Source organism: Microtus oregoni, unplaced genomic scaffold, assembly GCF_018167655.1.
Source record: "Microtus oregoni isolate MIOR12 unplaced genomic scaffold, Mior012 000001F_ref0000356, whole genome shotgun sequence".
Lineage (NCBI taxonomy): Eukaryota > Metazoa > Chordata > Mammalia > Rodentia > Cricetidae > Microtus > Microtus oregoni.
Genome location: NW_024543060.1, coordinates 92457616 through 92600258, shown reverse-complemented (window position 1 = coordinate 92600258; position 142643 = coordinate 92457616). Strand labels below are relative to the sequence as shown.

At 48.8% G+C, this 142643-nt stretch overlaps 3 protein-coding genes and 1 pseudogene across 3 annotated transcripts; all 4 read left to right on the top strand.

Moving 5' to 3' along the window:
- The first annotated feature begins 3179 nt into the window (after positions 1-3179).
- Ckap4 (cytoskeleton associated protein 4) lies at positions 3180-11345 on the top strand. Its single transcript, XM_041675148.1, has 2 exons — positions 3180-3906; positions 8927-11345. Exons 1-2 carry the CDS (start codon positions 3475-3477, stop codon positions 10226-10228), a joined length of 1734 nt encoding a protein of 577 aa, XP_041531082.1. The 5' UTR covers positions 3180-3474; the 3' UTR covers positions 10229-11345.
- Positions 11346-12892: 1547 nt separating this feature from the next.
- On the top strand, positions 12893-14595 carry LOC121463783 (annotated as a pseudogene).
- Positions 14596-63037: 48442 nt separating this feature from the next.
- Nuak1 (NUAK family kinase 1) lies at positions 63038-128855 on the top strand. Its single transcript, XM_041665265.1, has 7 exons — positions 63038-64468; positions 94189-94309; positions 107508-107659; positions 109352-109417; positions 118969-119088; positions 121196-121328; positions 124519-128855. Exons 1-7 carry the CDS (start codon positions 64226-64228, stop codon positions 125670-125672), a joined length of 1989 nt encoding a protein of 662 aa, XP_041521199.1. The 5' UTR covers positions 63038-64225; the 3' UTR covers positions 125673-128855.
- LOC121456807 (protein arginine N-methyltransferase 1-like) lies at positions 103477-104689 on the top strand. Its single transcript, XM_041665278.1, has one exon. The coding sequence runs from the start codon at positions 103498-103500 to the stop codon at positions 104557-104559; it is 1062 nt and encodes a 353-aa protein (XP_041521212.1). The 5' UTR covers positions 103477-103497; the 3' UTR covers positions 104560-104689.
- Positions 128856-142643: the final 13788 nt, after the last annotated feature.

The following is a 142643-nucleotide window of genomic DNA, read 5'->3' as shown; positions in this document are numbered from 1 at the left end:
AGCCAGGGAGCCGTGAAGCCTGACTTTAAGTATGCGTGTATGTGTGCATGTGTACGTGTGTATGTGTGTGTTATATGTGTATATGTACCTACCAGTGCACAAGTTCATGTGCACGCATGTGGAAACCAGAATATTTCAGGTGTCCTACCCTAGGGTTCATTCCCTTGAGACAAGCATCGCTCAATGAAACTGGGGCTAGGCTGGCAGTCAGCAAGCCCCAGCAATCACACTGTTTCCTTACCACCTGCCTCCAGCACTGGGGTTCCACTCCCTTGCAGCCAGGCCTGGCGTTTTATGTAGGTCCTCGGGACTTGAACTCAGGTCTTCTTCACTGTCTTGGTATGGCCTTTAACATGGGCTCTGGGGATCAAACTTGGGTCCTCGTGCTTGTAAGGGCCGTCACTCTAGCCTGTCACTATCCTTCCAGTGCTCAACAGATAAAAAACTGGGAATATTCCATTCCCACCTCTGCCCTGTGCATGTAACTCCTTAAACAAAACAAAACAGAGCAAAAAAAAAGCTAAAGCTCATGGATTATTTTCACTAACAGGTGAAAGACTGTTTTCTCCAAGGAACATATTAATGTCATAATAAGAAAGCTTTAGATAAATGCTCCATAGAGAAGGTGGCCCTCAAGGTCACAGAATTTGGTGGCAAAGCCACGGCTCAAAAAACAGATAATGGAGCTGGGCGAAGGTGGCGCACACCTTTAATCCCAGCACTCGGGAGGCAGAGGCAGGCGGATCTCTGTGAGTTCGAGACCAGCCTGGTCTACAGAGCTAATTCCAGGACAGGCTCCAAAGCCACAGAGAAACCCTGTCTCGAAAAACCAAAAAAAAACCAAAAAAAAAAAAACAGATGTTGCTTATTTTGTACCTGTGTGTAGGCATGGGTAGTATATGTGCTGCCGGAGATAGCTGGAGAAATGGCTCGGCGGTTAAGAGCATTGCCTGCTCTTCCAAAGGTCCTGAGTTCAATTCCCAGCAACCACATGGTGGCTCACAACCATCTGTAATGGGGTCTGGTGACCTCTTCTGGCCTGCAGACATACACACAGACATAATATTGTATACATAATAAATAAATAAATATATAAAAAAAAAGCAGATAATGCTACTGCCTCCAGGCCAGAGTTTTGGCTGTGTTCCAGCAGGATGCCCTGAATTATCGACCCTCCCCCATCCTTCTAACACAGACAGTGAAGGAGGGTCTCTGTACATCAGTAATTATAAACACGCTTGTACTTAGGTACTTTTTTTTTTTTTGACACAGGGTTTCTCTGTAGCTTTAGAGCCTGTCCTCCGGAATCTTGCTCTGTAGACCAGGCTGGCCTTGAACTCACAGAGATCCAGTGCTGGGATTAAAGGCATGTGCCACCACCGCCCAGGGCGGTACTTATGTTCTTTTAAACAGGGTAGTTTTGAACTTCTTGTGACAACCCAGCTTTTTGTCTTCACCTGTCCCTCTGTCCTGCAGGCTGAGGAACCCTGTGCTTTGTCGAAGCAGGAGGCTTCCACTACAGATCCTGCTGTTCAGCCCATGCAGGGGTGTTCTCTTCTGGATAGAGCAGATGATTTCACTAGAGCAGGTTCTGGTGCAAATTTTAGTCATTCTGTGTTATTTCCTCCACAACAGCGACTCCTCTGCTTGCTTTCCTGCCTTCTGCAATCCACAGCCACTCCACCCAGCTCATCTCCACACGCAGCACACACCCTTCAAGTCAAGACAGGTGTCCCGGGCTCACCCCACTTCCGCCTCAGAAATAGGTTTCCTGTTCTCCCACTATGCAAATCCATTCTCCAAATTATTCTTCGTTCTGCACCCTGTGTGCGGCTCTAGGCTGGCTTTCCAAGTTCTTTTCACATTTACATTCTCAGTTCTTAGATTTTGACCCTTAGCATGCTCCCCAGGCATTCTGCAGATCGCGGGCACACATGTGCCCATTCAGAATTTAAAGGTAAGCAATAAAAAGCGTGAGGAGCAATGGCTGTCCTCAAGGAAGGTGTCTCCAGCAGTGTCCAGGCATCTCTCTGGCACACAGTGGGCCTTCAGCACAAGAGACATACAAGGTCTCCTTGCCGTTGCTTATGCCAAGAGAGTTACTGGCATAAGACAGCCAAAGAATAGGAGTGGTGGCATTTGAAGAGGACTTGAAAGACAGGAAGATTTTTGTTTTGTTTTCTTCTTTCCTCCTCTTATGCAGATTGGGAGGAGGTTACAGACAGAAGAAACTTACTTACTTTCTTACTTCTGCCAGGCACACCTCAGGACTGCATCAGAAGTCAGACGGGTTTAGGGGGGTGAGTGAGCCCCAGCACCCAAGCCCCTGACTACTAAACTAGAGAACCAAGAGATCTGAGCTAAAGTTTGTTCCCCAGGCCCTCATTCCCCTTCCAGTTAGAGATGAAGTCGCTCAGACTTCAGAAGAGCCAGCAGTAGTTTCAGAGCCTGGCTATGTGTGACTTTGAAGCATTCTATTGGGGCTGAGGATCTGTCCGTTTCTGTCCGTTTCTGTCCTGTAAAATGGGCAAATATAATCCCAACGTTCCAAGGCTTTTGCGAACCCATATAAGCTGATAAGCCCGGTCCTGGCATTGTTATATTCCTTTTTTTTTTTTTTTTAAACAAATGTGGAAGTAACAACCTTGACCTGTGTCCCGCTAAGTGTGGGTGCTGTGGCTTCTCTTCACTCAGTCCAGGGCCTGCTTGGAACAGGAACTGTTGTGAGACTGTCTGGTACCCCAAATGAAAACAGAGTCAAGGGGGCTGGGGAGAGGGTTTGTCTACAGTTGATTGGCCCGGCCAAGAGAGCCACTCAGTAACTCAGTTCCTTGGACCAGTAGCAGTCCACATCCAAGGTGCTTGGGTGCAGTCCTTCGAGCCTAAAAACCCTAGGGAAGAGACTAGGCCTGGTCGCGGGCTTGCACGATGGCCTTGGGGGAAGGGTGACTGCGGATTCGCCATAGGCAAGAGGGGCGTCGGGTCCCCACCCTCCAGAGCCATGCTCCCCGCGGCCCGTGGCCAAGTGGGGTTCAAGTGGGGCCCAAGATCAGCACAGCGCTCAGGGTCAGCTCCGCCGACACCACTTGAGGGTAGTTCGGGCACTAGGAGGCCACCCCAGCAACCGCCCCCAGCCTCGCCCAGCCCGGCCCCACCCCGCCCTTCCTCCCTCCCTCCCTCGGTGGGGTCGCGGCGGAGGGAGGAGGGGCGGCGGCCGGCTTGCGTGGCAGGCGCTCCGGCTGGGCTCGGCCTCCCTTCCCGGGAGGCGGGGTCGGCGCCGCGGCGGCGGCTGCGGAGCCAGGCCCCCTCCTCCTTCCCGGCCGGCCTCTTCGCTCGCCGCCCCACGCTCCGGGCCGCTCCGACGCCACCGCGTCCGCGTGCTGCCAGCGCTGCCCCCGCGGGAGCCGGAGCCAGCGTCCCGGGCCGTGCGCTCCACTCGCCCCGCTCGCCCATCCCGCCGCCACCACCGCCGCCATGCCCTCGGCCAAACAAAGGGGCTCCAAGGGCGGCCACGGCGCCGCCAGCCCCTCGGACAAGGGCGCCCACCCGTCGGGCGGTGCGGATGACGTGGCGAAGAAGCCGCCGCCGGCGCAGCAGCAGCCGCAGCCTCCGGCGCCGCACCCGCCGCAGCAGCACCCGCAGAATCAGGCTCACCGGGGCGGCCACCGCGGCCGGTCCTCGGCCGCCTCCTCCACCGCCGCCGCCGCGTCCTCGGCGTCCTGCTCGCGCAGGCTTGGCCGGCTGCTCAACTTTCTCTTCTACCTCGCCCTGGTGGCGGCGGCCGCCTTCTCTGGTTGGTGTGTCCATCATGTCCTGGAGGAGGTCCAGCAGGTTCGGCGCGGCCACCAGGACTTCTCCCGTGAGAGGGACGAGCTGGGCCAGAGCCTGCAGGGCGTCGAGCAGAAGGTGGGTACCCCAGCTTTGGTCGGGTCGGGACCCCACTCCTGCCCTCTTTGAAGGGGCCCTCGTCCTTTCCTGCCTAGGCCCTGTGGCTAGCGGTGGGACCCCAGATCCCTAGAAGCCAGGGCGGCTCCAAACCCGCTTTGTTAATGATCCTGGAGAGGGACGGATCAGGCTGCGAGGATGGCCAGACCATCGAGGGGAGGGTGGGCCAAGGGCCTGTCACAGGACATTAGCTGTGACCTGTAAGGAAGCAGGCAGGCTCCACGGAGCCCATTCTTTTTGCATTAGGAACCGCTGAGTGGGCAGAGTTGCCTGAAAAGGAATCTGGAAGGGAAGCCAGCGCATCCCTGGAAGCCTTTGGTCAAGGCTTCACCTCGGTTCTGCCAGTGGGAGTCATCCGAGCCAGTTTTTAATAGACCCAGAGCTTTGGGGGAGGGAAAAACTGGTGAGCTTAGTCATTAGCTAAGTTCAGATGAAATGGTGTCTATCCTTAGCTGGGCCCGTGTGGGGGCCTTTGAAGTAGCCTACTCCAGCGCGAGAGGAAACGCAAGGCCAAAGGTATCAGGTCACATCTATGGGGTGTGCAGATTCGTGTGTTTTATTTTCCAGTCCGTAGAGTTAACCCTGGAGGGAGGAAAGGAGGACTCACAGTTCCGATTCCATTTTCCAGACCAGAATATTGAGGTTCAGAGACATAAAAAGATTGTCTAAGAGAGTCTGGGCCCACCGTGTGAGGAGAAACCCCTAGCTAGCTGTTTCAGGAATGGCTGTATCCAACTCCCAGGACAAAATGGCTTAGCTTCCACACTTCCAGCACGAGGGTAACCCCCATTCCTCCATGTCCCCCCACCCCCACCATCCTACACCATCTCCTTGCTCAATGAAACTCAGTTGCTGGACGGAAACAAAAAATCCCGCCACTTCTGAGCCCGGAACCACCGCCTCCTTTTCCCAGCATGCTGCATGCCCTGCCAAGTCCCTAGTTTTGTTGAGTGTGCAGCGCTAGGAATTTCCTCCGAAGACGGGAAGAGCAACCAGAGTGAGTCAGCCTGTGAAGTGGTGCAGGCCAAGGGAGGTGACTTCTGAGGGAGTCGAGTAGGCAATTCTGCTGTGTGTGCGGAATATCGGAGCACCCTAAAGACACAGACACCCTGCAGGAGCCTCGTCACCAGCTCCTGCTTCCCCACTTCCATCCACCCACCTGCTCATCAGTCATAATATTTATCAAAGCCTGATAGTTGTTGCCTGGCTGTGTGTGGGCCCTGGGGAGGATATGGAGAACAGGGCACAGAGCAAGCGTGCAAAGAGACACGCTAAGTAGGTGTGAGTTGGTGGGTGACTTGCACACGCTTTGGGAAGGAAGAACTTGTGAAACTTCCCTGGGTCTGTATCTGGGTGTTTGGGACGGTGGAGCCGTCAGAACTGTTGGGAGGGGGACTCTGTAAAGAGCTTACAGGTAAGGGGACAAACTTGAACACGCCTGGAAGACAGAAGGTGGCTAGCCTTTCTGTGACAGAGCGACACTCAGGAAATACAGAAGTTGGAAATTGAGGCCCACATGGAGGATGTCTTGAATCCAGGTTGGAGAAACTGGGTATTTCCTGTGCTGCCTTCCTGTCTCTCGATTGGTCCCCTCCCCCTTCCCTGTAGTTATAATTGTTGTCACCTTCTTCTCTGGGCCTCAGTTTCTCATTCTGGTGCCATCAAAATTTGAAAGACGGGGCTGGGGGAGGAGATACAGGAATGGCCCAGTCAGTAGTGTTCGCTATGAAAGCATTAGGACTTGAGTTTAGCTTCTTAGGACCCATGTAAAAAGCTGGGTCCGGCAGTCCACACGGAGAAGGCACAGACAGGAAGATAGCTCTGGAGTTCATTAGCCAGCCAGCCCAGCCAAATCAGCGTGCTTCAGCTCCGGTAAGAGACCCTGTGTCAAAGAGTAAGGTGAAGAGCCGTGTCAACGTCTGGCCTCCACACGTATGTACGTCCACGTCCCGCAGCACATTCACACGGATATGTACTATGCACACGCAAGCACAGACTTTGCAGGAATCTTCACGGCCCCAAAGCTGTTGAAGCAGTGACCTTCCTAGGAAAGAGGTAATGGTGTTATCAGTCTGCTTTTCAGGCATCTTGTACATGAGTGGCTATACCACAGGACCACAAGAAGTCCAGAGCTTCAGTTCGTGTGGGCGGGTCAGCCACAGCCCTAGATAAATCCCCAATGCCCTGGTCCATCTCAAGGCTCCCTAAAGCAGTAGCAGGGGTGGCTCAGGTTGGTAGGAGCAGGTTGTTGAGAGGATCTGCTATTTGTAGGGAGTGAGTCTATTTGGGTTTTATCGTTTCTCATCTTGGGTCTGTGAAGAAGAGCCAGGGCTTGCTTTCGTTGGTGGCAACCCTCTAGACATCCTTGGGAATAGTTCAGCTCCTAAAATTAGACGTTCTGGGATTCTGATGCTTGGCTCCACCGCTTCCATGCTGCGTGTCTCCTACCACATGGTGGACATCTCTCGCATTCCAGAAGAGCAGGCATCAAACGCATATTAATTGTTATGAACTCTTTGTGCACGAAGACGAACAACCTACAGTGCCCTCAATAGGGGAGATGCTGGCTTCCTTTGGGGGTTGGGAATGGTTTCTGATCCAAATCACTTCCTAGCCTGCTGTAAGAGCCAACCTGGGATTAAATAGGAGCCAGGCCCACCCAAACTTTATCAGGCATTGCTCTGAATTCCCTCATTCTTTGGCCCATTGAGAAAACACAGAGAGTGGCCCTGCCATGTTGCAGGTGCTGGGCTCACCCACTCATGCTTCTATTTTAGGTGCTGTGCTTAGAACAGGAAGGCATTGTGATTTACTAACCTAGTTTTAGAGGTCACCTCTCTCTCCTGCCTTCTCTCTGTATTCTTTATGTCTCAGGTTGTATTTGGCTGGGGAGGGAAATTGTCTACTTTCTGGAGCCCTTGAGAACCCCATTCTAATCTATCTTAAAAAAAAACCTCAGACGTGGGACGTGAATATGAGTTTAGTTCCTAGAGCGTGGGGGGCGCGCTCTGTGGCTAGGGTATCCTGCGTGCATCCTTGCTGTTCCCTTAGCCTCTCCTCTCATCTTTTGGCGTTGAGTGGAAGGTACTGCTAGGATTTCCCCAAGTGTTTGAGGAGTTTAGGATAAAGCCTTGAGCATCCAAGAGTTAGGCACAGTTAAGCGCTTTATGTGTTCAGACTCACTTAGTTCTCACGCTGACAATACTGTGAGTCAAGTATATGGCTCTTTATCTTATTTACTTACTTTTTATTTTTGTAAGATAGGGTTTCACGTAGTCCAGGCCAGCCTTAGCCTCTGTGTAGCCTAGGATGTCCTTGAACTTCTGACCTCTTTACTTCCACCTCATAGGCATAGGCTACCAGACCCAATTTATTAAGTACTTGGGCTTGAATCTAGGAGCTTGTGAAGGCTTCTAGCAGTCTACCAGCTAAACTATATGTCCAGTCCCTACCCATGTGTGCGCGTGCACGTGCGTGTGCGTGTGCGTGTGCGTGTGTGTGTGTGTGTTTACCCGATTTCACACTCTTGTACTGTTTTTAAATTGAGAGAACCACCCCCCTCAAGGTTTACTTTTGTTCTGTGTGTTTGGTGTTGTGTCCGCATATGTGTGTGTGTGCACGCTTGGTGCCTGAGGAAGCCCAGAAGAGGATATCAGATCCTGTGGAACTAGAGTTACAGACATTGTGAGCAGCCGTGTGATTGCAGGGGAATTAAGCCGAGAACTTCTGGAAGAGCAGACAGTTCTCTTAACCCCTGAGCCATCTCTCCAGCCCCTGACAACTCTTAAATTTAGTTTAATCTAGAATATCTGTCTTCCTCCCTTTTTACAAATACATTTAATAGTTGACTGTTAATGACATTATTTGTCCTGCAGACGCCTCCACACTGGCTTTATCTGGTAATAACCTCATGGCATCATAACGAGTCTGTTACATGTTCCAGAAATGGGGAGTTGGGCCTCAGGACTTACAGAATCAGGGCCACACTGCTGGCCTTCTTATTCTTCTTTCCTTATATTCACAGCCCCCCCCCCCCAAAGTCACAGGTGCTACATCAGGATAAGGCCTCCCTTTTGGATCAGCACAGCCGCTCTGTGTTAGGCAGGCTTGTTAGGAGGCCTGCACTGTGCCTCAGAATGGAGTCCGTGTAGAATGGGTGTGTAGCAGCAAAGGTCACAGCGTGTTCACAAAAGCCAGAGCACCCTAAGGAATCGTCTGGCCCGCTGCTTGTGTTTTCAGATGAGATCACTGACGTCCAGGGAGGACAGTGACATCTAGGGAGGGCAGTGACGTCCAGGAAGGACCTGACATCCAGGGTGAACAGTGGCTTGCCACAAACCACACAGCTGGATGTGGCTGGCATCGACCTGGACTTGGTCTCTTTGCTTTATGCCTAGTGTCTCCGTGTGCCTCAGGTTCTTTCTTAAGAAAACGTGTGATGATCAGCTGCAGAAGCTACAAAGCCAACCCTAAAATAGTAGCGGGAGGGAAGAGAGAATAGGAGACCGAAAACGCTGATTGACCCAAGCTAGAAAGCTCAAGAGTAGACTCGCAGGTTTAGCTGTCTTCGGGGACTGAGTTACGTCTTCAGAATGGGATCTGGCCTTGTTTCAGCTGTCTCCCTGAGTGTTGTCTTGACTGATGGATGGGTGTTGACCATTCATTACTGGGGGCTGGTCTGAGCAGCTCCAGGCCTCCCTCATCCAGTGGGAAAAGGTGTTGCTCACCTCATCAGCCTGCTTAGCTCTTGTCCTTCCCTGGCTTGCCACGTTGGCTGAGAGGTAGGCAATGAGAGAGGCAGATGGACCTTGTTGCCTGGTCGGGTTGGGTAATGAGCCTACTTGTTACCATGGCAATCACCACACAACTACCTTTGGAAGGAGAGTGCTGATGGGGAGGATACAGTAGAGTGCAGAAGATAACGGGTATACAGACACGCCAGAAACTGTTCTCTGTGGCTAACGTCTGGATTCGCTCGCAGGTACAGTCTCTGCAAGCCACGTTTGGGACTTTTGAGTCCATTCTGAGGAGCTCGCAGCATAAACAGGACCTCACAGAGAAAGCCGTGAAGGAAGGGGAGAGCGAGATCAACCGTATCAGCGAGGTCCTGCAGAAGCTGCAGAATGAGATTCTCAAAGACCTGTCGGACGGAATTCACGTGGTAAAGGACGCCCGAGAGCGTGACTTCACATCCTTGGAGAACACCGTCGAGGAGCGCCTGACGGAGCTCACCAAGTCCATCAATGACAACATCGCCATCTTCACCGACGTGCAGAAGAGGGGCCAGAAGGAAATAAATGATGTCAAGATGAAGGTTGCCTCCCTGGAAGAGTCTAAGGGCGAACGCAGTCAGGACCTGAAAATTCTGGAGAAAGCCCTGAAGGAGGTACAGGCCTCTGTGAAGTCCAGGGAGAGGGACATTGAAGCCCTGCAGAGTTCCCTTCGGACCATGGAGTCTGATGTCTACACAGAGGTCCGGGAGCTAGTGAGCCTCAAGCAGGAACAACAGGCGTTCAAGCAGGCGGCCGACTCAGAACGCCTGGCTTTGGAGGCCCTCACAGAGAAGCTTCTGCGGTCTGAAGAGTCCTCCTCCCGCCTCCCAGAGGACATCAGGAGACTGGAAGGGGAGCTGCAGCAGCTGAAGGCTCAGGCCCATGGGGCAGAAGAGGCCATCGTCTTTAAAGACTCCAAAGCGGTAGATGAACTCCAGAGGCAGATTGAGGGCCTAGGTGCCAGGCTCCAGTATGTGGAGGACGGTGTGTACTCTATGCAGGTGGCTTCTGCACGCCACACCGAAAGTCTGGAGTCGCTCCTGTCCAAGAGCCAGGAGTACGAGCAGCGTCTGGCTATGCTGCAGGAGCAGCTGGAAAGCCTGGGGTCCTCCTCCGATCTGGCTAGTACAGTGAAGAGCCTGGGGGAGGCCCAGCTGACCATGGCCAGCGATGTGAAGGAGCTGCAGCACAGCGTGAGCGAACTCCCTAGCGCCATGGAGTCTCTGCGAGAACAGGTGCACTCCCTGCTTAGCCAGGACCAAGCCCAGGTCACGCCTCCCCAGGACTTCCTAGACAGGCTTTCCTCCCTGGACAGCCTGAAATCCTCTGTGAGCCAAGTGGAGTCGGACTTGAAAATGCTCAGGACTGCCGTGGACAGTTTGGTTGCCTACTCTGTCAAAATCGAAAGAAATGAGAACAACTTGGAGTCGGCCAAGGGCTTGCTGGATGACCTGAGGAATGACCTCGATAGGCTGTTTGTGAAAGTTGAAAAGATTCATGAAAAGATCTAGACGAACTTACTGCGTGTGCAGGGCACAGATTTATAGTCTGGTTTCTTACGACCAAAAACAAAACGAAAAACGATTATTGTTTCCTCCCAGGCGCCCTCCCACCAGCCTGATGCCCCTTCCGCCACGGGAATCAGTAGGCACGTGTTCTGTGCCCAGTTAATTTATGTGCAGTTATTGCCACTCACCTTTGGTTCCTGAAATCCTGTTTCTGCTTTTGGTTTGGCTTCCTAAAGGCCCAGCCCTGTGCAGAAATGGTGACTTTTAGGGGGAATGTGTCTACTGTTAGGGAGAGGACAATGGCTTTAACTGGGGATTAACAGGGAACAGATTAACCTAAAAAAAAAAAGAAAAAAAAAAAGAAATCCTGTCTGGTTGACCGATTTATAGTAAAACACAGCAACAACAGAAATGGGGGTGGGCAGGCATTTTTCTTTTTAATTGTCTTTAAGGAAAATTAATTTTACGTTTAATATATATATGCTTGGCCAGAGTTTTTATGTCTCTTGTCTTCCACTTAGAAGTGGTAAAATCTCACAGATGTGAGCTCTGAAGGCAAGGAGGAGAAAGCCCCCAGAGCCTTCTGCTTGAGGGTCACTCTCAGAGGTGCGGTCCCTTTCCGATCCTGACTCTAGCCATAGCAAAGATAACTATGCAAACTCAGAAGGTTCCGAACATGAAAAACAGCACCCCGAGGCCTAGGGCCCTTCTGTTCCTGGTGACCCACCTGCGTCAGCACGTTGGGAGTTTGGCCTCCTAGAGGAGACACCTTTGTGTTGTGATGTCTGAGCTGTACTTTCTCCCTGGGAGATGGGGGCCAGACCTTTATTTCATCACAGTATTCCTGAAGAGGTCTCCGTCGCTTGACCCCATCTGTCAGTGAAGATCTCTGTCATTGCTCTTGGCGGTACCCTTGCCCCTTGGGCTGTTTTGTCTCTGGCTGCCTTGCCCTTCCCATCCCCCTACCCCGCCCCCACCCCCCAAAAAAAGGAAAGAAAAAATTTTAAAAAAAGAAAAAGCTGTAAAGAAAAACAAGGTTTGTTAGTTTACTGTGAAATGAACTGTACGGCTTATTTACAGTATTTTTAATTCTTAATAAACCCTTGAGCTTTGTTATGAATTCAGCGGTGATGATGTATTTCATCAGCGGGAAGTACTCGGGATTAGAAAATAGATAAATTTTTCCATTCCAAGACTTTTTAAAATGTAAAGTTTTAAAAGAGTTACTATCTGGGGGAGGTAGTGTGTGCCATGGCACTGGCACACGTGTGAATGTCAGGCTCCTCTGCCCCAGGTCTGTATGTTCTGTCGGCCTCTAAAAAGGTCGGTTTGTAGCCATTGCTGATACCACAAGACACCCATTAGCCTTTTCCTGAGGGAAGGGGGTGAGGGTCTAAGAGACTGGCACCTGTCTTTGTATGACTTCCTAGCTGGTTCTAGTGTGTAGTCAGGGTGAGCCACTGTCTTGGACGTATCTTAGGTGGCTGATCACCCCTGGGCATTTCCTGCGGACCCCTGGGTTCCCGTCTACCACCTAATAAAACAGATGTTGCTTATTTTGTACCTGTGTGTAGGCATGGGTAGTATATGTGCTGCCGGAGATAGCTGGAGAAATGGCTCGGCGGTTAAGAGCATTGCCTGCTCTTCCAAAGGTCCTGAGTTCAATTCCCAGCAACCACGTGGTGGCTCACAACCATCTGTAATGAGATCTGGTGCCCTCTTACACGCAGACGGAATATTGTATACATAATAAATATTAATAAAAAAACAACAAAAAAAACAACAAAGGTTCTGAGCTCAGTTCCCAGCAACCACTTGGTGGCTCACAACCATCTGCAATGAGATCTGGTGCCCTCTTGAGGAAGAGACCTGATCAGTCATCCTCATCAACTTAGACCCTGAAACCTAGTATGGACAAGTTCAACACAACCACAGGGGACTCCGAGGCTGAAGCTCAGTGGAGAGCAATGTCTTGGGGGAGCTTTGACGTCTTCACCTCTGTGGTACACAGTGGTGCCTCAGTTTGACCCCAGCTGCCTGGTATCTTCTTCAGATGTCTGGATCTTTTTTTTTTTTAAATATTTATTTATTTACTTATTATGTATACAATATTCTGTTTGTGTGTATGCCTGCAGGCCAGAAGAGGGCACCAGACCTCATTTCAGATGGTTGTGAGCTACCATGTGGTTGCTGGGAATTGAACTCTGGACCTTTGGAAGAGCAGTCAGTGCTCTTAACCTCTGAGCCATCTCTCCAGCCCCAGATGTCTGGATCTTGTCCCGCTGCCACCCACAGCCTGACAGTGATGCCAGGCAAGCCCATCTTCTCTTTTCCCTGGGTCCCCTTTTCCTCATCAGCGTAAGATGATACAGTTCAGACTATTGGGTCTCACATCCTAAGATGAATCAGGGCCACCAGGAAACTGTATCAACAAACAGCTGGAGAGAGCGCTCATCAGTAAATTGCTTGCAGCCCATGCCTGAGAACCTGGATTTGGATCCCCAGCCCTCTTATAAAAAAGCTGGGTTAAGGGAATCTTCCAGGAATCCACAAGGACGACCCCAGCTAAGACTCTTAGCAATAGTGGAGAGGGTTCCAGGACTGGCCTGTAATCAGACTGGTGACTACCCTGATTGTTGTCATCAGAGAGCCTTCATCCAGTAACTGATGGAAGCAGATGCAGAGGTCCACAGCCAAGCTCTGGGCCAAGCTGTGGGAGTCCTGTTGAAGAGAGGGAGGAGGGATTGTAAGAGCCGGGCACCTGCAGATTCTGGACAGTCAGGGAACCTCATTGGGACCAACCTAGACCTCTGCATGTAAATGGGGAACCAGGGATCCTCACTATCACTTAAGCCAAAGCTTAGGTAGTTACTGCTTCCCACTTCTTTCCTTCCTGTGTTGGCCAGTTTAATGTCAACTTGGCACAAGTTAGAGTCATCAAAGAAGGGGGTCTCAGTTGAGAAACTACCTCCATAAGATCCAGCTGTAGGCATTTTCTTAATTAGTGATTGATGGGGGAGGGCCCAGCCCATTGTGGGTGGTGCCACCTCTGATGGTGGCCCGGGGTTCTATAAGAAAGGGGACTGAGCGAAGCTGAGGTGATCTCATAGGCGAAGGCAGTGCTGGGCCTTAAAGGCAGGGCTGCAGCTAGACCGAGCACAGTAGCGCTGGGGGCCACCGCAGGAGCTCGTTGCCAGGAGCAGCTGTGGGACAACGGAAGACAACAGACAACCGAGGGTCAGAGCGCCAGGGCGCATCGCGGGGATCCCGAGGTGGTGACGACACGGAGAGAGAGCTCCCTGGCCCCGCCCAGCCCCATCTCGCAGGTGGAGCGCAGTGGAAGACTTTGGTGCTGCCTTCGTGCGGTTCCCGTTTGGAAAGTCTCACAAATCTCCAGCAGATATTGTGAAGAACTCGAAGGAGAGCTTGGCAGTTTTGGAAAAGCAAGACATTTCTGACAAAAAAGCAGAAAAGGCTACCAAAAATGCTTCCAGGAAGTTGGTTGCCTTGAAAGAGATTCTGTACGGCGCACAGGAAAAAGAGTCTCAGGCAGAAGAAGTAGCTCAGCTGGCTCAGAACTGTACAGTAGTGGACTTAGCACCCCGGTGGCTGATCTACAGCTCGTTGGCTTTGAGGGCAAAAAAAAAAAAAAAAAAAACGTGGCTCAAATTTTCAACACTATTCTCAGAAGGCAAATTGGTGCGAGAACTCCTCCTGTTGAATGCATTTGCACCCAACAATACTTTGTTCATGTTATCGGAAGGGTGTGAGTCTCCAGAAATAACTTTCATTTGTGGGATAATGTTAAGAGAACGCACCAGACACGAGCCATTTGCAAAAATCATTTTGTGGTTGGAACAGTTTTACGATTTCTTCAGATATGTTGAAGTGTCAATATTTGACATAGTTTCAGAAGCATTTGCTACATTCAAGGATTTACTTACAAGACATAAATTGCTCAGTGCAGATTTTTTTTTGGAACAGCACTATGACAGAGTTTTTAGTGAATATGAGAAGCTACTTCATTCAGAGAGTTATGTGGCAAAGAGGTGGTCACTGCAGCTTCTTGGTGAACTGTTGTTAGACACAACTTCATGATCACGACAAAATCCATCGGCAAACCTGAGAACTTCAAGCTAATGGTGACTCTCCTCCAAGATGAGAGCCGAAAAATCCGGTTTAATGCCTTTCATGTGTTCAAGGTGTTTGTGGCCAACCCCAACAAGACATAGCCTATTCTAGACATTCTCCTCGTGAACCAGTCCAAACTCATTGAGTTCCTCAGCAAGTTTCAGAACAACAGGACGGAGGATGAGCAGTCAAGCAAACAGATCAGGGATTTGAGGAGACCAGCTCAGCAAGAAGCCTAATTGCTAATAAACACCCGCAATATCCCTTCCAACTGCAGCACTTGCTGTTAGCTACTCAGTATCAGACACTCTCGTCGATTCACGGGGAACGTCACTGCCAGTCTGCTGCTTAGTGAACGGTTTTCACTTTACCTTTCTGTTTTTCAGGCCAGGTTGGAGAACGTAGCTGCTGCTGCGTACACATTAGCACACACGTGGTCCTTCCCTTGATCTGTGTCATTCTCCTTCTGCTACAGGAGTTCTGAACGCGGATGAGTTCATGAAGGCGTGAAAGTGGTCTAGGGAAAAGGCATTGATGTCATCAGCTGACACCGTTCATGGCCCCTCCTCTTTGTAGATCTCTGCCGTGTGGCACGGGCATGCCTGGCATCCCAGAGCCAGATCATAGCCGTCGCCAGAGGAACGCGGTGTGCACAGGGATTTTTTTGGAGATCAGAGGGGAACTGTATCCAGAAGGATCTTTGGGGAGGATAAAGTTGACGTGCAAATAAATTGATACTGAAACTTAGCAGCTTCTCAAGTGTGGAACGTCATAAAGTCATAAGAACTCCACTCTGCTGGACATGGAGGAGACTTTTGAGAGACAGCGAGACAGATGGCTTGCTGCCTTCACTGTGATCTTGGCCCAGTGGGGAGACAGGAGCTAAGTCAGGAAATGGCTGAATAGAAATGACATCATGGCCTGTGCTGTGGGGACAGGAATAGCCTCCTCGCTGGCCTTCCTGTCTCTGGCTTGTCTTTGCTTGGGGACACCCCACACAGATGATGAGCAGAGCCTTTCCCAGTACAAGTCTGTTCGTCCTTCCCCTACTAAATCTTTCCATGCCTGTCTTTGGCTGCATGCATGACTGGCCTGCAGTATGGCTTAGAAGCAGGTTTTTCTCTAGCTGGCTTCTGCCGTCAGCCCACTCTTCTGGGAACTCAGCTTGTGGCTGGTTTCCTGCACCCTTGTTGTGACACCTTCCACACCTTTTGTACCTTCCTCCTTTCCCAATCACACCCTCAGCCCCTAAACCCTATGTTGACTTAAATTGCTCCACCCGGAGTTGCACACCCCAAGCTTCTGGTTAGACGTTCTTCCTGCTGTGTTACGATGGCCTCAGGGCTACCTTGTTGTCGAATGGCACCCTCCACGTCTGGTAGGCCTGTCTGTCTTTCACCTCTCTATCTACAGACAAGTTGTCACGCTTGGTCCCAGGAGATATCAAGATGTAACACTTCCAGCTGGGTGGTGGTGGTGGTGGTGGCATACGCCTTTAATCCCAGCCCTTGGGAGTCAGAGGCAGGTTGTTCTCTGTGAGTTTGAGACAAGCCTGGTCTACAGAGTGAGTTCCTAGGACAGCCAGAGCTACACAGTTAAACCCTGTCTCAAAAAAACCAAACACAACAACAACAACAGTAACAACAATAACAAAAACCCCCAATACCAATACAAATACCAAAACAAAACCAGTAATAATCCTTTCTGAGTACTGATTACGCTAGTCATTCTCTAAAGGCTTTACCACAGCCATAAGGGCAGCACTATGATTAACACCCCTTTTCACAGTTGAAGAAGGCCCCAAAGGGGTTAAGTAACTTGTTCAAAGTATTTCCCGGTCATGGTAAGTGGTAAACCACTCCCACCCCCAAAGTTTTATTATGAAAATAGGAAGATGAAAATAATAATTCACTCACTCACCTACTCCTTAGTTGCTACAGACAGCAATATGTCTTCATTACTTTATCTTAAAAAGGAACACATTTTTATTTAGATCTCTCTGTGTGTGAGTCTGTGTGTGCATACTACATGGTCAGGTGCCTTCAGAGGCCAGAAGGGGTCAGATTCCCTGCAGTTGGAGTTATGTGTGGCTGTGAACTGTCCAATGTGGGTGCTAGGAACTGACCTCAGGTCTCCTGTAAGAGCAGCAACAGCTGAATTAGCTCTCCGGCCCTTAAGTATCCCCATGATCCTTTTCGTATGTGAGGAAAATTCCCCAATTAAAGGGTTTCTTTGTGCGCGCACACGTGTGTGTGTGTGTGTGTGTGTGTGTGTGACTGTGTAGCCTCAGGCTGGTCTTGAACTCACAGTAATCCCCCTGCTTTAGACTAATACTAGGATTACAGCTGTATGTCAAGATGATTGGCCTTTTCTTTTAAGGGGAAGAAAGAGAGAAAACGCACACTTTCAATATTTACAGTGTGTAGATCAGAGAACCTACAATGGTCTACTTACATCAATTCCCGTGAGGTGTTGTGATAGATACAGACTGTGCAACAAACAGCCTTTGCACACTTGAGATTACAGAGGCTCAGGTGTAACTCCCCCCTCCCCTCAGATTTGGGTGGGGACAGCCTCAGAGAGAAAGTTATTCACCCAAGTGGCCCAACCAACCTGTTCAGGAGACAGGGCTTTAGTACCCTCCCTGATCATTTGTTTTGGCTCCATCCCAGCCTAAACCAAGATTGGAAATGCCTGGGAGCGAGCAGAAGCTCAGAGCAGCTGTTCTTGGCGGGAAGGTGTGGCACTTCCTCGGGGCTGTGCAAGGCCAGCATGTTGGTTCCTGACACCTCTGAGCAAGACCTGTTGGGCAATGGGGCTGTGGTGAAAGCCCGGACACCCGTGTTCATAGGTGGCGCTGTTCGGTGGAGCTCACGGTGCCCGTCGGGTGCAGCTTCGCCGGAGTTAGCATGTGTGAGTCAGTCTTAGAACGCTCACAATTAGAACTTTGCCCGCCTCTCATTTGCTTGCTTGATTCTGGGGGGGAGAGGGGGGCGTTCCCAAGTGGATTTATAAGAACGGCGTGGAGGACTTTAGGTAAGGGTGCTGGTCTGCCAGGCTGTGCCGCCCTGGGTAATTTACTGTCTTTTCTGGGCCGCCACCAGTTTTCCTCTCTGCAAAGTAAAGATAGAGAAAATTATATCCACGGTCTCCCTCAGCTGCGTCTCTCCTTGCCTCTGTGACCCGCCCTGATTCTTCTGGAGTTCTCTGGAGGCAGCGGGAGGACTGGAAAGGGTGGTGGAGGGCTGAGAAGGGGTGGATGTCTGGGGAAGATGGTAGAGGGCTGGGGAGGAGGGTTGGAAGGGGGGGATTGGCCATCTCCCTAAGGGACTGATACACAGTACTAAACAAATATCTTCTCATTTATTTGGGGGAAATTGGGGTTATTGACTGGGGTGAAGTCTGTTCACCTTGGGAAGATGCCCAAAACACCAGTAAAAAAGATCTAATGTTCAAGCTCTTGAATTTTTTCTGCAGGGGAGTTATGTGGTTCGGCATTAGAGAATGTGGCGCCATCTAGTGTCTGAGCCCAGGATTACAGAAACAACATCCTAGTTTCAACTCCGGCATTAGCTGTTACAGACAGCTGTAAAGTCTACAATTTAAAAAGATTTACAGTGCACTTTTACAACACATGTACCCCCCCCATTCGTTTTCATATGAATCTTTGGAACACTGGTTCCGAGGACTTTTCTCCTTCTGACATCCTGCTAGTCCAGAAGGGCAGGCGGTGACTCTTAGATCAGCAACTCAACTTAATCATGAACTTCAATAATAACCTCCCCTAACCATGAATCTCTATTAAATGTCACACCCCATGGGACCCATGTGTTATCTTACACAACTCAATCGATTGTCCCAAGGAATGGGTTGTCTTTGACAAAATCCGATTTCTACCATGTCCAGGATGCAAGCCTCCATTGGTAGTGAAGAAACTGGGTTCTGAGTTCAAACTCCAACCATACCCCTACCAACCTGTCTGCCGGCAGAAAAGCTTCTTGTTCAGTGCCTCGGTTTCCCCACCGATAGCAGTGCCTGACTTCATGGTGTTGCTGTTAAGGTTTGAGGAAATCGCTTTGCTTAGGACATAATAAAATATTTAGTAAAACAGTTCTTAAGAATTGATCATGGTGCAGGGATCTGGGAATTCACAGCTTGCAAAATGACTTGCCTGCTGTAGGTCAGCAGGATGTGTGTTTGGAGCCGTGAGCCTGCACACTTGAGGCCCCTAGGGTCTCACAGCTCTGGCTGCTCACTCACATCAACTTCTCAACCCATTGAGGTCTTTGGCTCCTGGGGGTACTTGCAATTTCTGCGGTGAAAACATGGAAATTGTTTCCCTGAGAAATGGAAGCTTTGAGCTTTGTGGGACTTTCTTAAGGCCTGTGATGTCACAGCGTTGTATATCAAAGACCTTTGGGTTTTCTTGTTGTACTGTGTGGTTTCTACTCCAAAGTCAGGGGTCTACTAGCTAAGAATTCACAGCCCAACCTAGATTCTGGGTTCCTTCTTACTGGCTTCCATATTGTTTATCTTCTTCCATTCTTCAGAGGGGGAAACGGGGGGCTCCATCAGGCAAGAAAGGATACAGGAGAAAGTGAAGTCTGCAAAGAGACAGCTTGGAGACAAGCTCCCCAAGCAAGCCTTTATTAGGCAAGATTCCTATAACTCAATTGCCTCCCAACGGCTGTTTCCATGTGTCTCCAGGAGAGAGCAGTGTGGAGCAGAGGCTAGGGTGGGGCCAGGTGGCTGGCATTAAAGACCACATTGTTGGAAATCTATGTGACCTGTAAGATGTGGCACTTGGCTGAGATTTTCCTCATGATCTTTTCTAGTGGATCATTCTGTAACCCTGAATGGAGAGAATAAAATGGGACTCCATCAAGAATTCCAAGGAATCAAGAAACAAGGCCAGGTATAAGGTGGGCATGCTGGGAATTTATTTGTGGGGAGCTCAAACATTTGTCAGTGAGCCCAGCGGCGGGAAGAACCTTAAACAGGCTCTCCCAGAGTCAGGTGTCTGAGTTAGGAGGCTCCACAAAGCACACCACGTGGTTGGGAGTCCCCAGCTGGGAGGCTCTTCCAGGCACACAGTGTGGTTGGTCCAGCGTGAGGGTGTGACCTCCTGACCTTCCTTGAGGGCAAATGCTTAATTCCGAAGACCCCATTAAAAATGCAGGCTTCACACACTGGTGATTCCCCATCCCTACAGTTCGGGACAGTAGGGTGGGTTTCCTTTGGAGATGGAAATTCCTTCCAGAAGTGGCTTGCTGCTGAGCCTGTGGTGGCTTTGGGGTGTCCCTTGGCAGAGACTGAAAGTGAACTCAGCAGTGAAGCTCTTCCAGGCTCAGCCCAGACAGCCACAGGCTGTGCTTGACTGCGCTTGGGAAACCCTTATTAAATTTGTTCTTGGACAGTTTCATACTCCTCTACAGTCTGTTCTGATTGCTGTTGCCCCGTCCCCTCTCTTCCCCCTTCCTATCCCCTTCCCTACTACTGACCTTTTCCTGCCTTTATTTTTTATTTTGTGACTCTGAGCTTAACCAGGGTGGTCTGCGGCTGTACTGAGGCCTAGAAGGCTCATCAGTGGGTGTGCAGCTGAAGACAATGATCACCTGTCTTTGTTAGGGTTTCTATGGCTGTGAAGAGACACTGTGATCACAGCAACTCTTATAAAAGAAAACGTTTAATTGGGGCTGGCGCTCGTAGGTTCAGAGGTTTAGTTCATTATTGTCATTGGGGGAGGCGGCATTCAGGTTGACATGATGCTGGAGAGGTAGCTGGGAGTTCCATGTCTGGGATCTGCAGATATCAGGAGAGAGAGAGAGAGAGAGAGAGAGAGAGAGAGAGAGAGAGAGAGAGATTGGGATTGGGCCTGGGTTGAACATTTGAAGTCTCAAAGCCTACCTGTTGGGAGCTGTGAACCCCCAGATCCTGAATTTCTTGTAAACAACTTGTTTTCCTCTGCTCTGAGACAGCCTGTAGCTACTCTGAGCACGAGACCCTCGGGAGTTCCTGATGGCAGGGGAGTGGTTTCTGGTGGGTTTGGCTGGGGCATGGCTATCAGTTAAGGATCTCTATATAAGCTGCCCCTGGACAATGAAGGGGACATTCCTGTTTCAAGGATGACCCTTGTCTCTGTCTGTGTGTCTTGGTGTGTTTAAATCTCCAGGCCCTTGCCCGGCTTGCGAAAGGTCCTGTAGCACAGGCACTGCAATACAGGAGTAGTACCATACTGTCACGTAGTACAGGCGGGCGGTACAGGGTGGCGTTTAAAGTAACCTCCAGTGCCCATCTTAAAGGTGTCTCCTCTGTGGGTCACTCACCTGTCTCTTCTATTCTGGGTCCTTCTCTCTGCTACAAGATGGTTCCTCCCAGGTCACCAGTATTTCCAAAGACAGGATCTTCCTGCCTTCATCTCTCTTAACCTTTAACTCTCCTACTCCAGGTGCCCACCCCTTCCCGGCTCATCCATGCCTGCTTGTCTTCCTTCCTAGGCCACACCCCCTTGGGTTCTATGCAGTCTTTTCCCGTCAGACCCTTGTGTTTGGTCCTGGTTGTGCACCCAGTCCCTTGCCTTCCACTCTCTTTCTGACTATTCTGTGTAGATTGCCACGAAGTCTGACGCATGGTGCAAGTTTATGGAATTCACCATGCTCCGTGTGAGTTCATTATTCCACTGAAGCCTTCTTCTCCGACGAACCATATGGGAACAAATAGCTTTCCATTCTGCCAGCATCTCAAGTCAGAAACCTTCCTTCCCCGTCACTGCCCACACCCAGTGACTGAATCCCATTGGCAGATGTCTCCTGAGAGCTGTCCCTGGTCTCCTGACTACTGTCTTGCTTGAGCTCTTGCCTCCTAAACTCTGTCCTTGTATACCCCAGCCTGTAATGCACGCAGAGCCTTGGTGGGTTTTAACAAGGCGAATCTAATTATAACACGCCTTTGCTTACAGCCACAGTTCATCACGGTGTTTATAGCATGCAGGAGGGAAGTACTGACGACAGTCACATAGAGGGCAAGAAGCGGGATATGGAAGGATTCTGCGGTGAGGTTCTGATGTGAAGTCATATCGCATGCCTGAAAGGAGCCTGTGAGTTGAAGGTGTTTCCGAGTAGGTGGGCGTGGTGGTGCACGCCTTTAATCCCAACACTCGGGGTAGAAGTAGGTGGATCTCTGTGAGCTGGAAGCTAACCTGGTCTACACAGTGAGTTCTAGAGCATATAAGGGCTACATAGTGAAGCTCTGTCTCAACAACAATTAAAGAAAGCGGAAAAAGAGAGAAGAAAACAAGGATGGTTCTTAGCAATCCTAAGTGTCCTCTAAAGACACCAACAAAAAATGATATAAACCCCTAAACCCTGGGCTGTGATGTGGTTCACAGTGGGGCCCCTAAACCCTGTGCTGGGATTCAGTTCACAGTGGGGCCCCTAAACCCTGTGCTGGGATTCAGTTCACAGTGGAGCCCCTAAACCCTGGGCTGTGATTGGTTCACAGTGGGGGCCCCTAAACCCTGGGCTGTGATTGGTTCACAGTGGAGCCCCTAAACCCTGGGCTGTGATTGGTTCACAGTGGAGCCCCTAAACCCTGGGCTGTGATTGGTTCACAGTGGAGCCCCTAAACCCTGGGCTGTGATTGGTTCACAGTGGAGCCCCTAAACCCTGTGCTGTGGGGGCTGGAGAGATGGCTCAGAGGTTAAGAGCATTGCCTGCTCTTCCAAAGGTTCTGAGTTCAATTCCTAGCAACCATATGGTGGCTCATCAACCATCTGTAATGGGGTCTGGTGCCCTCTTCTGGCCTGCAGGCATACATGAAAGGAATGCTGTATACATAATAAATAAATAAATAAATAAATAAATAAATAAATAAATATTTAAAAAAAATAAACCCTGTGCTCTGATGCAGTTCACAGTGGAACCCCTAAACCCTGGGCTTGTGATTCAGTTCACAGTGGGGCCCATACCATCACCCGAGATAGCTTTAAACTTTGAACTCATTATGTAGCCCAGGCTGGCCTTGGACCTATAACTCATACTTAGTACTTGCTGCATGTTTCCGTTTATTTAGTATCACGCCTCATTCTGTTTGCAGCAGGTGTTGTCCATGCCTCAGCCTTAGTCTGTTCTGAGCCATGACAAAGGCCCCCCTCGTGGAAACAGATACCTGCAGGGGCAAACTGTGGGGCCTATTGTCCGATATCCCTGTTAAGATAGAGTTTCCATTGCCCATAGCGGGAGGCTGATGGTCAGAGAAGCTGCCCACGGGGCCTTCTTCCTTTGTCTGGCTTCCTTGAGTTTTTTCATTGTTCCTGGGATCAACAATTAAATAAATGATTTCCTTTTGAATCCTTGTCTCAGGGTCTGTTTCTGGGGGTTGGTAGCCTCGGACATGGCCGTAGCCCATGTCAGATTCTTTTTTTTTGTTTTTGTTTTTGTTTTTGTTTTTCGAGACAGGGTTTCTCTGTGGTTTTGGAACCTGTCCTGGAACTAGCTCTTGTAGACCAGGCTGGTCTCTCGAACTCACAGAGATCTGCCTGCGTCTGCCTCCCGAGTGCTGGGATTAAAGGCGTGCACCACCACCGCCCGGCCCCGCGTCAGATTCTATCTGGTACAGAACAGCGTGCCCCGGGAAGTTTGCAAAAACCAGAAATGTAATCTTCAGTTTGGAGACTAAGAAACCCAGTGTAAAGTGTTGCAGATTTTCTGCCAGGCCATGGTTCATAGATGGAAGCTGCCTGGTATGTCTTCATGCCGTGGAAAGGAGATAGGACTCCTCTGTAAGGTCACAGCATGCCACTGGATTTAATCACCTCCTCAAGTCTCTGTCTCCTATTGCTGTTGCCTTGGGGGTTAGGATTTTGACAGAGCCCCTGGGGCAGGAACTAACGTGCAGTCTGCGCCAGACACCGCTCCTCAAATACGCTGTATAGTCTGGCAGAGGATTTTGGGTTAGTTGTCTGGGCTTACAGACACATGTAGCTATGACTGGCTTTTGTGGGGGTGCTGGGGATTTGAACTCAGGTTCTTGCACTTTACTGATGGAGTCATTGCCCCAGCCCCTGCCTTTGCCCTGCCTTGCCTGTCCCGGCCCCTGTTAAAAATCTCATTTCATGTAGTCATTGTATATGTTACTGTGTTTTCTTTCCCTTTTTCCTTCCTTTTTTTTATTTCAAGACAGAGTCTCATGTAGTCTGGATGACCTGGAACTTGCTGTGTAGCCCAGGCTGGTCTCTAACTTGTCATCTTTCTTCCTTGGTTTCTTGAATGTTGGGCTTACAGGCAAATAGCTCCGTACCTGGCTTCATTTAGCCTTTCACTGCTGTTTGGAAGAATCTGGTATGCAACAGGTACTTAACATGTGCATATTAAATATGCGAGAAGTGGGACCAGATGGGATATTTGGAATACTTCATAACTAAAAATCTAGGCAAGATCCAGCTGGAATAGATGTTCTCTGGAAATGACTGACACAGCCTCGCTGACCATCCTGGGTGTCTCTGGACTGTTTGCTCTCTGGAAATCACTGACACAGCCTCGCTGACCATCCTGGCTTATGCTTGGCCTTGTCTGGGTCAGTGAATGCAGCAGCTGAAAATCTGGGGCTTCTTTGCTCAGCAGCAGATCAAGTGCATTCTGGGACGGGACATTGCCAAAGCTAACATCTCTGCGGGTGTTGCTGTAGTTCGCAGAAGGAAGGGGAAACTCTCCCCTCCAGAGCATTTATTCTTGGGCCAGGTCCTGGGCCAGGCCCTTTATAGCGATTATTTAACTTAACATCATGGCCTCTGTTGTTTGATTTCAAAATAAACCCAAATTGCCTGCTCCACGTCTTTTCCCTCCCACCCACACCCTTTCCTGCTCATGTGCCCCCCTTAGCACTGCACCTGGGGGTAGAAGGGACCAGGAGACCCTGTGGTTGATTCTGACCAGTCTGGGAAAAGTGCTGCCTGTGTGGGTCCACTGGGACAAGACTTCCAACAAAACCAGAAGGGGTTGTGCCTGCTTCTCCATCTGGACTCCTACTCCATCCTTCTCCGTCACGGGCGACACTGAAGAGCCCTGCTCCAAAGCTGACAGGTTGGCACGGGGTTCTTAAATAATGTCCTGGGCAGCTGCTCATTTTTATTGTTTTAACGAGAACTCTGTCTGCTTTGGGTGAATTTTGGTTCATTTTAAGACCAGGTCTCTGAGTCAGACTTGAAAATAACCGTAGCACGGGCTCCACTCCTGGGCTCCCACCTCAGGGAGTGTCAGAACTTGGATTCTGTCAGCCTTTTAAAAGGTGGCTCTTGGTGGTGGGACCAAGGAAGACCAAAGCCTTGAGAATCAGGAAGCGAGACCCCTTCCTGAGCAAGACGGCTTCCTTTCTGTACTTCTTTTTTTGTTGTTTTGTTTTTTGAGACAGGGTTTCTCTGTGGTTTTGGAGCCTGTCCTGGAACTAGCTCTTGTAGACCAGGCTGGTCTCGAACTCCCAGAGATCCGCCTGCCTCTGCCTCCCGAGTGCTGGGATTAAAGGCTTGCGCCACCACCGCCCGGCTTCCTTTCTGTATTTCTGCCCCAGCATCTCAGGACCTTAGGGGTGAAAATGAAGGTGCTTTTTTTTTTTTTTCCAGCCCATCAACAGATTCTTTAGCATCTTACAACATACCCGGCGCTGAGTCAGGAGCCAGGGATGCCGCAGCAGCAAACAGAGATGTCCTGCTTGTCCTTTTATTTATTCAGTTATTGCCCGATTCTTGAGATTAGATCTCGTGACACATCAAGAGAAAGCAGGGCACAGAGAGGCCTGATGTGTCTTCGAGCCTAGAGTTTAAGAACGTGACTTTGAGAGTTGGAGAGAGGTGGGCTCTCTAGGAGTTGGGTGGCCTCAGACAAGTTAGCTGGACTGTCTGTGCTTATCAAACTACCACCACAACCCTCATCGCTATCTCCTAGAACCGTTGGCTACGGAACGGGCTTAAATGTCAGGTCTTTAACGACAGTATATAGTAAGTGCTCGCTAAAGGCTGGAAACTTGAGTGCTGAGACTATTAGCGTAGTCAGGGATCACACAGGTCGACCTCAGACTCTAAAATGAAGGCTGTGCGGTCCATCGTGGAAACAGACCAACACATTCGTCTTGTGGAGCACACTCCTAGGGAGTGAGGCACTGGCACTCCGCAAAAGGGAACAAAATGAACAAAGACACGGATGTCTGGGGACTGGTCCAAGGTGGACTCGGGGCCTGATAGACCTGTATCCTGGCTCTCTCCTCTTTCCAGCGCTTTTTGGTTCAGTAGTTGAACATCTTTGGGTCTCTGCGGTAGGAAAACCATCACTCCTCTCATATACACAGCCCATGTTTGCCAAGCTCTTCTAACTCTGTCAAAGAATTTCTCTTTTTGGAGGGGATGGAAAGATGGCTCAGCCATTAAGAGCACTGGCTGTTCTTCCAGAGGATCCAGGTTCAACTCCCAGCACCCACATGGCAGCTCATAACTGTCTGTAACTCCTGTTCTTGGGGATCTGACACCTTCACACCAATGCGCCTAAAGTTAAGTACATTATAAAAAAAATTTAAAAAAGAGTTTCTCTTCTTGACTTATTGGCAACTCTATTTTAAGTGAAAATTCAAGGTTGTGCTCAGTTTGTCACTAACCAGTTTGCCCTTCCCCTGACTCCGGAGCGGCCCGAGCATGGTGTCAGGCCAACAGTGGTCTTTCAGGCTGCCTCAGCCAATGGAATACCTGAACAATATTTAAAGAAAACAAATTTATGGCCTATAGTTCTGAAGGCTGGGGAGCTCAAGGTCACAGAGCCTTGATGTGGGAGTGATTTCTTATTAATAAAGAAACTGCCTAGACCCATTTGATAGGCCAGCCCTTAGGTAGGCGGAGTAAACAGAACGGAATGCTGGGAGAAAGAAGCTGAGTCAGGGAGTCGCCATGATTCTCCCACTCCAGACAGACGCAGGTTAAGATCATTCCTGGTAAGCCAGCTCGTGGGCTACACAGATTAATAGAAATGGGTTAGATCAATATGTAAAAGCTAGCCAATAAGAAACTGAAACTAATGGGTCAGGCAGTGTTTAAAAGAATACAGTTTCCGTGTAATTATTTCGGGTAAAGCTAGCTGGGTGGCGGGACACAGCCCGCCGCTCGTAACACAACAGAATGGCGCCCGACGTGATGGACTAAATCCACTTAAAAACCTGAGAAGGCTTAAAAATAAGGGAGAGAGACTTTAACACAGATTTTTGCTGTTTGTTGGTGGCGTGCTGTAGAGAGATTTCCTGATTCGGCAACAGCAACAGAAAAAAAAGCTGCGTCATTTTAAAGTGCGGCTTCTTGGGACTGTGCCGCCAGTGCAAACTCTGGCTTTAAAGCATTTCAATGGATTTTATGGGACTGGATGTTTGTGTTCCCGCTTGGGATCGGAAGGAGAGTGCTCTCAGCGCTCCCCGCCTGCACCTGGGCAGATGGCAGAATCAGGCTTAGGCAGGCGGAAGAGCATGGTGAAAGAGACGTGTTTTCAGACTGCGCAGTGCTCTGCGTGTCAGATTTGGTTGTAACTTGGATAAAAAGAGTTTCTGTGCTGCATGCTCAGTCTCAAAATTAAACTACTGAGTGCGGCTCCAATGAGGACTTGCTGTGTGCCTGGAACTGTGCACAGCTCAGGGGCACCAAATGGATCTGAGGCAGGAGCAGCTGCTCCTTGCTGAACTGTGCTGGTTGGCAGGAACTACCGTAATTACCATAATAACAGCACAGTTAAGGTTTAGACTGGGCAGGACACAGGTGGTACCGTATTACCTGTACATGGTGCAACTTAAGTTTTTAAGAAGTGCTTAACATTTTAAGAAATGCTCCTGGATAGTAAAAATATTACAGATTCACAATAAAACAGATTCAGACATAACAGACCTCAGTGGATCACAGTGTTGGATGAATGTACATAGGCTTGAGAGAGAGAAGAACAAGAATATAGAGAATAAAGCAAATGTCTTAAAAAAAAAGGGTAAAGTCTTTAAAGAGACAGAGTACAGATAGTTAAGAGATTAAAAGAAATAAAGAAAAATAAGCCACGTAAAAATGGAAAATTCACAGAGAGTCTGGATTATGTACGTTGTGTTTTCTTTAAAATTTTTGACTGTAAAGGAGCTAAGTACAGACAGACATTTCATTACATGGGCTGCCAAGCTAAACCATAATGGATATAAAGGTATTACGATTTCAAAATTTGGGTCTAAGGATATGATACTTTGGAAAGGGTCTTCTTTTGTTTTCACAGAGGACCAGACCCTGTGGATTTCTTCTATCCCAATTTGGTATGATAGACCACGACCTCCCGAAAAGTTGCTGTGAACATCTTCACAAAATTACTTCACTCAACTGCCAACTGAGATGAACCTGACACACAGGTTACACCCTAAACGATCTGATTAACAGCACCCCCATTCAGCAGGAAGCAGTTTGGAGAGAAAAAACTACGCCCATGTTCCCAAAATATTGTTTATAAATGTTCTTTTACATTTAAAGGGGGAAATGATATAGGTATGAATAATTTGCATTGGTATGGATTTAAAGGTCAATTTTGTTATATGTATATGTATTTCTGATATTGATTAAGGTATTGTGATTGTGTAGTTCATTAAAAAATGTAATGTATAATTAAGAAATATAGGTTAATGGATAATCATAAGTAATAGTCAAGCTTGTAGTCATGTTAGTTAGATTTTCTAGATATATAGAGATACATTTCAGTTAGATAGACATTCTTCATATCTTTCAAAGACTACAGAATATGTCATTTAATGTTTTAATAACTTAGGACTTTTCATGACAATGAGACACTCTGCTCCTGGCAGCACCAATCTACTTCAAGAAGAAGATGGGCATCGAAGAGGATCCTTATGGAGTTTGATAGCCATTTGGGCAAGAAACTGCTCTTGCCTGAATTGTTGCATAAAATGGACACAGAAAACCCACAGAGAGAGGACTGCTGAACTTGCCTAAAGGTGAGACGGTCTTTTGGGGTTCATGACTCATGAAAGAGTCTGTGAGACATTCTACAGGACACAGCAGATAGTGACTGAACTGTCTTTGAAATTTCCTACTTCATGGAAATGTCTGCTGGATATTATGGGCCTGAAGGCTGAAGATGGATGCCCCAACGGTACAAAGGAACTTTGGGCGACTGTCCAGGCAGTGAGATGTCTCTGTCATTTCTAGAGTTTTCTTATTTCTTGTTTACTTAGGTAGTATTATATCCTTCTGGAGTCTTTGATGGAGTTGAAGAATGAATAGATAGTTATTGTTTTTCTTAGTTATGATAAAAGATAAAATAGATATAAATATTGTAACTGTAATTCTTGCTTGATAACTGTTTTGCTATATGTAATTTTACTATGTTAAAGTTAAAGCCTTTCTTTTTTGTTTAAACAGAAAAAGGGGAAATGATGTGGGAGTGATTTCTTATTAATAAAGAAACTGCCTAGACCCATTTGATAGGCCAGCCCTTAGGTAGGCGGAGTAAACAGAACGGAATGCTGGGAGAAAGAAGCTGAGTCAGGGAGTCGCCATGATTCTCCCACTCCAGACAGACGCAGGTTAAGATCATTCCTGGTAAGCCAGCTCGTGGGCTACACAGATTAATAGAAATGGGTTAGATCAATATGTAAAAGCTAGCCAATAAGAAACTGAAACTAATGGGTCAGGCAGTGTTTAAAAGAATACAGTTTCCGTGTAATTATTTCGGGTAAAGCTAGCTGGGTGGCGGGACACAGCCCGCCGCTCGTATTTCAACAGAGCCTGCACGTGAGGAAGGCCTTTCTGGTTTGATATTCCATGGCCTGAGGTTAGGGAATGTAAGAGGGTGAGGGAACTCACCGCAAAAACCCTTCTGTTCACCAGGCCTCAGCCCTCTTGGCCTGATCACTCCTTTTTGGCTCAACCTCCCAGCGCTGTTACACTAAAAATAAGTACCTAACATAGGCTTTTCCCAAAGGGCACACTCAAACCGTCGCAAGTTCTCAGTTATTTCAATAAGACAACTCTTCGGGCTGTTTTCAGGGCAGTCCCAAACTCAGAACTGTTCTGTTCCTCTGTTGTTTTGAACTCTCCTTTGAGAGGTCTGCTCTCTTTCCAGAGTCCCTAAGCTATGTGCGTGCATGTATGTGTACATGCATGTGTAAGTATGTGTTCATATTCACGCACCATCTGCCTTGGGAAGTCTGAGCCAGCCTGTGAATCTCTTCCCATATTCAGAGCCATGGGTGCTGCTCACATAGCTTGCTGCCTACCTGCTAAATGGAAAGATAAATGTCATATTTATATATATGTTACTATAGGTTACTGAAAATAACGGAGTAATATTTGCTTCCTGAGTTCTGTCCATCGGTGATTTGGGATGGGTGGGCTGAAGAGGTTCCTGATATGTCTCGTGTTGCAGATTAAGCTGTCCCCAAAGCTACACGACTTCAGCCAATATTCTGTCTACTTTACAGATGTGTGTGTGTAGGAAGCCAGGGTGGGGGCGGGGCGGGGCATCTGCCAGCGATACCGCAGCCGCAGGTATGGGCTAGAACGGCTTGGCGGCTTTCATCTGACAGCTGGAGTCTGATCTGGAGCACCCAGGAGGCTGAGAGAGAAAACTCCTGGAAGGAGGCTGTGCCTGCAAACCCCGAGGGACTGATGAAAATGGCAGTGATGCTGAGCGGTTAGAACGCTGCAGGTCTAGGAGCTGATTTCCTGATCCGGCTTCACTCCCTCAAGAGTCAAAAAGCCGTTCCTCACCCACCTCTGTGTCAGAACTAACATCCGGTGACTAACAGTCCAAACTTTTGAAATCTATTAACTTAGCTGACCACCAGCTCCCACCGAAAGCTAAGAATGTCATCGGAGAGCATCTGCCGTCTGTAGGAAGCGATTCCCCCACCCTGCTGCGACAGTCTCTCTGTTCTGTGAAACTATAAAACTTCCTGAGCTGCCTCCGCATCAGAACATGGAATTTGAGGTGACCTAAATCTGTATTCCTGGGCTGTGGTCACTTAAAATATCTCCAGAATAAACCATCTCTGTTCCCTTTTAAGGCGAGAGATTTTTTTTTTTCTGTCATGAAAAACGCCACCAAAGGAGGAGCTACACATCCAGATGGAGAACTGGGACCAAATCACTTCTCTTCTTCCGTGTTCTGGAAGGCCCGCTTGGCTTTGACCATGGTAAACTGTATCACCTCTTGATGCCTAGATTGATGGGCAATCTCTAACCATCACAGAAGCTTAAGCAGCTTCTGTTGAAATACGAGCGGCGGGCTGTGTCCCGCCACCCAGCTAGCTTTACCCGAAATAATTACACGGAAACTGATTCTTTTAAACACTGCCTGACCCATTAGTTTCAGTTTCTTATTGGCTAGCTTTTACATATTAATCTAACCCATTTCTATTAATCTGTGTAGCCCACGAGCTGGCTTACCAGGAATGATCTTAACCTGCTTTTGTCTGGAGTGGGAGAATCATGGCGACTCCCTGACTCAGCTTCTTTCTCCCAGCATTCCGTTCTGTTTACTCCGCCTACCTAAGGGTTGGCCTATCAAATGGGTCTAGGCATTTCTTTATTAATAAGAAATTACTCCCACATCATTTCCCCTTTTTCTGTTTAAACAAAAAAGAAAGGCTTTAACTTTAACATAGTAAAATTACATATAGCAAAACAGTTATCAAGCAAGAATTACAGTTTTAATATTTATATCTATTTTATCTTTTATCATAACTAAGGAAAACTATAACTGTCTATTCATTCTTCAACTCCATCAAAGACTCCAGAAGGATATAATACTACCTAAGTAAACAAGAAATAAGAAAACTCTAGAAATGACAGAGACATCTCGCTGCCTGGACAGTCACCCAAAGTTCTTTTGTACGGTTGGGGCATCCATCTTCAGCCTTCAGGCCCATAGTATCCAGCAGACATTTTCATGAAGCAGGAAATTTCAAAGACAGTTCAGTCACTATCTGCTGTGTCCTGCAGAATGTCTCGCAGACTCTTTCATGAATCAGGAACCCCAAAAGACCGTCTCACCTTTAGGCAAGTTCAGCAGTCCTCTCTCTGCGGGTTCTCTGTGTCCATTTTATGCAACAGTCCAGGCAAGAGCAGTTTCTTGCCCAAATGGCTATCAAACTCCATAAGGATCCTCTTCGATGCCCATCTTCCTCTCGAAGTAGATTGGTGCCACCAGGAGCAGATATGTCTCATTGTCATGAAAAGTCCTAAGTTATTAAAACATTAAATGCCATATTCTGCAGTCTTTGAAAGATATGAAGAATGTCTATCTAACTGAAATGTATCTCTATATATCTAGAAAATCTAACTAACATGACTACAAGCTTTACTATTATCGATGATTAACCATTAACCTATATTTCTTAATTATACATTACATTTTTAAATGAACTACACAATCATAATACCTTAATCAAGATCAGAAATACATATACATATAACAAAATTGACTGTAAAATCCACACCAATGCAAATTACTCATACCTATATCATTTCCCCCTTTAAATGTAAAAGAACATTTACAAACAATATTTTGGGAACATGGGCGCAGTTTTTTCTCTCCAAACTGCTTCCTGCTGAATGGGGGCGCTGTTAATCAGATCATTTAGGGTGTAACCTGTGTGCCAGGTTTATCTCAGTTGGCAGTTGAGTGAAGTAATTTTTTGAGGGTGTTCACAGGAACTTTTCGGGAGGTCGTGGTCTATCATACCATATCGGGATAGATGCAATCCACAGGGTCTGGTCCTCTGTGAAAACAAAAGAAGACCCTCTCCAAAGCATCATATCCTTAGACCCAAATTCTGAAGTCATACCCTCATGATATCCGTTTTGGTTCCACTTGGCAGCCCATAGAATGAAATGTCTCTCTGTACGTAGCTCCTTTACAGTCAAAAATTTTAAAGAAAACACAATGTACATAATCCAGACTCTCTGTGAATTTTTCATTTTTACGTGGCTTATTTTTACTTTATTTCTCAAAATCTATAATTATCTGTACTCTGTCTCTTTAAAGACTTTACCTTTTTTTTTTAAACCATTAACTTTATTCTCTATTTTTTTTTCTTCTCTCTCTCAAGCCTATGTACATTCATCCAACAGTGTGGTCTTTTATGTCTGAATCTGTTTTATTGTGAATCTGTAACATTTTTTTACTATCCAGGAGCATTTCTTAAAATGTTAAGCAGTTCTTAAAAACTTAAGTTGCACCATGTACAGGTAATACGGTACCATCTGTGTCCTGCCCAGTGGAAACCTTAACTGTGCTGTTTTTATGGTAATTACGGTAGTTCCTGCCTGAGACCAGCACAGTTCAGCATGGCAGAGCTGAGCCAAGCCGCTCCTGCCTCAGAGCCATTTGGTGCCCCTGAGCCACACACAGTTACAGGTACACAGCAGTCCACATTGCCATCAAGCAAGCCATAGAGCTTTACTCCAAATGCTCCATTCAAAAGCTCTGTCTCCCACAGGAGCCAGACAGAGATCGCAATGGCGGCACAGCCCAGAAAGCCGGCATTTTAAAACAGCCAGTTTTTTCCTGCTGCTGAGTCAGGACAATTTCTTTGCGGCACGCAACCCATAAACAGCAAAAAGCTGTCTTAAATTTTCTCTCTCTCCTTTTTAAGCCCTCTCAGGTTTTACGTGGAGTTCATTAGCATGTTGGGTGCCACTCTGTTGAAATACGAGCGGCGGGCTGTGTCCCGCCACCCAGCTAGCTTTACCCGAAATAATTACACGGAAACTGATTCTTTTAAACACTGCCTGACCCATTAGTTTCAGTTTCTTATTGGCTAGCTTTTACATATTAATCTAACCCATTTCTATTAATCTGTGTAGCCCACGAGCTGGCTTACCAGGAATGATCTTAACCTGCTTTTGTCTGGAGTGGGAGAATCATGGCGACTCCCTGACTCAGCTTCTTTCTCCCAGCATTCCGTTCTGTTTACTCCGCCTACCTAAGGGTTGGCCTATCAAATGGGTCTAGGCATTTCTTTATTAATAAGAAATTACTCCCACATCAAGCTTCCTCCCGCAAGGTGCTTATTCTGGTCTTTCATGCAGATCGACTTCTTGACAGCTAGCCCCTTTGATCTGTTAAGACAAGTCCTGTGCTCCAAACCTCAGCTTGAGCATCTTCAGTTCCACCAGCCCTTAACTCAGCAAGGATCAACGCCCTTACATCAACAGGACAGTCAAGGATCAAACGTGACAGAAAGGTCTCCCATCCCCAGGACAGCAAGATGTGCTCAGATAGTGACAATTCTGGTCTCATGCGTGCTTTTTTTTTTTCTCCTTCAAAAAATTGCAGCAAATACACAGAGTTTGGAGACAGAGGGTTCTTTGTTAGCAAGGCATCAGGAAATCTGAGGGGGTTCAGAAGATTACATTTGCCTGGGCCTTTCTTTACGATCCACCCTTAAGTGGGGTGGATGCCTGACACGTGTCTCGGTTAATCACTTACTCTCTTACAAGTTGATGAAGTTGGTGTCCTTATCTCTCCAGTTCAGGTGGGAAGACTGAGGGTCAGGAGTAATGAACAGGGTGCTCACAATCACCCGGTAATGACTGCATCGAGATCAGTACCCTGTAGAGTCCGTAGGTATTGTTTGTTGTTGTTGTTGTTGCTGCTCTGACTAAATACCCAACAGAAGAAGTTTAAAGAAGAGAAGGGTTGTTTGGGTCTGAGCTCCAGTCCATCATGGTTGGGAGGGCAGGGGGGTGGCAGGAGTGTGAGGAGTCTAGTCACACAGTGTAGTAATATGAGCGGCGGGGCTGCGTTCCCAGCACCCTGGCCGCCTGCTCAGTCGGTAGAGCATGAGACTCTTAATCTCAGGGTCGTGGGTTCGAGCCCCACGTTGGGCGCCAAAATGTAACGGCGTAAATGAATGCAGACAGATTGTAAAAATATATATATATATAGCTTTAATGTAGAAATAGACTTACAGAACCACCGTTCCTGCAGAGACCAGGAAAGCAGAAGCAACGGCTGGGAGCATACCCGCCAAATTTATAGGCAGACATTAGCCCGAGGCGAACACACCCCCCAAGGGGCGGGACTTATCCCTACAACACAGTTTGTGCAGTAAGGAAGCAGGGGGCAGGGGAGGGGGCAGGCAGCTCATTTCTCCTTTCTCTTTTTGATTTGGAGCCCCAGTGTGCAGCATGATGTCACCCACTTTTGGGTCTCTCTTCCTTAGTTAACCTCTCTGGAAACCCCCTCACAGCTCAGAGGCTTGTCTCCTAGGTAACTCTATTTTTATTTATTTATTTATTAAGTATACAGGCCAGAAGAGGGCACCAGATCTCATTACAGGTGGTTGTGAACCACCATGTGGTTGCTGGGAATTGAACTCAGGACCTTTGGAAGAGCAGGCAGTGCTCTTAACCACTGAGCCATCTCTCCAGCCCTCCTAGGTAACTCTAAACCCACTGAGTTGACTAACTGATAACCATCAGACCACACTTTAAGCTAACACATCTCAGTCATCTGTTGGGGTGGCGTGAATGACGACCAGACCTACCAGGTTAAAGACACTGTGGAGCCTGCTGGGGGCTCAGAGTGCCGTCTTCTGCTTCAGGATGTTGAAGCAGCAGTGTTGGCTCAGATTGTCCTCACAGATTTGATGGAATGATAGATTTCTTTAGTTGGATCTAGACATCTGGATAGCAAAATCCTAGTGAGAAAAAGGGCGGAGGTAGTAAAGCAGTCATTGACGGGCTTGCCTCGCAAGCATGAGAACCTGAGTTTGGTTCCCCCAGAAGTTGTGTTAATAAGCAAACAAACAAACAAACTAAATAAATAAATGAGCCGGGCGGTGGTGGCGCACGCCTTTAATCCCAGCATTGGGAGGCAGAGGCAGGCGGATCTCTATGAGTTTGAGGCCAGCTTGGTCTATAAGACCTAGTTCCAAGACAGGCTCTAAAGCTACAGAGAAACCCTGTCTCGAAAAACTAAAACAAACAAACAAACAAACAAAAAACAAAATAAAACAAAAAAAAATCTGGGTGTAGGGAGCTAGGTCATATGCAAAGACAGGTGAATCCCTGCAGCCTGCTGGGTCAGCCAGCCTAATCTACGTTGCTAGCTTCTTGACAATAAGAGAACCTACCTCAGAAACGAAACCAAACTAAACCAACCAAACCAGGGTGGATAGCACCTAAAGAATGACAGCTGGGGTTGTCCTCTAGATTCTGCTACACACACACACACACACACACGCACACGCACACTCACGCATACACACATACACACACACGCACACTCACGCACACACACGCACATTCACGCACACACACATACACACACGCACACACACACACTCACGCACACACACATACGCACACACACATACACACACGCACACACACACATATACACACACACGCATGCATCTGCAGACACTCATCAGTGGACTAACTCATTGACTCATTGATGGATTGCGGCATTGCTAGGAAACGGTAGAAATAGGAGGTCGAGGGTCGCTGAAGGAGGTATGACACTAGTGTCTCCAGAGTGGTGTCCATTGTCCTTGGTTTCGCTCTCCTGTTCTGTTCTCTGCTTCTGGGCTCCTATAATACAAGTCACCTTCTCCACACCCCAGTGCCACCATAATGTCCCTGGAATTGAAGGGACTTTGGAATTGGTGCAGATCTCATGATGTCTAAAGGAGAGAAACTAAAATGTCCTGTAGAAGCCATCTTTCTTCGGCAGACCCGATAAGGGATGATGGGGTCACGCTAGGGATTCATCCCTGAGTTGTTGGGAACCATGCTGGTGTTTTATTGAGTAGTGTGTGAAGAGGGTAGTTGGAAATTTTTTTGTGTTGAGACCTTGAAGATTTCATGGGCCAAGATTGTTAGTCTGCATTGTGCTGCTATGCCTGAGACTGGTGTCAGTCTGGCTTTTTCTGTAACAGAATACTGCAAAATGGATTATTATTATTATTATTATTATTATTAGACAGAGTTTCTCTGTGTACCAGTCCTGGCTGTCCTAGAACTCTCTCTCTGTAGACCACACTGGTCTTGAACTCATGGAGAGCTGCCTGCCTCTGTCTCCCGAGTGCCAGAAAGGATAATCTATAATAAGCGGAAACCATGTGGCTTACTGTCTAGAGGCTAAGGAGTCTTAGATCAAGGCGCTGCAGGCTTTATGATTCTGATTCCAAGATGGCACCTTGAATGTTGCGTTATTGACTGGCTGAGGGCAGTTTTTCCTTGTTTGAATGGAAAATCACAGAGAGGAACAAGACAGATTTTCTAATGACATCATCTGCAAACATGGGAGTTGGGACCTTCTGATCTTAGTGCTGTAACTCCAGGGATCAAGTGCCACAGGCTAGCATGCAGAAGCTCATGCCTCAGCCCCGAGATTCTCTGCTTGTGTGGATCCCCAATGGTCAGAGGTAGTAAGTAACTTTGGGTGACTTTTTGGAATTCCTCCTGTGGCCAGACCCTGGGTTCTCCCAGTGTTGACACCCATCTCCTGTGGTTCCAGCTCTCAGCTATCTCTGGCCTGCTCAGTCACTCACTGTGACAGTTCTCCTCAGTTATTCATGCCTTGTTCTCTCCTCAGTCTTGGCTGCAGATCTCTTCTACAGATCTCTTTAGCTGTCTAGGCATTTCTAGCTGGCAGCCCAGTGAATTGTTGGTTTTTCATCGATCACACAAAGACAGCAAAGCACTTAGGTAAGGATTTATTGGGGTCTAGGCCGCAGTACTGTGGCGAGGACAGTGTGCAGGGAGGAAGTCTTCTAGTCTGTTCTGAGGAGGGTCAGATGAGTGTTATTTGCATAGCCAGTCATACATCTGTGCTAGGTGTCGTGGGCAGGGGAGGTGTTCTTCCCGGAACAAATTGAGGACAGTGTTGAGGAGGTCTAAAGCAGCTCTCGTGTGTGTGTGTGTGTGTGTGTGTGTTTATCAAGAGTGACTGCAAATAGGATCATTTAAGGGTCATCAAAAGATGTCATGACCAAAGCAAAGTCTCCAGAAACAGTCACTGTTTGGAGCATTGGCCACAGCAGTTATGATAATTCTCATGAAGGGACAAGAGTCAAGAGTCATCAGGACACCTTCAGCATTTGGAAGTCTACTCCAAGTGTCGGCAGCTGGATCGGTCTCTCTGAGCAGCTGTGAGGTTTCCCGAGCATTCATGACCGTCTAGATGGCAGCTGGAGGAACTGCTGAGGAACAAGCTGAGGGAGTGGCTGCTTTGGTCGACAACTCCCAGGACTCCCACGGAAACAGCAGGGTTGATGGTCTGATGGGTATTATTGGCTGTCAACCTGACAGGATCCACAAGACAGGGCATGTCTGTGAGTTTCGAGACCGAGTCTATTCAGGTGCAAAGACTGAGACCCTAAATGCAGGCAGTACCGTCCAATCCTGCACTGAACAAAAAGAAAAATCTGAACACCATCGCTCTCTGCCTCTTGACCGTGGGTGCCATGTGACCCTGCTGCTTGTGTTCCTGCCCCCACACCTTGGCAGCAATGATGGGCTGCACCTTTCACTGTGAGCGAACATAACCCTTCCATTTCTTGAGCTGTCTTGGGCAGGTACTTAGTCCCAATGATGAGAAAAATAATTCTTAAGATGAGGATGGTGGGGCTGGAGAGATGGCTCAGAGGTTAAGCACACTGGCTGCTCTTCCAGAGGTCCTGAGTTCCATTCCCAGCGACCACTTGGTGGTTCTCAACCATCTGTAATGAGATCTGGTGCCCTCTAGTGACTGCAGGCATCCATGCAGGCAGAACACTGTATACATGATAAAGAAATTTTTAAAAAGCCATACTGGGGACTTAAAAAGAAAAGGGGAGCATGGTGCCACCGGAATGAACCTCCAGGAAGAGCAACGATACTGTTTACAGTTGCAAGTTATGACCTAGGGATCAAGGAGCCAATAGCAGCTGTCCTAATACGATCTGGCCTTCTGCTAAACACAATTAGTCACCCAGTCAAGTTCCTGGGAAGAGGCAGCTTTGGCTGGGTGTGGGGAAGGCTGTGACAGCTGTCCGTCAAGCTTGCATCTATGACACCTGCACCTAGGGTCAAAGTTGATTTCTTTCTCTACCATTTCCACCTGCCCCTCTTTTCTTTTCTTTTCTTTTTTTTTTAAAAAAAATATTTATTTATTTATTTATTTATTATATATACAATATTCTGTCTGTGTGTCTGCCTGCAGCCAGAAGAGGGCATCAGATCTCATTTCAGATGGTTGTGAGCCACCATGTGGTTGCTGGGAATTGAACTCAGGACCTTTGGAAGAGCAGGCAATGCTCTTAACCGCTGAGCCATCTCTCCAGCCCCCTCTTTTCTTTTCTTGAGACAAAAGAGTCTCTCTATGTTGCCCAGGCTGTCCTGGAACTCTCTCTGTGTAGACCAGGCTGGTCTTGAACTCAGGGATCCACCTGCAACTGCCTCCCGAGCGCAGGGATTAAAGGTACAAGCCCCCACTCCCAGTTTAGTTGACTTCCCTCCCCTCAGTATCTCTGACAGGACCTGGCATTCACTGATGGGCTAGGTGAGCTGGCCAATGAGCTTCAGGGATCTACCTCTCCCTCATGGCCCCAGCATTGGAGTTGTAGATGCATGCCGCTGTGTTCGGCTGTTATATGACCGCTGGGAATCTGAACTCCTGTCCTCATGAGTGCACAGCTGGTGTTCTGCTGATGAAGCCACCTCCCCAGCCTCGGTTTTAATTGTTCAACGGGAACAAAACAAAGCATTAAGCGGTGCTTGGTACAAAGATCTGGCATGGAATAAGCATTCTCTCCTGTCTCCACCTGGGAACTTTTGCTAGCAATGCTTAATCCTCATCCAAATTAAAACCCCTTGGGAGGATGGGGTTCTGCTGCTCCATCTCTTGGGAGGAAGCCAGCATTTGGATAACTGGTGTGACTGAGGATTACTGTCAGCACGGATGACCTTGGTTCTGAAGATCCTCTCCCATTCTCTCTCTCTCTCTCTCTCTCTCTCTCTCTCTCTCTCTCTCTCTGCTCTGTGGGTCCCTGGCCCTGGCCTTAGAGGAGCCTAAAGAAACAAGTGAGTGTGGATGGGGAAAGTGAGAAGTCTAGACAACCCCCTTTCCACTGTACCCTGTGATCCTGAAGGAGAAAGAGGACTTTCCCATTGGATGAAAAGATTGGAGATTTATTTGGGTGTGGCGGTGTGCACACCTGCAACCCCCAACCCTCAGGAGATGAATGCAGAAGGACCATGAGTTTTTGATTAATCTGGAGTACACAGAGAGACCCCATGAAAAACAGAAAGCAAAATAAACAAACAAACAAACAAACAAAAAAGGCTGGGAATGGGACTCAAGGTTTGCACACTTGCCTAGCGTGTGCAAAACCCCGGATTTCATTCTTAGTTCAGCACACACACACACACACACACACGCACACGCATGCACACATGCACACACATATACACAAATACGAGAGAGAGAGAGAGAGAGAGAGAGAGAGAGAGAGAGAGGCTACGCTCTGACATGTCATTGAACAAGTCTTATGAAGTATCTCTTCCAAGCTGCTCTGTCTTATGAACCTCGGAAATTTTAGGGCTCATAGATGCTTCTGTAGCTACCCAAGTCACTCTCAGAATTCACTCAGCACAAGCTGTGGGTACTCTTCTCATGTTCCTGGACCACAGTGATCTGTGTCACGAGCTAGCTAGCACAAGCTCACGTGGAATGGAGAGTTCCAACGGAATACCGAGTCTCATGATGGTGGTTAGAAAAGGACAGCTGAGAAGAGGTGGGGAATGTAAGCCACATTTTCAACTAGTTATCTTGTACCAGATGAGAATAAACTCTCACCAGGTTGACTTTCCCCCTTACCTGACAGCTTGGGGAAAGCAGAGACCTGTGGGGAGTTAGGATGTACTGGTCTACAGCATCTCCTTTGAGGCTGTAGAGAAATGTTCAGCTGGTCTACAGCAGTGCCTGAGGCCAGGCTCCGTTTCTGAGTGTCACTGTGTCTGCAGTTCAGTCTTGGGAGCACAAAGAAGAAGGACTCTGAGATGGTCTCAGAGAAACCCAGACATGGTTCTGTAGTCAATTATTGAGGGAGAAGGTCAACTCCCTGACGGCAAGAGCCACAAGAGGCAGCAAAATACCACAGAACCCCCCGCCCCCCCCCCCACACCTAGTTCTTGGTAGCCTCAAGGACACACTTCTAAAAATAGATGAACAATACCACTGAGATCTGTTGAAGATTTCACAACTGCTGGCCCAGCACCGACTTTTTAGCTTTGGCCAAGTCAAGATGCAATGGGAACCAGTCAGGACGCTGAGTGTGACCCAGGTCAGCATCCTTCTGCCCATGGCCTTGACCGCAGAAATGTGGAGACCTACATCCTCAGGTCCTTGTTTTCCTTGTTCTGCAACTCACAGAGAGCTCTCCTCAAACAGTAGTGCCCGTCCAAGACTTCATTTCAGGAACAGTGAAATGTTGCCTTGAGGACTAGAAAATTAATGAACAGTGTCCACGATTCCAGTATGAGTGGGGGTAGGATTGGATAAGAAAACAGTTTAAAGAGAAAATAATTACAAACACACGAGAGGGAGGAAAGCGTGGCCTCAGCTAGAACTGTGTAATAGCAAAAAATACATACATATATATGTATATATATGGTGATATATATATGGTGATATATATGGTGAGATATATATGGTGAGATATATATATATATATATATATATATATATATATATATATATATATCGTGACCTCAGGTGGTACCTCCAACAGGAGCATCTGTGACAAAGGGACACTACCCTTGTGCCATCCAGTGAGGAGGCTGCCAGCTATACTTGTTGCACTTGGCTTGTGTGAGTGTAGAGTGGAATTGTTTATTTCGTTTAATAAACTACAGGTTAAATCAGCGCAGCTGTGCAGTGTTCACCTGTTTGGGGTTATATCCTTGGGGAGCTCCGGTTGGGAGGGGAGATGCCATGGTGGCTGCTGTCCACAGCATCCGTTAACCCTTTCCTCTGCACCCGTCCCATCCCTGGTGAAGGAGCCACTTCACCTTGTCTCCATCAGGGAACACTAAGGACAGAGACCATCTGAAACCTCAGAACAGGAGCTGATGCTTCAGCAGCGTGGTCACTGGTGTCAGAGCTGTGTGTGAACCCAGCTCTAAAAGTCACGTGTCCTGCGTCCCTCTGGTCTCCGGAACACTGGGAAAACGGGAGATTTTCTGCCTCAGAGGACTGCTCTGTAGAATAAAGGAGGGTTGGGGTGGTTGCTCAGAAGCTAAAGTGCTTGTTCTGCAAACAGAAAGACCAGAATTTGATCCCTAGAATGAGCACAAGAAGGCGAGAGGCAGTGGCGCTTGCTTGTAATCCTGGAGCTGGGAGATGAAGACGGGAGGTTCCAGGGACCGACTGCCCGTCTAGCCTAGCTTACTTGGTGAGTTAGTTCCAGGGTAGTGAGAGTCTGCCTTAAACCACAAGATGTACATATGGTTCCTGAAGTGGGACGGTGGAGGTTGTCCTGTGGCCTCTACCATCGCGCGCGCACACACACACACACACACACACACACACACACACACACACACAGAGAGAGAGAGAGAGAGAGAGAGAGAGAGAGAGAGAGAGAGAGAGAGAAGAGTAATTGACAATCCTGATGGTGGAGACCCTTGGAGCAGCTTCCTTGGTCCTGCTATGGGTAGAATCCCAGCTTAGCAGCTGTAGCTTGCCCTGTCTGCAGCTCCTTTCTGGCAAGATGTGAGAAGGAGATCCATGGTCTCCGAGGCCCCGTGGGGCAACTCTGGACAGCTTCGGTCTTTGTGGGGCCCAGGATGGGGGCTGACCCAGCGAAGCAGACAGACCCTTCCTTCACACAGGCTCAGAGTCACAAAAGCCTGGGACAAGCACAGTGCCAGGTGTCCCTGAATGGCTCTGGTGACCCCACTGTGGCCTTCGACCTTTCGTGGATTCAGTGGGTCACATAAGCCTGTGCAGCTTGGTGAGGTCAGCCTCTCCTGCCTTAGTCAGGGCGGCCTGCATTCACACTCTATGAAGACCCCTCTTTGAAGGACTCAGAGTCTGAGACCAGAAGGGAGGGTGAGGAGGGATGGGAGGATGGAGGTAGGAAGAGGCATTGTGGGGGAGGGGCCATCTCTGTCTGGACCGCCTGTAACTAACTTTTAGCAAGTCTAGAGTGTGCCAGGTATTATTTAAATCACTTCATCATTCAAAATAACCTTTATGACTTAATCTTTGTTTGGCAGATGAAGGAACTGGAGAACAGGGAGGTCAGGTAATGTTCTTATCATCACACAGGAAGTGGGGGAGCCAGAATTCTTAGCCAGCCAGTTGGACTTTCAAACCTCGATCTTCAGGAAATGATGAAGTCTGATTGTTTTGCTGTGGAGGACTGGTGGGCACCCCTGTGCTTAGTTAGCCCTTGGGGACAGCTTGCTCAATTCCTCATTGATGTCTGAAAGTAGAGGCGTGCTGAGGATTTGTTCAAGGAGACACCAGCTTGTAGATACAGGAAGGAGAAGGCAGCTTCTCCTCCAGGTGAGGCCGTCCGGATCACATGACAGGCAGCGAAGCCTCCTGGTCAGCGTCGTCTACAGTACGTCACAGACGTGGGTTAGAAGCCTTGAGGGGATAAGGCTGGTGGAGTCTCCGAGCAGATTTCCTGACTAAGAGTGAACCCTGCCTCGTGTTGGATTCCGTGGCCCTCACAGGGAGAGACAGGCTGGCTGCAAAGGGGTGAGAGAGGTATAGTCAAGGAGGAAGTGGGGGGTGGGGAGAGGTGGGCTGATTTGGAGGAGGTAAACCATGGGCTCCTCATGTGCCACTGCGCATGCGCATGTGCGTGCATGCGTGCCTGTGTAAGATCCGCCCCTTCTTCCTGAGGATTAAATGGTTCTTGGGCGTGTGTGAGCAGACACGGTCTTGCACCTAGGAACAACAGGAGACTGCTGTGACTATTCCTAGAAAACGAACAGCTCCAGAAGTCTGTTAAATAAGATTCTCCGAGAGCTAATGGGCCCCACTTGTCAAAGCCATGTGGGAAAAAGGTACTGAAGCAGAGGATACAGGCTTCTTTCCGCAGGACTTCTCGGCGCCCTCAGTTTCTGTGCCATCAAACTCTGTTTCCAAGTCTTGGGATTATCAATTCTGATCTTTTTAAAAAAAGATATTTATTTGTTACTTATCCAGTGTTCTGCCTGCATGGATGTCTGCAGGCCAGAAGAGGGCATCATATCCCACTATAGATGGTTGTGAGCTACCTTGTCGTTGCTGGGAAGGGAACTCAGGACCTCTGGAAGAACAGCCAGTGTTCTTATCCACTGAGCCACTCTCCAGTCCCAAAGACAGATTTATTTTTATCTTTTGTATTTTTCCTCCATATTTGTGTGAGGGCATCAGATCCCTTGGAAATGGAGTTACTGATGGTTATTAGCTTCCATGGGAATGTTGGGAATCGAACTCTGGTCCCCTGGAAGAGCGGCCAGTGCTCTGAACTGCTGAGCCATCTCCCCAAATCCATTCCGTTCTGATCTTTAGAAAGGGAAGACTTAATTAAAAAAGAAAAAAAAAACCTCTTAAATTTTATGTATCTTAAAGTATTTGGAATCGTTTGTACTGCTTTGAATGTGAACTGGTAAGGTGTTTAAGATTTAAAAAAGAAGGAGATAAAAGCTAAGTGTGTTCCAGAAGGCATTGAGGAAGTAAAGCACACACAGAGTGAGTGCTCACTGGGTGCCAATCATGGCACGCACCGGACCATACTTACTTATTGACAAGTCATGTGCTATCTTGTTGGACAGGGAAACTGAGTCTCAGGGAGTTCAGCTACCCAAGGCAGCCAGGATGACTCACATCCCGCCCCAATTCTGTCTGCATATCCCTAAAACACGCTTACGTGGGGATTTTACCCACAAGTTGGGAGGTGGTGTTACAGGCTCTGAGGCTGGCATGCAGTTGGCATCTGGGGGGCACTGGTGCTACGGAGCGGATTGAACTTTGACTCTGGAACCTCAGTTCAGTTCTGCGTCCACTCTTCCCGCTTCTGGCTGTCAATCTCACCATCTGTAACCAATCACGAGGTTATCTGAAGTCCCCTTGTTCTGCCCGTTTTATAAAGTTGACTGAGGCTGAATCAAGCCCAGATGAGAACCTTAGAGAGGTTAATAAAGCAATCCAAACCCAGGGGTCCTTACCGTTTGACATTAAAAGGCTGTTTTAGTCCCAGGTCATGTGCAGCTGAGGCTTGAGGGACGGTGCTACCCAAACGCTCCTAGGGGCCTCTTAACCGGGGATTTTCCACTGAATGCAGCTTTCTTTCACAGTTTTGTTTTGTTTTAAAAACCAGAGAGCCAGTGAGGAGCCTGGACTAATCCTAGATGCAAGGCTGAGAGACTGACCAGGCAGAGTTCAGGGCAGGCCTCTTATCCCTGCTTGAACCTTTGGATGACCTGGGAGAAGGTAGCCACCCAGTGCCCAATACAGCTGGCCACAATAGACCACATGCAAGAGGCAGGCTTATGGCCCTTCCCAGAAGTACCCGGGCTGAGCTGGACTAACTCCCAGTCTTTGTCTTGATATGTCTTTGGGAGGGGAGGGGGTAACGGGGGTGGAGTGGAGGGGAGGGAGAAGTAAATGAGGGGGTCCTAGCAAGATCGGGTTTGGAGATACTCTATCTGTCTCTTCCAACCTTCCCTGTCACTAATCATGGCACAAGGCCCAGAGAGGTCTAGGAGCTCACAAACATCACACAGCCCGACTCCCCAACTCCCCTTCTCCAAGAACCTGCTGTCTGAACTGCTGGGTCGCTTAGACCAGCCAAGCCTGCCTCAGATCCTTCTCTGCCCTCCCCAGGTGCACACTGGGATAAATCATTTAAAAAGACTCAATTTCATCAGCCGAAACATTTAGACTAACATTCCTCACTTGCTTCTAGCAAATTTAAGTGACTAATGACCCCATGGGACTGTGGAAGAGCCTGACAGGAAATATGGGAAAAGTATGTGGTCACCACAGGCCAAACCAAGGAACCCAGACAGACGTTTCTCCTCAGAGAAAGGGCCACATCTATATAATAAGGGAGAGGACAATAATCCAGACATAACCAATCATGTGCAGAATGAAGAACTAAAGCCTTACGGGTAGGACTGTTAATAACCCAGACATAACTAGTCAAGTGCAGAATGAAAAATAAAACTCTATGGACTCCCCGTTAGGATCTCATTATTACAACAACAGCAGTAACAAAAATCAGAAGATAAAAAAAGTGTTAATGAAGACACAGAGGAATCAGACCCTCTCTGCGCTGCCAGGTGGGCTGGTAAAATCATGTAGCCACTGTAGAAAATAGGGCTTTGGGTCTCCAGAGAAGAAAATTAAAACAGAATTGATCCAGAAATTTGACTTTTGGGTATGGATGTATCTAGAGACAACAGCAGGAGCCAGAAGAGGTGTGGGCACACACGTCTGCACAGCAGCATGGCTTACAGTAGCTACAGCATAGACATCGCCTAAATGCTGACAGACGGACGGACAGACAGACCGATGGGTGGACGGATGGACAAACAAGATGTAGTCTATACAGGTGCCATCGTCAACAGGAAGGGGTTCCTGGAAACTGTAATAACATGGGTGAAACTTGACGCTGTGTTTGTCGAAGTTAACTAGGCACAAAAGCACAGACAGCGACCGAGGCCACTTGAATCTCAGACATGTAGGGCAGTTAGACCACAGAGACTTGAGCATAATGGCAGTTGCTGGGGACCAGGGGAGAGGGATGGAAGGTGATGAAGGGCATCCGGCGATATGAACGAACACTGTCCCTGAACTGTGCTCTTACAATGGCTAAGATGGTAAATTTTGCTGCACAGATTTTTATCACCGAAAGGTGGTAGAAAAAAATAAATAAAGCAAAGTATTGCGACATTGTTATTAGTTATTAGTGAATCTCATCTTTCTGAAGAAGATCGCATTTATGGATGTTCCTGAGCTCAGCTTTATGTTGGGCTCTTCACACCTGAAAGCTCAAATCTCAGCAGCCCAAGTCCCAAGCTTCTCTGTTCCCCCGGGGTGGGGGGGGGATCTGTCCTTCTGGAGGTTACATCCTGTATCTCTTCATCATTTTATTTCTGGAGTCTACCAGTAGGCCAGCTTGCTCGAAGTCTTTCAGAGAATGAATAAAGAAAGGGTTCTAACAAAGATAGTCTTGTCTGCCCTGCTGACTCCAGGACATGCACCTTGGGGCTACTGACTGGGGTGTGTGTCAGCAGCTGTGAAGAAGGCCATGAAGAGGCTGACAGGATAAACTGTTCCTCTTTCCAGGGCCATCAGAAGTTCTCTTTAGCTTAAGGGGATGACGGGCAGGGAAAGCAGAAGCTTTGGGCAGAGGGGTGGGGCTTGGTTTGAGAGGATTGTGAAGGCTGACAAGTGCTAATCTCTAAACAGAAAAGCAGACCAGTGTCCTCACCGAGGTCCCGCCACTCTGGACAGACTGGCTTCGTTCCTTTGGAATGACTCAAGAGCCTTCCTGGTACTGTTTTCTTCACCGAACATTCCTTTGCCGTGTTCTAATTCTGGGCTACACAATAGTCACTTCCTGGTAAAGCCAGGCGGGTCTCAGGTTGGTGGTTTGGTGTGTTAATACTTTTGGGGACTGGAATGAGAGTCCTGCTCACGTGTGGGGCTTGTTTTCAGTGTCGGGGCGATGGCTGATCCTTTCTCATCTTTGTGGTCAAGCGACTGACCTCTAGAATAAGGGCAGAAGGGAAGGAGCCAGGACTGGACTCTGTAGCTTCCTTGGTAAGGGCGGTAGGTGGGCTGTCTCTCTTCTTCATCTCTGCAAGGGTCTGTCCTCCACCGCTCCGTCCTCACTGCCCTTACCACTGTGTACAGACCAGGGTTTTGTGAGCTTGAAACAAAGGATTTTCAGACATGGCTGCTAAAATCCACAGCCGTCCATTTAGCATACAAGGCTGTGTTGTTGGTTTCCGATATCCGGGTGAGGTGGAACTTCAACCCTCTGGCCTTGTATCTGAGGTCAGCTACCAGCTGACCTAAATGATCAGCTTCGCTGCTGACTCATTCACAGACTTGATTGTCCACTCACATGTCTGCTAGGTCAAGGTCATGGAGCACACATTCGAATATTTATGGGTGAAGTAAGAAGTCGAAAGCATTGGGTAGCTACCCCCAAGTTTACCCAAGGGATATTCTAAAATAGAGGTCCACAGGGTTGACCAGGACCACAGGTACAGGGTTTAAGTGAGATTACTTTCTTATGAAGCATCATCTGTTTATTTATATTTATGCATGTGAATGCATATTCATGCTTGTGCAGGCGCAGCACACATATGTGGAGGTCAGAGGATGGACTTGGCTTTCTCCAGGCAGTGTTTTTATGAGACAGGGTATCTCATTTGCCTGGGGCTTGTTTCCTAAGGGTAGGTGGGCAGGCCCATGAGCCACTGGGATCTGCCCGTCTCTGACTCCCCAGCTCTCGGATTGTGAGTTTGAGCCATCACATCCGCCATTTCAGCTTCCATTATGATGAGAGATGGAGAGGAGAAAGCCATGGCACCAGGTGTAGCATTATTAACAAAAACCCAGAGACAGAAATTGGGGTTCAACCTGAAGATCTGAAAAGCAAAGCAGCCAGCCATTGGCTCTTACCTTGGCCTCAGTCTGTAATGGAGATCCTGCCTCCAGGAATCTCAGAATGAGACTGAGTTTGAGTGCTGTCTCTTCCCATTCTATATTCCTCTTTAAGGCTGGGATTAAAGGCATGCACCACCTGGTTTCTATGGCAACTAGTGTGGCTACTGGGATTAAAGGTGTGTGTCACCATGGCCTGGTCTATAAGGCTGGCCAGTGAGGCTGTTTTACTCTGTGATCTTCAGGCAAGCTTTATTTATTAAAATACAAGTGAAATACCACTACAACCAGAGGCCTGGTCTGGGCTGATGGCTTACTCCTATCCCCAAGTCCACAGTCCTGGAATTCTCCCCATTGTTTATCTAGTCACAGGGCTACCCAGCAGCTTCAGGAGGGCCTGGGAAGTTAGTCTTCTCTGAGTTGGCATTCACACAGGTAAAAATCAAGGCTTCTGTTCGTATAGAGAAAAGACCCAGCGTGGTAGCACATGCCTTTAATCCCAGTGCTCGGTGGAGGCAGAGGCAGGGGAATCTCTGTGAGTCTATGTAGGGAGTTACAGGCCATCCGGGGTTACACAGTGAGGTCCTGCCTGTCTCGTAAACAACAGCAACCAAGAGCACAACACAAGCAAAACAAGAAGGAAAGTCATATATTTATCTGCGAAAACCTTTTAGAACCTCAGCTTCCTCGAAGGGGGGATGGGACAAAGGGCTGACAATAACGGCTCCCCAGTGGTGTCAAGACTAACTATGACAAGGGTACCGAGTAGTTACTATTGTAATTGTCCTTTTCTGAAGAGACTCATTTGTGCCTCTTCTTTCTACTAGGGGACTATTGATCCCGAGGAACAATGGATCCTGAGGAACTGGGAATTCCCCAGGAATCTCATGGTGGCCGTGGGGGTGGGAGTGGTGGGGATGCTGAAGCCTAGTGCTAGCCCAAGGGGAGCTCGTCCCCCAGGAAGAAATTTCACACAGTCTTGGCCAGTCATCACGTCTTGCAGGCTAGAGTGGAGTTAAGACAATGATGGGTCAGTGATGGGCGGGGCCGCCCTGGACAGGATTGCTCAGGGAGAAGGGCATCTGGTCCTCTAATTACACCTAGGTCTCAGGGCCAGGAAGACAGACTCGCGTGGGTCTCTGAGCCTCTTGATTTGTTCTTCCCGAGTGGCTACACGGAATAAACCCCCCTTTCTATGATTTTACCATTTCTCGTCTATTTCATCGGTGTGTTGAAGACAGGGGGCCCAGCCTAGCGTTAGAGTTGTCAGAGTCCCGCTCTGGCTCTATTAGCCCCACAGCAGAGAGAGGGGGGCAGTAGGTGTGGGGTAGATGGAAGTCCCTTGGGAGAATCTTTCTCCAATTGTTACAATTATTGTATTTATTTGTGTGTATGCACTCGCATGTCCCACTGCCTATATGCCCAGGCCAGAGATCAACTTGCTGGGATCAGCTCTCTCCTAACACAGTGGAGGTTCTAAGGATCCCACCCAGGTCAGCAGACTTGGTAACAAGTGCCTTTACTGGCTAAGCCATCGCTGAGCCATGGCGCTGGCCCTGCAGTATACCTACAAGCTGTTCGAACACTCCAATGGCTCCCGGGCACAGGAAACAGGAGAGCAGAATATGACGGTTCACCTCTGCCTTGGATATGAGCCAGGGCTGAGAGTCCTCTCTGAATTCTCCGTAGCTTCTCCCTGGGGTTAAGGAGCTTCCTTTAAACTCGTGAAGGGTTTCACCTGGAATGAGTAAAATTTAACCATTCCGGATCTCAGTTTTCTCAAAGTGGGGGAAAAGGAGGCTCACAGTGTTGCTGTCCAGTGATGTTGAGATGGATGATGGCAGGGCATACCAGAGATTTATTAGAAAGCAAGTAAATAGTTGGTACCCAGTATGCTATTGTTATTTATGGGATTCACTGCCTGCTTCCCTACTCCACCTCAAACTGAATTTTGATTTCTAACAGAAAGATAACTCAAAGAAACCTTGTTACTTCTATAGAGTTGTCACTCAGCATTTGTTTCTTCTTTCCCGTCTTATACAGCCAGAGTAAGCCAGATTCCCAGCTTCCTTTGCTGGGCAGCTGTGTGGCCAGATTCCGATCTGTCCACATGGAAAGTGTTTATGAGCCCTTGTTCCCCTGGCCAGTCTGTGGCCCTTCTCTTTAAACTGATAGAATGAGAGCTTGATATCCAGAACCATGACAGCTATCTGTGCCCATGAGGTAATAATCTAAATGCTTTATTTTTTTTTAATATTTATTTATTATATATACAATATTCTGTCTGTGTGTATGCCTGCAGGCCAGAAGAGGGCACCAGACCTCATTACAGATGGTTGTGAGCCACCATGTGGTTGCTGGGAATTGAACTCCTGACCTTTGGAAGAGCAGACAATGCTCTTAACCACTGAGCCATCTCTCCAGCCCTCTAAATGCTTTAAAACCAAAAAACAACAGCAAAAACCTAAAAAAGCTAAGAAAAAGAGGAAGACTCCTGTATCTGTGATGTAACTGCAAAACAATTTACCTCCAGGCTTCTTCTCCTTCTATGGTAACAGCCTTCCACCTGTGCATTCAGTTCCTCGAGGTTGAAAACATTCTTCTGTAATTCCTCCCCCATTCAAGGAAAAGGCACCCCCCACAGACTGTCAAACAGTCTCAACACTGAAAAGACTTTACCCCAAAGGTCCCTCCTATGTACCCCTTTCCTGCTGGCTAGTTAGAACTGGGCATGTTGGTTTTGGATTTCTGCATTCTGGTGTGTTTGTTCTAAAATAAAATTTGGTCTTTAGCCCCGCCCCTCTTGCACACGCACGTGTGTGTGTGTGTGTGTGTGTGTGTGTGTGTGTGTAATTACACTTCTAGTGGGCTATTTAGCTTAATTCATATTTACTCAGTACCAACCTGGCCAATGGCTACCATAGTACCAGAGGTGCAGATAAGATGGCTTCAAAGGTTCAGCATTTAGAAGGACACGCAGCTGGGCAGGTAACCCCAACAAAATCAGGAAAGGATAGGGTATGTGGAAGTATGGAGGTGATGAAGAAATATGATCCAAGTCAACTGAGGAAAAAGAATATTTATTGCCCACTCTGGGCTGAACAGTTTGGGTGAACATACTATTTCAACTTGAAGTCCTAGTTCATCAGCATCATAGAGTTCCCTGATGCCTCCCAAGGACCACTGCTATCTTCTCAGCCCTCACATTATAAGGCTCTACAAGCAAGAAACGGGCAGGGAGGCAGAGATAGCTCGGGTATTAGATAAGCTGTCTAGGAACAGCATAGAAGGACTTCCTTATTTGCATATGGCCAATCGGAACATGAGGGAGAACCCTTGGGAAGTCAATTATGGAAGAGAAAGTCTTTACTATAGAGCAAGACTCTACAATAGCATCCGGCTAGAGGGCAGGGGCAAGGTCTATGCACACTCTTCACCTACTTTCTATTAGGGATGAGGGGTTCTGCTTCTGATCTGCTAAGATCATAGGGTGCAGGGTTCTTGCTAGGACCTTCCTAGATATTAATGGACTAATAGAGTCTTTGAATCCCAAAGCAATATAGTCAGTCCTCAGTCTGTGGGTTGTGCTTCTGCAGATTCAGCTGACCTTAGACTGCAAATGTCTAAAATGATCTACCCAATCAGCTCTCTCGTTTCCAGTCTCTAAACACTGTAGTAGAACGACTACAGTCTGATCAAGCTTCAGGAAGTAATAGGCAGACGGCTTCAAGTATATGGAGGATGGATGTAGACTAAATGCAGACGCTGCCTTTTTCACAGGTCATTGGAGCATGCCTGAGGGGACTTTGTTCTCTGTAGGAGGTCCCGGAACCCTGGAGAATACCAAGGGACATTTGTGTGTCTGTGCATATTAACGAGAAGGCTTTAGACACCCTAGGCAATCTTTATATTGGATGACTTTTTCTAAGGTTTGAAGATTGTGTGTGTGTGTGCGCGTGTGCGTGCTTGCGTGTGTGCATGAAAGAGAGAGAGACTGAGAGAAAGGAAGATTGGAGAGATTTCATCCGATTGATACCAGCCTCAGAGCTTACGAGGAGCATGATTGTTACATGCCTCAGATCCCTGTGACTTTGACTGGGTGCTTTGTAAAGGGGCCCTGCCAGATGCTTCTGCTAAAATAAGATTGATTCTGGGTTGTGTATCATTGTCTGCAGGTATCAGTCACGAGACCACAGTCACAGCCCACTATATCCTCTGACTTGCGTGTGTGTGCTATAACAAACATGCTCCCATAATATAATCATACACACACTACACAAATAATAAATACGATTTTTTAAAAGCATTGAAATACATTCCCACCTGCAGAGTGTGCTTTCACACGGAAGCAGGAAAGGGGTGTTTCTGCGCCCCCTTTCTGTCTCTGATAGGGGCATACGATAAGCCTGATGATTATGCTTAATTATTGCTGGGCAAACAGAGGCCTCCAAATAAACTAACTTGCAAGTCCTTGGCTTGAATTCCATATTGCTATGGATGATGTAAGCTCTCTGGCCTCCACTTTGCTCATCTTTAAGTTGGACACAAGAATGTATAGTTCTCCTAACGTTTATCTTTATTTTTGCTAGTTAATCTATCCATCCATGCATCTGTGCATCCCTCCATCCATGGACACATTCCTTCATTCATATTTAGCAAGGAGTTCTTTGAAGGCTTGATTTGAAGTACATGGAACTGCCAGGCTCTTGAACAGCCAAGCCATCTCACCGACCTGTCATGCCCATTAGGCAGGGGCAGAGACTGAGGCCCAAAGAAATTAAGCGATTTGTCCAAGGCCACGCAAGGAGACACGGAGGGACTGGATTCACAGTACTCCACAGTCTCCTCCACACTGGAATTTTCCTGTGATTACCTCAACTTCCCACTGCTGCAGCTTCAGGCTCAGGCGCAATACAGCCTGAGATGCATCTAGGTCAATAACCCTGGCATTCAACACATTAAATATTAAAAATTCTTAAAGAATATATTGTTTATGCAGCACATTTTGCCATTGTCCCATTCTCTCCTCACTGCTTCACTGCTTTTCTTCACCTCTCTCCACTCCCATACTCCCCTTTTGTTCCTCCAGATGACTTTGTTTTTACTCTGAATATACACACACATGACTTCATGTGACTCTATCAAATCTAGGAACCACAAATGACAGAAGAAAAAATGTATTTGTCTTTCTGAGGCTGGCCTAATGTGATTGTCTCCCTTTATATCCATTTTCTTTCAAAGAACATAATTTCATTTGCCTTTATGGCTGAAAAAAGAACCCCACATTTTCTTTACACAAACTATCGCTTAGTTTTTATGTGTACGAGGGTTTCCCTGAATGTGCGTATGTGCACCACGTGCATGCTTGGGGGCCACAGAAGTCAGAGGAGGGCATCAGATTCCTTGAAACGGGAGTTATGGATGATTGGGAGCCACCATGTGGGCCTTGTTAACTGATCCCAAGTCCTCCACAAAAACAAGGGCTCGACCCCTGAGCCATCCCTCTGACCTTACACACCGCACCTTCTTTACCCGTTTCTCTGCTGTTGGAAGCTAGTTGGTTCTATAACCCGACCGTTATGAACAGTGCAGCAATAACACGGATGTACAGAATTTGTGATGTACTGACCAGAAGTCCTTTGGGTGGATGCACAGGTACAGCTGTGACCCAGGCATCTGGTGAGCCCTTCTGGGACATCAATGTTAAGGTACTGAGATCCCTGTGAATCCCTGCTGGATCTGTGCTGTGGTTAGCATGGATGGAAGGGGCTGCTTAATCTCCTGCCTCAGCAGCAGATTCTGACCTCATCTCTTCGACCCCCTGGGGATGTGCCCATGGCCCCTCTTGCTCGACATGGGGATTTGATCCTTGGGGCCAGAGTCCAGTCATTACCTGCCATGTGTCTGATAGGTGCGGCTGGTACTGATCCGGAAGATTGAGCACAAGTTAACCTGAAGTCAGGGCTGAGAGCTGTGGAGCAAGGAAAACGGGTGTGCTGAGTGGAGGTGCCCTTGGAAACTCTGATTTCCTGAAGCGCCCTTCCAATCAATCTCTTTTCAAGAAGAGCGTTGGGATAGGAGCCAGGCTGAGCCTTCTGTCCTGTCCTTTTTTTCCCCAGCTTGTGGTCTTCTAACCTACAGGTTGAGCATCTACTGTAGTCCACTTCAAGGTCAAAAGGACTCTGGAGACTCAAACTAGACTGCTCTCACAAGGGCTTAATGTCATCCCTGCTTCTAGAAGGGGAAACTGAGGCCCAAAGAGACTGTGTTATTGACAAGCATTAGGAGAATGTGACTCTAACTTGGCTCTAATCTAATAGTGGACATGGGGCTTAGAGTCCTACATTGTTGGTGGAATGTTTTGAGTCTATTTTATTATTATTATTATTATTATTGTTGTTGTTGTTGTTGTTGTTGTTGTTACCACTCAATGAATGTGGTGGTTAGGACTCCGTCTGACCCTGAAGATCAGTTAGTAATGGGTACTGCCCCCTCCCTTCATATCGTTCTCCCCATCTCAACACACAAGTTCTTGGTCCCCATCACAGGATGGACACTTCTGACCGTGACGGACACGTGTACAGGCTCTCCGAGCCTGTGTGTTACTGCTTCTGGAGCTTGGAAGAATTCACGGATGTTCCTAAGTAAGTGGACAGGGCTGGATTCCTGTACCCTTTTGCTCCTGCCTCTGAAATCTGTATTGAAATCATCGAGGATTGTTCTTATTTGATTTCTTTTCCCCAGCCACCGAGTAAAGAGAACATTTTTTTTTTTTCCAGCACAGCTAGGCAGTGAGCCTTCCTTCAGTTGTAAAGCTGGGGAGCTAATCTTACCTACCCCCGCCTTGAGGACATCACGCCTCTGGGTTTCCCCTGGATTCCCACCCATTTTTCTTCTGCCGACTGCTTTCTCTTGTCAGTTTTGTGCCTGGACTCAGTCGTGAGAGGTGAACCAGCGATGGCCTCCCTGTAATTGGGAATTTGCGGTATAAAAAGTCTTGGCCACTGGGTGGCGCTGTGGGAAGACATTTGCTGTGGTGGAATTTGGGTTTGAAGAGGTGTAGGCTCAGAATCTGTGCAGGCTGGAGAGACTGTGGTGGCGGTGTAGGGACATGTCATTCAGTCTAGGGTGTCTCTCAGTTCTTTGTACAACTTGCTAATTTGGGCAGTCCGTGCTCGCTGAGGTCAGATGTTTCAGGAATCTTAAGGAGGGCTCTTGTATTGAAGGAAACGGAAAACCAGATGGTTGGGACAAGGGTCTCCATCCACCCCACTTCTGGAAGATCCTCACCTGTCCCCACCTATCCTGGAGGGAGCTTTTCTCCTCACCAGGTATAACCTGCGGTTTCTTTTGGGGTCACTGTTATATAATTCAATGGCCCTTATCTTCCTGCGAGTTGCATTTTGAACACTCTTCTATGTAAGAGAGATGTCATGTTTAAATGTCAGGCAATAGAGAAAGAACTGAGTCCTGGCTCCTCATCTCTAAGCTGCCAGACCTCAGGGTGGTCTCTCAATCTCTTTGCGTCTCTATAAGGAGTGGGGGAGATAAACACATCAAGTCCCCTGTCGAATGCCATTACGAGTATTAAAAGATCACTGGTAGTAAGGTGTCCTGTAAACCGTAAAATCTGACTTCAGTGGCAGTGTCAGAAACCCCAGAAGGGCAGAGAGCCATTCTATGTCTTCTTACCCCAGGCCCGACACCATGCCTGTCATCACAAGACACTCACTATGTTTGATGTTGCAGCAGGGGACAGACTGGGGACTTGGCTCCAAAGGATGAGGCTGGGGGAGGGAGCCGGAGAAGCAGGCCCTTAAGAGGAATCTGGGGCATTCGCCTCCATCTGCTGGGAAGGCATCTAGCACATCCCCAGCCAGCTGGCCTCTGGGTAGCCTGGCTCTGCTCAAGCCCAGTTGCCAGGCTCAGGCCATCTCAGGCCGGAGTGACTTCTCTCAGAGCAGGTGGACCTAGGTTTTGCTCTGTTGACCGGCCTGGAATGTCCTCCTTCTCTTACCCACTTTGAAGGCCTTAGTCCCTTAGTGATGGTAAACACAGCGGACGCAGGACCTGACACTGAGACACCCTGGATCTGAGCGGGTTGGGGCCGAGTGACCCGTCTCCCATGGTTAACAAATACACACAGAAACAACACAGGTAAATCAACACAGGCAAGCCTGGCGCAAAGCCACGTCTGAGCCTGTTTTTTCCTGACCTAGTTTTGTTTGTTTATTTGGGACAGTATTCCTTGGGAAATTGTCACCACTTCACGTGGCGGTCATGGATTCGGCAGATGAATTTAATAACAAGTTTGTTATGTAAATAGTCGTAGGGACAACTACTGTTTTGTCAGTGCTCGCCACACAGCTATTATGCACTTCCTAGGCATTATCTTAATTAGTCCACAACCCTTATGAACCTTATAGGGCTCTCTCAGGCCCCCTGGGGGCCTGCTACTACTGTAGCTGTTTTATGGATAGGAAATTGGAAGTTCAGCCACTTCCTGGGTCATAGAACTAGCGACTGGAACTCAAACCGTCCATTGTCCGCCTGCTCATTCCACAAATGGTTATTGAGTTTGTACTATGTGCCAGCTGCCAGGAGTTTGTGCAGAGTCATGTGGGCAACCCCTCTCCCGCTCTGGGCAGACAGGAGGGCAGATAAGCAAAGGGAGAGATGGAGAATGTGGTAGGAAGTGCAGTGGTGAGGGACGAAGAATGGGAGAGAGGGAGGGAGGATGTGGAGATGGTGGAAAGAGAGGATGGGCACATGATCTTGGGTTGGAAGGAGCAGAAGGTGGCATCTGGGAAGGCTAGGTTGCTGACCTGAGTGGATCAGAGGGCAGAACCAGCTGTGATAAACTCTCCAGGGGGCCAAGTGGTCGGTTACAACCCAATGAAGGTTTCTTTCTTTTTTTGGAAGCAGGTTTTCTCTGTGTAGCCCTGGCTGTCCTGGAGCTCACTCTGTAGACCAGGCTGGCCTTGAACTCACAGAGATCCACCTGGCTCTGCCTTCCGAGTGCTGGGATTAAAGGTGTGAGCCACCACTGCCTGGATCCCAATGAAGATTTCTATGGATTCATCTTTCCCAGGGTTCATCTTCACTTTTTTTCTTGGGTTATGCATTTCCAGGATAGAAAATAGAGTAATGATTTAGGGAGGAAATAAAAAAAAAATTCGCTTACTCCATCTTTCTATTTGTCAACTCGTCAATCTACCAGGCTATTTATATACATCCCTCCCATCCACCCATCCACCCATCCATCTACCCATCCATCCATCCACCCATCCATCCATCCATCCATCCATCCTCCGATCCAACCACCCATCCAGCTATCCATACATACATTAATCCTCCCATCCATCCATCTACCCATCCATCCATCCATCCATCCACCCATCCATGTTTAAGGTAACCAATGAGTACTAGCCAGATCTATACCCCTGCAGAAGATACGAATAAGATGTAAGTCTGTACTTTGGTAACAACTAGCTACATGTGACTATCGAGTCTTTGAAATGTGGCAGCATGACACAATAACTTAGCATTTTATACAATGAACTAAAATTTAAGTGAAACCAGCAACCAACCAAACAACCAGAAGCAAACCTAACCTTTTTCTGTTAAACAAAATTTCATTGCTTTGATGGTGTCCTATCCCAGTATAACCACTGAACATGAGCTTGCTGTGCACAATCAGCTTTAGAAGACAGCATAAAAACGGATGTAAACTCTTTCATCAGTGAGCCATTTTAATAAACATTTAAACAATGTTGTGACATATCTGCCAATATCAGACACATTATTAAAATGTGTCTCTTTTGTGTTTGATGTGGCGTATGGAAAAGCTGGGCTCACACTGAGTCTCTACTGGGCAGAGATTCGCTACACCTGCTCATTCCAGAACCGGAGGCAGCTGGGGGTAGCCAGGCAGGCACACAATGGGTCATTGGAATGCCATGAGCTAACAGCTATAATAGACCCTGGAACTGAATGCTCTGGGGACAGAGAACTAAGCCCTAGCTCTGTCCAGGGTAGGATCAGAGAGGTGACATATGCCAGGTCTCCGAGACGAGCAGGGGCTTGTCATTGAGAGGACAGGCGGGACAGGAGGCATTTCCCAGAACCGAGAGCAGCATGTGCAAAGACTACAGAGCATAAGCCATGGAAGAGTGAGTGCCCTAGAATGTGGGGTGGCTTGGTGGGCGGGGGTGCTGTGTCTGAAATCAGAACAGGCAGTGGCTGTCTGCCTGAGAGAATGAAATCCAAAGTGCTGATGTCATTCCACCAAGCCCCCAGGGACGCTGTCCACGGTCCCCTCTCTGGACACGACTCCCACCCTTTCCTCCCATCCAAGAACCTGCCAAGGATATTTCTGCCTGAGGGCCTTTGCTCATACCAGTCTGTCTGCCTTTAAGGCTCTTCCCCTAGAATCTGAGCTCATTCCCTTGCTGATGTCTTTGAAGCCCTCCCTGCTCCACATCACTCTTATCTACCCCCTCTTGCCCTGCCTTCCCAGGCCCCTTCAGCCTCTGTAGAACCCCAGGCCTTTTTCATTGCCGCTGTCTGTCGTTTGTTTTCCTCCCACGCAGTCCAGCACATCCTTGAGCGCCTCGTCAATCTCTCGGCTTTCCGGCCACTGCTCTTCCTAGTGTGGCATGGGTACTGTCCTCTCTGGTGTCCTCAGTGCAGGGGACTCAACACATGTCCGTTTTCTTTTCCCTGACAAGAGTGCTCTTATTTTTCAGCCTATCCCATGTGCACAAGGGACTGAGAAAAACGGCCACGTAAGGATGTCAACTCTGAAGGGATTAGAACAGTCGGAGGGTCATATGGGTCAATCTCCTGTCCCACTGACTATCCCCAAACTCTTCCCAATGGACTCCTCGGCCTCTCCACTGCCAAGTACGGAAACAGGAAGGAAAAATGCTAATTTGAGTGGTTTTTATTTATTTATTTATTTATTATGTATACAATATTCTGTCTGTGTGTATGCCTGCAGGCCAGAAGAGGGCACCAGACCCCATACAGATGGTTGTGAGCCACCATGTGGTTGCTGGGAATTGAACTCAGGACCTTTGGAAGAGCAGGCAGTGCTCTTAACCTCTGAGCCATCTCTCTATTACCCCAATTGTTTTGCAGACTTTGCCTCTCTCATTAGGAATGCCTGAGACCAGGAGTGAGCGTTGCACATTTTCATTTTTATCTAGATTGTGGAATATTTGCATGACCCAAGCGTAGACACGACATCCATTTGTTTCATGTAACTTTACACCTACAGCCTGACTGTGTAAACATTTAGCGCATGTGCACAGCACAGAGCGTGCCTCTGTGGGATTCTCTCCCTGGGCCGCTGTGCTAGCGTCTGTAAGGTTCCTGACTTTGGAATTTTGGATTCGGTAACTGTATCGGTACCCTCTCCCACCTCCACCTCTCAGTCCCATGAACAGATCTTGTCACTTGTGTTTGCATGTACAAAAGGGAATCCCAGTGGGAAGGCAGCAGAACACAGGAACACGCCTGACATTTATTCAGTGCGGTTGGTTACCTGGGTCTCACTGCTTTCTGTTTTCTCCATCAACTCATAGTTCCTGTGAGCTGCTTTCTGCTGTAACAAATCCACAAGATTATTAATTGAAAAGTTTATTTAGGCTCACGATTTTGGATGCTTGACTTCATTTCCATGACTGATAGGAGTCGGGGCAGAGGGAGGGAGAGGCCCACACTTCCCTTCATGAGCACCCCCAGGGTGGGAAAGCTCCTACTAGGCCCCATATGGTAAAGAGGACAATTCGGAAGGCCCACCCTGGGGACTAAGCTTTTCCACGCCTGTCTTTAGGGGACGCTTGCCAAACTATAAGAATCTTCATCAAAACTTTTAAAATGCCTCTACCTTAACGATGAGGAAACAGAAGCAAAGAGAAGACAGCCCAGGACCACACAGCTAGAAGGACTTGAACCACTTTTGATTCTGAAACCCGTGCCCCCCCCCCCCTCAGTTGCTATGATTACCAGCCATTTAACAGGTGGGAAGAAATTGAGCTTTCGGTATCAATTCCTGAGTAAACATTTGCTTTTATCTATCTCATATCCAAAGAGCATGAGTTCTCCCAAGCTTGGTGGCTGGAGGCCAGCTGGATGCTGGAACTGTTTGCTACTCTGGTAGCTGGAAGAAGAGGGACCATGTTAGCCCCAGAGCTGGGCACACAGTAGGAAGATAGCATTAATAAAGGGACTTTTTTTTTTTTTGGTACCATTTCAATAAAACTGTTGAATACTTCTCTGATTAGATCCCTCATACAAGTAATGCTACATAAATAAATCCACCAATCAAATCTCACCACCTCTACTAAGAAGCAATTTAAGGGAGAATATGATTTCTCCTGGCTCAGTTTGAAAGGCGCCAGTTCACGGTCGTGGGGAAGGCATGGTGGAGTTCATGGCAGTGGGAGTATGTGGCTACTTGTTCACATCTTGGGGGAGCAGGAAGCAGAGATCACCTGGGACAGGACTATAACACTCATCGGATTCTCCCTGCCGTGATCCACTTTGTCCTGCTGGGCCTAACCTCTAAAAGCTTCCACAGCCTCCCCAAACCAGACCACCATCTGGGAAACAAGTGTCCAAACTTGGGAGCCTTTAGGTGAGGGTTCAAATCACTCACACTGCACACATATACACTGTATGTATATTACATATATATGGTTTGAATGGGACACACACACACATACACATACACACACACGAGAAATGGTAGGTTGGTATTACTGTGTTTTCTGAACAAAGCTTTCTCAAGAAAGCAAACATACACATGTTCTTTTAAGCTGATTTGAAAAGCTTAAAAGATTTGGACCTTGTGAGTGCAGATGTTACAACATATGCCTAGTATCCAGCACAGAACCAGCAGCTACCAAGTCGTGTGATCAAGCTGCCAGTAACTCCTCAGAGCTCTGGCGGGAGCCTTGCAAGACGTTGCGGTAGGCCTGATGGCGACAGCCGTCATCTACCCAGCGCGCATCCTATCCGTTAAGGTCCACGCCAACCTTGCGTGACACACCGTTACCACTGGCGGTGACACAGCTGTCCCCATCACCGCCGACAAATCAAGAGAGGAGGAGATAACGGTTCAAGGCAGTCACCGTGAATATCAAGTTGGGACTGGGACCCGGTCAGTTGGACTCTAAAACTCAAACTCCGAACCAAGAAGCTTGGGCTGGGTAGAGGAGACGTCCTGTGTAAAAACAAACCACATCTAGATGGACAACGGCTGAGCAGGTAAAGGCTCTCTGTCATCAAGATTGATGATCAATCAGAGTTTGGTCCCTGGGGTCACATGGTGGAAGGAGAGAGGTGACTTCTGAACGTTACCCTTACCTCCACACATGTATACGTACATGCATATATTCATATACAGGACAAATGCATGCAATTAAAAAGCTCACAGTTATCAGTGTTACAGGAATTCAGGCTTGGCAGGAGCTGCCAAAGCTTGGACGTGACCGTGTGCCACGCACTGTAGTTGGGTTTCACCTCCTTCCCATTTAATGAGAAGTAGCCTGGCGGGTGCAGGGAGGGTTTAAGTCTTGGTACTGCTGTCACCCAGTGCAAGCTAAGTGATATTAGGCAAAGCTTTAAACCTTTATAATATGATCGACCCAGCTGAATACAGATTATAGCAGCTACCTTCCACAGCATGCATCGCCGTCAACCGGTTAACAGCACGTGGGAGGTTCTACCGGTTCAGCAGACAGGGCTGAAGCCCTTGCTTGCCCTTGAGAGCAATGCTGTCAGAACGGCTATGCCCACCTTGTTGGCTGAACGCGGCAAATGGGTGTTTGCTCATGCTGGTTTCCCAGCTCAGCCTTCCTGGGTGGGGATGAATCTGTTCACTCTACAGTCTCAGCTTGCCTGGACTCTGCTCTGCTTGTCAAGGTGAGGAGAGGACATGACAAGTTTCTACCCAAGGATCCAGGCAGAAGAACCCATTGCTTTTGCACTGATTCTAACAACCAATGCAAGTTATACGGGCACAGGTAACCTTGAAGGCGTGGGCAGGTATATCCTACCACATCCCAGGGACAGAAGCGACCAGGGCACTTGTCATCTTAATCACCAATACAGACACAATCTGTTCACCTGGAAACCAAGCCACAACTAAAATCCACCAGACTCACTGAGACCTATTTTAAGAGCAAACTGAAGAAAAGGCTAATCGTTTAACTAAAGTCTCCCAGCCAATTCAGTGGGGACCCAGGACTCTACCTGCATGCCACCAACTTGTCTTGCAATCTTCATGCAAGTCTGCGGACTTTTTAAAAGCAGCGTGCAGCTTCAGGATGGGGGCAGGGAGTCACTAAAGGGGTTGTTGGGATGAATAGATCAGAATAAACACGGCCTTTGAGCAGTTTGTTGAGTGCTTTTAAGGGAGGGCCGTGCTGGCGGAGGGGTTTCAGGCATCCCTAAAACAAGTAAATAAAGTTTGGAGATAAGGCTACCGAGCACAGAACGGAGCAGAGGAGTGAGGGGCGGGTCTCGGGCAGGCTGTCGGAGTCCAGTGTAAGGTGATAAGTAGACAGGAGTGAAGACACTGTGGAATGCAGAGGGCGGGAGGAACCGGAGGGGCGCAGGGCAAGCGCCAGCTCCAGGGCAACTTGCAGAACACACCAGCCTCTCGAAATTTCCTGTTCGCTCTTCCCACCCTAGTCTGGAACACTGTAATTTACATGAAATTACTTGAAAAAATTTCCTAAGACCTCTTAAAAATTTCCCCTCTCGTGTCTTTTTTTTTTTTTCCCTCCCTGCAGCCCACATGCAGCTGGGAGGCCTTCCTGCCTGACCCTCACCTGGTGGGGGAGATCTGGCCTTTTTAGTCAAGGAAAATTCCCATCACCCGAGGGGGTCAGAAGGCCTGCAAGTGGCCTCTGGCTTGGGCAAGGAATTGCTCAGAAGGCCCAGGTCTTGGTCCTGGTCCATCCGAGAACCATGGTCTGTCCACCTCGGAAAGGGGCCTTCCCACTGGTCTGGGCAGCTCGGGCGACCCAACTTCATCCAGGCCTCCACTTTTTCTCCCCTCTTCGGCTGTTGTTCCTGCCGGACTCCCAGACCTCACGGTGATCAGCGCCCCAAAGGGCCGGGTTCCTTCTTTGGGCCTCCCTTCGTTCCCGACTCCGCCTTTCTCCCTGAGAAAGCCGGGTGCGGGGTCCCGAAGCATCCCTCCGGGGGGGACTTTACAGGTTCCGCGGTGGCACCAGGAGGGCGCTGCCCTGGCCAGGCCGGAGTTGGAGGCCTGCAGGGCCTCGGCAGCGGGAGGAGACCGTGACTCACCGCCGGTAACCCAACACCGCTGTGCCTCCTTTCCCCGGCCTCCCCCAGCTCTCGCGGGCCTGCTGCGACACCATAACAAACGTGAAGGGTGGCCCGGAAGGGTGCAGTCCCCGGCAACAACGCGCACGCCTGGGCCACCCGGACTCTGTGCGTAGTCGCCTCTGCGGCCTCGGGGCCCGGCGAGCTTTATCCGTGGCCGATCGGCCAAAGCCAGCCGCAGACCGCCCGCAGTAGCTCCGGAGGGTGAGTGCGGGAAGCCCGGGAAGGGAGACAAACGCTCTGAGGACCACCCCCCACCCCACCGGGACCCTCTGTCCCCCGCCTGGCGAGGACAAAGCGCCCTGGCCGCCGCCCGGGCCTGCGCCGCGCCGCACAAAGGGTGAACGACGACACGCACCCCGCCCCCTCCCTGCGCGGTGGCCCGACGCGGAGGTGGGGACACCCGGGCGCCCGCCCCGCGCTCCCCTCCCGCCCCGCCCCGTCTGCGCGTCCTTCTGGCGCGGGGGCGGGGGGCGCGGCGCCCCACATAACACTCCTCTCTCTGCGCTCGGAGCCACCCTCTCCCCTCCTTCTCGCTAACACCACCGCCTCCCCTGACACCGCCGCCACCTCGCCGGACGCTCCGTAGATTGTCGCTGCGGCCGGCCGGGGGGCGGTGCGCCGAGCGTGCGCGCCCGGGGCGCCAGATGTTCAGTCTCCGCCGCCTCTGGTGACCCAGCGGCAAGCCAGAGCCAGGTCGGGTTGTCTCAGCAATGCTGCGGGGGAGACCTTGAACGCACCCTGGTTTCCCTCAGCGGGGACCACCCAGAACCCCTGTGCGTGCCGGGTCTTGCCCTCTCCAGCCCGGCTCGCCCCGCGCTTGGACATGGAAGAGGCGGCTGTGCCCGCGGCAGGAGATGGCCCTGCTGTGGAGCCGGGGCCACCGGGCTTTCAGCGGGAGACGGTGGTCGGGGCGACTGCAGCCCCAACGGAGCCCAGGAAGCCGCACGGGGTGAAGAGACATCACCACAAACACAACTTGAAGCATCGCTATGAACTGCAGGAGACCCTGGGCAAAGGTACCTACGGCAAAGTCAAGAGAGCCACCGAGAGGTTTTCAGGCCGAGTGGTGAGTAGGGGAAATCCCTGGGTGGTACCCGCTAGTTCCGCGGTGGACCAAGTGGGGTCTGGGCACACCACACCACCGAGGCTCTCTCCACCAAGAGGGGTCTCGGCAGAAGCCCCCCGTTACGCTCCTGACTTCTCCCTTCAGCACCCATGACTCAGGTGTATATCTCTGGAAACACTTGTTACATCCTGTCTGCACATATTTTGGGGCTTCCCCCCCTTTTCCCACCAGCTAGCAAAGTGTTTTTAGGATTCGCAAATATTTTGCAGCTTTGGGAACATGGGGTCTCCCCCGCAGACACACCTTCATGCCTTACCCGAGAGTTCCTTATTTGTACAACTCCAGAAGACCCACATCCTTAGTCATGAAGTTGGATTCTCAAGTCTGTGTCCTATAGTTGCTCGGGACCCTCACTTCTTTTCCATCTTACCACAATCCCACTTCTCTGTATATTTTCGCTGAGCTTGATCACCCTGATGCTGCTGTTGCGGCAAAAGAAGACAGATGGTTGCCTGTAAAAACCAAAAGCTCCAACCGAATGTCTGAGGTTTTTTGACAGTTTGCATTCTGGCCTCTGGCAAGGCTGCCATAGCCAGGGCATGGGTGGCCATTCAGACACAGATGTGACTTGCTGCAGGCTTGCTTGCCTTCCAGATCGTGGCTACAAGGCTACTAAATTGTTCAAGAGGTCTGGCTAGCTGCCCCGTAAAGGCTGAAGCTCTGCCAGGGTACCAAGCGGTGCTCGGAGTGCCTCAGGGGCTCAGAATTGTCCCAGCGTTGGCTTGTCGTCATTTTCCCATTTGCAGAACAGGCCCTTGGAATCCACACTGCTTGTGGCTAGAGTTGGGTCCAAAGTGTCTGACTGTTGCAGAAAGGGTTTGTGTGGTGTGTGGCAGAAATGAGCATGGTTCTCTGATTTAAAGAGTATCAGATGTATTTTAATTGATTTAGGGCCAAAGTAAGAAATCAACTATGATACCTTCTTATGTGTACTTTTAGGGGTATTTGGGGACCCACTGTTGCTTATAAACCTAACCAGTGGCTACAGGGAAGGGCAAGTGAGCTGTCAGATAGCTGTGGAAAATGATTACAGTCAGCAAGGCTTACCCTTGTAATTTTCAAGTATGTGGCCAGCTGGATAGTCCCCCCTCTTCAGCTTCTCAGATTCACTGGCAAGGTTGGGGCTACATTATCACTTAAAAAGTCAATGAATTGGGGAATGAGGATTGTATCCTCAAAATAAAACCGTTCTGCCACATGTGAATTCTACAGCAAGTTGCAAAGCAGTTGTGCAGGTGCCCTTTGCCCTATGGGCTGAGAATTCTGAGGAGGAGATGGTTGCAAAGGTTTTCTCTGAGGAAGGAAGTGCCCGGGAAGCAGGCTTCATTCATGTGTTTCTTCTGAGTTGATATTCCCCAGGCTGGGTGTTGAATAAGCAGAAAAACTAAGTGTAGCTCCTTGCTCCTGTTGCCTATAGAGCTGCTGAGGAATCGCGCTGGGAAGTTGGAAAGCAGGATAATGGAAAACAGACCCAGTCTGAGGTGCAGGTTGAAGATGGGAGAATGTGAGGGGTTGAGTAGCCGGGGTGGATCGAGGGTCTGTGGCACCTTCTTGGGAGTCAACCGAGCTGCATTGAGTGTTGGCGGCGTACACTTGCCTGCTGAGCGCCACTGTGGCTTCCAGTCAGGCTTTCTTCTGACTGTCTGAGCCCCCGGCTGAGTTAGACTTGCACTGGTAGGCAGGCGCCTGCCTTCCTCTCTTTCAGTGGGCGTCTGGCTCTTTATTTGCACAAAACTGAACATTCTGCCAGGATTTAGCCTCATGGCCACTAGGGGGCGCCCAGAGAACGATGGAGCCTCGTTTCTCCGTGACGAGACCAGTCCGCTGTTATTGTCTAGTTCACCCTCCCATTGTGCTATTAATTTCAGCGAAATCTCTTGTTTTATTCAAGAATTATGTAAAGATTGTGCAGCTGGCGGTAGATACACGCTCAGGAACTGACAGTTCCCAAGCTGCTCCACTTCTCCATCGGGCTGTTTTCGGCTTGATTGCTAAGTGGAGCGTTAGCCAGATCCTCCGGTGACCGGCTTGCTTTTTAACCGGTAGGAAACTGACGTTTGGAGGGGAGAAGTCCTCCTGGGTGCAGCATCCTCCCCCACTGAGTGCACTGTTCACAGATGGCAGAAGAGCCCAAGTGAGAAACTGGAATTGTCAGGTGGAAAACCCCATGCCTGGCTGCAGCGAAAATACCACAAGCAGCAGTAACAAAAACAGAGGTCAGCATTGTGCTTGCCTGGTCAGTGAGTGCCTGGTGAGTCAGTGTCAAGAGCAGCAATAAATAAATAAATAAGTAAATAAATAAATAAATAAATAATAAAATAAAAATTATGGTATTAGCGTGACACCCGCAACTTGCCTCGAAGCTTCCGTTGAGGAGGCTCAGGAGCCTGCTCCCTCTTTGGGTAGAATTACAGTTGATCCAGTCCCTTTGAGAGCAGGTTTTAGGAGGAGCGGCGATGTCCGCCTTTTCTGTTAAGATGAATCGGGTGCTGGGTGTCAGTGTGAATCAACCAGCTGGAGATGCTTGGGAAATCAGCATTCCTGCCTGAAGTGAGGGTCCTGCTCACAGAGGAGAGTCATTTCCTGTAGCTTAGAACTTCCAAACTGGAAAGAAGGGCCTTCTGAGAGAGACTCAAGCCAGAAGAGCACCACCTTCTGTGCTCTGAAGAGAGTAACTGACTCAGGAGTTTGCAGCTGGCTGCTTCAGCCCGCTGCATGGTCCAGGCGCTTCCATTCTCTCAAGCCCTAATGTGGTCTCACGGCCACAGCCTAAGCATGTTTATAAGGCAGGAACTCACAGTGACTTGAGATGATGAGCCTAAGATTGGGGCAAGCTTTACAGAAAGGCTCAGAGCCCTGGCTGCCATTCAGACCCTTGACGGATCCCTTCCTGGCATTGGAGCTTTCTGGAAGCTACTTAACTGTGAAATGCCAGGTTCCTCAGCTGGAGCATCGGATGCCGACATTCCCCAACTTCTTGGTCTTTTGAGAGTTGCAGACAGTAACCTGGGTAAAGTTTCAAAGGGGAAAAGGAAACATTCTAGTGTTCCTTCCTGGTGCATTTTCTTTCTTATTCTCATGTATGATTGCATCTACAGTTTAAGGCTGTCCGAGAGACAGGTTGCATTGGCCAATTAGCCTTGGATCTTGCAGAGACACAGAGGGAGAGGTGAGGGGGCCACTTCTTTGCCAGGGTAATTAGATTAATTAGGGAGGTGCGGGCATAGAAAGGCGAGACAGTCGAGCAGATTCAGATAGGATCTGAATGTGTTTTTGCAGTGTTGAATCTGAGCCCCATTTTATTACACAACCTTTGTTTGGATGAAGTTTTGGGCTGACTGTGGAATGAACTTCTGGGTCTTCCTACAGTGTGTGCTCTCTGGGAGCCAATTCCTCGGGCCTTTAGGGCACACCAAGTATTGCTAAAACAAACACAACATAACAAAACAAAAAAAAATGGAACCCAAACGCACAGTTTTGGGGGGGTGCATTTGGTCAGAGTGAATCTTAAAAGGGTAAGCTTTTGCCAAAGCGATTCCCTCAGCCCGGCGATGGCAACCTGTGGCTCTGAGAGCGAGACGAGCAAGCTAGCCTGCTAGGCTGTGTTGTGTATGGGCATCACGTGCACAGGGCTGAGGTGCTGTGTTTGAGTTAAGGCTCAAACCCAGTGTTCAGAGAATCAGAGATCTTGGCCAGTGTATCAGCCCAACCCCTCACAGACATGTTAAGTGACTGAGTTTGGGCAAAGAAACCTGATTCTTAATCAGGGACGTCTGTCCTTTGTTTGACAATGTGGTCCTCGCTCCTTAAGAACTCACAGTCTAGCAGCAGACGTGAAACACATCTGGAGATAGCGAGTGAATTCTGTTAGATGCTGTGACAGATTTCATGTCGTCTGCCATACACACTCGCCGTGTTAAATATGGAGCCAGGCATGACTAAGCCAAGGAGCTTGCAGTAGGCTAGAAGAGAGGGAGGGGACAGAGAGGGAGGGGACAGAGAGGGAGGGGACAGAGAGGGAGGGGACAGAGAGGGAGGGGACAGAGAGGGAGGGGACAAAGAGGGAGGGGACAGAGAGGGAGGGAGGGGACAGTTCCCAGGCAGGCATCACACGCTACGGAGGCGTCATCGTTTCAGGAGATGACCAGGGCTAGCCTTGTTCATTAAAATAGTTTGATCCTAAGCAAAAACACCTGTTCCTGCTGTTATAAGCAGAATATTTTGTGTGTGTGTGTGTGTGTGTGTGTGTGAGAGAGAGAGAGAGAGAGAGAGAGCTGATTCTGATATTACAGCAGAAGATTGAGACACACACACACACACACACACACACCTGTTCCTGCTGTTACAAGCAGATTATTGTGTGTGTGAGAAAAAAGAATATATAAGAGTGTAAGAGTGTGTGGTTGTGTGTGTCTGTGAGTCTGCATGTGTTTGTGAGAATGAGAGTATGCGTGCGAGAGAATTTAAGAGAGCGTGTGTGTGTGAGAGAGAATATGTGTGTGTGTCCCTGTGTACATGTGGGTGAACATGTGGAGACCAGAGGCAAATCTTGGATGCCATCCTTTGGTGCTGTTGGCTTTGTGGGTTGAGAGTGTCTCTCACTGGCTGGCCAGCAAGCCCCGGGGATTTTCCTGTCTCTACCTCCCCAGTGCTGGGATTACAAGAGCATGCTGCCATATCCAGCATTTCTGTGTGGGTTCTGGGGCTCAGGCTCAGGTCCCCTTGCTTGTACAGGTCACGTATCAACTGAGCCACCTCCGATCCACCTCCAACTGATGTTTATGAAATCATGAAGTGTGTCATGCTGAGCCTAGAACTTTACAGACATGTTCCCTCATTTAAAGTGTTAAATCCTAGTTGGACCCATTCTACAGATGAAGAAAATAACATATCAGTGGGTCATGAGTTGGGGGTCACAACCGGACAGTAGCTCATAGGTCTGTCTGCTTCCAGACCCATGGCTGTTAGAGGAATGTCACACAGTGGTGACTCTGCATCCACTTTGCCGGTGGCGCCAGGTCAGCTACGGCCTGCTTCTTTCTGGAGATGGGTTCTCGCTGTAGTTTAGGAAGTGAGTGCAGAGGCAGGGCTGTGCCAGCTAAGGCAACTAGGATGTCACAGAGGCCAATTTGCAGAGCAAAGGACCGTCACTGAGGGTGGAGATTATGGGTTACTCTCCGTGGCCTCAGACAGCATTGGTGTTTGTTGGCCCTGGAAGGCACTGGTAACCAGTGAACGGAACCAGAAAATCTGCAGACAGGCAGAACCGCACAGACCGCTTTGCCGTTGTTCTGTCTCTGCCAGCCAAGACGAGGGGAGGCCGAGTAATGTTGAAGTTGCCGCTGCATCTGGGTTTCAAATGCCTGCAACCTGGTGACTTCACAGGGGCTGGTGATGTCATCATGCTGGGGTGTAGTGGGATGCAAGATTGCTAAGTAGACTGAGAGCTGTAATAGTAGCGCTTGATAGTTCCTAGTGTTGGGGGTGTGCCAGGCACATACTAATGGATTGAACTTCCCTAAACCTCTTATCCCATTTTCCAGAAGAAGGAGCTGAGGCCTCATGAGGTTATCCAGCTTGTACAAGGTCACACAGCAGCAAGGCTGGTGTTTACACCCGGAGATCTTGACCATAACTCTTGGGAATCAGTCGAGCTGGATGCTGGTCACAGAGGGGTTCTGTGCCTGGGGGCTTGGGGTGCTGGCCTGGAACAGGGAGGGTTTCCTGAGAGCTGAGGTGTGAAAAGATTAGGCGTTGAAACCATCTTGGGAGAGAGATGGGCTGAGGATGGAGAGGGAATGACTCCCGCCAAGGACCTCTTCACCAGAACACACACCGCATTCTTTGTTCCCCAAAGAGCCTGATCCTGCATGCCTGGGGTGGGGATGGGGGTGGGGGCTTCTATGAATGAACATGTTTACCTTTTTAGCCCATAGTGAAAAAGCACCCACAGTGTGCCAGGATGTCTTGATCGCCTTCCTCTTAGGGTGTGGTAAGAGATAAACTACTCAACCAAGGTTCCTTTTCTGTGTTACACCCTGTCTAACTGCCTTGAACCCATCTCACGCCACCCACCAGAAATGCCTTGCTGAGGGCCAAGCATGAAGTCGGCCCCCAACCAAGTCTTGCAGGATAGAGTCGAGATGAATAAATCTAGCTAGGGACTTCCGGAGAGGTGTAGCCACTGAAGCTTATCCTCCCTGACCCGAGGAACATTTACACTCGTTGGCAAGGAAACACAAGACTGGGGATGAATGGATGAGGAGAGCTCTGTCTGCAAAGGCCCGGCGGACCCTTCCCTGCACACATTCCTTTGCTGTTACATTTGCTCACGCGTTTGTCAGGGAGAGACGTAGCTTGTCGGGATCCTGGCTGCGGCTTCCTGTCCTCAGTGGCTCCAGAGTCAGACAGCAGAAATCTCATTCATCTTTCCCACATGAAAGTCTCAGAGCATCTGTAAGTTATGATTTGCGAAGTTTCTGCTTTAAAGCAGAATGCATTTATCATTGCACCGGTCCAGACGACACTGGCAAGTGTAACGGCGAGAGAATCCCAGGATCCAGGAGAGGAGGGGCTGGGCCAGATGACCCACCCGTGACTGGAGTCTGGCTGAATTGATAAAATTCCCTGGAAACAGCCCAGGAGCAGCCAGATGTTGGCTTCATGGCGAGATTCTTCAGTAAACTTTTAACCGTATGTAAAAGCTAGGGCTGGTCAGTTTCACTCCCAGGTCTACCCAGGAGAAATATAAACACATGTCCACATAGAATGTGTTCACAATGGGTCGGAACAGGTTAAGAGGAAGGCACACAAGTGTTCACCTCCCTATGTGTGGATGCACAAAATTTGGTGTGCTCCCTTTCCTTAGAATATTCTTGTGATCTCTTGCATGGTTTTACTGATTATTTGTGGAGTGTTATTCAGCAATGAAAAGAATCAGAAGGGCTTCATACATGCTGCAGCACGGAGCAACCTTGAAGACATCATGCTGAGTTATGAAAGGCTACCACGCAGCAGATGAGTCCATGTCTGTGAAATGTCCCACGACAGCCAGTCCATAGAGACAGAAAGATGGGCGGTTGTCAGGGCCGATGGTAGAGTTGGCAGCAAATGGAAAGTGGCTGCTACCTGGTGTGTTTATTTTGGGGGTCATGAACGTCTTTTACAATTGTGATGATGCTTGCACAACTTTGAGAAGAGACTAAAACCCCCTGAATGGTGTGCTGTAAAATGAGCTAAGGACATGTGGATCACATTTCAAGAAAATTGTGATTTGAAAAATGTGGTCCTTTGGGGGTGGGGAGTTGTGATGACTGGGGAAGGCCATGTCTTGTCAGCCCTCTAAGATGTCAAACCTCCAGTCCTTTGAGACTCCCATTTTATGTAGGAAGTGGAAGGTGGCACCCTGTTTGCCTTGGGACACACACACACACACACACACACACACACACACTTGTCTTGGAGATAGACATTGTATCCACATCTCATCCCAGTTCTTGGCAGCAAGGTGACCTTGGTTGGTTCCTATATTTTAGCTTCTGCTTCTCTTTCTCGTCGGGAGAGGGTGGCGAATCTTATCTGGAGGCGATTCAGTGAGATGATGTGGCTAAGTCTACCACCTGGTATGGTAACAGCCATCCGAGCAGCCAGGGTCATCACTAGTCTCAAAGACGCCTGTTCGCTTGTCTGCCGCCTGCCCATAGGGCATCACATCCTGCTAGGCAAACCCAGGTGGTCGCTGTAGTTCTTCTCTTTCCAGCTGGCATGCTTCCCCGTTCTGGCTGACACGTACCTTTCTTCCCTCCCACGGAGCGGTCACCCAGAGTGTTTCATGTGTGCTGAAGATGGGGACATTTCGGGGGAGACTGGTCTCTCATGCTTTTGAGATACCTAGAGTTTAGAATATAGCAGGTACTAATAATTCATCTGAAATAAGCAGGGTATAAAATTGGGGGGTTGTGTAAGAAATCCCAGCAGTGAGGTAGACAGACCCAGATCCACATCCCACTTGCCCCCTTCTCGGCAGCTGCAGGCTCCTGGGGGAGCTGCATGTTTTTGTGGTTAGCAAAACATCTCCCAGCGCCTTATTACCTAGAATCAGTATTAGGGTTTGAAGACTTCTGATGCAGAACCTGCCGCACAGTAGGACCTTAGACACATTAGCCTTGAATTTATTCCTGATAAGGTTAACGCCTGCACTACGGGACGGTACGCGAGCTGGGAACCAGGCTGGAGATTTAAAAACATACACACACAGACAGTGACATGGAGACATGGGTCATCCTTGTAACAAAAATGCCAACTTTACTGTGTTCAGGTGCAGCTTATATAGGCCTCGGGACATGCCTCCAGCTCTCGGCATCTTTCAGCTGCAGCCACGAGAACCCACTCTCCTGTCTCGTCATTCTCAGAGCAGCTGCAAACACAGGAAAACAAGTTGTTTTGCTCAGAGCAGCTGCAAGCAAGTTGTTTACAGGAAATTCAGGGTCTCGGGGGTCCACATCCCCCAACGTGATTAGGCCTGGATTGAGGCTTTGTGTCAAAAGTGGGTTGGTGGTGCACAGCTCTCTCTAATCCTGCGGCTTGGGACAGTGGGATCCGGAAAGTAATAGCACGGGAGAGAGACCATTGTGGAGAACCTGAGGACCCCTGGTTCTCTCTGTTAAAACCCTTCCTTGCTTTCACAAAGGCTCCCTTTCACACTTGCCGTGGTCCTCAAGATCTGTTCCTCGTTTCTCTGTCCCAGCTCAGCGTTGGCTTCCTCCCAGTGTGTAGGTTGCATTTTTGTGTGGCCAGCCCCTCCTGTCCATTGCCCTCTAGGGAAGAAATGGGCTTCTGTCTCACTGGTGGTGTGGATGGTAGATACTCAGGGAATGAACGAGTGGACAACCGTTGCAGGAAGAGCCTATCAGCATCCAGAGGAGGGAAAGTCGGAGAAGGCCTGAGGCGGCAGGAAGTTCCCTGGGGGCTTTGTTCCCCTCTCCTTACCACCGTGTACAAAGTGGACCAGCCGAACTGCAGCATGGTTCTCCGGTATGCTTCTGTGTGGCTGGGGAGAGGAGGAGGCTGAACCGTCCACAGGCTGCTGCTGTGGCATCTGCTACTCACTTCTTGGGAGCTGTGCACCCTCTTTGCCTGGGTCGCTCCTGAGCTGCCAGGCTTCCTCTGGAGGCCCCAGCCCTCTGTCCCCCATCTGAGCAGCCCTCTACAGTTCTGCAGACTGTGCAGGCTCTACATTGTAGGAGTCATCTTTGAGGTTTCCAAAACACTCCCTCCAGGTTGTAAATTAAGCACTTGAGGAACTGTAAACCGGCTGGACGTTGGAGTTAGTGCGTGTCTGGAAAAAATGCCATCATGATTTGCTTTGTCGGCGTGAGAGAAGAATTCCACTCCATTTACTTTCATTAGTAACACCGAGAGTCCGATCAGGAAGGCACAGAGAGGAGGCGGCAGTGGATTTTATTAGCTCCTTTCCCGAGCTCATTGGCTCAACTTTCACCCCTTTGGATGGTAGTTTAGAAAAGAACTAAGTTCCTTTAATGGTCCCTCTTTCCCAACCTGCCCGTGCCAGGCTTTGACCAATAGTATGGCTCAAGGGCTACAGGAGCCTTTAAAAATGGCTTTTCAGGCCAGGCGGTGGTGGCACACACCTTTAATCCCAGCACTTGCTAGGCAGAGGCAGGTGGATCTTTATGAGTTGGAGGGCAGCCTGGGCTACAGAGTGAGTTCCAGGACAGACTCCAAAGCTACACAGAGAAGCCCTGTCTCAAAAAACCAAAAACCAACTAACCCCCCAAAAAATGTTTAATTAATTTATTACATACACAGTGTTCCGCCTGCATGTATGTCAGCATGCTAGAAGAAGGCATCAGATCTCATTACAGATGGTTGTGAACCACCATGTGACTGCTGAGAAATTGAACTCGGGACCTCTGAAAGAGCAGCCAGCCAGTATTCTTAACCTCTGAGCCCCCAAAATGTTTTTTTTTAAATACTTACTTTTTGCAATTTTATGTGTGTGGGTGTTTGCATGCATGTATGTGTATACCACGTGTACGCAGTGCCAGAAGATGCCAGAAGAGGGCGTTGAATCCCTTGACACTGGAGTTAACAGACAATTGGAGCCTCCCTGTGGGTGAGGAGAGTGAAACCTAGATCTTCAGAAAGAGTAACTGCTGAACCGCTGCCCCAGCTCCCATAGAGGCCTTTGACTGCAGCAAGCTACATTGTATCCTTGCTGGTTGTCACTGAAGAACCAGAGGATACTCGCATCCCAGGCTTCTCAGGATGGTGACAGGCAGACAGATGATCTCATTTGTGACTAAGAGACACTCTTTGTGACCCGCAGAGAGTTATGCCACACTTTCTTCATCTGGGAGGTGGGAATAGCCATGAAAGCCAAGGAAATGAGTGAGCATTTTACAGACTTGAAGGAAATAAACTGCCTTCAGCTCCTGGGTAGGGGGTGAAGAGGCTAACAGCAGTTGGTTTGTCTGGGTAGTTCTGAGCCCAGCCCAGCGCATGACTGTGCTCCTCCTAAGTGAAGCACTCACTCTGGGTGGACACAGCCCAACCTTGCAGCTTAGTAATGGGGGCCACTTCCCGGGAGAATCCAGTGGAGCACTCGGGGCTGGGCAGGCAAGCTGGTGGAGGGTGTTCAAGTGGACATCTCACCGAGAGTTAGCCACTGTTTTGGATGTATAGGCAGGTCCAGGGCAGAGGGAGGAATCTCAGGGACAGGAAGCCTTACTGAATGACAATCCTATGCCAGGCATGCAAACTGCCTTTCCCCTCCCTCCCTCCCTCCTTTCTCCCTCCCTCCCTCCCACTCTCCCTCCCTCTCTCCCTCCCTCCCTCCCTCCCACTCTCCCTCCCTCCCTCCGTTCCTCCCTCCTTTCTCCCTCCCTCCCTCCCTCCCTCCCTCCCTTTTTTCCTTTCTCTCTCCCTCCCTCCCTTTCTCCTTCCTTCCTTCCCTTCTTTCCTCCTTTCTTTCTTTCCTCCCTCCCTCCTTCCCTTTCTCCATCTCCTCCTTCCTTCCTCCCTTTTTTCCTTCCTCTCTCCCTCCCTTTCTCCATCTCCTTCCTCCCCCCCCCTCCTTATTTTTCCTGAGTATGTGTGCGGCATGGGGAGGTTGCTGGGGATGGGACCCAGGCCTCGTGCCTGTTAGACCAGCTCTCTACCGCGAGCAGCACCCCCAGCCCTTGATTTATTTCTTCTTGCTTTCTTGCCTTTGAATCTGTGTGGTTATCGTTGTCATCATGCAGACAAGGATGTGGAGGCTTAGAGGGAACAGCCAATGACTTTCCCAAAATCAGATCTGAAACTCTAAGTTGTGTGGCTAAGGTATACACACGACCTGAGTGCATGAGTGATTGCAATATCTGTTTTGCTAATGAAATCTCACAGCCAGGCCTGGTGGAGCTGGCCTATAATCCCAGCTCTTTGAGAGACTGAGAGGCCGGAGGATTGTAAGTTCAAGGCTTACCTGGGCAATTCGGCGAGACCTTGTCTCAAAATCAAACAGTACAAGAAAAGGCCAGGGCTGTAGCTCAGTGGTTGATCGCTAGCCTAGCACGTATAAAGCTCAGGGTTCAGTCCTCAGCACTGGGGATTAAGTGAAAACTAAGAAGGAAAGAATTAGGCCCCCTTCAACACTAAAATACTATTTTCGAAAAATCTCAAAAATTACTTTTATACTGCTTCATCTGGTAATGCCATTTGCAAACCACAAACAAAACAAAAACATAATTTTTTAAAAAAACAAACCCCACAAAACCGTCTCCTCCCCCCATCTCTTTGCTTCAAGTAGAAAAAGCAATTGTTTCTTAAAACAGCTCATGAAGGAAACAAAACAAATATTTAGCATTGCTCTGGGGGCAGCTCCGTCTGGCATTTCTTTCAGCCCCACGATGAGTTCTAATTCTATGCAATGTTTGGATCGGCCACCAGTTTTCTGGAGGAATTTAAGAGGCTTGGATTTGTGCTTATGCATCACGTGAAGAAACCTCATAAAATCTGCCCAGCATCCTGGGCCTGGTGGGATGTGCTTGCCAAGGACAAAGTGACCACCAGTAGAGTTAACAGGGAGAGAGAGAGATCTCTGTCGGCCTCGGCTGACGCAGTCTCTGGGGCATGGCTGGGCTGCCCACCACTTCCACTGGTCATGGGGCTGTAAAAACTCCAGCTGAGCACAGTGCCTCGCACCCGACTTTGCTTGTTCCACGTTCCCTGAACCCGGGAACATTCGGCATCCGGTAATTGGGTGAGAGGCATTGGACAGCGTGTGGCGCGCTGGACGCCTCCTGCTCGTGGCGCACGCTGCCTGCCCCACCCCCACCCCAACTTGTTTTTCTCTCTCTTCTGCCCTAGACCAGCACTGCCAAATAGGGACACCCGTGGTTACTAAAAATTAATTACCGTGAAATCAAAGGGAAAATTTAGTTTCTTGATTGCACAAACCACCTCTTAAGTGGCCAGTAGCCCTGGATGCCCGGAGTCTACCCATGGATAGCGCATGACAGGCCAGATCCACCCACCCAGGAAGTTCTGTCCGGCAGAATGTATTGCCCTGTGTGTGCCGGGTTTAATGAGGTAGGCACGGGCTGCTCCTCCTCCCCGCAGCTCCTGGCACTGCCTTGCCAGCACCTCTTCCGCTACTTTGCGGTACCTCCCATGTCTAGATGGGAGCCTGGGAGATAGCATCTACTCAGCGAGCTTTAAGATGAATGAGAAAATGCCTATATCTGCATTGTTTGATGTATGCCCAAAACCTCCCAAAATATGAAATACTTCTAGGGTTGCCACTGACTGGAATGAGCTGATATTTTTGGACTATGTCCTGTGTGAGACAGCATGCAAGCCTCTGGGGATACAGGGATGAGGTTCCTCTAGTCAGGGTGCTTGTGTATCTAGTGATTTTAAATTTGGAGGAGGGGCTGGAGAGATGGCTCAGTGGTTAAGAGCACTGCTTGCTCTTCCAAAGGTCCTGAGTTCAATTCCCAGCAACCACATGGTGGCTCACAACCATCTGCAATGAGATCTGGTTCCCTCTTCTGGCCTGAAGGCATACCTTCACTGAGAATACTGTATACATAATAAATAAATAAAATTTTTAAATTTGGAGGGACAAGCCAGTCTACGGGATGCAGCTGTGAGTGTTCAGAGACTGTCTTTGACACCCCTACCCGACCCCTGACTCCAAGGATCTGACTAGCAGGATTGGGGTAGTGCCTGGGACACTTAGCATTTGCAAGTTAACCAGGATACGAAGGGAAGGGAGCCCACTGCAGTTGGCATTTTAAGAAATAGGTCTTGACAGTGCAGTAATGTCTGGAGACACACCACACCGGTTTATGCTGTCTGTGTTTTATAACAAGCAGAGTGCGCAGAGACCCTCGGTCCTTGTGTCAGGATAGAAGCTTGTCATCTCTTCTTGTTACCCTACCGCGATGTGATAATGGCAAGTCTCTAAGAGTCATTGCGTGTCGATGACATTCAAAACGTGTGAAATCACGGATCTGCGTTCGTCCTCACAAGCACCTTAGGGATACACACACCTGTTACTCCTCTTTTGACACTGGACGAGCAGAGAAAGAGGAAAGTGATGCTCTTTTTCACACTTACGCGGCTTGCAAGTGGATCTGAATCCTGAACCACTATGCTACCACCACTCACAGCCTCTGACTTAGCAGGCTCTCCGGAATGTCAAACGCACACTTTCTTCCAATTGCTTAGAAAAGTTCAGGTGTATTTAGGAAGTTTATTTGGAGAAATAACTCATGCGAACATTATGATCTACAGCGTCTACCTCTAGATCGCTGTCTGTCCCCACAGGTCTGTCTCTGTCCCCAAGGAACATACTTAATTTATTCAGAGATATCCCCATAGGCCTACTGTGTGCCAGCCCTGTTTGGTGTACGAGGCATATATCTTACACACAGCCTGATAAAGACTGACTGAGCCAATATGACCCCAGGGCATTTTGCCCCGCTAGAGTGGAGAGCACCAGTTGTGTGTAGCATGGGATCCCAGAGGCTTAGGGATCTGCGTTCCTGACGATGTCCCCATTTACGCCTGGTCACATTGCTCCTAGCAGGATGAGCCTCCCATAGCTTTGCCCCTGGTATGTTTTCTCCACAGGGACCTGGTTGTCCAAGCCGTCCCACAGGGCCTGGGCTGCGACCTTTTGCCCTGTTGCGTCATAGGCTTGCCTGTAGCTCGGCAGCTGGTTTGTTTTCTTTCTAGGCCCCAGTTGTAGTGACCTTTGCCTGTCTGTTTATTTCAGGGAAATAATTCCATCCGGTAAGTATCGATTCCCTGGGGGCTGCAGAGGCATGTCTGGAGGGACTTCTTTTAGTGGGGTGGCCTGAAATGGCCTTTCCAAAGAGGTGACAGCTGCTTCCTTTCTCTCAGCCCCTTCTCACTTTGCCCTCTGACATCTCCCTCTGAGGCTTAGCGTTTGAAGCCTGACGATAATGTGCTCAGACATATGTCTGCATAGCTCTGTGTGTTAGTAACATTGATAGGAATAACCACGGGCATGCTTGGAACGTATACAGTACCGTATGCATGCGGGGCCCGGGCATTTTCCATAGCTTAGCTCATTCACTTTGCCTGTTCTTCGCAGTGATGGCGGTAAAGTCTAAAATCAGCTTTTTAGCCCCACAAGGGGCAGTTATGAGTGTGCAGTGATTTCCTGGCCCTAGAGAGCGCTGTGTTTCATGATACAGAGACTGCAGGGCTGGACGGTGTTGGCCTGGCTGGGTGATAACCAAGCAGAAGTGAATGAGGAAAGTGGCCTCCCAGCCCCTGCACGTTCAGCCTGCCCTGAGCTGCATGCAAGCAAGGAAATGCAGGACCCGGCGAATCGGATGTTTAATGTGGAAATACTAATGTGTTATAATAGAATTCTGGATGCATGTGTGTTTTTCCAGTGGACAAAGCCCACTTGTAGATGAGCCAATATCCTTCAAACCTGGAGGCGGCTGTTGAGAAAATCTCTGTCAGGGCAACTACCCGGGGCCGTTTCCTTAGTGCCTGCCTTCAGCTCATTCCTAAATGTTCCTCGGTAGTGTTCAGGAATCTCCAAGTCTCCTGTTTACAGCATGCCTGTCTTCTCCATCAACTTTTGTTCCGTGTGTGTGTGTGTGTGTGTGTGTGAGAGAGAGAGAGAGAGAGAGAGAGAGAGAGAGAGACCAGTTTGAAAGATGGAATTATCCTTTTCCTATAACAAAAGAACTGGCCTGCTGGAATCCTGAATGTTCCTGAGACTCAGGAGTTAAAGATTGAAAGTAAAGTTAGTTGGCAGGTCCCCAAAGACTTTATGTTTATCTTTTTCTGTGTATGTGTGTGTGCACATCTGTAGGTGCATCTGTGTGTATGTGTGTGCGCACGTGTATGCATGCACATATGCAGGTGCATCCGTGTGTGTGTGTGTGTACTCATGCAGGTGCATTCGTGTGTTTGTATGTGTGCGCGCACATATGCAGGTGCATTCATGTGTTTGTATGTGTGTGTGCATATACAGGTGCATCTGTGTGTGTATTTGTGTGTGTGTATGCGCATGCACGCATCCACATATGCAGGTGCATCTGTGTGTATGTGTGTGCACATGTGCATGTGAGTGCAGGTACCCAAGAGGCCAAGGCGACCAGTCCACTGGAGCTGGAGCTACAGATGGTTGTGGGCTCCCTGACACAGATGCTGGGATCCTCTGCAAAAGCTGAGTCGCCTTTCCAGCCGTCTCTTGCTGAACATAGGACCCATAGACTAGGCTAGGCTGCCTAATCAGCAGCCCCGGGCTTTTTCTGTCCCCACCTGCACAGTCCTGGGGTCACAGACCTAAGCCACTGTGGCTAGCTTTTTATGTGGGTGCTGGGGATTGGGACCCATGTGTTCATGTCCCCATCTCTGCAGCTGCTGTGTCCCCATCCCTGTAGCTGCCACGTCCCCATCCCTGTGGCTGCCGTGTCCCCATCCCTTGGCTGCCACGTCCCCATCCCTGTGGCTGCCGTGTCCCCATCCCTGTGGCTGCCACGTCCCATCCCTGTGGCTGCCACGTCCCCATCCCTGTGGCTGCCACGTCCCCATCCCTGTGGCTGCCGTGTCCCCATCCCTGTGGCTGCCACGTCTTGATTCTATCATAGAGGCTGTTTCTGATTCCATGTGTCCAGTTTCTCTACATGTTTACTGTGGCTAAACTTCCTGGAATTACATTAACATGAAAACTCGGCATGCGTGTCTGCAGGGGCCCAGGGCATGGGTTCTGGGGCTTTTCTTTGAGGGACTTTTATGGGGGCTGTGCTCCATTCTTGTATCGGTTCTGAGAGCGAATCTAGTAAAGTCTGTGCTTTTGAGTCACTGGATGAACCTGCATGTGGGGAGTAAGGTTCCTGGGGTCATCACTTGGTTCGCACGTGGCTGAGCTGGGTTGGTCTCATGCCTCGAGGTCACGTGCATTTCCTGTGTTCTACCTGTTACTTGTGTCTTAGACCATGGGTTAAGGGGTAAGTGGTTTGGGAATGAAGGAGTCATGCTGTTTGGAAAACTGAAACCGGAAAAACAGCCATTCCCTTAGATCAATCATCTATGTTGTTCAGGTGACAGAATTTTGAACAGCTGTTGTCTTGAGGGGATGAGAAGCGGCGTTTGGCCTCTTCAGCAGGCCAGACCAGTCTCTGTTGGAGCGCCAGCCGTAGGTTAATTCTGAGATGGACGCAGAAGCACACTCGAAAGTAGCTTGCATTCTTATCTGCCCATAGCTTACGTTTTAGGACCTGCTTAACGCCTAGCTCTCGGGGAGGATTGCCTTACTGACTTCTCCTTCCGTCTTCTTTGCAGATGGGGTGCTCACATCAGAGACAGGCTGGCTTCAGATGTCTGCTCCGGGGTGTTTTTAGCTGAGCTGTAGGAGACCATTAAACAAATGTAAGAGTTTGAGGGGAGAAGAGAGCTGTGTCTCAGACCAAATGTTTTACATGGAGAACATCTGGGGAACAGTGGGATTTGTCAGTGTGGTACACCAGAAAACAGCTTGGTGAGGCTCCGCGGGGATGGATGCCTCTGGCCCCTGGTGACCGGGTTTCACAGTTCTACTGGGAGGGCCTGTTTCTTAGGAAGGCAGTGCTCCGGGAGGAGTGTCTCTGGGGCTCCACACTCTGTAGTGTGCCAGTTAGCTCAGCGTCCTGACCAGATCACCAGCACTCATGAACAGTTTGATAGCCGAGCTACCCCCTGAACCCCGGTCTCCAGAGAAGTGTTATGCCATGCCGACACATGCTTTACCAGGTGTCTCCGTAGACAGGACAGAATGCGGAGGGACATGTGTGACCCAGCGGGAGCCACAGGGCTGCGGCATACGAGGATCTAGGTTGGAACTGTAGTGTTGACTCATGACCTGTGGGAACGTGACGCGGTCCTTTTTAGATTGGGTGTTGTCTCCTGAAGCTTAGCTTGTCTCATGAAGGGGAGCTGTAAAATACAGTGGGGTGATGTGCACTTAGAGGGGCCTGTGCACAGCACGGCCCGGTGCAGGCTGTGGCCTTAACCACAAGTACAAAAGCAGCTGATGTAGGCTGCAGAGGAGTCTGGGAAGACTGACTCCCAGACTTGTAGTTTAGTGAAGCAAGTTTGAGTGGGAGATGAAGGCTTAGGATATTCAACCTGTCTGATCCATCCCAACTCAGCCACTGACAGGAAGTTCCAGCCTCTCTTGGCTTTTGGGTACGCAGGAGTCAAGACAATGGCGATTCCTGCCTTGTAGTTTGCTTGCTATGCCCAGGTATTGACCAGGAACAGCCCCTTCCCCTTTGTAAGAGTATATTTTGACTGTGGTTTGGGTGGCATAATGACTGGTAAATATTTGTAGGTGTGAACAAGTTTTGCCAGGAGATGCAGAATCTTGCACTTCCGTGCCAAGCATGTCAAAAATGCTCCTTTTTGATCTTCCTTCCCCAAGGAAGCCCTACCGTAGTTTACCACGCGGTTATTATGTTCCTGAGAGCTATAGGATGAGAGGAAGTTTGAAGAATCCGGATGGTGTCATTTTGACCAGTATTGGGCAAGTGAAACTGTCATATCCCATTCCAACAGAGATTGAGGGTGAGGAGAAGCCACCCGAAGGGAAGGTCTCTGCCCTGCTCTGCAGAATCAGTGCTTTCTCTAGAGCCATTTCCCGACAGTTGCTTGCTGAGGGAATGAACTCATTACCACAGTTTTGTAGAAACACAGCTCCCAGGCCTCCCTTTCCAATTGTGCCTGTGTCTGTCTGCCTTCACTGACCAGATGGACAGTGGAAAGGGCTACATACAGATGCGTATTTTAAGATGAAAGTGGCTTAAATATGAGCTGGAGAAAGGCTTCCGAAGGTGGCTCTGTCCTTACGTTCAGAGATTCTAGCTGAGCTCGCTTACCAACTCCCTACTCCTTGCCAGGGGCTGTACCAATCACAGGGTCGCTGGCCCCCGGGCTCTGGGAGATAGATGTCTGTATCTCTGTACCAGCAGGTCCCTACCCTCCCTCAGGCCTCATTTATGTTCACCCAGAAAGCATAATAATGTTGTTGCAAGACTTTAATGAGCGAGAGGCTGAGAGATCTAACAGAATGGTACCCGGGGCCAGGAGTCTACTAAGAGCTTGATAACTGGTAATTACCGTGATCACTGTTACAATTACTGTGAGTCACCATGAACCTCTTCTCGGCTCCACTGGAAAGATGGGAAGTTCCCAGGCAAGCGATCTGGGAGCAGCTGGGGCTTCAGCGCCTCAGAGACAGGTAATGGAAGGCTTGGTGGCAGGTGGCTGTGGTTTGGGTTGGTGGAATGAAGTAACCCGCGGCAGTTTTAGCCCTGTCTTTTAAAGCTCTTGGCGTGCATCTTCACAGTAAATCTTTGTACGGACTCTGTGCTGGGTGCTTGCTCCATCCTGGATGCACTATGGCTTGGTTTGGATATGCCGGAGAGGTGGCTTTGCTGTGAATAGAGTTTATGAATATTGGTGAGAGGGGTGGGGTGGGAGGGCACCCAGGTGTCCAACAATAAGAGTGTCTCAAGACTGCTGCGGAATACTTGGCAAGATGGAAACGTTAGCAAATGATAGACCGGGGAAGGATCCTGGTAGAGAAAATGACAGGCGGGGACCTCCAGACATGACACACTCTCCCACCCAGGCCTTCCCTGCTGTCCCTAGGATGATCACAGGGACATGACATGCTCGCCTATGCTGGGGAATATTATTTTCAGGTATGTGACTTTTGTTTTCGCTTCATTTGTTTAACTCTGTGAAGCTGTGCTACTGAGCCTGTCTAAAACACCTGATGGTCCTAATAAAGAGATGAATGGCCAATAGTGAGGCAGGAGCAAGGGTAGGCCAGGCTGGCGGGCAGAGAGCATTAATAGAAGAGGGAGCAAGAGAACAAGGAGAGGAGGACATCAGGGCACAGCCGCTTAGCTACACAGGAAGCCACAGAGAAAGAAGCAAAGAAAGGTATACAGAAATAGAGAAAGTTAAAAGCCTAGAGGCAAAAGGTGGTCAGGATAATTTAAGCAAAGCTGGCAAGAAACAAGCAAGCTAAGGCCAGGCATTCATGACTAAGAATAAGACTCTGTGTGTGATTTATTAGGGAGCTGGGTGTCTGGTCCCTCAAAAAGCCAAAAGAGTAAAATACCACTCAACACTCCCACCAAGGCCATCCCTAGAGGCCCTAGGATGATCACAAGTCCCTTCCTCAATTTTCTCAGGGGTGGGAAACCAGGATGTAGTACTGGCTAAGTCTCCACTGAGCTGGGGGTAGGGGGTGGTTCGGGAAGTGCCAGCCCAAGAGGAGTATACTCCACGGGGGTCCAGTGCCCTTGCTTGGGACTGTTTTGTAGCCTGAAGAGTTGTTGTTACAAGAGTCCTTGGGTAGGCCTTTGGGGTGGTAATTAGGGAGCCGAGAAGCTGAAGACCTTCTGTTAGGGGTGTGGGCTGGGAGCAGCCTATTCATTACCAACAGTGAGTGCTAATAAGGGCTTCCCTTTGTGAGAAACAAAGGTATTGATGCTGGTAGGGTGGCTGAGGTGATAGACCGAAGCCTGTGACATCTTCACTCCCTCTGTGCTATGGCCGTGCACACCAGAATTACTATTCCTAACTTCCTAATAGCAGGAATTCTGTCAGGATAAAAATAAACTTCTGGGGGCTGGAGAGATGGCTCAGTGGTTAAGAGCATTGCCTGCTCTTCCAAAGGTCCTGAGTTCAATTCCCAGCAACCACATGGTGGCTCATCTGTAATGAGGTCTGGTGCCCTCTTCTGGCCTACAGACATACACACAGACAGAATATTGTATACATAATAAAGAAATAAATATTTTAAAAAAATAAACTTCTGATGAATCTTTCCTTATCAGTTAGAGCATCCACGATAAAGACAAAATAAAACTCTACTGCAAGCAGTGACTTCATGTCCCTGGACGCCTTTACCTGTCGGGTCCTCCACCAGGGTCCCTCCACATTCTAGCATCTGTAAGAACTTGCTCAGCTGGTTAACGCCTCTGCATCCTTGTCAAGACACAGTTCCATGGCTTCCAAGACACAGTCCCCTGCTTCTGCCCGGTGTATTTCACCATCTTAAGACTCTAACGACTTTGCTCAGATCCTCAGCCAAGGTGAACTCAGTAGACTACTTCCCTTTCTCTTTGGAAAGTGATCTTGGCCTCTTAGGTCTTTTGTGTCCTTTGCTCATTGTTTCCAAGGTCAGTGATTCACTGCCGTCTGAAGTTAATATTTAAAAGTAGCGTTTGCAGAGGATTAAGCAAGGATGGAGGATGGGACCCCCTCTACCCCCACACACCCAGTGTGCTTCATGTCTGATAGCAAACCAGGTTTGTACCCAACTAAAGCAACATTGTTGCCACAGCTCTGCGCACATCACCCTGACATTGAAGGGAGGTGAAAATCGTCCTCCAGGCTATAAAGCAACTCATACTGCTTAGGCAGAGCTGTCATTTTCTTTCTTAATTTATTGATGATGCAGGAGTTCTGCCATAGGAGCCCGCCTCGTGTGTAAATGCTAACAAACCCCTGCCAGTTTCTGCGCCAGGACTCCCTGCTCAGGCTTTTAGTCTTGTGTATTGTTAAGTTTGGGAGCCTGAGCTTATATTTCAACGACCTTGGGACTCTTAGGGCGGTAGGCATGGGACATCCTACCACCCTTACAGCTCCAATGTCTACTTAAGAAGCCCTGGTTACTCTTTCCATTCTCTCTGCTCCATCCTGTACACAGCCTGATATGATTCCCATACTGGCCTCCTGAGGTCAGCCCCATTGTCAGATGGGAAAACAGAGCATGTGACTTAGTTATTCTAGGACCTCCCCAGCAAGTTCTCAAAGTACTGACAGGCCTGAGTCCTGATGCTGGCTTCTCGGTGGTTCCGTCTGGAACTTTATGGGGTTCAGAAGTCCATAAATACAAGTTGTCCAGCCTTGACTTCCTGAGCCCTGCTCTGAACAGCAGCAGGGATCCTAGATTGGGGTGGCGGTTTTCCAGCTGATAGGCTCACTAGGCCTCAGGTTCATCCCTTCTACCCCTTCTCAGAACAGTCACCACCTGTCCTGAAACCAGCTACACTTCATGGGCTGGGGACATGGATTAGTGGGTGCGAAGGTGTTTGCTGTGCAGGCATGAGAAGCTGAGTTTGGGTCTCCAGCTCCGCTGTAAAAGACTGGGTGTGTGTGTGTGTGTGTGATGGTTCACCGGCAATCCCAGCATGCAGCAGGCAGAGAGACCAGATCTTCAGAATAAGCAGACTAGACTAGCCGATGCCACCGACTCTGGATTCAAGGGAGAGACTCCGCCTCAATACATATGATGGAGAGTGACCAAGAAAGACAATGGCAACCTCTGGCCTCCACATGTGTGCGCACACACACATCCAGGGATCCACCCATGTGCCCCGCCCCTCATAAACACGCACATACACCACGTACGTGCACTAAAAATAAATCCGTTGTGCTGCAGAATTGTGCTCTGGTGTGTTTGGCTTTCAGAAATGTGCATTGCGTATCTGACCATGTCTGAGTTAACATCTCTGTTGCCCACCAGCAGGTTTTTAATGCCTTGGGCCATGGCTAGATTGTAAAGACACCCATCTACTTTGGCTCTGGGCCTTGCGTCATCCAGAGGCTTAACTTTGAGCCCGAACAAGTGAAATGTTTCTTGGCAGCAAAGTTTCCGTACGCTGGGGGTAAATTATCCGGGCCGCTGGCTTCCTGCAGGAAGCAGCTCACTTTTAATTGTCCTCTGTATACAAGGGCAGATCGTTACCTGTTAGCCATTGAGTGTGTAATATGAGTGTGTCATATATACGTTACAGAGAATAAGAGCCAGCAGGGTCAGGGACTGTGGTTTGAGATGACAATTCTCAATCCTCAGACAATAGTAAGTCACCTGAGATATAAAGTCTTTGGTATAGTGAATTCCAGGTCAGCTATGATGACATAATTAAACCTTGTCTCAAAAGAAACAAGGACTTTCTCCCCACCTACCCCCACGAACCCCCCAAAACCAAACCAAACCAAACCCCCGTGATAGCAGGTCTCCCTCCTCTCACCCGGTTGGGGCATCCGCTGCCCATCCCTTGACAGTTGCTGGTTCAGAGAACCTGCCTGCCCCTCTTGGCCAACTCATTGCTCGCTGTTGGCATGATCACCTAGCACTGCCTGTCCATGTACCCTCTGTTCACCCCTCTTGGTTCTTGCCGGGTCAGCCGTGGTCACTTGCTTGTGTTTATAAAACCTTGACTCAATACAAGGAGTGCAAATCTGCCCTGAGATTCCTTAGCCCTCAGTTCCCCTTCTTGCAACATGGGGCCATTCTTGGCACAGTCCTTGAAGAGGGAAAGGAGGATGGGGGCGGGCACAGGAGAGTGTGGCGTGACTGAGTCCACAATGACATCCACGGTGATTGCTCTGAGCTGACCCAGACCACGGAGACCAAACTTTGTTATTTAAAGTCTGGAGTTAGAACACATTGTTTTTCATAGTGGAAGAAAAATGGAAATCATCCGAGCAATCATTTTGTTTCTGATGGGAGTTTTAGAAAACACAGGGTCGAGACAGGTCATTGAGGACCTTAGTTTTCCAAACTTCTTGCAGTGGTGGGCAGCCTCAGGGCACACACATACAATCCTTGGCTTCTCCCCATTCTCCCTACCCCTTGTCTGCAAAAACACCCATGTAGGAACGTGAATAAACAGGCCGGAGAGGAAGGTGAGGAGCCACCTGCCCTGAGGCAGCGCTGGCACAGGCCCTATGGGGCCTGTTGAATCCTGGCAGCTCACTGCTCCACACACAGTGGAGGGTCACTGAATTGATTAGGGTTTGGGTTGCAACACAAGCCTTCTGGGTGGCACTATCACGATCTAGGCAAAGACTTGAATAACGGCCCTCTGGTGATCTGGGGAATCTCGGGTGTGTGTGACCCTTGTGGAGCAAGGCTTTGCCCTGAAGTCTGTCCTTGTGTGAGAGGTCCCAGATCCTGGCTGTGCCCCAAGGCTGCTGCTCCCCTGCTGTGGACCCTGGACCCTGCTTACTAGGCTGCCTCTGGTTCGGTGTCCTGCAGCTCTTTTGGTGGCACGTGGAACAGAATGTGGCAGGCGTGAGATCACACCTTGTAAATGGCAGAGGGGTTGCCAACGGGTGTTGCTGGGGTTAGATGTGCCCGTGTTCTCCATATTTATGATTGGCTTCTTCCTGGGAGGCTCGCTCCTCCAGGCTTCTTCCTTCAGAAACCTCATTCCAAGGAGACCCATCTTATCGGCCTTTGGAGACTTAGGGATTCTTTGACACTGTTATTTGCCATGTCAACATTCTGTTTTTTGTTTTTCTGCTGCTGTTGTTGTTTTTAGTTTCCTTTTGTTTGTTTTTGTTTCTATGGTTTGAGAGAGGATTTCACTGCATGGCCCTGACTCGCCTGGAGCTAATTAACTCACTACCTAGATCAAGCTGGCCCTGAACTCACAGAGATTCTCCTGCCTCTGCAGTGCTGGGATTAACAACATGCACCACCATACCCGGTCCTTATCCGTGTTTATCCTACCTGTATACACAACCTCAGGAGTCAACAGTTTCCAGGCTTAGTGTCTGCCTATAAAATGACGTTGTAGTTAAGGACCAAATGAAATCAGGTCTATGGACGTCAGCTCTTGCTCTCAGTAGGAACACCTTCAGAAGTTTGGCTTGGTAGCAAAGGCCGGTATCCTAGCCACCCAGGAGGCTGAGGCAGGCACAGACCTATTTCTAGGCCAGTCTGGGAGATCCTATATCTAAATGAATAAATAAATAAAAAATAGGGTGGGGCATGCAGCTCAAGTAGAGTGCTTACCTAGTATGCACAAGACCTTGGGTTCAATCTGCAATACTGCAAAAAAAAAAATTACTGTCAGGTATTACAAACGTTTCTCTCTCAGGACCAGAGACAAACAGGCAGAGCTGGCTCCTGAACATGTGGTCCCTTGAATAGCATGACTGCCTCACTGAGCAGTTTGCTGCAAACCCAGCATCCCCAGGTCCCACCAGATTTAGAATTTATGTTTTAACAAGATGCCCAGGCATGTCTTGTTGGAGAGGTGCTGTTTTAGGATAGTCTCTGCAGGCCAGCACTGAGCAGTGTATAAGTAACTATTCGTACAACAGGACTGAGGACCAAAGAGACCTGCCTCTACCTTGGTTAGATCTTAGAGTCTCCCTCACGCCCCCGAGCAATTTCTACTGTATGCTGGGCCTCTGTGGAAATGTATTTAAATTTCAACCTGTGTTTGCTGTAAGGATGGAGGAGGATGGGGGCGTGTGGGGAGCAGCCTACGGGCAGCCTGCCTTACGACTTGCAGTGGCTAAACTCCCTGAGTATGACTCAGGACTTGCAACATTGTATCCTTCAGTCAGGCCTGGTCTATAAACACTGCCGTTCAGTGAACAGATGTCCAGGCTCTTTAACCCCATTGACAGGTGAGAAAGCAGAGTCATGAAGTCTGGGATTGCCCAAAGCCGCCCAGCCAGGAGAAAGCCTGTGCAAACTGGTCTCTGCCTTTCTTTCTCCTGCCCTGGCCTTGCTTGTCACCAGGTTTTTGGTTGGCGTGGAGAAGCCACCTTGAAAGAGGAGGCCCCACAGGCTGCATGCAGGGCAGGTGGTTTATAGTGACTAGTCAGTGAAAGAAAATCTGCCAATCCCGAAGAGAAGACCGAGCCTGTTACATTTAACAAGAGAGGGGAATTGTCTGGGCTGAGTGCCTCTGACAGCAAGCAGTCAGCACAGGGCAGAATTCATAGCTCCATGGCCAAGCCTGCCGCTACTGCATACGGTTTCCACATTAAACTATAGGTGGCCTTATTTAAAAGTAGACTGTTTTATATGTCTCATAGTGCTGTCTAGACTGGGGGACATTTATGACCGTGGCTGCGGTAAGGCAGACACACACACCTGAGCCTCTTGCCCCGAGCTCTCCCTCTGCCTTGTGCTGGGAAGAAGTGGAGCTGGGATGGGAGGAGATGTGTGATTTAAGACATCTGGCTATGAGTCCTAAGCCCTCTGCTTCTTTCCATGATCTTTTGTAGGTGTGTGGGTTGAAAAACAGGGGAGAGGGGCATTTCCATATAACGCTACACACGGAGGCATAGTTCTTAAACGGCTTGACCACAAGAGTGGTGACATCCTTTTTCCTGTGCTTTTTTTTTCTCTCTCTCACTGTTTGTATCTCCACTGCCCCTTGCCTTGAGGACATGGTGGATGGATATGTTCTCTTGCATGTGTATCCTAGTCAGGTGCAGGTGCTCAAAAAGCCACGAATCATGAAGGCCGAGGTCATGAGCACTGACATAGCATTTCCTTGTTTAGCTGCTTGGCATTTGCAAGAAGGAAGTTGGGGTGACTCTGGGGTTGCTTTATGGGTTCAAGTTGTTTTCTTTCCTGTCTGAATCTAAGGGTGCAGGTATCAAAATGTCCTCACAATGGCTTCACTTATCTTGAGTTTACCATTTGAAGGTGACATTATATTACATAACCAGGATGGTGCTGTCCAGTCCTGCCTTGACTTTGGGGGAAGCCAACGCCATCTCCACAAAGAAGACCTCCATTTGCTGTGTCTTGAGAAACCAGGAGGAATTCAAGTTTGCTTTGAGGACGAAAGGAAGGGTCTACCTATGGGACACTGAGTAAAAGTGACCAACATTTCCTGAGCAGTAACCGGCCCAAGCATATCACAAGCATCTCACATGCAGAGTTTGTGGGCCCAGGAAACAGATTCTGTTAGTTCCTCATATATGGAGAGAAAACTGGGGTATGGGGAGGTTCTACAACCTGTTCCAGTTCACACAGCTAGAGGATGGCTTCAGCGAGGCCACCAAGCCACGCTTCTAACATTTATCCCTGTAATATCTGAAGCGTTTGCTCAGTTTATTCGTCACCTTCTTGAGACAGATACCCACGAAGGGGTTGTGATTATGGGTCTCTCTCCCTTTTGCTTGTTTGGGTCCTATACAGAGAGGCCTACTGTGCAGAAAACAAGAAAAGAAAGAGGACTCAGTTGTTAAGAAAAAGACAGAGTGGGATGGGTATAGATGAGCGATGTGGCCGTGCCAGTTGGAGGGGGATGGCACAAAGCAGAAGCCAGCAGGAGAGGGATGCCAAGATGCACAGCATACACAGCTGTACATGTATGTGTTAGATGCTCACTGAACACTGACTCATAGGATCGCTGGGACTGTTTTCTTGGTTTGCCGTTAACTGGCTGGCTGACTGTGGAAGGGGCCATCTCCACATGGGACCCAGCGTCTGCCACGGCTGCTTTCATTGGCTTCTAGCTTTTGTTTCCCCTGACTTCCCACCACCCCATTCGACATTTTCAGTGGAAGGGGCTCTGCAGTCGCAAAGAAGCTTCGGCTTCGGGGACAGTCACCCTGGTTTTTAGCAGTGTGGAGCCCTTTGAGTTTCTGCAGCTCTGAGTAGGGCTTGATTAGAATATGGACCCTTTTCCTCCATGCCCAGCTGGAAGCCTTGCCTTGGCAGAGGCACCGTGAGACCCCTGGCCTGTCGTTGGACCCTTGCAGGGAGTAGACAGAGGGCTCATTTTCCTATGCATTAGAATGTCCTTACTTCTCTGACCCTGGAACATGAAGGAATGTATTGCAGTTGTGATTTGACAATAGAGCTTCCTTGAGGCCAAGCTCAGCTTGCTGCACAGCCAGAGGGGTGGTTTCTGTCCTTGGCCCATCTTTAGTCTTGGAAGGAATGTGGAAGTTGGTCCAGCAGCCACCCACATTCTCCAGGGCCTGTGTGTGTTCACTGTCTGTTTCATCCAGGCGTCAGCTCCCAGGATACAGGCCTCACTCAGCCAGAGAAAGCTTCCCTGTGATGGTTTTCCATCTGACGTAAGCAGAGGAGACTTTTCTTGCTGCACACTGAATGGGGCATCAAGAGGAGCTGTGCAACTCTGAGCTGGCACTGTGGTTACAAGGGGCCTTGAAGTTCGAAGGCGCATTCATCTCTGTGCTGTTTTATTTAACCAGACCCACGGTCTACCCAGGATCTAAGGGGAGTGGTGCCTCCATTGGATCCCCAGCTGTGCGTCTCCTGGGTTACACCTGTACCATTCTTGATTGCCCACAGAGACAGGATGTCAGAGAGACCAGAGATCATCTTTCATGTGCAAGTATAGGCAGCATCATTTAGCGTGTGTGCCCCCTTTAAAGTTTTGCTTGTTCATTTACTTAGTGTGTGTTGTGTTTGTGTGTGTGTGAGTGTGCATGTGTGTATGGGCACCTGTGTGCTGTGTGCTTGTGCACGTGTGTGCATGTGTGTGTGTACGTGTGTGCCTGCACACATCATGTGCATCACAATCATGTGATGGTCAGAGACAACTTTACTTCTCCGGAGACACTTTTCACCATCCCCTGTGTTCTCTAAGGCGACTGTCTTGCTTCTCCTGATGCACCGTGTGCTCCAGGCAAGGCGACTGTGGCCTTTCCGGCAGGTGATTCTCATTGCGTTCACTCCCCTGTCACCGGAGGAGTACTGGGCTGACAGACAGGAGCCGCGGTATTTGACTTGTGCCTCCCTCCCTTCCTCTCAAAACTTGGGTTACAGGACTTGAATTCCTGTCCCCAGGCTTTGCTGCAAAGCACTTTTAACTGCTGGTGCTCCTCACGGGCCCCGATTTCACCACCGCTTTTTAGGCTGGGGTCTAAACTCTCCTTTGCTTTTTCTTTCTCTCTGATGTCTGCCTGGGCTGGAATGTCTGTTCAGGTCTAGCATGTGCCAAATACGGGGGTTGAGGACTGGAGCCATGGCTGTAGCCCTTGTCCACGGCTGTAGACCTTGTCCACGGCTATAGACCATATCCACAGCCGTAGCCCTTGTCCATGGCCATGGCCCTTATCCACGGCTGTGGCCCTTATCCTTGGCCATAGACCTTATCCACGGCTGTAGCTCTTATCCATGGCTGTGAAGGTGGAGTGCTGTCAAAGTGCAGAGCCTAGAGAGGGGTTGGGTACAAGGAGAACTATCAGGGGTTGCTGTGCCATCTCAACCAGCTTTCCAGGAGGCTAGCAGAGAACAAACCCATTAGCAATGACTCCCAGTCCTTGATGAGGCTCAGGTTGAAGTGTTTTCATTAAGGAATGTTTCTATTTATAGTTGGTGGGAGCTGGGCTGGGCAGGAGTTGCTGTGGTGGGCTGGGGACTCCCCTGTGATAGTCAAGCTGCGGCTAGTTGTAGCTGCTTCTCGTGTGGGCTCATTCTTTTGCACATAACACCATGCCTTGTTACCCAGTGGGATGGGCTAGCTGCCTTTTGTATGGAAGGATGTGTGCCTATGAGGAAAGGAGGCCAGGGAAGGGCACATTTGGGAACTAAGCAGGCTTATGGTGTGGCAGTGGCTTGGTTGGTAGGGTCCCTGTTTCTGACCTTTGTCAACTTGTTGGTGAGCAGACAGATCCATTGGCAAAAGCATTTCTCCTTGTTAGACTCCTGTTACCGTCTGAAGTCTTTTCATATGTTTGAGCTCTGTGTGCTGGCCGTGGACATTTCCTACAAATTTGGATTCACAGACACTGGCAGGGAACTTCTGGAATCGACAGGGGCTGAACAGAGAGAAGCTGCCATGCCCTTTGCTTTGTCCTGGTTCTTTTTAATCGACCCTGTCCTTGGAAGGGAGGAGGATGCTGGATCAGTCTAAGCAGATGTATGGGCACAGCCTAGGTTGCAGTCTTTGGAACAAGGGGTTGGAGGTTGAACTGGCTTTATGGGATTGACCACACGGTGAATTTTGTTTGTTTTGAAGTCCTCACTACAGCTTCACAGTGAACTGAATGCTTAGAATTTCACCTTCCATAATTATGTTTGGCCTGCAAAGTCCCTCACCTTTGGCCCTCTTTACCCCCAAAGGATCAAGAGTCCTGTAATAAATGAGCCATGCCCGGTTAAACAGCCACTGCTTGATGAAGAAGACCCAAACCCCAGGCTGTTATAAAGGAAAGGCATGGCGGGGGTCGCTCCGGAGCTCTGTGGTGTGGTTGTCGATTTGGCCAAAAACTAACATCTGTGTTTATTTTCCACCCAGCCCTCCCCGTAGCAATGGCTGGCTTGCGTCTGTTTAGCCCTCTGAGTAACATTTCATTTCCTGACTTTATAGGTTGCTATAAAATCCATCCGTAAGGACAAAATTAAGGATGAACTAGACATGGTTCACATCAGACGAGAAATTGAGATCATGTCATCTCTCAGCCATCCTCATATCATCGGTATTTATGAAGGTCAGTAATTCTTTCCCCTACTTCTGTACCACTAACCATTTCGCATACCGCGGGGGCCTTGCCAAGACTTTGAGGTAATTGCCCTTCTGGGCAGGAGCCAAATAGTTTGGCTTCATGATATAAAAATAGCCAAGCACTATCTCTTCCTTGCTTACCTTGAATGCAACCAGATACGTGCTGGGCAGCTCATCTGTGCCGGGCAGCTCATCTGAGGCACGCACCATCTCTGGCTACTGCCTTCTTTCCTCTTCCCGGTTCCTTCGCTTTGGTTGTTGCTAAGTAACCTGTCTTAGTGAAAGCCAGTATGCTTAAAAAAAAAAAAAAAAAGGCTGCTTGCTTGGTGAACAGTAACGGTGGGTCTGTTGTCAACGTCATTGTCATTCCGCAAACCGATGGCCACGTCTGGATGAAGAGGTCCTGCAGGTCCTCCCCTGTGGGTTGGAAATGAGTGCAGAGGGTCGAAGAGGCATTGAGAAAGGCCTCGGAGGCTGTGCCAGTGGAGCCCAGCTTGCCGCTGGCGTTCATAAAAGCGCAGGTCAGGGAAAAGCTTGTAAAAGACTGAGCTTCGGTTTAGCTCTGGTCCTTTACAGGAGGAAATAGAATGTCTAAACCTCACGACCAGCAGCTCCTCTTCATAGTCTGTAAAGACATTCCACACTCGGTGACTGAAACACAGGCATCACAGCCAGGGGGCAGTTCCTCTCCTCACTCACAGTTGGACCAATAATTCCTTACCTATTTCTCTCTCTATATGCAGTTTTCTGTTTATTAGATTATACTGCTCAGGTTGTTCTCGCTGGCTTATATCATTTTATATCACTGTGTCCCATAAAGACATTTTACAAGGCTTTGTAATATTTCATTTAGGGGCATGCCATAATTTATTGAGTCGAATTTCTTTTGCCAAACATAATTGTTACTCCAGATTTTCTGGCTGTTATAAACAGAGCTTTATTGATTTCCATTCTGATAATTTTCTTATGGGAAATTACTTTTAAAATTATTCAGTCCAGTGTTTTTCTAATACATACACACATACATAAATACATACACACATACATACACACACATACATACACACACATACACACATACATACACACATACATACACACACATACATACACACATACATACACACAAACATACACACATACACACATACATACACACATACATACATACACATACATACATGCACACATACATACACACATACATACACATACATACATACATGCATACACACATACATAAATACATACATACACACATACATACATACACACATATGTAAATAAAGTTCATTTTATTTAAAATACATTTTAAATATATTTAATGTATATATGAATATATATAAGCATGTAGTTATGTATATTGATATTTTGAGACAGGATCTCACTATGTAGCCTTAGTTTGTCTGAAGCTCATAGAAATCCTCCTGCCTCTGCCCCTTGAAGGCTGGGATTAAAAGTATGTACTGTTGGGCTGGAGAGATGGCTCAGAGGTTAAGAACATTGCCTGCTCTACCAAAGGTCCTGAGTTCAATTCCCAGCAACCACATGGTGGCTCACAACCATCTGTAATGGGGTCTGGTGCCCTCTTCTGGCCTGCAGGCATAGACACAGACAGAATATTGTATACATAATAAATAAATAAATATTTTTTAAAAAAGTATGTACTGTCGTCACCCTGGTCTTCCCAGATTATTTTTAAATATGTGGTTAAGTCAGAAAAAAAATGAACTTTTTAAGAAAGTGAACTTCCTTTTCATTTTGGATCCACAAAAATGTATCAGGTAAGGAGAGCAAGATGGCATCCCTAGTTTTTTGGCTGTCCCTCATCTGTCTCCATCTTTTCTCCCCATTACTTCTCTGCTAGAAGTTAGCATTGGGAATACATTTCTGCTTTTTCTCAATCTCAGGGTTTGTTTGTTTGTGTGTGTGTTTTCTTTTTTAAGTATTTATGCAATTAAGTAAGCAGCATATAGTGGGGACCACAGAAGCTGCAGTGTTTGAAAACTCCATGCAAATATGGGGCATCTTGGCTGAGCCTTAAAGGTTTTTTGGAGGGAAAAGTTAGAAAAAAAAAAGGAAAACCACTTTCAAAAATAAATCTAAATTTGTCTGGTGAAGGAGGGGTTTATGGATGTTGGAAGTGGGTAGATACACGAATGTGGGCCAGGGTGAATTTATTTACTTTTTGAGGGGTTTGCTCTGCGTGGGTCCGTTACCATGGAAACCCAAGCGCTGCCCTGTGTGGTATGGACTAGGACAAGCCTGTGATACGTGAACATGGCTGTTTCTGAGTTGCGTGGCCTGACAGTGTGATCAGAGTATGCACCCAGCATGGGCTTCTCAGGGTTCCTATTTAGGAGGGCCACCCGCAGTAACTGACATCCGGCCCTGGAGAAACTGCCTTCAGGTCAGCATCAGGGAAGCTGGGAACCAGACAGGACCAGTGGGGGACAGGAAACCATTGTCCTCCCCAAGGGAAAGTCCAAGACGAATATTCTGCTGCCAAGGTTGCACAGGTCATGGTCTATCCCTCCTGGAAGATTCTGGAAGAATCTGCATTATAACTTTAAAGACCCATGGGAAGTAAAGTCCTTTCGGTGACTAGGACTGATAACTAGCATGGCTTCAGGAGGGAGCTCGGCCCCCAGCTGTACCCCACACCTGTCGGCTCACAGGGCAAGTGTTTTCTAAGCTGTGTATCCTCAGGCCCACGAGTGGTGGCTTCACCAAATGCATGCTGCTGTTTACTAGATCTGAAACTTGATTCCTTCCAAGCATGTCTTTCCAGAAGCAGACTCTGGGGTGGACTGTCCTGTTGACCCTCTGATGAAAATGATTTCTCCTCAAATTTGTCAACTCTGTGTGGAGAAAAACCATCGCTGGCTTTTACTGCTAAGTGGATAAGAGAAGAGGCGTGGCCTTTCTAATGGAGGATGCCCGGGTAACCTAATCAGGAGCGAAGAGAAATCACAGGCAGCATCTCAGGGTGGACCCCGCTTCCTACTCAAAGGAATTCCATTCTTTCAGCAGGGAGGCAATTGACAATATGGAAAAACAGCAGAAAAAAAGGAAGTATAGGAGCTTCCAACTTGGTTTCCTACAATGGAAAAGATAAAAACAGATTTTGTCTGTGGTTCTGATTTCAGGGCTGAGTTCAGACATCAAAGGCAGGTTGTCTCACCCCCACTTCCCCTTTGAAAGCCCAGGAAACCCCATCCATAAGCCCTCTGGAGAGTAGCATCTTTATTAAACAGCACAAGGCTTGAGAATTCCAGTGTCCCAGCTGGCAGGAGTACATACGTATGACATTTGAAAGCAAAAAGGGAGAGGGGTCCTGGGGGAGATGCGGTCTGGGCCGTCACTTTGGTGCCCTCTGGGGTTCTGGATATCGCTTTTCCTGGCAATATCTGATTGCGTCTCTTTATCGGCTCTTTGTGTAGGGATGTGCTGGGGGTGGGTGATCCTTGCATTTCTTTTATCTTAGGTAAAGGGATTTCTGGTTTCCTGTAACACAGAGGAAGATTTATTTTGGTATTCGTTACCTATGATCAATCTCCTTAGTAAGCATGTTTACAACATTATCTTTAAACTTAAAAAAGGAAGCAATGAAGCAGATGTGCACCTCTCTCGATCAGCACATCAGTCTCCTGCGCTGCCTTGTGAGCCTACACCTTGAGAAGGTGTAGGAGCTTGTGTTCTCAAGTGAGCTCTGGGTTCCTACCACAAAGCACTTGGATGGAGTTGCTGTCCGTGAAAGGTTCCTCCCATCTTTCTAGAAAGCAAATTAACATAGGTTTTCATATTATTTATCACCTCCCTCTCCATTGTTGCCAGGAGATTATGGTAGACACTTAAAGCAGCTAGCTGCTCACACCCATAGTCGAGAGAAGAGAGGGAATGGAAGGTTGAACAACTGCTTGTGCTCAGCTCTCTTGCTTCCCTTATACAGTCCAGGACCCAAAGCAAAAAGAATGGCGCTGCCCATGGTGGGCAATCTGCCTGCCCATTAAAGTAATGAAGACAAGCTCCCACCCTCAGACAGCCTGATCTCCAGAATCCTTGTTAACATTCTCTTCCCAGGTTTTTCTACCTAGTTGATGGCAAAACTGTTTTTCCATCCGCACCGCCCCACGTGTGTGTGTGTGTGTGTGTGTGTGTGTGTGTGTACACGCGCACACGCGCATGCGCGTGCATGTGCGTGTATGCTGTGCATGAGTACATGCCCATTAGTATGTGCAGGTGGATGCTAATTATTGATAGAGTTTCTTTCTTGATTACTTGGTTTGAGTCGTGAGCACCAGAGTGCGGTAAGTACTCTGCCAAGTAGGCCATCTCCCAGCCCCAAATATGCTTCATAAAAGCTGTCTGTGCTACGTAGCATTATGGTAAACCCTTCCAGAACGGGATATTTCTTTAGACCAGCCTGGTCTACAGAGTAAGTTTCAGGACAGTCAGGGCTATATAGAGAAACCCTATCTCAAAAAAACAGAAAAAAAAAAAAGGAAAGAAAGGAAGGAAGGAAGAAAGGAGGAAAAAAAGAAAGAAGAATCTGTGTCCCATAAATCCAGTTGCTAATGGTGGAAGCACCTCGTATTTTGTGGGCTCTAGTGTGACAGTCCAGGGGTCTTGAGAGGCAAGACGGGTAAGCAGGTCCTGATTTAGGAATGGGTCTTGATTTGAGCCCTCACAGAGGCAGAGATGGTGGAGTTGATCCTGCACCATTCATTTGTGTAGTTACTCTTTGCTCATCAGAAATGTGTTGAGCTCTTATGTTCCAAGTACTGTGCTGGTCGGACAAGTGTGGGAGCAATGGGTGTTAGGGCTGTGTAAACCCTAGGAGGCCCAGGCTCTTTGTCTGTACAGTGGGATAATGTCTTGATACTCTGTACAGCTGTAGGATTACATGTAAAATGAATAGAACCGCTAGGTATATGTTAATAAATGCTAAGGAGTATTGTCTTTTTATTTTATCACATGTGTAGCATGTATGCATGTGTGTATGCATTTGCATTTGTGTAGGAGTATTGCATGAGTGTGCTAGTATTTGCACGTGTATGTGCAAGTGTATATGTGTGTGTGAGGGGCCCAAGATTGATATTGGTCTTCCTTGATGTTCTCCACCTTGTATATTGAGGTGGGGTCTCTCGCTTGAACTCACCCCTCCTGATACAGCTTGTTTCTTTAGCCATCTTGCTCTGGGAGATCCTATTTCTGTCTCTTGTGTGCTGGGATTCCAGAAGGGACACAGCCCATTTGATTGTGACACGGTTCTGGGAATTCATGCTCTAGTCCTCGTGCTTATGTGGCAAGCACTTTACCCAGCGAGCTGTCTCTATCCTGATTATTATGTATATGACATCTGAAGATAAGTGAGGTGCCAGATGCTTATTGGTGTGGGTGTTGGGTACCAACACAGTACCCAACATTAACCATATTAATCAGGCCCCTTGTTGGCATATTAGGTACACATGGACACTCCCTCCTGTAGCATTTGTGACAATAATGTCTGCGCCTCAGCCCCAAGGCTTCTGATTGAGTCGGTCAGGCTGAGAAATGTGGAGTGATTCTTGCGACCAAGAGGACGATAACCTCTTGAAACCTGTGTTGTTCTAACCATCTGTGGTCAATGAGTCAGAGAGCGCATTCTGGCCACAGTCACCAAAGAGCAGTGGTTGACACCTTTAGCCTTGGGTTGACTTATAAGCCATTTGGATGCTGTCCTCCTCAGGGGTCCCATGAAACCCTTTGTTGAACTTGGCAAAGCAGCGTGCTAGGCTTATGTTTACTCTTTCGAACTCATGGCAAATTGCTGGGTCTTTATTTAATCCACCCTTCACTGCCAGCCTCCCAAGTTCCCAGTGAAAGCCTTGCAGACTGGACCCAAGTGCACGGCCCTCCTCTGTCCCTGAGTCCCCGAGGGCTCTTCTTGTTGCTAGCTATAGGGGTGAGCGCCTCGGCTGCATGGCAGCACAACCACATTTTAAATGAGCTTCCTGTTAAATTAGCTCTTTGACCTTCAAGTGTATTATTTTCATTTGATTACACCCAAGTCATTTTTCTAGAGGCCGGAGATTAGAAATAAAACAAACAAAAAACTAACGTTTCTCCCTGCCTGTCTTGCCTCGCCCTCCTGAGTTTCCTGGAATTCATTTTTTTTTCTAGTGTTTCAAATAATGCCACTTGTACTTGAAGCTAAGTTTTTAAAGACTAAATAAAACCATATTGTGTTTAATATAGGGCCTTTTGAGATGACCTGGGGTTGCTTAATCATTTGCTTAGACCATCCACAGCGTGCATTTAGGAAGGAAGGCTCATGGGACCCCGAAGAGTGGCCTTTTATGTGGCTACTGAAGGAAGGTTGGGTGACCTATGACTTCTGTCCGGGTTGGTTTGTTTGGGGACTCATATGCTTCTCCCCACCACTCCGTCAGTTCTGACACACCTCATGCAGTAACCTGTTCTCTGTGGTAGCGACCTCACTGGATGCTGATGGCTGTCCACTGAGCAGCACCAGGAATGGAAACAGAGACCCTGGTTAGGATGCTCTGCTTGGCAATAGAGACATGGTTCATGGTTCAGTATTTCCCAGCCAAGGACCTGCATCAGGTAGCTCGTAGTCTGTCACTCCAACACCAGGGTATCTGTTACCCTCTTCTTACCCACACTCACAAACTCCTATCTGTACCTAGACATGCATATATCTTATAATAGAAATCTTACAGAGAGAGACAGAGGGGAGAACGAGAGAACTGGACTTAATTTTGCAGGGGTTCATAGCAGTTTGATGTCTGCACAAGTGAGTTTACTGCCTTCATCGCTGTCCTCTCACCCCCCCCCCGTCTCTCTCTCTCTCTCTCTCTCTCTCTCTCTCTCTCTCTCTCTCTCTCACACACACACACACACACACACACAACACCACCACCAGGAGGCTGGGTCTAGTCCAGGCTGGCACCCTTGAGACCCCTCTTCTTTATCCTAGCCTTGTTCTTTGATCTCCTAGAATTTGTTGTTGGGCCCTCTCACAGCATTTGTAACCCTGGCATAGGGACAAAATTCTTAGTGAGCCTTCAGCGTCTCCTCTTCCCCAGACTGTACCCATACCTTGCTTTTTTTCCAGTTGTTTGACCTTTTGAGACCAGGTCTCTATAACCCCGACGAGCCTCCCTCCCCAGGGTCCTGGGAGTCAGGAATATACCCGTACCCCTCCACACGCATTACATTTTCATCTCCTTTCTTCTGGGTCCCCCAAAGTCTACCTCTGGCAGCGGGTGGCCAGCCTGGGTATGGCTTCTCTCCAGCATTCCAGCCAGCAGTCAGAATGAGCGCTGGTGTATTGTAAGACACGTGTGAACCAGAAAGCCTTCCATTGTCCAAACTGGGAAGTGCCCGCCTGTGATTCAGCTCTGACCACCCCCTTGACAATGGGAGCTATTAGTGCAGCTGAATTTTCTCACCCTCGCGGCGGGGGCTCCCAGACATCCCAGGACTGTTTCGTGAAACCGTGAGCCCTTGAGGTGTTTGCAGTTTGGTTTTTGGGCATGCGCTTTTGAAGAATTAATCTTGTAATGATGACTAATTAGGCGGGAACCAGCTCTTTCAAGAAGATATTCTTGTGTTTCTGAAATTTAAAAAAAAAGTAGGCTAGGGGTTTCCGTGAGAATCTTCCTTGTCTTTAATCAAAGTGAGTCCCGTGGGAGTGGAGAGTACTTTTGTCAGTTTGAGGACATCAATAAAAACAGTGTCGCTGTCTGGTGTGAGGGGTACCCTGGGCAGATAGAATCCAAACCAACCATGGAGAGAACGCTGGCCATTCCATCCTAACTAAGCCCTGTTCCTTTTCCTTAAAACCGGCAAACCAGTCTTCCTTCCTGGAGAGTCCACATGAATCAAGCTCTCCTCCATCTCCACAGGAAGACAATTTTCATTTTCCAGAACCATCTGCCACCACCCAGAGGATCCTGTAAACTGATCCCCACTTCACTCTCCTGCTAAAAGGCCTAATGTATTTGGTTCAGAAATGGCCAGTGGTTGGTTAAACATCCCAGGGTCACCTGACTTCTCGGTGTTTCTCCCGGGCCAGCATGCTGTTTTTCTGTCACACACTTGCTCAAGCTGTACAAGTTATGTTATTAACCCTGGGGGCAGCAAAAGGGAATTGTTAGAAGCCGTGTGATTAATTAGCGCAGTTGTGAAAGCCAGGCAATCAGAAGTCGGAGGACATGGACTGTCAGAGTGAATGTCTGATAAAATCCAGGTTGAATATGAAGGAACAGCCGTTACTATAACAACCAGTCTGTTCCCCCCACCACACACACACCACCCCGAAATAGAAATAAACAAAAAAACAAGGAAAGTAATCCAGGTTGGTTTTTGGGAAGAAGCAAGACACGGGGAGAAGAGAGGGGAAGTGTCTGGGTAGTTGGTTCCAAAACAATAGGGATAGCATCTGATCAAAGCAAACCCCTCGTCCTTTGGCCTGTTGGGTTCCATGCGTCTTCTTCTCTAGGAACCTTTTCAGACTCATTCGGATTTACACCACTGGTCCTTCCCTCTGGTCCTCTAGATACTAAAAGCATGAGCCATCCAGTTTGGCTCATGGATTATTTGGTAGGCGCCGTCCATTTCCAAGTAGAACACTGCCCCTCGAAGGCAAAGGCCAGGCCTTGTCCTGTTTTAGCGGCTTTAACACATAGCAGAACGCTCAGACAGTGACTTCACAGGCTGATCAAGTGTGTCCAGAAACAGCCGTGAGATGGACAATATGAAGGAGAGACTGTGAGCACAGCGCCGGAAGAGTGGATGCATGGAGGGAGAGTCATAGTAAAACCATGTCCACCAACAGTGCATACGGATATGCATCAGACGACGTGTGGCGTGCAGGCATGCTCCCAGTTGGGCTGGAGAGACAGCTCAATAGTTAAATGCCTTTATTCTAAAACCCACAGAAGCCATCCCTTGGCTCCCAAGCTCCTGGCCCCTTGCACCGGTTTCGCGGGATCTTTGTGATCAGTCTGTGCTGAGTGCGTGGCGTGCAGTCACTGGTGAAGAGAGAGAAACATGTTGTGTGGGAAAGCGAGGTCACTGTCTGGCAGGAAGTGAGTTTTGAGCTGTCTCAAAAGTCCAGGATTGGAAGAAAGGGGGGGTCTCGGAGGCCCGAGGACTTGGGTGAAGATGGCGGCAGCCGAGGCCGCGAACTGCATCATGGAGGTTTCCTGTGGCCAAGCAGAAAGCAGTGAGAAGCCCAACGCTGAAGACATGACGTCCAAAGACTACTACTTTGACTCCTATGCCCACTTTGGCATCCATGAGGAGATGCTGAAGGATGAGGTGCGCACCCTCACATACCGCAACTCCATGTTTCACAATCGGCACCTCTTCAAAGACAAGGTTGTGCTGGACGTGGGCTCGGGCACCGGCATCCTCTGCATGTTTGCGGCCAAGGCAGGAGCCCGCAAGGTCATTGGGATCGAATGTTCAAGCATCTCTGATTATGCTGTGAAGATTGTCAAAGCCAACAAGTTAGACCACGTGGTGACCATCATCAAGGGCAAGGTGGAGGAGGTGGAGCTGCCTGTGGAGAAAGTGGACATCATCATCAGCGAGTGGATGGGCTACTGTCTCTTCTACGAGTCCATGCTCAACACCGTGCTGCATGCCCGTGATAAGTGGCTGGCACCTGATGGCCTCATCTTCCCAGACCGGGCCACCCTTTATGTGACGGCCATCGAGGACCGGCAGTACAAAGACTACAAGATCCACTGGTGGGAGAATGTATATGGTTTCGATATGTCCTGCATCAAAGACGTGGCCATCAAGGAGCCCTTGGTGGACGTGGTGGACCCGAAGCAGCTGGTCACTAATGCCTGCCTCATAAAGGAGGTGGACATTTATACAGTCAAGGTAGAGGACCTGACCTTCACCTCCCCCTTCTGCCTACAAGTGAAGAGGAATGACTACGTGCATGCCTTGGTGGCCTACTTCAACATCGAGTTCACCCGATGCCACAAGAGGACCGGCTTTTCTACCAGTCCTGAGTCCCCATACACACACTGGAAGCAGACTGTGTTCTACATGGAGGATTACCTAACAGTGAAGACTGGCGAGGAGATCTTTGGCACCATTGGCATGAGGCCCAACGCCAAAAACAATTGCGACTTGGACTTTACCATCGACCTGGACTTCAAGGGCCAGCTATGTGAGCTCTCTTGCTCCACTGACTACCGGATGCGCTGAGGTGGCGCCAGGCTGGCCTCCTACCGAAGGGGGCTTAGGGACTGGGCTTGGGGGATGGGAGGGTACATCGTGACTGTGTTTTTCATAACTTATGTTTTTATATGGTTGCGTTTACGCCAATAAATCATCAGCTGACAAAAAAAAAAAAAGTCCAGGATTCCCGAGGCTCCTCTGGCCTTCCTTTCTCCCTTTTCTGTTGTCTTGACAATGTTTACTCACCTGCTTGGCTGCCTGGGAGCTTCTCAGGACACTCCCTCAATATTTCATGCATAGTCCTCTTCTTGCTCCTTGTTCCCTGGGCCCTGCTAACACTTCTGTATGCTGATTTTCTCGTGTTGTTTTCCAGCAAGCCTGTCATCTCCCTCTCTTGACGTGGTAACATCTTTAATTATCCACACTGCCATCCCCATAGTAGGTGCTTTATGCTGCTTTGTTGCCTTATTGAAACCCAGGCTGGGCACCTCAGGGTCCTGGCACAATGCTGCAGGCTGACTCAAGCTGAGCTAAGTTTCTATTCAGGGCCTGCAGTTTCCTGGTAGGCCTGGCATGCCAAGAGCCGCCGTTTTCCTTACCATTTCGGAGCTACCACGCTTCTGGGTGAGAACTGTCTGGCCAAGAGACACAGGCTTTCATTTTTCAGAAAGGAAACCCTTCCCCACGGAGGGAAAATAAGCTTTGCTTTAGTGACTAATAACATAAACACAGACAAGATTTCTGGGCTTATAAATAACCAGTTGTAAGAGTGCCCAAGGGGAATGGTGCGTTTTGTAAGAAGAATGGTCACGAGTATTCCCCCCACCTCTCCCAGAGTGACCTTCGCTGTGGGTAAGGAGTCTCAGGTCTTGGGTGCAAGAGCTGGCCGTTCCTCAGTGCCAGTTCCCAAGACTTTACCCTTAGCTGTTGTGAGAACTGGGCTGTCCTGGATAAAAAAAAAAATAGCTGTTGCCCAAAAGATGGGCGAGAGGGTTCTTCAGGGGGGACAGAGACACAGTGCTGAGTCAGCTCTCCGATCCTGCCCCCCAAATTCTCTCAGTGTCGTTGCTTCATGAGAGTCAGGCAGAAGGACTGGTGTGTCTGGATGGTAGCAGAGGCCACGCTTGGAGCCTGCAGGCCGATTGCACCATCCTGTCCTGGCCCCGCTTGAGCTCTCTGTAGTCATGGTGATTGTTCTGAGCCTTGCTCTACCAGGTGTTCCCCTCTGTAAACTAAGACGTTTAAAGGGCCACACCCAAATGACGTCATTCACACAAAATGCCTCTTAGCACAGGGCTGGCACTCAATAGGCCTACGGTACTTGGCGTTGTAGTTAAGAAAGAACTCAAGAGCCTTCTGCAGCCTTCTTGACAGAGTCGTTATGCTCTCCAAATGCAGAATCCTCTTTGGCATTTAGCTCATCAAATGTGCTATTTGAGCCTTGACTGTAAACGTGGCCTGCATCCTATAGAGGCTGCAGATGGTGTCCCATAGCCCGGCCTAACCATGAGGGGAATCCCGTGGCCCTGCCGACTGCCTGTAACAACAAGGGGGTGGGCGGTCTCATTCAGATCCATCACACGCATCCCGTGTTTCCTGTACTTCCTCTGGATGTGAGTAGGACCACGGAGATGCCCTGGTTCACCTGCAGAACCTAAGATAAGAACCTGCTGTTCAAGGGCAGCCAAGCCCACGTCGGAGCTTTTTCCAAATGTTTCACCTGTTGAATCACCTTCCAGGGTCTGTGCTCCAGGAAGCACAGCCATACTGGTGTTCTGCCTCTCGGCCCTTTGGCAGTGGGGTGACAGAGAAGGGTTAGAAGCCAGTGAGGGTGGAATTGTGGTGGAGTGACAGAGGTGGAGGGACCCAATGTGTGTATTTTAGAGGCCATGCCATCGGGCCATGCCAGCAGGAGTTGCTTAGTGTACAATATGTCACACTGAGCTATGCTGAAGTATGCGGTTGAAAAGGGAGGGTTCAGTTCTGGGGTAGTTCTCTCTGTGGGAGATATGCCGCCTGTTCTTCAGATGACAGTCCCAACCTCCTTTAGGGATGCTCCTGAGTCTGAGATGTGAGGTTCTTGTGTATTTTATGTGTCAAAGCACTTAACTTTTTTCTTCCTTCTCCCTGCCTTTAAAAAAAAAAAAAAAAGGAAGCCTGCTGCTTCCTTCATCAGCTTGAAACACATACGTCGAGGCCACCTTCCCTTCTTTCCAGAATTTATGGTTAATGAAAAGTGAGTGCACTCCAGGCTGTAGTCCTGATAGGAGCCAAAGTGGCTGGGTCCAGAGAGGCCAGCAGACAGCGGGGCAGCCAGTGTTATCTGGCTGTACCCTTTCCTCTCCCTGCTTCCTACCTCCTTCCCCTTCATTTTATCAGAGAGGGTTGGCTGGATTGGAAGGAGCCAAAAAGGAACTGGCAGGGCGGGTGACCGTCTAGCAGCCGGTGACAAGGTTTGGAAGGACAGGGAACCAAGGCTTCAGGCAGGTTCCAGTTCAACTCAGTTGCTCATTGTGTGTGTGTGTGTGTGTGTGTGTGTGTGTGTGTTGGTGCCAGGTGCTGGGGGTCCAGTAATATTAAAATAAACAATAACAGCCAATGTTATTGAGTGCTGGGCAGCAAATACTTTACCTACAGAGCCGTCTCCACAGTCCCATTAATTCTCCTCTATCCTCTCCACGGAGGACCGAGCAGGGGTGGGAGGGGATTGGGGAGAAATGATCTTGTTAATGAGAGTGAGTTCTGCTGAAAAGACCCAGGTATGTTTCTCTCAACTGTACAAGGTTTGTCCAGGGACAGAGAGAAGCGACCCTTGTCCCAAGTCCTCCTAATGTTGAATGTACAGATTTGTGGCACCCCCCCAACCCCCATCTGGGTCAGTGACGTCTCCACGGGTCTCCCTTGCTCCCTCCCTGCAGTCCTGATTAATGCTGCTGGGTGACAGTGTTTGTGTGTTCACCTCCCCTTCCCCACAGTGTTTGAGAACAAAGATAAGATTGTGATCATCATGGAATACGCCAGCAAAGGAGAGCTGTACGATTACATCAGCGAGCGGAGACGCCTCAGCGAGAGGGAGACCAGACACTTCTTCAGGCAGATCGTGTCCGCGGTGCACTACTGCCACAAGGTATGGCGGGGCTCGCCCGCTTGCGCTGCAGACAGCCTGCGGACACCTCGCGACACGCTTAATACCGTAAAGGTCTCGTTAGTTCATTGCAACATGTGTGGAGAATTTACAGAATGGGGAGAGAAAAATCCCCCCTATTCAAATCCCGTGTGTGTGTATGTGTGTGTGTGTGCATGCATGCGCGCGCACGTGTGTGCAGGTGTGTTCATTTGTGCACGTGTGCATAGAGGTCAGAGGTCAATGTCAGGTGTCCTCCTCAGTTACTTCCCAGCTGAGTGTTAGAGACAGGGTCTCTCCCTTAGCGTGGAGCTTGCTGGTTTGGCTAGACTGACTTGCTAGTGAGCCCTCAGGATCTGCCTGTCGTCTCCCCCAACCGTTGGTTGACCTCTGTGGACACGAGAGACACTCGTGATCAGACGTATCCTCAAGTGACACTGGAAAGCACCACAGGCTGTACTTCCGTTATCCGAAGCGTGTGAATGTGCGGATTGTGTCTGAATGGGACTTTCTTAGACTCATTCCATCTTCTTATGTCAGCCAGGAATGTGGCCGTGTGAACCAGACTTCTCTGGGTATTTCATTAAAGAGAACCAGCATCCCTGTTCTCTGTGTCTCTTCTCCAGGAGACTTGTTTTTTCAATCACCTCCTCAGAGCTCAGATTAGCAAAAACAGTAGCAGGAATGCATGCTGGCTCTCCGCAGTCAGGGATTGTGGAGGTATTAGAAGCTGACACACACACACACACACACACACACACACACACACACACACACCACAGAGAACTGACAGTAGCCATGCCCGTCAGTTTGCTCAACAAGGCAGCCTCCTCTGAGGAAGCCATTGGTTGGGAGCCCATTCTGCAGCGCATCCATACAGCCCCAGGCATTTCTTCCAGTCCACTGCTCTCTCTGCCGCCCACCCCTGGGAGACTTAAGCAGACCAAGCATGGCTGCTGGGCAGAGCCCCGCCCTCAGCCCTTTGGTGTCCTCTTCCCTTTAGACTGGCTGGCTGCTCCAAAGTTCAGCTCCCAGACTGGTCAGAGCTCGCCTGAATGAAAAGGGTACATGGTATCACAGTCCCCAGTGGCTCTGGTCTCTTTGGCGGGCAACCACCTCTTCCCTTTCATCAGTCCCGCGTCCTGCAGAGTGGCGAGAGGGACTTCCAAGTCTTTCCGGCTGGCTGCTTCGGAAGTATTCCAGACAGAGCTTGGGAGACTGGGTCAGGCCTTTGTCCAGCATGAGGGATGCAGGCAGGCAGGCAGGCAGACAGACAGACAGACAGACATGCAGGCAGGCTGTCCCTGGAGCCCTATGCTCCGTGTCCCCAGCTGAGATGTCTGCTGCTCCCCCTGGATCCCATCTCAGACCGGGTCTGCATTGCCTGGGATTATATTGCTTTCGTACAGCGGAATTACATTCCCAAAAAGCATCCCCCCGCTGGTTTACAGGCTCTGAGGGAGAATGGATTCCAGTCATTTTTCCTTTAACCACACAGCAAGTGAGTAATGCGCTCCTGTCGCTGGGCGCTGTCTGGGGAGCGTCCTGACGGCGGGAGCAGGCCTGAAGGATGGAGGTGGAGACCACCAGGGAGGGTCTGTCAGATTGTCCCCTCTGCCCCGCCTCCCCCTAGTTCTCCTGCCGTACGTCATCTCACCCACTCCTGTTCACCTCTCTCCTGTTTTCTTATTGCAGAATGGTGTGGTCCACCGGGACCTGAAGCTGGAGAATATACTGCTGGATGATAACTGCAATATTAAGGTAAAGCTCAGACAAGGCCTGGCTGTGGCGGGTAGGTGTGGCTTCCCCTAGGCCTGAATCTCAGGCAGCCACTCCCTCTGCTGGCAGGCAGGTTCTGGGAAAGACTCCCAGCAATTAGCTCATTCAAAGGATTTAATTCAGCCAGCAGGCATTAAGGAATCTACTACCTACCAGACTCTCTTTTCCCTGCTAGGACAGCAAGGGACACAGTCCCTGCCAGCAGGAAGTGCACAATCTGGACTTCTTATCATAAGAGTGACATACATATTTCCTATGTAGTTCGGTGACATACGTATTTCCTATGTAGTTCAGTGACATACATATTTCCTATGTAGTTCGGTGACATACGTATTTCCTATGTAGTTCAGTAACATATGTATTTCCTATGTAGTTCAGTAACATACGTATTTCTTGTATATTTCAGCGACATATGCATTTCCTATGTATGCATGTGTGTATGTGTGTATGTATGTATTTAAGTTCCCATTTACTTAAGATTCTCATAAGTCCCTCTTTCAGACAGCTTATGAGATGGGCAGTTTTTATTTTATAACTCACATACACATTGGGAAACTGAGGCACAGACAGGTTAGAAAACATGTCCAGATAACAGTGGTTGGTGTATAAAGGTTGACAGCCCAGTTCCTTATCCCTATGCAGCTATGATATGACAAAAGGGCCCTTCCTCCCTCCACTCCCCAAGTGCTGAGGGTCAGGGCTAAGGTACAGGCAAACAGCTCACACCCGCTTTAGCAGCCTTTCCCGGCTCACGTCTCTGTGACTTCCCACCCCTCATCTTTCTCTCACTTATGAGCCAACTATGGGACTGAGAGCTGGGTACAATGGTGGTAGTATTTATTCAGAAAGAGTGACTTGAGGTCTGGAGAGATGCCCCCACATTAAGAACACTTGCTCTTCTAGAGAACCTGAGTTCAGTTCATAGCACCCACATTGGGCTGCTCCCAAGCACCTGTAATCCCAGCTCCAGAGGATCATACTCCCTCTTCCGGCTTCTGTGGACAAGTGCACTCACATGTACATAGGTCTGCATACCAGACATGTGTGCATATACATAATTAGAAATCAGTCTTCAGAAAAGAAAGGGGAAGCCGGGCGGTGGTGGCACACATCTTTAATCCCAGCACTCGGGAAGCAGAGGCAGGCAGATCTCTGTGAGTTCAAGGCCAGCCTGGTCTGCAGAGCGAGTGCCAAGACAGGCTCCAAAGCTACACAGAGAAACCCTGTTCCATGAAAAAAAAAGGGGGGGGGAGGATGGGTGGTGGAGTTCACTTTTTTTCTGGCTGCCACTGGAGCTGGAGAAAGCTCTCCAGGGTTGAAGAGCCTCCTGGGGAGCAGTCTGGATGTCCTGCAAAATAAGCAAACATCATTTCAAAATAAACGGAGCTCGCTGTATGGGTTTCATTATGAAATGGCCTCAGCACTCCCGGCCCTGCAGGAGCCCCCTCCAGTTGGACACTTGTGACGTGAATGGCTCGGCCCTGGTCACTAGAAAAGGCGTAGGGACAATCTTACATCTTCCTCTTCTGTTGTTGCTGCTGCTGTCTTGTTGATGGCCGTGTGATGGGACCATATCCTTGCTTTGGAGTTTGGACTCTGTTTGTAGAACATGACAGTCAACCGTCAGCCACCAGGGTTCTTTGACAGTCCTTGAAGGACACATCCCCATGACCTCCCCGCTCAACAGAATAGTTGGCTTCAGTCACATATTTCTGTGCTGTCCATAGAGTCTGATGAAAACAATTGGTTGAAGTCTTTCTCCCTAGGAACAGGAAGTGAAATCTCAAGGTCTCCCTTTTCCTTTCTAGCAAGTTTTTGGATTGTTCTAGAAGGAACACTAACTATCAAGTTAAACAATTATGGGTTGAGGCTATATTTCGGTGGTGGAGCACTTGTTGATCATGTATGAAGCCCTGGTTCAGACCCCAGTATTGAAACAGGGGGACAGCTTATGGGCTGTGGGGCTTCCTAGCTCCTTGACAATGGGAAACCACAGAACCCAGTTTCTACAGTCACAAAATAGGTGGTAGTAACAGCTGCAGCCTTGCTCCGGGGGCCTTTCCAAGGTATTCTCTCTTTATGCTAAGATTTGTTTATCTGTTTTTGTTTTTCGAGACAGGGTTTCTCTGTAGCTTTGGAGCCTGTCCTGTAAATAGCTCTTGTAGACCAGGCTGGCCTCGAACTCACAGAGATATCCATCTGCCTCCCAAGTGCTGGGATTAAAGGTGTGTGCCACCACTGTTGAAATCACTGTGTACAAATGAGTCTGTGCTCTGGAATTGGAAAGCCTAGGTTTATTCTGCGGCTTCGCTTCTTACTGATGGCAGGATTTTGGGTAAATTTCTCACCCATTGATCTTAGTTTCCCCTGTGAAGTAGGGAGGCTAGCTCTGTCTCTAGGGTTGATTTGTTCGTTATCTCCAGTGAGTGTTCCTTAGCGTTTCTGCGGGCCAATTGTAGGCATTGGTAACAAATGTGAAGATTGTATCTAAAAATATAGGCAAATAAGACAGCACTTTTAACTCTGTCCATCCCAAGAGCTTCTTAAATGACTGGTCCCCGGAGGAAGTATGGTAAGGAAAGCCAGCTGGTGGGACAAGTGGCTCCAGGGGAGTGGTGGCTGGGCCCTGCTGCCCGATTGGAGCCTTGCCTTCTATGGGGTTTGTACCATCCATTGATCTCAGTGAGTTTCTGCCCAGATTCTTCTTGCCACCTGTCGCCCAGAGCCCTCGGAACTAAATGTAGTCTTTACAAGGTCTGGAATGTGAGCCTCTCGCCTGGGGATTGGGTTCTGTAGTTCAGTGTGACCTCTTGGTCCCGTGGTGTAGTCCCAGAAGTGATAAGCGCATAGCTTCCTGTGGAGTCATCTAATTCCCTAATAGAGGAGAAGAATGGCTAGAATTCAGAAAGGAATTGTATAGGGGACAGAGGGGCAGCAGCCTGGAAGAAATTCCCTTTGCAAACGCCACGCCAAGTCGCACACACAGTACTTTACAAAATTCAAGTTTGGTCCTGTATGTCTCTTTGCCCTTTTCCTAATAGGAATCTCTGCTCGGCGCCTGGCATTTCCCAAGCTGGGAACATACACGCATGCGCGCATGCACACACATGCACGAGCGCACGCACGCAGGCACGCTCTCGAACCCCGCCCAACAAAGAAAATCTTTCCGTTTAAAAATCCATTATTTACTGTTTTCTCCCTTGTTTCCAAGAATTCCACAAAGACCTGTTATTCTACTTGAAAAAAAAAACATGTTGGGGGTTGTTTTCCGACCCAGAACGTCTAAGGCATGGTGCCTGAGATCGAACCATGAATCAGGAGTTTGTTGTGTCTTTGTTCTCCCAGAGCGTCCCGTGGTGCCTGGCATATGTTGTCATTTAGAACAGTTTGATTTGGGGGGCACAGGAGTTAGGGTTGGAACTCACATGTCTGACTGCCAGGCAAACCCTTTTCATCATCTCACACCCACTTCCAAGGGTTCTTAAGAATGTGTTTCAGCTGGTGTTGATCTGTCTTCCGGCTGTACAGGGCCCCGTTCTTCCTGACTCAGCGCTTTGCAGCCGCGTGTTTAGAAAGGACACTTGCTGACAGAAGCAGTCAGACACATGGCCACAAGCTGGCCTCTGTGCGAATAAGGGGGCCATCGCTGCCTGGGCCTAGGGGGGCATGGGTACAAACGTGCTACCAACCAACCCACCAGATGTGAGCAGCAAGGTCTTCATAAGAGTGTGTGTGTGTGGGGGGGGGGGGGGGCGTTGTCACATTGTCGGCCCATGTCTCCTGTGTTTAAGGAAGCAGGGTAGCAGCCCAGGAAACCCCTAAAGAGGCTTCTGGTTTAAACTTGTTAGATGTTGCTGTGATTTTGGTGTGATTGGTGTGAGTTGTGTGGCCCGCTCCTCTTCCCTTTGCCTGAGGACAATTCACAGAGAGCACATCTGGCTTGGGAAATTATTTATCTGACCACAGCAAGAGGGTGCGGTTTCTAAAAATACTCCCGCAGCCCAGCGGCAGAAGGAATGAGCGCGATGCAGTCTTTCGGATCGCATTCCTTTCTCCGTAGAAGCACGGCCGAAAATAGCACCCAGCCTAGCATTAATTTGCAATTAATAAAAACAGGCCAGATTCACATCCCACTCTCTGGGAGAATGGAATGCCGACAATTCCCATCGAAGGCTCCGGTAAAAGTGCCTCCCCGGAAGAGGGCCAGGCGCCTGCCCGGGTCAGCTGACCTCCTCCGAGAGGGCTGGGAATCTGCTGAGCTCAGGGTAGAGGAGCGGAGGGGAGATGATCCGCTGCCCCCTGTGACAACGAAAGCTTGGCTGCTGGGGCTCAGGAAAGAAACTTTGATTGGCAGGGACAAGATGAGATAGGAGTCTTGGCAGCTTAGCAAGATGAGGCTGGGGATGGTGGACCTCGGCTTTGGTTAGACAAGTGTGAGAACTACGTATTGTTGCATTAACTAGTTTGTTCACTCGTGTGTGCACACATGTATGCGTGCTGCATGTTTGTACCGCGGTGTCCCTCCGCGGCCTGCAGTCATTCATTTGTTCCTTCGGGAACTGAATATCTGCTATAGGCAATATTTCTTTGTTCATAAGATACTTACCAAGTCTCCGATACTTTATCTTTAGTCCTGTGCTGGGTGTTGGGGGATTTAATGCTGAGTCAGATAGCCAGGTTTCTTTTGTCTCGGAGCTCAGAGTGTGGCAGTCTTCACTGGTAGTGATAATGAGTCAACAGATGTTAAGAAGGCAAAGAAGATAAGTCGGTTCCCCGAGAGGACTGGGGATTTCAGTTGGGGCGGAGAGCAATAAACAGAGGAATGCGGGGTGCAGAGGTCCAGCGAGGGAAATCAGGTCAGGGTGTGGACGGAGCCTGGTGGTTCTGTTCAGAGAGGTTGTCCGGGAAGGCTCCTTTACATAGCTCTTGGACTCCTCAAATCTGTGGAGCCTTGTCTGACTTCCTGACCTTGGAACATATTGTTCCCTCTGTCCGGGATGCCCTTTCCACTCCTCTTTGTCTGTCTGTTCTTTAGGGGGTCTTCCTCCAGAAAGTTCTTATCCCTTGGCAGGCCAGATGCTTCCATGCCATCTGGACATGCTAAACAGGAAGAGGTGTGTCTGTCTAGCCAGATGGAGCAGAGGGCTTTGTGGAGGACGTGGTGACAGGTCTCAGTTCTGAAGACTGGGGAGAAGGGTCTGATGGATGGAGCTTGCAGAGAAAAGGGAACTTCACTGAGCTGCTGGAGGCCAGAGACCTGGGACAGGTCTTGTGAAAACCCTCTCTGGGGTGGAACTGCCTGCCTCATTTTGATGGACAGGGAGGTTCCTATAGCTAATCAGGAATGAGACTACAAACCATTGCTCACCCCACCCCAGGTTCTACTCTTTCCTGTCAACCCCAAGATTTGCCCTCTGAAGGAAGGTCACCCAAGGGTCCTTTCATTTCCTCTTATGTAGAGCGCTGTTGACTTGCAGATAGCTGTCCCCGGGAGACGATCTTCAAGTGCCAGTGACAAGGCTGATGGCGTCACTGTAGGCAGAGCAGCCATACAGGACACTAGAGATGACATTGGCTGGGCATTAGGATCCTTTGTAGTGCGACCCTTGCCACACCCTCTGTTAAGAGTTTCCCAGATTGCTCCTGGTTGGGCATTTCTGGTCTCAAGACCACATGAGCGTAAATCTTCTGAAGACGAAAACCAGTCCACTCCCTCCTGCTCATTGTTCCTTGCAACTGCACAGGACAGTGGCTGTCCTGGGTAAAGTCACAGTAATTAACCCTGAGGCCGGAAAGGAGCGATGGACTGTGTCTTCCTGCGTGGAATTACTATCCTCCTGGAGTCAAGGGAAGTCCATTTCCTGTGAACAATAACTCCCCTTGACACGGAGTTTAATGGTCAGGATGGCTCTGGGTAAACTCCTCAGGCAAGCCCCTTGCCTCAGTTTCTTCATCTGCCAAGAGGAAATAACCATGAGACCTTTCTCTGAGGGCTGTTCTGAGAGTTGACTGCGGAGGTTTGTGTCAGGCTCCTAGACAGTGCCTGGCTCTCAGCGATGCTCCTATTTCTTCCCCACTGACTGCCATTTTCTCAGCTCTGGTTACAGCTACTGCAGATCCGTGTCCTAGCAGAGACAGCTGAGACTCAGAGAGGAGGAAGTGTCAAAACTCCATTACTGAAAGCCTGCTATGTGGTAGACCTGGGGTTTGCACTTGCCACGTGTCTGCTAATTTGCTTTCTCAACAGCCCTTCCTGGTAGACCATGGTGTGAGCATCTGTCACATTTTACAGATAAAGAGTCCCAGGCTCAGAGGGGATCTTGTTACAATGTAGCTTTCTACTTTCTATTCAGCAGGCCCCCGGGGAAGGACCCGGAAGGACCCGGGAGTCTGCTTTCTAAGATGCTGTGAGGTGATGCTGATGATGCTGGGGCAAGGACCAGGGAGGAGTAGCTAGACTGACTGGCGTGCCTCAGGACTGGAAAGGGACAGAGCTGGGCTTGGAACTAGAGTACACCAGCTTCTTCCCATCCTGTGATGTGGCCTCCCACACTGGACCGGCCTCTCTCATACATGGGTGGAAATCTTATCTCGTGCTCTGAGTCAGTCATTGGGTCCTAGGGCTTTCTATTATGAGTCGGCGTCCAGCTGTTAATGGAGATGGCTGTAACTTACAGTCTCCAGTCCTTTTGTTAACAACTCTATAGGCAAGGGTTCTGAGTCCACTTTTCAGATAGACAAACTGAGTGACATGGTGGTACTTAACCAATGATTACCTAGTAAGGACAGGGTCAAAGTTCAGCCCCTATTCCTGTGACTCCTAAGCCTCTGATCTTTGAGTGCAGGGCACTTCCTCCAAGACACTGCAAGGGACTGGCAGACATTCCTAAGGAGCCTAGTCTAGAGCTTCCTTTCTTAGCACTTAAAAACCAACCAGCTGCTGCCTCCTCTCCCATCAAGTGAGCTTGTCATTCACAGTGACCTTGGGGTTCATTCTATTTTGATGGTGGCAAAATATGCGTAATGTAACTTAAAACCTACTGTACTTGAGTGTTCAGCACAGAGGCAGGAAGCACCCCAGCACCCAGCTGAGGACCACAGCCCTCCCCTGCACCTGCACCTCCCTCCACACCCATTGCATCCTGGCTCCTTGCTTCTCTTTCCCCTAGCCTCCCTCCCCCCCCCCCCCCCCCCCCCCCCCCCCGGCAATCACTACCGTTCTCCTTTCTGTTTCGATGAATTTATCTACTCTAGGGACCGGGTATAAATAGAATCAGACAATGAGTATCTTTCTGTGCCTGGCTTATTTCAAACCTCTCTTGTTTGCAGGGTTCATCTGCGTTGAAGTGGGGTTAATCCCGCCGCCACGTGAATGATCCCCCCCTAATTTATCTCTTTGACTCCGGTTTTCACTTAGCTAGGGCACACCTCTAGAGGGGATGGATAGTCACAAAGGCAGTGCAAATTAAACTCCAGAGCTTTACCTTCTCTGAAGCCTTTCAGAGTGGAAGCCGAGCTGCAGAAGGTAGGATGAGATCAAAGGGTGGTTCTGATCCGGGAGGGGACAAGGCAACAGTTTAGCACCAGCAACAACAACAGAACTCCCCCCCACACACACACATACCCTCACACACAAACAGAGAGGCCTCTTTCTCCAAAGCTGAACAGTTTGCCAGCAAGAGTGCTGGGTGGGGCTGCAGAGTCTGTCCTCTAAGATGCTGGGAAGTGATGCTGGCTCAAGGATCAGCTAGGAGTAGAGCCGGCCTGATTGGCATGCCTCTGTTAGTTACAGGAGGTAAGAGGTGAAGCTAATGGGTGGAAATGTCCTTTTACAGAGTTGGGTAGCCCAAGAGACCCTGTGTGTCTTGTTCCTTGTGATCCTCAGCCAATCTTCTTAGGACTCTGAACCTTCAGCAACTTCATTTCCTGCCATCCAGGCCTTCTCTAAACATGGGGATCAGTTCTACAATGTGATGGGCTTTTGCGTGGCCGTGTTATGTTTAACCCTCGGTTTTTCTTGCACCCTCGTGCATTTTGCTTTTTTTCTTAGGTCGCCGGTATTTGTATTTAGTTTGAGTTTCTTTGTAGAGTGGTATTTATTTAGAAAGGAGGCCTTAAATAATGGCCGTTGATGGGAAATGCGTACCACGGCCCAAAGAAGAGCTTAAGGAGTGGAGAGAATAGAAACCAAAAGCAGTGTTACATTGTTGTTTGATGTTGGCCGCTGCCCCAGCTGCAAGCCCACAGCCGGTTGGTTGGTTCTCTCTGGTGAATGTGCAGATGCTTCAATAGACCCAGTGGCTCACCACCTTCCTGATGCACGTCAAAGAAGAGAAGGACTTCTTCATTTTGTGGTTCAGAGTAATTCACTCGTGCGACTGCTCACCTCCTTGACCGTCTCCTTCTTTCTTATTGACGGTCCCTGGTGTTACGGTAAATGCTGTCTCACATGTCCTGACATCAGTCACCTATCAGGACTTAAAGACAAATGTGCCATTCCTGCTCTATACACTTGATATATGCTTTATGCCCTTTAATTGTCATGACACCCTAGGGGCAGGAAAGATCCTTACCCCCGTTTTACAGATAGGGGAATTGAGGCTTCTGAGTGCATTCACACCTGGTGGTGTCTTCCTACTTAGCAATTGTGGCTTTAAATCCTAGCGCTGAGTGGCTCAGGGTCTGGGAATGCTGCGTGTGTGTTGATTAATACCGTTTTTCCGTACAAGGGCCAAGAACACGGGCTAATCTAGATTTCTATTAATCTTGTGTCCACGGCAATGACAGTTTTACAGGGAGGCTGATAAGCGCCAGTCTGCAAGGATGGGAGTGGGCCCGAAATGTAAACACACTTCCGCCAGAGTGCCTGCGTGGCATGCAGAGTCACCCAGCCCGTGTGAAAGCCCCTGTGGTGGGCGATTGTGTGCACGCGCAATGGGTGTTCTCACGCGCGCGTGTTTGAAAGACCCAGCGTGCCCCAGACAGCATTGGCACTGTGTTGTGGCTGAGCAGAGCTGTAGTTTTAGGCAGAGGGAAGCTGAAGCCCCAGGGCTCCTTGGAATCTTCGCAGGAGCTGAAGCTGGTTCATTCTTCTGATTGACAGGACACACTCTGTAGAGCTTCCCACCAACTTCCTGCAAGCCAGTCAGGGGCCTTGATAAGCAAGTGGAATTCGGAGCAATGAAGTGCAATCCGAGCCCCAAGGATGCCTTTTCTAAGGGTGTCTGTGTGCAGCTGCTTTGAATGACATTCCATTCATCCAAGGATGACTTTTTTTTTTTTTTTAAACAAAAATAGGCTTTTTTTGAGGGGCTTCATTCAAAAAAGCTTCTGTGGCATTCAGCCCCAGAAGTTCCCCGGGCATGTGGCTCATCCAGCACATTGCTAACACGCAATTGGAAATCAGGCTGGGAATAGTGGAGCACAGGAGGCGTTCGACTCACAAGGCTGGCTGAGACTGAGGTTCCAGTCAGTTTGCAGATGCTAGCAACGTCACTCATGCAGATCTCCGTGGGTCTTGCTTCTCTTTGCAGATCGCTGACTTTGGGCTTTCGAACCTGTACCAGAAGGACAAGTACTTGCAGACATTTTGTGGAAGCCCGCTCTATGCATCTCCTGAGATTGTCAACGGGAGGCCTTACCGAGGGCCGGAGGTGAGCAGCCTGTGGGGGAAGGGTTGGGGGAGTTGGAAGGAGAGGGAGGCAAGAACAAGATCTCTGAAAGTTTTTAAAACCCCCAACTATGTATCTCCTGAGATTGTCAACAGGAGGCCTTGCCGAGGGCCAGAGGTGAGCAGGCTGCAGAACTTGCGTGAAAGCCTTAGAGAAGCCTACAAGAGCAGATAAAGATGCCGGTTCCACCGTAGGCAGCTGCTAAGGATTGCTTTGATTTTTTTTTTTTTTTTTAGATTTTTCTCTTTTTAGAAATAATTGAGATCAAGTTGGTAAAGGGCACATTATGCACACTGTGACACACACACATGCACACACACACACACTTGCTTTTTGTCAAGTTATAATTATTTTGTGACACCTTCCAGCTTCATTATTAACATATGATTTGTAATAACCACATAAAATCTTGCTTTGTGCATATATTATTATATATTTAATAATTTGCCTGGCTTTAGACACTTGATTTTTCCCCAGTGTATCAAAATAAATAGAACCAAGAAAACTCTCATCAGGTATATACCTCTTTTGCCCATATTTAATAGTATGTGTTTGAAGAAATACATTTTAGTGGCATCTTCTCTTTTGTGAGAAATGTATTTTATAACATGCCTTAGAAGGGCTCTCATGGTCACTGTAAGATATGCGTCTGTCCTAGCTTGCGCTCTATTGCTGCAATTACACACGGCAGTGAAAGCAGCTTGGGGGAGGAAAGGGTTCCTTTCATCTTACAGCAGACAGTCTATCATGAAGGGAAGTCAGGGCAGGAACCCGGAGGCAAGAACCGAAGCAAAGACCGGAAGAACACTGCTTACCAGACTGTTCCTCGTGCCTTACTAGCCCGCAGCCTTGTTTAACCCAGGGCCACCTTCCCAGGGTTGGCACTGTCCCCAGTGGACGGGCCCTCCCACACCTATGTTTAACCAAGAAAAATGCCCACAGACTGGTCTATATCAATTTGATGGAGGCCTTTGTCTTAGTTGAGGTTCCCTCTTCCCAGGTGAACCCCAGATTGTGTCAAACTGACAGAGACCATCAGTTAGTAGGATGGTGAGCCTCTCCTTGCGGAGGTTCACCCATCCCAACCCTTAAATAGCAGCTGCTTGGTGTGTAGAAATGTTTTCTTCCAAATATTTATCCCTCTGAGAGTGTTTTGGTGGCAGGGCTGGGATAAAAGGCAGGCTGCCAAGAATCACTAACGAAGTAAAGAGAAGGTCTTCAAAAAACAAAATCTCAGGGACAAGCATAGGGTTCAGAGTGGCCTGTGAATTTCTTGTCAGATGCTTCTTTGGTCATTGCTGGGCGGGGTCTGAGGTTGCGAGCGGGCACTCGGGTCTGGTCGGCAAACATACTTTATTTGACCACATTCATCTCCCTTAAGAAAAAAATGAACCAACATTTAGTAGCTGAGAGATTCCACAGAAAAGCCGTATTTCTGACTTCTCTGTAGAAACCAAACACGGTGGCAGTTCTGAGCCTACATTTGTGCACGGTAGTATAAGCCAGGAAGAAACTGCCTGCCCACTACAGTTTGTCTCTGTCCCCAGCTCTCTACATCTACACCCTAAGTTCTTTTTTGCTTTGTTTTTGTGTTCATTGCCTTTCTGGCTCTGGTAGGATTTGGAACCCTTGAGCCCTCTAAGGAGGTAAAGTGAGGAACTGATTTGTTTGTTTGTTCAAGCAGGGTTTCTCTGTAGCTTTGGAGCCTGTCCTGGCAGTAGCTCTTGTAGACAGGTTGGCCTGGCAGGTTGGCCTCGAACTCACAGAGATCAGCCTGCCTCTGCCTCCCGAGTGCTGGGATTAAAGGCGTGCGCCACCACTATCCGGTTTCTCTTTTCATTTTTCACATTGAGCTGGAAGCAGCCTAGTCTCTACCTGCCTCATGGAATCATGAGAACCAGGCAGTTTCCTACTTCAGAGTGCTCTGAAGCAGAGTGGGCTTGCTTGTTCATTGCTGGGCTGTGGTGGTAACCTGCCTTCCAGGTGCTAAATCCAGCTCCTGGGGGTGGTGCTATGGGTTCATACACAGCAGTGCCAATGCACTGGGGTCTGCATCCTAGCTCCTATGTGTCCTGTCTCTCTGCTCCAGGTGGACAGCTGGGCCTTGGGCGTCTTGCTTTACACTCTCATTTATGGGACGATGCCCTTCGATGGCTTCGATCACAAAAACCTCATTCGACAGATCAGCAGCGGAGAATACCGGGAGCCCACACAACCCTCAGGTGTGTGTCCTGTGGAGGTCGGGGCTGGAGGGGAGAGCGCTTGGTTCATCCGCCCCAGCTCACGGAGACATCGCCTGCTATTCCCCATTCTTCTTTCCTAACAGTACCTATCTGTTTAAACGACCACCATCGGCTCTTATCAGTCCTTTGGGCAGGGTGGTAAGCTTCGAGCCTCACTGTGGTCTCCTTTGTAGCGACTTCCCGTTATCTGGGAGTCAGGGTTGCCACTGGGACTGCACGTCTGTCTTAGTTTGGGTTTTTTATTGCTGTGGAGAGACACCACGACCACGGCAACTCCTCCAAAGAAAACATTTAATTGGAGTGGCTTGCTTACAGTTTCAGAGGTTCAGTCCATTTGGATCATGAAGGGGAGCATGGCAGTGTGCAGGCAGACATGGTGCTGGAGCTGAGAGTGCTCCATCTTGCAGGCAACAGGAAGTTGACTGACTGTCGCACTGAGGGAAGCTCCAGAAGAGGCCTCAAAGCCTGCCCCACAGTGACACACTTCTTCCAACAAGGCCACACCTCCTCATAGTGCCACTCTATTTGGGGGCCATTTTCTTTCAAAGCACCACAGTGTCCCTTACCTCTGTGCCTGTCTGTGTGGCTCTGACTCTTGAGGTGCCTCCCTGTGACTGGTCATTCCAGAGCCGAGCCTGGATCTCTTACTTAGCAGCTGACCAGGGGCTCCGATGAGGAAGAAGGTGTCAGCTATTCCTGTAAACTGTGCTCAGCGACTGGGCTCTGTTCCCCCTGGGATTTTTTTTTCTTGGTCAGAGCAACCAAGGTCAAAAGTTCCACCTCGTCATGGGAGAGCACCAGGTGTGTGCAGGAGTGTGGACAGATGGCCGGCACAGAATGTGCTTAATATTTGTGTACATTCCATTTAATGGACACGCAGTTGTGTTTTTTAACGATTCATAGTGGTTTCATAAAATTGTTACAAACCCAGAATGAGTGACTATTGAACCGTTCCTCGTTTCTAGGGGTCTCACAGGCTTAGCTTTGAGCCCTTGAGCCTGATACATAGTTTTGTCTTTATCAATATGTAACATTTCCGGTTTGTTTACATTGAAGAGCACTTCATTTAATGGGCATTTTTGATCTATTAACCTTGAATTCAGTGGCCAATGGAACTTTTCCCCGTGTCTGAATGTTTATCTACTGCACGTTTTCTCCTGAAGACCCTTCACGGTCTTCTTGCACCTGAGGACAACAGACAGAACGTCTGTGTGGTGTTGGGGGCGGCATTTTGGATGGCAGACTTCTAGCAGGGAGAACAGAAACCTGACAATCTATCATGAAGCAAATGGAGAAAGGGCTGCTCACTCAGCCTGAGAGCAGCCACCAGAGCACCAGACACGCCTGCTTCAGAGTCCTGAGACTCCACCACGCTGTGGACACGGGGCCTGCAGAAGAGTGGGGATTGACTTGGAGATTGCAAAGAAATTTAGGTAAATTTGCCAGCATAGAAAGATGAGGACTACCATGGGTGGGTAGGTAGGTAGATAGATGATAGACAGACAGATAGACAGATAGATGATAGAGACGATAGATAGATGATAGACAGATGGACAAATAGATGGATGATAGATAGATGATATAGAGATGATAGATAAATGAATGGATAGATTATGGACAGATAGATGGATGTTATAGATAGATGATAGAGAGATGATAGATGGATAGATAGATGGACAGATAGATGGATGATATTGATATATGATAGATGAATGGATAGATGATAGACAGATGGACAGGCAGAACGACAGACATGACTTGTGACTTCTGTGGTCTTTTACTCACTAACTGGTACCAGTAAACTTCCTGGCACCTTGTAAGAGTTCGGGAAATTCTCACCAAGTGATTGATGACCCTGTCCCTTCTCAGGAGTGTCGATCACTCTGTCCCCATTGCTAGGCTCTGCCAGTCTCTTCTCAGCCTTCACACATGGCTGAGGGGAGGAGCCAGCCTCCCAGGGTATAACTCGGTGCCAGGTGAGGTGCAGGGCACAGCTTGATCCTGAAAGTCAGTTTACCAGCTGTGAGATTGGCTCCTGTGGCTTCCTCAGCATCCTTGGAAGCCTTTGCCCCTTTATCTCTGGCAGGAGAATTTACGAAGGGACCCCCCCCCCCCCTTTTTTAAAGAAAGGCCCTGGCCACCTGGGTAGCAGATAAAGATCAGCTCTGGGTTTGGTGGATACCAATAGGGCTTATGTCAGACACAGGAGGTTGAGCTCACTGGGTGTGGCTCTCAGATCCTGGCTGAGACCTGGGGAGTGGAGCCAGCCGTGGGTAAAGCTGTTCTCTCTGCCCAGGTGTGTCAGGTAAGAGCCACGCCTGGCACAGGTGAGCGGTTCTCCATCCTCTGCCTCCAGCACCTTTTCCAGGTGGCTGAGGACTGTGTGTTCACAAGTACCTACCCTCTGGAAGGCTTCTGGTGAGCACCTGTGTTTTGTTCGGGTAGGAAAAGAGACTGACCAAAGAGGCAGTGAGATTGAGTTAGAATTCTTTCCCAATTACCTGGCCTGTGGTCCTCGATGCCAATCTGGGATGACAGAGAGGTTAGCAGTTCCAGGATGTTATTTATGTGCGGAAGAGCGGATCGTGGCTGCGGGGAGAGCACAGGTGATAACCGCTTGCCTTGTGGGTGTGGAAATGCTTGCGTTTGAGCCTAAGAACCTACCTCAAAACACCAGACGGGTAATGCACCATTAAGACCAGGCTGCTTCTGGGTTATAAACGATGGATTCCTGGGGTTTGCTGGGCCAGTCAGCCAGGCCTTCTCAGGGAGGTCTAGGCCAGCAGAAGGACTGTCTTAAAAGAAAAAGGTTGCTGGTCCTGAGGCCTTCACACGGATTATATACCAACACACACATGTGTGCTTCCACACATGAAGATTATATACCAACACACACATGTGCACTTCCACACATGAAGTTGCACCACAGAAAGAAATGGAAAGCAAGGGGTCAGGATGGGACCACTCTGTGGCTCGTGGTCCGGAGCCTTGGGTAGGGTTTTGTTGTATAGTCTAAAGGCTTTTCCTCCTGCTTCAGCAAGAGGCCAGAATGCTCCAAATGGATTTTTCCCCCCTGCAGTGTGCATGTCTCTGTAACCATTCATGGAAAAAGTCACCCCGCCAAAAGCTCCCAAGGATAGCCTGATTCTTTTTGTCTTTCACCCCTTAGATGCTCGAGGACTCATTCGGTGGATGCTGATGGTGAACCCTGACCGCCGGGCCACCATTGAGGACATCGCCAACCACTGGTGGGTGAACTGGGGCTACAAGAGCAGTGTCTGTGACTGTGATGCCCTTCCTGACTCCGAGTCTCCGCTCTTAGCACGGATTATAGATTGGCACCATCGTTCCACCGGGCTGCAGGCTGAGGCTGAAGCCAAGATGAAGGGTCTGGCCAAACCCGGAGCCTCTGAGGTGGTCCTGGAGCGGCAACGGTCGCTGAAGAAGTCTAAGAAAGAAAATGACTTTCCCCCGGCTGGCCAGGACTCGGTACCTGAAAGTCCATCCAAGCTGAGTTCCAAGAGGCCCAAGGGCATTCTGAAGAAGAGGAGCAACAGTGAACACCGCTCCCACAGTACTGGCTTCATTGAAGGCCTTGTGGGCCCTACCTTACCGTCCCCTTTCAAGATGGAGCAAGATTTGTGCCGGACCGGCATTCCCCTCCCCAGTTCCCCCGAGGCAGATATGTCAGGGAAGCTCAGCCTCAAACAGTCAGCCACGATGCCCAAGAAAGGTATCTTGAAAAAGACCCAGCAGAGAGAATCTGGTTACTATTCATCCCCGGAACGCAGCGAGTCTTTCGAGCTGCTGGACGGTAATGACGTCATCACCGGCAGCGGCCTCTCTTCTCCTCCCCCAGAGGCAGCCCGGGGAACCTCCCACAGCCTATCCTGCCGGAGGAAGGGCATCTTGAAACACAGCAGCAGGTACTCGGACGGTGCCGCAGACCCTGTCCTCGCCAGCCCCGAAATGCCCACACTGGAATCCTTGTCCGCGCCCGGCGTCCCCCCGGATGGTGTCTCTCGGAGTTACAGTCGCCCGTCCAGTGTCATCAGCGATGACAGTGTCCTGTCCAGCGACTCCTTTGACTTGTTAGACCTCCAGGAGAACCGTCCAGCCCGCCAGCGCATCCGCAGCTGCGTCTCTGCAGAAGACTTCCTCCAGCTTCAGGACTTCGAGACGCCGCACAACCGGCCCCGGCCCCAGTACCTGAAGCGGTACCGGAACCGACAGGCAGACAGTAGCTTCTCCCTCCTCGCTGATATGGACGACGTGACCCAGGTGTATAAGAAAGCGCTGGAGATCTGCAGCAAGCTCAACTAGCCCTGGGGGGGGGGGGGGGGGCGCAGAGGATGGGATGGAACGGGTGGGTGGGTCTAAGGGAGGAGGGCAACAGAACTCAGCTTCTGGCTGGTTACCTCTTTGCTGGCTGTGGCAATGGACTGGAAAAGGACTGCTATCTGGTAAGACCTGGCCCGGCCAGTGTTCAGTCTTGAGTCAGCACCTAAAAGGGATGGAAATGGTTCTTTATCATTTCTGCTGCCAGTCAGAGTGTGGGTCCTAACTGGCATTCCCCTGTGGCATCTCACATAGGATTGGCTTTCCAGAGAAGGCGATGTTGGCCAGCACGAAGTGGGAGGGGGCATTATGGGGACGGAGGTGTCTCACTAGAAGTCACCTAGGCCTTTCTGGAGGAGGAACAGGAAGACTGAGACCATCTGCTTAGGATGGATACATTAGCAAGCTTGGTCTGACTTCCTGGGGGCAAGCGAGATTGCAGCACCATTGGCTTGAGTTGGTGATCAGTTGGTGTCTGTTCTGGGTGCTGATTTGAGCAGCCTAGGCATAACACAGGGTGATGTGATCGAGTACCAGTAACTGCGGTGGGATGGGGAATCGCTGTAACAGCGTGCCCACCAGAACTAAGCCCTGGGAGTTAGCGAACAACACCCTGTCACCCTGTGGTGCCTGCTGACTCCTTCACGGCCCAGCATGGCATTTGTTAATTGGCTCCTGGACCTTGAGTGGAAGCCGGAGGGACTTGCTTAGAGAGCAAATGCTTCAAACTCTTCTAGGGACATAGTCTGTGATCAGTTTTTGACTTCCCAGGATCTACCTGGTTTGTTCCTTAACATCACCTGAAGGTGGGCAAGGAGAAATTGGGTGGTGTGAGAGCCCAGGGCATTGTGTATGACAGGAAAAAGAGCTGCTGTGGTCTTTGCACCGTTCGCTGGAAGGTGAGGCACGCTAGCAAGGGGCGACTTATCTCTTTCCTAAATGTCTCAGTATTAACTGGAATCCGGCCTCTTGGCTTCTCACCTGCACGAATGCTTTAATTGGCTGTGATGCTGTCCGGGGCCTCCAGAGGATTCTCAGCTCAGCTGCTGGCCCCATCCATCCACAGGTGTGGAGCGCTAATGGTAGATGAGCTGCTAGTGTAGGGACCTAGGGTGTAGGTGGGCGTGTGGATGCGGAAAGTGCGGTTTGGTCGAAGGTTCTTGTCTCCTCCAACCTAAGTGTTCTGTCTCGTGGCTTTGGTCTTCCTGTACGTTCCTTCCATCCCTGGAAGGGGAGGTTGAAAGAGAAGAGTGTTGGGTGGGGGGGACAACAAAATTAGGGACATTTCTTCAGGAGTCCACCAGATGGCTCTGGGGGAGGCTCTCATAAAAGAGGTGCGGCAGGATGTTTAAAAATGTTCCAGCTGATTATCTTAATCTCCCGGCGCTCAGATTACAGGTGATGTTAGCCCCACAGCGGGCATCCCGTGGATACTGGGGTTGAAATGATCTTTTGGGACTGACCTCACTGGCTTGGACAGATTAGAATCCTTACTCTAAGGTGGTTGCCTCCTGATAGCCTCTCAGAGGGGGCTGGGAGAGGACGCATCTTGGGAAGTCTTAGGAAAAACACGGAACATGTCACAGCACTGAGAACAGTTGTCAGGAAGATGCTGCCCCGTGTTTCCAGATACGGTCCTGTATCTCTGTGTGCCACCCACGCCAGCGTTGAGGCTCGTGTCTTCCTTTAGGTTGAGCTGAGCATTGTGGGAAGCTGCTTGGATTCTTTTCTTTCAGTACCAACTCCCTCTCAAGCTCTGGGACAGGCTAAACGAGAGAAAAATCTATAGGTAGAGAGTTGGGTTTGGGGGTGCATAGAGGGCAGCATGCAACCTCTGGTCCCCCATCTCCTTGCCTTCTTTTGTGAATAGCCCCTGCTTCTACAACTCTGGCCACCGAGCATGCTGCTAGTCTCAGGTGTACCAGCCATTACCGGTTGGGGGATGTGCCTGTTTCGGATTTCCCATCATTCTGGTGACTCCATTGGTGAATCTACCTTCTCTCTTCCCAGTCACCAGTAAGCTTTCTTTTGCCAGCACACTCTAAGACAAAGGAAAAACAAGTGTCCCCCACCAATACAGAGGCTGCGGTAAGCCCTCGGTTCCAGGGCAGACACTCTTGAGTCAAGCCCAGGGCTGTGCTTAGATCTGGTGGTCTCGGACCCCTGCAGTGGTGGAGAGCTGCTTCCTACGTTTGGAGGTCAGAGAGGTGGGTAGGTGGTTTCCAAGGCCAGGCTTGGTTCTGACGTCTAACGGTTGGCTGTCCGTCCCTGCAAGGGAAAGAGTTAGAATAGAGATGAGCCCTAAAAAGCAGCTTCCCAATTAAGACCCCTTACCTACAAGCCAATCCCCAGCCAAAGGTGTGCTGGGTTCATTTCCCTGGAGTCACTGGGGAGAGACGGGAGACTGCCAGCCCTCCCAGTCCTGATCCTTGCTTTGCTTCTGGGGCCCTTTCATCCTCTTTGTTTACACATCTGCCAAAGGGGTGGACTTTTGTACTTCGTTTTACAGGTAAATTTCAAGGCACAATCAGTTTTTAGGAAAATGCTTCAAGACCCCAGGCAACCTGACAATGCTAAATTCTTTCTGAATTTGGTCTCTGTTACTGGGCGCACCTTATCAAAGGGGCGCCCTGCAGGGTGAAATTCAGGCGTGTTTTGCCCAGGCCTGCTGTCTTGAGTCCAAATGTGAATGACGGACTGACTGCTTGCTGCCAAACTGGAAATGTTCTGTGGGGATTTACTGGCATGGTATCATTCCTAGGAAGAAGAAGAAAAAAAGAAAAAGAGAAAAAAAAAAGGAATGGGAAGGAGAGGGAGAAAACTTGACTGCACATTTTTTTTTAAATCCATGTTGTGACTTTTATTTAATTTCTATATTTTTTGGTAATAAAACGTTGACTTTAATTTGAATTTGTCTTTTCTTATTTATTGGTCTAAAAGGCATTTCAAAGGTATTATAATAATATATTGGTGTAATTTAATTGGTGCAGCATGCTTTACGGCTCCAGTCAAAATTGGTTTTCACTTTTCTGACTGGTCTGAGAACGGCCGACAGGGAAAGTAAAAGCTGGCTAATGACCCAAAGTGTTCATTTTTCATTGGAAACTGATTTTTTGTCGTTTTTGTTTGTGTTTATTTTTTAAATTAAATAAATTGCAATGAACTGTAGCAGGGCCTTGTTGTGCTGGTTTTTCTTCCTTACTCGAGAGGCACAAGTGGGTACGGGTGCCAGAAGCCCACCCATGCTGGGCTAAGCCTCCGGGGGCATGGCCTTCGCTGCATTGGAACTAAGGCCTGCAAGGGACCTGAAGTAACAGTAATCGTGCTTCTGTCTCTGTGTGTGTGAGAGAGTTCTGTGTCTCTGTGAGTGTGTGTGTGTGGGGGGCAGAGGACAACTTCAGCTTGCTGTTCCTCAAACACTGTCTCTCTTTCCATGTTGGAGCAGGGACTCTCGCCAGCCTGGGGACTGTCACATAGCCATAGCTGACCGGACAGTGAGTCTCAGGGCTCTGCCCTTCACAGCTGTGTTGATCTGTGTTCGTCACCAGAAAAGTGACTTTGCAGAGAAATGGCCGGCGCACCCTTTTCTGATGCCACTGGGAGGAGTTTAGGTGTCGCGCACGATGCCCAACTGCGCTCTCTGCGCTACCATACAGTTTGTGAGCCTCGGGCAAGGGGCTGGAGATTGAAACGCTGGTAAAGAAGCCCCTTATTCAATAGCACCACGGAGGCTTATCTACCCAACACGGTCAGGTAGGCCAACAGGTGAAAACCTCATCCCCTGATCCTCAAGGCCAAGGCAACACGCGCGCTCGTGAAGCAGAGCTGGTAAACAACTTTGACACAGCTTTCAGTAACTCAAATCAGAAGGAAAGCAAAGATCTCTAGCAGGGAAGAGCAGCTGGAAGCCAGGACTCCACATAGTCCCAACAAGGTGTGGCTGTCACCTTTACGTAAAGTCTCCTCCCTGATCATGCAGCCCCTCTTGCTAGGGTCCACAAACCTCCAAGATCTCAGCGGTAGTTGCTGGGAGACTGGTAACTGCTTCTTCCATCTAGGATAAAGGTGTCACGAAGGGCTACCATCCATGCTTGTCCCCGTCTGTGCTTCGGCTTCCCAAAATCACCCTTCCCCCATCCCAATCTCACACAAACTGATCTGGGACCAAGGTCAATAGGCTGCTGTTTTCTGATTGGGTCGGATAGGCCACAGCCCTGCCTATGGCATCTGGTGATTCCTGTTATGTCCTGATGTCTTCCCTGAACAAGCACCACCCCTGCTTCCCTACCTACAGCTCTTGGAAAGAGAGATAATAGTGTTAAACTATGAGGGATTCTTGGATTCTGGCTACAATATTGAATGACATTAAGTCCAGTATGGAACATCATTCCACACAAGAAGAGTCTGGCTTTACAGAGAAACAAGAACATATACTCATTCCTGACCAGGGAGAGACTTAGCTCTGGCAAACAGTACAGGATGGCGAGTTAAATTTAAACTCCAGATAATTCTTAGTGTGTGTCCCGTATGATATCTGGGCAGTGTTTATGTCTTTGAAAACATGTCACCTGGATTTCACGTGTAGCTGAGCATCCTGTATTTTATTGAATAGGATGTCATTGGTTAAACTGAGTGGATGCCGGATATCGTCAAGGTGGGTGGATGCTTCCACCTGCCGGTTTAGAATGTATCGTTGCCTCTTTCTTGCTCTTCTGTTACTGGGATGAAACACCGTGACTAAGTCAGCTCACAGAAGGAAGCGTGTAGTTGAGGGCTTGTTGACAGCTTCAGAGGGTCAGTCCATGATCATGGCGGCGAGTGTGGTGGCAGGAAGCCAGGGGAAGTTGCAAGAAGACTGGGCCAGGTATGATCATGTGACACCTTAAAGCTCAACCCTAGAGACACGCCTCCTCCAACAAGGCCACACCTCCTAATCCTTTCCAGACAGTTCCACAAACTGGGGACCAAGCATTCAAACATATGAACCTATGGGGCCATTTTTATCCAAACCACCACACCTTACAAGTCAGGCTGCAGGAGAAAGAATTCCAGTTGGAGGCTGGATTTGTTAATTTTGTTAATTTGTTAATTTCTCAACTGTTTCATGGTTTTCTTTCTTTCCCTTCCTCCCTCTTCTTTCTTTCTTTCTTTCTTTCTTTTTTTCTTTCTTCCTTTTTTTTCTCTTGTGTACTTGTATATACATGTGCACATGTTTGTGTATATGTGTGAAAGCCAGAAGATCGTCTTGGTGCTTCAAGTGCCACCTCTTAGTTTTGGAGACAAAGACCTCTTGCTGGTTTTAGTTGGACTAAACTGCTGGCCAGTGAGCCCGGGGTCCTCCTGTTGCCACCTCCCCTGTGCTGGGATTACAGACATGTCATTAACACCTGGCTTCTTTTCAATGTAGATTCTGGCATTTGAATTTAGGCCTTCCATTTGCAAGGTAAGCATTGCCACCCGAGCCATCTCTCCAGCCTCTAATGGCTTTATTGATAGCATTCTCATGTATCTCTGGCAAAGACTTTATATTGAGTATGAAACGCCATGTGACCCAATGGAGCCTTCTTTATTCATCGGCTTTTATTCATCTCTTTTCATTTAAGATAATTCAATCTTGCACATATTTTAGCAACACCTAGGGCGTGATGCATTTGAAGGATGGCAATGCTTAATATCAGCGGTCCTACACCCCAGCCCTTCTGTGAGTTTTAAAATAGGGCGTTTTAATGTATTTGCCCTGCTGATCCGATTCTTGCTGCGGTCCCTGCCTCCATTAACAAACCTCGGACATCGCAGACGAAGGGACTAAGTTGAAATTGGCTTAAAGGAGGACCTTTTGGAAATGCGTAAGTCTGTGCTCACGTAGACAGGGAATGACGTGTGCATGGCCTAGCGACTGGGGCAAATGTGACGTAAGCAAGCCAGTGAGGAGAAAAGGGGTGATCACTGTGAAGTACCAGCTATCCTGGGTCACATAAAACCTCACAGGAGAAGAAAAAAAGAGCTAGCCACTGTAAGTGTGAACATTCATATTTGTCCCAGACAGGGGACAGTAGATGATGCAAAGACCCTGGGGTCTTCAAAAATATTCAAGGGTTGATTTCTGGCCCACTGGCCCAGGACAGTGATTGGCAAGGGGATGCAGTGTTTGTTTAAACATGTGCGTCCACATTCGAACAAGGACTGGCTGTGATCATTTATGACTTTGCATTTCCTTAATTACAAACCGCGCCCTTCAACAGGTGGTCCCCAGACTTTCAACCAGAAAATGTTTCTGCTGCAGAAATTGACTTCCACTTATTGAAACTTATGAAAAAGACGTTTTTAGTCCCCGGGATCGGGCGCAGAAATGGACCGGCCGCGGTGCCGCGGGTGAAGAGCGGGGTCTCCACAGTCGGCTTTTCCTGTTCCTAGGCCTTCCCCTTGCCAGCACAGCTGTCTATTTCCAACAGAAAATGATGTAAGAAGTCAGCCACTATTTTTGTTTTAAGATTCCAACAATTGCTTTCCTCTTGACAAGAAAGTACACTGCCCGTGTATATTAACCTTCCACAGTGGTGGTCCAATCCCGGCAGAACTATTTAAGAGGAGTTTATCTATTTTAGCTCAGAGTTCTCCACAGTCATAGCACAGAGGGTGTTGGCCTCTGGTAGACAGGAAACAGGGAGGAGAGAAAAAGGGAGCAGGGACTGGGGATAAGAGTCAAAGGCATGCCTCCCATTGACCTACTTCCTCTAGCAAGGCCCACCTCCCAGAGTTTCTACCACCTCCCTAGATAGTTCCATCAGCTGGGGAGTAGTCATTCAACACAAGCCTGGGGCAAGCAGAGGAACCGGGAAGCGTTTAATATTCAAGTTATGCCAGCATCTCTCTCCAACAAGGAATATTCATTGTATTCTGACTAACTAGTTCCTTGGTGCATTCTCTGCTAGTTTTAGTTTCTGAATTGGTCTGGGTAAGCTATGTTATGCAACCCCTGGCGTGTCAGTGGCTCAGTGTAACAAGCCCCTCCCTCTCGGGTGGGCGGTGGCCCTTTCAAGTCATCTCCATGCCAAGATCCCTGCATCCTATGACTTTGACATCCCAGAGGTCTTTGCTCCTGACTATACAAATGAGAGAGACCGGGCGGTGTGTGTGTGTGTGTGTGTGTGTGTGTGTGTGAGAGAGAGAGAGAGAGAGAGAGAGAGAGAGAGAGAGAGAGAGAACCTGTGAATATCAGATCTGGATACAGCATACATTCTTTGGGCCCGCATCCCATTGGTCAGAACTCAGTCACCTGACCCCAGCCTGCCATCATGGATAGTCTTTGAGTATCTAGTAGTTTAAAAGCAGAAAGTAAAATGGGATCAAATGAATACTTGGCAACATTTCCACTACGTTTTATTTCTGCTTCCTATGAGGAGCCCCCAGCACATGGACAAAGAATTATAACTAACTAGTATTAACCAAGGGGTTGTGAAGTAGTCTGTGTTCTCATCCTTCATATCTGTCATCTTTTCATGCTTCTTATGCTCCCTTATCTCCATGATCACAGAGGAGGAAACTGTTTTAGAAATACAAAAAAAAAAAAAAAATGCAACGACTCGCGTTAAGTCAGCCAAGTGTGAAACATGAAGCTGATTCGAGCGTGGGCCTGACGGCCTAGCTTCTGAGCTGACTGTTGGCTCTGCTGTTCTCTACCTGTGACCCTTCTGAAACACGGACTCCTCACCGTTTCATTCATGAGCACAGTATTTCCCTGCAGGAGCCCAGCAGATGTCACCAGGAAGGAAGACACAGGCCAAAGTCAGAGTATTGGTCAAAGAGAGCCACCCTGCCAAGTTCCCCATTGATGGCAAGTTCTAGAATATTCAGTCTCAACAGATGGGACACATAGGATGATTCGTGTGTCCTAACTCATCTAGTGTGAAACGAGGCAGAGGGATTCACCTTTCTCTTCGCTGAGTTGCTCAGAACTCCAGAGTGGGAACAAGAGGCCTTAGGTGGCCAGGTGCAATTTGCAGCTGTCGGCACAGGCACGCTAACTGGGTTCCGTGTGCTGTTTCCTGTGTTTCTGAGCCTCAGGAAATCCCTGGAGCCTTCTAGAGGTTCCGGAACTCACAGCAAGCTTCCCAAAGTCATATAGAAACCCAGGGCTTTGCTTCCCAGACCTGCCTGGGGTCTAGCACTGCAAAAAGAATGTCTGTCGTACCGACATCAGGGCAGAGTGATGTCTTCAAAGCCGTGGGGTAGAGTTGGAGGTAGCACAGGCATTCCCTCAAGTCATATCTCACTGTCAGATGAAGCTGGGCCTGGAGGGCACTGCATTTTAGAGGCGGCTAAAGAAAAGGGGTGGGGGGGCTTCAAAAAATAACTACCCCAAGAATGTTCTGCACATTGGAATTTGTGAATCACTGAAGCTGAAAGCGTCTGATTCAGCAGTGCCTAGGGCATTCCAGAAGCTTCTGCTGTCAGGCTTTGGAGCCCAGACAGAGCGTGCGTGCAAAGCTGGGAGCCAGATGCGGACCTTGGTGCAAGTCAGCTGGTTTGCTCCAAAGAGGTCCTGATTACGGGTTCAATCCCTGTGGAGTCCAGATGGCCTTTGGAAGTGGGCCAGCCTGAGCTGGCTTCTCAGACACATATGATGGTGAAGGAGGAGGGAAAGAAACTTTTTCTAGAGAAACAACCACTAAGAACACTAAGGTCCTTTGGGATTCACAATGGTGGTTCTTGTTGCCCATGAGGCTGAGTTGCCGCCCTGTAGAAAGGAGGATTCCAGAGTGAACAGATCAAAGAGCCAAGTCGTCTCCGGGGGTCCAGTGCAGTCACACATCATGGGGGCTTCACCTGAGGTCTTCCTGGCCTTGGACGTTCCGTTCTGGCTGATTTCCAAGGATCTTGCTTCTTACTCGTTGCCGACCATAATGCTCACAGCCAATCTCTGCAGCCTTGGTGCTCTGTTCCTTCCCACTCCCCACCTACGAGACCATTTCTGCCTTTCCTTGGCCCTGGATGGTGGCCTCGTCTTTGTTTTCAGCCTCACGCTCATTCCTTGAATATCATCGCTATGTGACTTCCTTAGCAGGAGTTTGAAACCATCAGCATCCCCTGTTGGCACTGGACAACCTTGTCTGACCCAACGCCTCATTTGAGCATTATCCTTTCAAACGCAAGTCATGGCAAGTGATCCAGCATTGATGCCGATGCTGAAATAAGAGTCTCAACCCTGTTAGCGTAGGTGTGGGTGAGGTTGTAAGCGTGGGAGAGCTGTCCCCATTTCTCCACGATGAGATTTTTAAATTTTTTCCCTTTAATTTTTTTTCCTTTTTTTCTCTTAAATTTTGTTTAACTGAGAAGGTGTAGGGGTGTAGGGTAGATATGAAGGGACAGACAAATGAATGGGATCCAGATGTATGCTATAAAAGACACGTAGAATAAAAAGCAAAAAGAGTTAAGGGCTCTCAAGTCTACTGTGTGTGATCTTAATGTTTTGTTTACCCTTTATGGACCCTGTTTCCTGATGAGCAAAGAGAGGGGCTGCACTGTAACCGTGATGTTCAAATTATAACCTTTTTTTCTTTTTTCCTTTTGGCTTTTTGAGACAGGGATTCTCTGTAGCTTTGGAGCCTGTCCTGGAACTAGCTCTTGTAGACCAGACTGGCCTCGAACTCACAGAGATCTACCTGCCTCTGCCTCCCAAGTGCTGGGATTAAAGGTGTGTGCTACCAACACCTGGCAAAATTGTATCCTCTTGACATGAATCAAGAAGGAGAAGAAACCTTTGAGGGAAATCTCATTCTCTCAACAGTTCATCGATTTTATTTAATTTTTCTCAAAATAACGTTTTGGGTACATCTGATTTTAAATTCTGTTTTGTGATTTTTTTTTTTGTGGGGGAGGGTGATACCTGATTTTGGTCATTTTCCTCCACGTACTTTAGGTTTAATTTGCCTCAGATTTTCAGAAGTTTTAAGGTGACTTTAAATTCTGTTCTTTGTCACATATTAACAGTGAAAGTTGTGCATTTTGGTAAATATCTTCTAACGCCACAGCTTACAGGTTTTGAAGTACTGTTTTTTTTTTTTTTTTTTGGTTTTTCGAGACAGGGTTTCTCTGTGGTTTTGGAGCCTGTCCTGGAACTAGCTCTTGTAGACCAGGCTGGTCTCGAACTCACAGAGATCCGCCTGCCTCTGCCTCCCAAGTGCTGGGATTAAAGGCGTGCGCCACCACCGCCCGGCTTGAAGTACTGTTTTTTATTTTCAATTGACTAGAAACCCTTCCTGTTTCTAACTTTAAACTCAGTTTTACTATAGTCAGAGAACACACACGCTTTGTTTTTCAATCCTTCTAGCTTCACAGAAACTAGTTTAACCGTATCTGGCCAAGCTTGGGGATATTCTGTGTCCCCACTTTTGTATTGATTGTTCTACTTAATATTGGTGAAGTGAAGAAGCTGAGAGCACTGTTCAGGACCATATCACCTTACAAATTTTGGCCTAGTCTGTCAGCACAAAGGAAACTTCTTGAAGCACCTCTTCCTGTGGACTTGCCGCCTCTCCTTTTGTTTAATCATAGTTTTCTCTGTGTATTTAGAAGCTCATTTGTTAATGCATAATTTATCATGTTCCCTTGTTGACACAAAACCTTCAACATCATAAAGCATCCTTCTTCCCCTAATAATACTACTTAGGATGAAATTAAATAATATTATATCCACTCTGGTACTTATGATTAGTGTTGCACTAACGTTTTTATTCTTTTATTTATATTTGGCCCGAGTCTTTATATTTGGAACAAGATTCTATAGATGGTACCTACTTGGGCACTGCATTGCCTTTTCTCCATCTGAAAATTTGGTCATGTGATCTGAAAATGGAGGGGATGATACTGGAGATGAAAGGGTTAAGCACGAATAAGTGCAAAAGGAAAACAAGGAAGAGGAGGGGTGGGTGGGAACAGGTGAACCCAAACTAAGAACATGAAAAAAGCCCTCCGCTTTGAAAACAAATTAAAATAAATAATAAAAGAGGAGTTTGAAAACAGGCACTCCGCCTGGGCAGGCAACGCTTCCTCCAGAAGAAATGGATTATTAATTCTCGATCTCGCCAAGCTGACAGTTGAGGTTAACAAGATGGCTATAGGCAGGGCCATCTGCACCCCTACAAACGTCATCAGCGCAAGAACGGGAAACAACGTAGGCTTCTTAGGAAATGGTGCTGAAAGGGTTGCCGAGAGGAGGAGAGTCATGCACACGAACCGCTCAGCTGCTAAGTACACGGTCTGGATTTGAACTTGGGCCTCCCAGCTTCGGAGTTTCTGGTCCTAATTCTCTTCTGTCATCCAAGCACGCAGAGTTGCTCGCTATGACCAAATGGTTTCTGTCTTCATTTCTGCTGCCGTTGATTAAGCATTCCCATTCCGCGTGTGCAACCCCTCCACGGAGCCTCAGGGTTTGTGTCCAAGGCCATTTGGATTCTTTGTGTGTCATCCAGATGTTTGCTGCCAACTTTGGGGATGATTTCTTCCCCATTGTGGTCGGCTGATTGGAATGGGAGTCCACAAAGAAAGCAGGCCAGCTACTGCCTGGAAGACCAAGAAATGACTAACAGAGACATGGATGGAGATGGTCTCTTCAAGCTCTGCATAGCATCTGGACAACCAGTCTGGGAAGGGAGAAGGGGCTAAGAGTCAAGTGATGATCTGTCGTGAGGTTTATTGCTCCTGGAATGAGCAGGCCTCGAATTAGTGTTGGGTGGGTTAAGGAAATCACTGCCTTTTCTGCCTTTCCATGATTTTATTTCAAAGGCCGCAACTAGATAATAACTCGATAAAGCTGAAACGGCAGGAACGTGTGGCAGGTGTATTTATTTATTTTTAATGTTTGGAACAGTGTTCTTGGCTCCTCAGGGTGATTCAGTTTCAGGACAGGGATGAGTGGCGAGCAAAGGTCAGCAGCAGTATCTGCTTTTCTCTTGCGGCCTCTAGCGCCTCAGCATAGCCTATTCCTTGCGCCTTTATTTATGCGACCGTAGGAGGACTTATTGACAGGTTCTGAAGCACGGGTCCTATGAGACTTATACCTATCGTTCCCCCATTTGAGAATGCTAAGCTTTCGCCATCTACCCACTGAGGTCTGCATAACAGAAAGAGGAACTGATACCTCTGCTAACGTTGCCTCTGTCCTCTGGGTGTCAGGAAACTTAGCTCTGACCTTAGAGTATTGCTGGGATTGATGCTGATGGCCATTTCCTTGGTTAAGATCCCAAGGCCTATGGGATGCCTCCCCATGGTCCATCTGAGTGTGGATATACGAAGCCGGCAGGAAAGTAGGCTTCATACCAGCAGAGTTTTAGTCTCTGTTATAATAGTGCTTACTTGTTGGATATATATTATGTCCTCATTTAGCACTGTGTTGATGAAAACAAGATGTCTTAATTTTTAATCATTTTTTTTCGCAGTCATGTCCACAGCTGTGTTGTTCTTCCCAATGCATCATGAATCTTGGGGTGGGAGGGACATCACCCGGTCACGTGACCTTCTCTCCCACAGCAGAGCAGTCTTCACCCTCCGCTCGCTTGAGTATCTCCTCCTGGATTCACACTTGGCCTAAGAGTTCACTAACGCCATGATCCAGCAGGGCTGATCAGTGATATCTGAATGAATCAAGGGTGCCAGAGGAGAGATTTGATTGAAGTGGGGGTTCCAGGGGAGAGAGTTACATGCTCACCATCCTTTCCTCTCACTCGCTGCTTTTCTCTCTTCTTTCTTTTCTTCTTCCATACCCCCTTCCTTTTCTCCTATTTTTCCCCTTCTAGTTTCCATGAGAATGAGGTCAACCTAGAGATACTTCTGGTGGCAGATTTTGTCTTCGGATGCCAAAAGAGATGAGTTCAATATGAGTTCCAGAGAGGATGAGCTGAGAGCAAGGCCAGAGGGCAGCCTGTAGTGCAACATCCTATGTCTCCAAGTGCCTGCCCCTAAAACAAGCACCGAAGCTTCCTGGGATAGAGGGAGATCCACTTATTTGGATTCAATTTGTTGGATTTGGTTGTCTGTCACCTTGCAAGAGACAGGATTCTTAACTGAGATGGTTTCTGAACACAAGGTGAGGTAAGGCAAACCCGGTGTTGATCAAGGCAAGCCTGGCTTCTGATCACGTCCTGTTCATGATCCAGCAGAGTATCACTTCACTAGCTATACCAGGCAAAGTTCTTAGCTTCAAATATTGGGAGGAAATTCTGGGCCCTTCCAACAGACACAGGAATGAGTAAGGCTCGTTGCAAACACAGAGTCTTGCAGCCGGACAAGCCATTGAGACTACAAGCATAGAACCAAAACTCAGCTATAGACCTAATCAGGTGGAGACCTCGGGGCCAGCATCAGTGGTCACAGACTTTGTTCCATGCATTGCCAATGAGTGGCAGGGTGGTGCTGAGTTCTGACCATCAGTGACACCCATTCGTCAGGGCTGACTCTGAAAACTGGCCTTCATAGAACAGGTTTCATGTAGGGTCTGAATTCCTGCCAGGGTTAGGCAAGGGCTTCTCTGATTGGAGTAGATCTGGGCATGTGTCTGAGCTCCTGTGATGGTTTCCATAGTAACTTATTCCTTGTAGTAAGCATCCTAAGATGGGGACTTCTTCAGACACGGGAAAGGCATTCAAATGACCACATAGGATGAAAGCCACATTGCTGAGTATTTAGGAAAGGCTGAGTTTAAGACCAGAGCATCACGAACAAGAACATGACACGCAGGACAGAACTTGGGCAAGGTTTATCAAGAAACCTCTGTGGCATGTTTTCCTAGGAGATCAGACAACCAAGGGGGAGTTTATATTCAGGCTAGGTATTCAGACTTGGGTCCCTCCCCAAAGACGACTCACTGTGTTTATGAAAATACTACAAAATCTGTAAAAGTCTACAATCCCAAACGCTTCTGGTCTCAAGCACTGAAGTTGCAGCCTCGTTTTTTATAGGTGAGGGAACTAGGGTTCAAAGAAGTCACATGGATAACTAACCCCCAAAATCACACAATTAAGTGGCAAAGCCAAGCAGCAACTCTCTCCCCTTGACTGACACTGTACCCCCTCCCCCAACCTTGGCCAGATTTGTTAGATTCTGAAAAGATGTCTGCATGTCTGTGTGCCCAGACCAATGTCAATGTGGCTTTTATTTCATGCCAGGCATGGAATTAGGCCCTTTACTTACAACAGGGCTACTGGTATACAATTACATATTGCGTTCTGAATGTCATGAAGAATTCAGAACCCCAGAGAAGCCCAGCAACAAGCCTGGGCCTATGGAATTCTGCAGCCCATGACCTTTCTGAGATATTCTTAGGCAGAGAGGCCTGAGGAAGGAGTGGAGTGTGTGCTGGTGAAGGGGAAGAAAGAGGCTGTGGTGGGGTATGTTTGGAAGAAGCAGAGAAGACTCCAGGTGGTGCTGCCCTTCTTGGGCTGGGAAGCATAAGGGATGTGGGCAGGAGTCCCAGAGTGCCATCTGGAGTCTCATAATGTCACCGAGATGCTTTATCACTGCGAAATGAGGACAGCAGGCCCGGGCAGGGCTGCAGACTCGCAAGGCTGCTCCCAGCCTGTGCCGTGGAAGCTAAAGCTGGGGTGGATGATTGTGCAGCAGATGGAGCTGCGGATCACGTGCCTGGCACAGAGGCAGCCAGCCTCTGACAGTAGAGGCGCTCCTCCTTACATTTGCTTTCCACTCTCTGTCTTCCTCCTCCTCTCTCCTTTGCTTTCCCTTTTAATTTACACTTTCATTTCCTCAGATCTCCTTTGTCCCTTTACTGGGCATGGGGATCTTCAAGGATCTCCAGGTATCCCAAGTTCAATGTATTGAAATCAACATCACTCTCTTCCCAACCAAGGAACCTATTTCTCCTTGGTCTCTTTTTATGTTCACTTACAGCCGTTGCTAGGAACGGACACCCAGGAGGAAACAGCCTTACTTCTGGCCTCACTTCCTTTTCCTCCCCCCATCTCCAGCCATCTTCCCCAAGGCTCTCAGCACCTCCTCTGCTTCCCACACTACCTGTCACTTAAGATCAAAGACTTTCCAAGTTGAGTTCCCTCTGTGTTGTGTCTCTCCTAGCCTGGACTTTAAGAGCATCTTCTAGGCAATACCATCAGACTAAGCAAGAGGAGAAAAAGGGAAATCTAATCATTTTGGAGTATCTCTGGGAAGGGAAGTGGTGGTCCATCAAAATTACCAGCCTGCTCAGCCTGTCATGGCTGACTGTCAACTTGACTCTGTTAAGAATCTCCTCAGAGATGTTATACTGTCAACCCGAATCCATTTGGAATCCCCTTGGAGATGTAACATTGCCAACCCGACTCCATTAGGAACCATTTAGGAGACATTACCTTGTCAACCTAATTACATCAGGAATCACCTAGGAGACATTGATTGCATTGTCAACCAGACTCTATTTGGAATCACCTAGGAGATATCACATTGTCAACAGACACCGGCATACATCAGTCTCTTCTGGAAACACAGCCATAATCATACACACGTGTGCTTCACCAGTCCTAGGCATCTCTAGAGCAGTCAAGTTGACAACTCGCACCAACCATCCCAGGGGCCGACGGTCAGGGAAATGGGGGCTTCTAGTCATACAGCCTCAAGGAAAATGAACTCTGTCGATACTCACCGAGCTCAGGAGTGAGTTCTGCCCCAGAGTCTCCAGAAGTGAAGGGAGCTGCGTGCTGGTTAGTTTATTGTTTTTCATCTTGGCATGGCTAGAATCATCTGGGAAGAGGGAATGTCAGTTGAGAAATGAATTGCCTTCATCAGATTGGCCTATGGGCAAGTCTGTGGGGCATTTCCTTGCTTGAGATGGACATAAGGGTGTCTAGTTCATTGACCAGGTGGTCCCGGAGCGTATAAAAAAGGCAGCTGAGCGAGCTATGAGCAGCAAGCAAGGCAGTAAGCATTACTCCTCCATGGCCCCTGCTTCTGTCCCCTTCTCCTGGTTCTCAGCCTGAGGTCCCTCCCTTCATGGTTCTTCATGATGGACTGCAAGTCCTAAGATGAAATAAACCCCTTCCTTCCCATGTTGCTTTAGGTCATGATGTTTATCACAGCAGGAGACAGCAAATTAGAGTAAGAGGTCACCACATCTTGACTTTGGCCATAAGAGATGCTGAGCAGAGGATTTAGTCCTATTGGGTTATATTTGTGAACTACAGAACTGTGAGGTGTGTGTGTGTGAGTGTGTGTGTGTGTGTGTGTGTGCGTGTGTGTGTGCGTGTGTGTGTGTGTGCGTGTATGCGTGTATGTGTGTGCGTGCGTGTGTGTGTGTGTGTGTGTGCGTGCGTGTGTGTGTGTGTTTGTACCATGACACTCATGTAGAGGTGAGAGAGCTGCTTTGAGGATTAGTTATCTCCTTTCACTGTATGGTCTGGTCTTGAACTCATTGATCAGGTTCACACAGCAAGCCTGCTTACTGCTGGGCAATTTCACTGGCTCAACTGAGTCGTACTTCAAAGCCTGGGAGTGTGTAGCGTTCTGTTCTGGCAGCCCTTTTTATACACATAGAAGACAATAGGGAGGGCTGTTAGCATGCACTGGCAACTGTTGCTGCCCAGACACTAAGTGCCCTTCAGACTGCTCTGCAGTGTGGTCCATCAGCAAGCAACCTGAAGCAGTTTTTAGTGACTTAAGCAGCAAAGAAATGCAAGAGAAATGAGATGTGTCTTGCCCGGCCAGGATTTTATTTGGGTGCACGAGACACCACAGCTGTGGTGAGCCAGGAAGCCTACCTGGTACACTTGGTTCTTGTGCCTCATTTAGCATCCCTGACCCACCTACCTCCCTTCTTATAATATCACATCTCTCCCCGGCTTTGAGCCAGGCAAGAAAGAAAGAGCAAAATGTGCCCCAGTTTGGAACTTCTTCCTCAATCAGACTTTCAGAGACAATGTGATGTGGAGGATCCCAATTTCTGCCATTATGAGTCAT

Excerpts from the sequence above, each read along its gene's own strand:
- LOC121456807 (XM_041665278.1), top strand. The coding sequence starts at position 103,498 with ATGGCGGCAGCCGAGGCCGCGAACTGCATCATGGAGGTTTCCTGTGGC.
- Ckap4 (XM_041675148.1), top strand. The coding sequence starts at position 3,475 with ATGCCCTCGGCCAAACAAAGGGGCTCCAAGGGCGGCCACGGCGCCGCC. Across the intron at positions 3,907-8,926 it reads TGCAGGGCGTCGAGCAGAAG|GTACAGTCTCTGCAAGCCAC; the intron begins GTGGGTACCCCA and ends ATTCGCTCGCAG.
- Nuak1 (XM_041665265.1), top strand. The coding sequence starts at position 64,226 with ATGGAAGAGGCGGCTGTGCCCGCGGCAGGAGATGGCCCTGCTGTGGAG. Across the intron at positions 109,418-118,968 it reads ATGATAACTGCAATATTAAG|ATCGCTGACTTTGGGCTTTC; the intron begins GTAAAGCTCAGA and ends TTCTCTTTGCAG. Across the intron at positions 119,089-121,195 it reads GGCCTTACCGAGGGCCGGAG|GTGGACAGCTGGGCCTTGGG; the intron begins GTGAGCAGCCTG and ends TCTCTGCTCCAG.